Source organism: Trichomycterus rosablanca, chromosome 6 (assembly GCF_030014385.1).
Source record: "Trichomycterus rosablanca isolate fTriRos1 chromosome 6, fTriRos1.hap1, whole genome shotgun sequence".
Classification (NCBI taxonomy): domain Eukaryota; kingdom Metazoa; phylum Chordata; class Actinopteri; order Siluriformes; family Trichomycteridae; genus Trichomycterus; species Trichomycterus rosablanca.
In genome coordinates, this window is record NC_085993.1 from 49,860,885 (window position 1) to 49,982,179 (window position 121,295).

Here is a 121,295-nt window from a genome sequence, read left to right on the forward strand (position 1 = left end):
TGTGCTGGTATGAATGGATCAGACACAGCAGCGCTGCTGGAGTTTTTAAACACCGTGTCCACTCACTGTCCACACTATTAGACACTCCTACCTAGCTGGTCCACCTTGTAGATGTAAAGTCAGAAACGATCGCTCATCTATTGCTGCTGTTTGAGTCGGTCATCTTCTAGACCTTCATCAGTGGACACAGGACGCTGTCCACGGGGCGCTGTTGGCTGGATATATTTTTGATTGGTGGACTATTCTCAGTCCAGCAGTGACAGTGAGGCGTTTAAAAACTCCAGCAGCGCTGCTGTGTCTGATCCACTCATACCAGCACAACACACACTAACACACCACCACCATGTCAGTGTCACTGCAGTGCTGAGAATGATCCACCACCTAAATAATACCTGCTCTGTGGTGATCCTGGGAGAGTCCTGACCATTAAAGAACAGCATGAAAGTGCTTCTATATGGTAAGTGGAGCTGATAAAATGGACAGTGAGTGTAGAAACAAGGAGGTGGTTTTAATGTTATGGCTGATTAGTGTATATGACTTATTATAAATAAAACATGTAGACAGATCTACAAATCTACAAATGTACATGTAATATCCAAACAAAAAAACATTAGCATAAATGATAAATGTCTATAAAACAAGAAGCTTTACAGTCTAGTGCTCCAGATACTTATAATACAAGCATTTAAAAGTAATACAATTGTTTGTTTAAATACAATTTTCATATGAAGTGATTATGTGTCTCTGATTGTAGGTTTTACTTAATATGTAAATGAGAAGCACAATAAAATAAGCAACTCCTCATTTAAGGTACGTCTTTATAAGACGAGAACACTTTTATGCCCCGTCGTGCTTCTTCACTCCTGTGTGTGGTTCACACGGGTCAGTGCACTGTGCAATACACTGCAAATAAGAGATTTACTGTACAATGAGTTATTATACACATACAGAAATGGGTATTTACAGTGATTTAGTTCCTTATTAATTCGTTTTATGAAAATAAAACCCAATTCCTGATATAGTTGGGACAGTAGATAAAGTAAATAAAAACAGACACCAGTGATGTGCAAAACAGAAAGCAGTTATGTGACCTGTATTTAACTACAAACAGAACAAATACTATATAATTAATGTTTAATTCAAGGCTGTAATCAGAATATACACTATACCGCCAAAAGTATTTGCTCATCTTCCTTCTCACACATATGAACTTGAGTGACTCCCATTCTTAATCCATAGGGTTTAATATGATGTCGGCCCACGCTTTGCAGCTATAACAGCTTCAACTCTTCTGGGAAGGCTTTCCGCTCTAATTCATCCCAAAGGTGTTCTATTGGGTTGAGGTCAGGACTCTGTGCAGGCCAGTCAAGTTCTTCCACACCAAACTGGCTCATCCACGTCTTTATGGACCTTGTGCTTTGTGCACTGGTGCGCAGTCATGTTGGAACAGGAAGGGGCCATCCCCAAACTGTTCCCACAAAGTTGGGAGCATGAAATTGTCCAAAATGTCTTGGTACGCTGAAGCATTAAGAGTTCCTTTCACTGGAACTAAGGGGCCGAGCCCAACTCCTGAAGAACACCCCCACACCATAATCCCCCGTCCACCACACTTTACACTCGGCACAATGCAGTCAGACAAGTACCGTTCTCCAGGCAACCGCCAAACCCAGACTCGTCCATCGGATTGCATTGCCATGCTGGAATTCACTGTTTGTAGAGCCAGTCTGCATGCCTAGGTGCTGGTTTTATACACCTGTGGCCATGGAATTGATTGAAACACCTGAATTCAATGATTTGGATGGGTGAGTGAATACTTTTGGCAATATAGTGTATCTCAGTGGGACACACTTTCTTTTATTGTCCATTAAGTTCTAGGTAGTAACCAGGTGAGTGTGAAATACAAACTTCTTTGGTCTGCTTTAGAGTCTGTACCTCACTTACCTGGTTACTACCTAGAACTTAATTAGTTACTGTTAAATATGTTCAACAACTGCCACTTTTATAGGAAGCTGCTATGTTTAGTACCTTTCAATGCAAACATTGCAAAATTTACAAAAAATATATACAGCGGTACCTTGAAACTCGACGTCAAATGGTTCTGGGAGTGGCGTTGAGTTTAAAAGGCGTTGGTATTTTTTCCAATGAGGATATTTGGGAAACCTGTTAATGTGTTCCATGGTCCCTGTATATGGAACTGCATATATTTTAGGCTCAAGTAAAATAATGAGGTTGTTTTTGACACTTATAGGCTTAAAATAACACAAATATAATATAAAAACACTAAAATACAATAAACCTGCACTTTACCTTGACTTCTTTATTGTTTCCTTATGCTTCTTAATCTTGGAGATGCTTGATCTTGGAATACCATATTTTGAGCTGCAGTGCCGTTATGTCCTATGAAGTGTGACGGCGTGAAGTGAAACTTAACGTGACTTATTGTAGTAAAACAGCGAGTGAGGAATTTGATTAGTGGAGGAACTTATGAGCAGTAATAATGAAGAGAAGTTTAGTGCTCCTGTCTCCTTCTTTTACTACATTAAACCACATTAAGCTTTATTTTTAACCAGAAGTGTTTTAGACTCTGGGAGAAGCTGATTCTGATTCTCACAATTTCTCAGAAGTTCGAGCTGTAACACAAGTTTAAAAGTGAAACAGGGAGGAACATCCAGATAAACACAGATACATGTGGAGCTTTTAGACTGGATCTGATGGTTATTCCATACAAATGCAGATTCGTCTCTTTTGCAAAGAGCACATCTCTAGTGTGACCGTCTCCATAGATTTAAATCCTGAATGAGTTTCATCTCACATACAAGAAAAGTCTAATAACTGTGTTAATACTACATATGCAGTTAGTTTTCAGAATAATATCAATATTAATCTAAGTGCTTTATGTTGTTGGTTGTATTAAAATACAATCCTTTAATAGGGTGAAGAGAAATAAAGCTGGAGTTGAAGTGTCTCTGTGTTTTCAGACGGCTGAGACGGTGTTCGGGAGCTCGGTCGACGGCTGCTCTTTGGGGCTTGATTTTTCTAAAACTGAAATCTGAGTGACGGTGCTGGTCTCTGTGAACAACGTTCTCCTGCGTTTACTGTAGCTCAGATAACCCTGCATCTGCCATTTCCATAAGCGCTTCTTAAACTCTGCCTGCACCTAAACACCACACACACACACACACACACAAAACAATCTTGTAATGTCAGTATACTAATATTTAATTTAATTACAGATGGAAACTTTAAAGCTACAGGCTATCACTTACCTCACCATTGAGAAAACAGTATAATAGAGCCACAACGAAACCCTGAACAGGAAAAATACAAAAATAATGACTACACAAAGCATTTCTTTATATAATCATGCAATAGACACACTGATTAAAACTAGGCTTTGGAGCAGTGAAAGAAGTGTGCACCTAACCCATGGTAGAGATGGCGCCAGGATGCACTAGTAGGATGATCTACCTTGCAACGTACAGAAGCTGAAGGTCCTGCCGTTAATGTCTTGGAATCAGGTACCACAAGACTCGTTTAGATGTCTTGTGGAGTCCATATCTTGGTTGGTTATTCCTACCGGTTTTGGCAGCATAATAGGAGGGTGGTTTTAATGTTATGTTATGGTTGATTGGTGTATAGGAGTGTCCACCAGACCACACAATCTACTGAGGATCCACAGGCTTTTAAAGCCAACGGCTGCTAAAGTCATGCTTCCTCCAGGACCATGGTTCAACATATAACAGTGTACAGTACACAGAACAACATGCAAGCTGTTTATCCTCGGGACACTTGCACACGTCCCTCTGCCTTAAGGACGGAGATACAGAACAATAAAAACTCAGACTAGCAGGCTGAGGAACAGCTTCTTCCTTCTTCTTTGGAGCTCTGACCTCCATCACTCCCTTGCACACCCCCGTCCAAACCCTTAGGAACTCGCACATGTTTGCACCTCAATCTTTACATGCTGATATTATTGACTGCATGTTTTATGTCTGTGTGTCGTCGTGTGTTGTTTATCTTGTTGCTGTTGTCAGCACTGCACTCTCAGTACAGTAGAGACGGAGCTGCACTTCCTCACCCAGTGTACCAAGTACCACCACATCCGGGCCCAATTCTTCCCCAAATTTAATAACATTATCCTTGACTTTAACTCCCTCCCAGACCCCGACAAACTGCCCCACCTACTAGGGGAGCACAGAGAGAGCTGCACACTGGCACTCTATACACACACCTGCCACCAGGTGAGGGACAGTGGGTGACCATGTCTCACACACACACACACACACACACATTTGTTCTTATTACTTTTTAAATTTTTATATGTACTGTATATATGTAATTTTTATATATATGTATAGTTTCTATTTTCTCCTACTGTTATTTTTATTGTTCGCTTTATTTTTATTTTATTTTTATTTTACTTTATATTTTAATTATATTTCCTAAATATGTAACTAAGCTTTGGCAATACGAATGCCCAAACTTTGTCATGCCAATAAAGCTACGTTTGAGTGAGCATATCTGTCCAATAAAGCCTGATTCTAATATTCTAATAAATACTTTAAATACTCTAAACACTCTTGTGGCTAAGTGGGTAGCACTGTCGCCTCACAGCAAGAAGGTCCTGGGTTCGATCCCCAGGTGGGGCGGTCCGGGTCCTTTCTGTGTGGAGTGTGCATGTTCTCCCCGTGTCCGCGTGGGTTTCCTCCCACAGTCCAAAAACATGCAAGTGAGTTGAATTGGAGATACATGTAACCAAAGTGTAAAACACGACTTTGAAATCCAAATAAAACAAAAAAACTAAACTAAACTCTTAAAATTCTACAATAAAGTAAAAGATCACTAGAGGACGCTGTTGTTTAACCTGAAATGAGCCCAGTCCGAGCTCGATGTAGAGCCGAGCATCCTTCCCGGTGTTCTCTGGTAGAAAAGCAAACACCATGTAGTGCATGCCAAAGAGTGGAATCAGGAACATAGTGGACTTAGCCAGTCGCCTACACACACACACACACACACACACACAAATGCTTTAGCAGTGTTTATTTCATTAAACAGCACACACATTTTAAGACTACAAATACAAATTTACACTCGTTGTGGAGCCGTCGAGATTTGGAGGTGTTTAAAAGGTCACTGGGCGGCACGGTGGCTTAGTGGGTAGCACTGTCACCTCACAGCAAGAAGGTCCTGAGTTCGAGCCCCAGGCAGGGCGGTCCGGGTCCTTTCTGTGTGGAGTTTGCATGTTCTCCCCGTGCCTGCGTGGGTTTCTTCCGGGAGCTCCGGTTTCCTCCCACAGTCCAAAAACATGCAGTCAGGTTAATTGGAGACACTGAATTACCCTATAGGTGAATGGGTGTGTGTGTATGTGTGTCTGCCCTGCGATTGACTGGTGTCCCGTCCAGGGTGTTACTGTGTGCCTTGCTCCTATTGAAAAGCTGGGATAGCCCACCCCCCACCCCCCCTTCCCGATTGGATAAGCGGATAAAAGGTATAAAAGGTTACCGTTAAAAGTGGTGCATACATTTATTTATTACAGTACTTTGTCAGCATCACCTATGATATTGATTACATTGTGGGTGTACAATTACTGACTGTCGCCCATCTGTTACTAAGCACATTAAATAAATTGCATTTATACTAAATGTAAGAAAGCCTGAATCCACTGGTGGGTAAAAAGTGGAATTAAATGTTTGGTTCTCACGAGAAATGGCTGGTGTCATTGCCTCCGACTCCCGGAGACTTGAGCTTCTGCACCAGTATCCTGATCACATTGATGAAGATGATGAAGTTCACCTAAAGCAAAGTCAGATAAATTATCTTTTCAAAACTTTATGAATTGTATTTATGTTTCTCAATTTTTTTTATATGCTGAATACTTTATGTATTTATGTAGTTATGAATAAAAATCTGTTTTTTATTATGTAATGAAGGGTAAAAGTGTGAGTATCAGAGTTGTAGTACGTAATGTGGGTTACACTTGATAAAATACAACTTGTTTTGGAGCAATATGATGAATATTTTACAAGCTATTGAAGTTGTTAATATGCTGAATACTTTAAATGCTATTGAAGTTATGGATAAAAATCTGTTTTTTATTATGTAATAAAGGGTAAAAGTGTCAGTATAAGAGTTGTAGTATGTAATGTGGGTTACACTTGATAAAATACAACTTGTTTTGGAGTAATTTGATGAATATTTTAAAAGCTATTGAAGTTATAAATATGCTGAATACTTTAAATGCTATTGAAGTTATGAATAAAAATCTGTTTTTTAATTATGTAATAAAGGGTAAAAGTGTCAGTATAAGAGTTGTAGTATGTAATGTGGGTTACACTTGATAAAATACAAATTGTTTTGGAGCAATATGATGAATATTTTACAAGCTATTGAAGTTGTTAATATGCTGAATACTTTAAATGCTATTGAAGTTATGGATAAAAATCTGTTTTTTATTATGTAATAAAGGGTAAAAGTGTCAGTATAAGAGTTGTAGTATGTAATGTGCGTGTTTCTCAAATTTAATAAAAGAAATAGACTTACTAAAAGTGACGTTGTTATTGGTCCTTTTATGATCCACCAAATCAAGGCAACGTCTGTGTCGTCCCAGCACCTTTAGCATGAATAGAAAAGAGCGCCTTTTTTTGTCAACCATAACATTACTTACTATATAGAAGCACTTTGTAGTTCTACAATTACTGACTGTAGTCCATCTGTTTCTCTGCATACTTTGTTAGCCCCTTTATGCTCTTCTTCAATGGTCAGGACCCCCACAGGACCACCACAGAGCAGGTATTATTTAGGTGGTGGATCATTCTCAGCACAGCAGTGACACTGATATGGTGGTGGTGTGTAAGTGTGTGTTGTGCTGGTATGAGTGGAGAAGACACTGATGGAGTTTTAAAACACCTCACTGTCACTGCTGGACTGAGAATAGTCCACAAACCAAATATATCCAGCCAACAGCGCCCCATGGGCAGCGTCCTGTGACCACTGATGAAGGTCTAGAAGATGACCGACTCAAACAGCAGCAATAGATGAGCGATCGTCTCTGACTTTACATCTACAAGGTGGACCAACTAGGTAGGAGTGTCTAATAGAGTGGACAGTGAGTGGACACGGTATTTAAAAACTCCAGCAGCTCTGCTGTGTCTAACACACCACACTAACACACCACCGCCATGTCAGTGTCACTGCAGTGCTAAGAATGATCCACCACCTAAATAATACCTGCTCTGTGGTGGTCCTGTGGGGGTCCTGACCATTGAAGAACAGCATGAAAGGGGGCTAACAAAGCATGCAGAGAAACAGATGAACTACAAAGTGCTTCTATATGGTAAGTGGAGCTGATAAAATTGACAGTGAGTGTAGAAACAAGGAGGTGGGTTTAATGTTATCAGTGTATACTGAAAGTCTGTGCTACTGGTGTGATTATACAGCACTAGAATATGAACATTAGATCAACATCTAGATCTTTTCAGCAGCCTCAGAACAGTGTCACATAAACACAAATGCTAATCAGTTTAAAATATTAAAGCGGTTAAATACCAAATCAGACTTACCCCCTGTTGTCATAGAAATTTCTGGCCAGAACCCAAGTGGTCAGGATTGTTGCTGGAAGACCTGAGGGAGGCAATAACATCTGAGCAGGAGATACAAGCTAGAAATACATGGCGTGAAATAGATCAGTGGTTCTCAACCTCAGTGGGGTCTCAGTGGGCCTAGAGGGGGTCCTGTTACATTTAATTGAAAAGAGTAAAAAAGTATCACACGTGATGGGATGTGAGAATCAACAGGCTACTGGCATACAGGAGATTTATTGTGGTGCCATAGAGTAGATCTCAAATAATGGGATGGGGCCAAATAAAAGTAAAATGATGATAGAGTATTGAAGTTACTCTGTTTGGAAATATTCCACAATAAGCTGGTGAGTTGGTAACAGGTGAGGGTACAAGGTGAGGTTAAAGGATGAAGGTACATTGATATTCATGAGAGAATTCAAAAAGACATTTCTCAACACCAGGTGGGTCTTATTTATTATTTTATTTATGCATTATTCGCCCTTTTCTCCCAATCCAGTATATCCAGCTACCCATTTATATCTCTTCTCTTCTTCTCTACTTCTCTATTGAATCAATATGGTGTGTTTAATCAATGGTATTAAATCAATGATATAAAATACCATTTTATCATCATGTAGCTCCAAAGGTCTGCACAGAGCCTTTACCTCAGAGCCACTCAACACCTTCTCATCCAGCATCAGTATCTAAGCTTCCAATCTTCCAGAAACACTCCAGAATCTTGTTTGGAGGTTGCTACAGTCCAAACAGGGGGTCAATTCCATGTAAAATATTATAAACTTCATAATAAATTATTTAAGAGTTATTTAAGAGGACTGAGTTTCTAAACCCAGAAAATAATTGAAATGTTTTAAAACAATGAACCTCAAAGAATGATTGGAAGGGATTTGCATATTTCTCCCTCTACAGTGCATGATATTATTAAACCATTCAAGGAATCTGGAGGAATTTCAGTGCGTAAAGGCCAGGGGCGCAAGATTTAGCTGAATGCCCGTGATCTTTCATCCCTCAGACAGAGCTGCATCAAGAACGCACAAAACATGAAATATCTCAGGTTCAGCTTCATATTTTGAATGCATATATTATATTCACAATAATATAAGTACATCACATGTATGTTTTTAGTGTAAATAACTACAAACTATGTGTGCAACTTTGTCTAGCACCTTCTTTTTACTTAGTAGTATTTTTTTCCTGTTTTACCACCTTTCTTTCTTTCATACTGCTGTAACAAGTTAAGTAGATCAACAAAGTTCTATCTTATCTTGTGGATATTCCTGCTTTATTGTATTTATTAATTAGGATTTTAACGTCATGTTTTACACACTTTGGTTACATTCATGACAGGAACGTTAGTTACTCATTACATAAGATTCATCAGTTTAAGTCTTTAATGTAAAACACAGTCATGGACAATTCACCTCACTTGCATGTTTTTGGACTGTGGGAGAAAACTGGAGCTCTCGGAAGGTTGGTACAGTCCCAACAGGGGGTCAACTCCATATAAAATATTATAAATTTCATATAAAACTTTTCTATGGCCAAAATAAATTGTGTTATTTAAGAGGACTGAGTTTCTAAACCCAGCAAGGATGGTTTGGGAGGACTGCAATGTGCTCGGCCTGTGGAAGCTCCTTCAAAACAGATGACAGCAGGCAGCTAGGAAGTAAACAGGAGTGACTGTCAACCTTACCTAATGGTATAAAACTATAAAAAACAATAAAATGAGTAGGTGTTTCCTAACATATAACTGGCACTGTGCAGTCTGCTCATTATTCTTACGGCTGTATCAAGTCCCTCTGGATTCATCTGCTGCAAAATGCAAAAAAATGCACAAAATATAAACGCAGAACGTTCCAGATGTGCTTACCCCAGCCAATCAGTATGTACCACCAAAAATACTTCTTCTGTGAGACGAACGTGAGAGCCAGCAGAGTTTGCAAGTACATGCCTTCCACCAGCAGCCAGAAATAGTTAGCCAGGATGCTGAACTGGAAAAACGCCACGGCTGCCTTACATGACGTCTGAGGAGAGAGAGAAGCGTAAACAACCTGTCAGACAGCGATTTTAGAAAGTTTTGTGTGTTGTTGGTTAAGTTTTTGCTGGATCGTTCGTTGTGAGGTCTTACTGTAGACATGAAGCAGTGGTCCTGGGTCTCGTCAGTGAAGAGGACACCGTCTTTAATAAAGACCGCACTAGCTCTCAGGATGAACGATAAAAAGAGATTGATGTGGATGTAATTTCTTGTACAGTGGAACTTCCTATGGTCAAATTACAAACACATTATTACAACCCCAAATCATAAAAAGTTGGGACAGTCTGGAAAATGCAAATTAAATAAAAATGCAGAGTTTCTTACATTTGCTTTGACTTTTTTTTGATTGCAGACAGTTTGAACCTGAGATATTTCATGTTTTATCTGCTCAACTTCATTTCATTTATTAATAAACATCCATTCCTGCATTTCAGGCCTGCAACACATTCCAAAAAAAGTTGGGACGGGGGCAATTTAGAGCTAGTAATGAGGTGAAAAGACTAAATAATGATGTGATTCCAAACAGGTGATTGTAATCATGGTTTGGTACAAAAGCAGCATCCAGGAAAGGCTGAGAGTCTCTGATGAGTAAAGATGATCAGAGGATCCAGTTTGACCACAAATGTGTGAGAAAATGATTGAAATGTTTCAAAACAATGAACCTCAAAGAACGATTGGAAGGGATTTGCATGTTCTCCCTCTACAGTGCAGAATATCATTAAACCATTCAAGGAATCTGGAAAAATGTTGGTGCGTAAAGGCCAGGGGCGCAAGATTTAGCTGAACACCCGTGATCTTCCATCCCTCAGACGGAGCTGCATCAGGAACGGACAAAACATGAAATATCTCAGGTTCAGCTTCATATTTTGAATAATATAATATCACAATAATATAAGTACATCACTTCTATGTTTTTAGTGTAAATAACTACAAACTATGTGTGCAACTTTGCCTAGCACCTTCTTTTTACTTAGTAGTATTTTTTTGTTTTACCACCTTTCTTTCTTTCATACTGCTGTAACAAGTTAATTTCCCCAAGTAGATCAATAAAGTTCTATCTTTTCTTGTGGATATTCCTGCTTTATTTTATTTATTTATAAGGATTTTAACGTCATGTTTTGCACACTTTGGTTACATTTATGACAGGAACGGTAGTTACTGGTTGCACAAGATTCATCAGTTCAAGTCTTTTTTTTTAAAAATATTTTGTTTATGCATTTTTTCCCCTTTTTCTCCCTTTTCTCGTCCAATTGCCCGATTGTATCATGCTTCCTCTCCACCAATGCCAATCCCAGCTCTGATTGAGGAGAACGAAGCTAACCCACGCCCCCTCCGACACGTGGGCGGCATGCCGTATGCATCTTATCACCTACACTTTGACGAGTGCAGTGCTGACAGCACTCTTTTCTCATCTCTGTGCAGGCGCCATTAATCAGCCAGCAGAGGTCGTAATTGCACCAGTTATGAGAGAGAGACCCTATCCGGCTTAGTCCCACCCATATCTGAACAACAGGCCAATCGTTGTTCATGTGGATTCGATACAATGTATTCGAGATCCCAGCTCTGGATCCAGCATGTGTTTTTACCGCTGTGCCACCTGAGCGGTCATCAGGTCAAGTCTTTAATGTAAATCACAGTCATAGACAATTTTGTATATTCAATTTACCTCACTTGCATGGTTTTGGACTTTGGGAGAAAACTGTCATGCACTCGATCAGCCAGCAGAGGTCATAACTGCATAATTTATTAGGAATCATCTCCAGCATCCGACCCTGCTGGATCTGTGTAGGCGCCCAGCCTGCCAGAAGCAGAGCTGAGATTCAAACTCACAAATTTGAGATGTAATCTCTGGTGTGCTAGTGTGTTTTACCACTGCACCACTTGAGCTAATAGGATGTTTTATGGGATGGCAGAATATCAAAGGGCATGGAGGGAACTTAGGTAAAGGTCATGTTCAAACCTAAGCCCCCAGAATCCTGGCATTTTTGGCATTCACTCTATCTTTTGTATCACTGTGCCACCCCAGGGTAATCGCCGTCCATTATAATTCCTGAATCGATCTTGATTCAGGTCTTTTGGATTAGGCAGAGACATCACTATAGGACATAAAGGAGGACACAGGGAGAACATGCAAACCTTCTCAAAGACATAAATCAGAGGCAAGAATCAACCCAAGTCATCAGGACACACGTGACTGTGCTGCACCCACACTAACATTTGCACTATCATTCGATAAAGGTGTTCGATAGAGGGCCAGTGATAGCTCAGTGGTTAAGGTACTGGACTAGTAAACAGAAGGTTGCCGGTTCAAGCCCCACCATCACCAAGTTGCCACTGTTGGGTCCCTGAGCAAGGCCCTTAACCCTCAATTGCTCATCGTGTAAGTCACTTTGGATAAAAGCGTCTGCTAAATGCTGAAAATGTAAATGTAAATGTAACTGTGTCCGTAGGTGTCAAACAAACATTTACACCACTAAGTAAAGTGTTCCCAGATGGATAAAATCACCCCATGAATATAAACTAGATAAATCAATATGACTAAATCTGGACTGTTCGACTGAATTCAGCCACTTCTGTATGTGGACTCAGAGATCGATGTGGGCATGAAGATTCTCTCAGTACCTGAAGGCTGTGAAGACAACGATAGCCGATATGAGGGAGATGAGGGAGGTGGCGTAGCCTGCGGTGTACACTTGTCTGAAGGTGGAATAATATGTGGTCTGAAAAAAAGGTTGAGAAACACAGAACAGATCTCGTCAGATTCAAAACTTTTGGTATACATGTACTCTGAGCCTCAGAATTACTCACTGCTAAACAAAAGCTTTAAAGGTTATAAAAGTATCTTTATTGTTATAGTAAAAAAGTCAAAATATATGTGAAAAAATATTTCCCCAGCAGTGCTATTGACCAGTCAGGCATCTACACACAGGCCATTTTTATTAACATTAAAACCACCTCCTTGTTTCTACACTCACTGTCAATTTTATCAGCTCCACTTACCATATAGAAGCACTTTGTAGTTCTACAATTACTGACTGTAGTCCATCTGTTTCTCTGCACGTCAGGACCCCCACAGGACCACTACAGAGCAGGTATTATTTAGGTGGTGGATCATTCTCAGCACTGCAGTGACACTGACATGGTGGTGGTGTGTTAGTGTGTGTTGTGCTGGTATGAGTGGATCAGGCACAAGAGCGCTGCTGGAGTTTTTAAACACCTCACTGTCACTGCTGGACTGAGAATCGTCCACCAACCAAAAACACCCAGCCAACAGCGCCCCGTGGGCAGCGTCCTGTGACCACTGATGAAGGTCTAGAAGATGACCGACTCAAACAGCAGCAATAGATGAGCGATCTTCTCTGACTTTACATCTACAAGGTGGACCGACTAGGTAGGAGTGTCTAATAGCGTGGACAGTGAGTGGACACGGTATTTATAACCCATTTTATTTAAAATTTAATTTATTTTAACATTACACACAATATCAAAATGTCTGGTAACAAAACAGAGTTGTTAAACATGCTCACGCCAGCTGGAAGGTAAAGGTGGAGAAGGGCGCAGGTTGATGCAAAGTGGAGCTCTCTGAACAACAAAGCTCTCTCAGCTAAGACTTGAAGTGCCTCATTAGCGCTTAAACAGCGTACCAGAGCCGACTCCCTGTTGCACTCCCCGTCTCTCCCACTCACAGTGATCCCCTGCTAGTCTTCTTCAGCTCTTCTTTCCCAGAACTCAGCGAGTAAATGGTAGAAGCTTTCAGGTTTCTGCATCCGCCAAGGGCGTCCTTCAGTTCGGAGTTTTCCCTCGGGTGGGGTGGCAGATTCCCTCGTTCTCTGAGCTCCTCTGGCGGGTTTCTCGGGTCAGTGTGTGGGTTGTAATGTAAACTTATTTACATTCTACATAGTATCCTTGTACATAACTGCAATTAAAAAGTAATAATAGCAAATAAAGAAGGATGAGTATTTTTTGCTTTAGAACCCTATCGTGTATGATTGCGAGGATAGGATATGGTGTCAAGAGGTAAAATGTTTATACCAATGTATACCAATGTATACCAAAAATAATCTGCTATCAAATAATGCATGTTAACTGATTATAACTTATAATAAATCACAAGGTTTGTCTACTAGTATATACGTATATGACTATACTGGCCCAATTTAATGTGCAATACTCGTCACTTTACTATTTTATATTTAATCTCTATAAAATTTTTACCATACATGTTATACTTGAAACTGCACTTTCATTCATTCACTCATTCATTCATTCATTATTCAATTCATTCATTCATTATTCAATTCTTTCATTCATTACTGCGTTGTAGAGACGTGTGTGTGTGTGTGCAACTCGAGTGTCTTCATACATCTATCTTACATACTGCAGTGCTGGATTTGCTACAATACAAGTACATACAGTATGTAATATATGTAAAACACAGGTACCTTTCAATCCTTGCTGTTGTGTTTGTTCTGTTTTTCGAATTTGTACTGTTGAATTTTCACAGTGTACTTTCATTGTTGTATAATGCTACTGGGGCTTTAATTTCCTTTGGGATCAGTTAAGTATTTGTCTGTCTGTCTATTCATCTGTCTGTCTATCTGTCTGTCTGTCTGTCTGTCTATCTATCTGTCTGTCTGTCTTACAATCAATGAATAAATCTGTCTGTTTGTCTATGTAACTGTTTGTCTGTTTTTCTGTCTTTTTGTCTGTCTGTCTTACAATGAACCAATCAATCAATCAATCAGTCTGTCTATTTAGCTGTCTGTCTGTCGGTCTGTCTTTCTGTCTGTCTATTTATATAGAACTGTCTGTCTAACAAGCTGTCTACCTATCTAAACATTTGTCTATCTATCTATCTATCTATCTATCTATCTATCTATCTATCTATCTATCTATCTATCTATCTATCTATCTATCTATCTATCTATCTATCTATCTAACATTTGTCTGTCTCTGTCTTTCTGTCTGACTATCTATTCATCTCATATTAATTTTCTCTGGTAAAACAGGAAGGTCATTATAAGCGGAAGACAAAATGGAATTTAGTGTTCAGTAGAAGGTTTTAATGTTTCTGACAAATGAGTGAAGTTCATTTGTTTGTTCATATTAAAAACATGTTCCAGCATTACCCCGTTAGTCTCGTCTGAGTGTAGTGTGTGTTCATGTGTGGGTGTGCATGTCGGGGTGTAAGTTAGTTCATACGCATGCGGATTATCGTGTGTTGAGGTTTACGGCTGTAACTCCGGTCTTATCTGTGCTCTCGTCTCTGAAGCCGGTATTAGCATACGATTGCATATTCAGACGCATCTCTGTAGAATAAAAGAGCACTTCAGAAAGGAAGCACGGGCCAGAGAAACGACAGAAGAGCATCTGCTGAGGACTGAGAATCGGTTTCATCTCTGACATTAATCTCTCTCAGGTGTCTGTTTGCTCTCTGGCTCATTCATAGACTTAATTCAACCATGTGTGAATATATTTGGAGCTTCCCAGTCGTTCAGGTAATCTAATTCTGTACTAGTAATTATAGAAGACAGCGGGTCTGTGGTAGTATCTTGCTCTTGATCTCTGACATGGATGTACGTACTGAAAATGGATGAGTGGGTGATGGGAGCTGTGCCCTTGGTGCTAACTAGCAAGGTCTCACCATCACTGGGAGTAAATATATGAGAGAAAGAGACTTCCAGGCAAAGACGACATTTAAAAAACAGCAAATATCAACTTAAAATATAAAATATAAATCAATGAAATGAAATGTGTAACAAAAAATTTACAGTTAAAAGTAGAACCTGAGGCTGCACAGTAATAGATTAAAGAGTTAATTATTTGGTTCAGTATTTATTTATAAATATTTATTATTAGGGCTATCGTTAATCGTGCTGTGGTAATTTGCGCTGCTTTAACACAGTAACATTGTGTTTATACTGTATAATTATAACACAGGTCTTTCTCCAGTTTGCGGTCGTGAGTTACAAATGACTCGAGCTGCTGCTGCTACATATTGTGAAATATCAGGTATTTTAAATAATAATTTTTATTTTCAAAAAGCGTAAGAAATCATCACTAGACAAAATTACAGTTATTAATTGATGCTTTAATATCATCTTTGGTCAGAATCGCATTTGTCTTGTCGGGCGTCTGTGTGCACGGATACACGTTACAGGCTAAATGAGCTCAGACTCGGTCTAACTTTATCTCAGAGGAATTTGGATGGAAAGCTCATGAACTGAACACGTCGTGGGAACATTACAAACACTGGTGTTAAATGGATCGTAATGGACTGTAGACGCTTTAACATAGTTAACGATGTGGGTCGACATGACATTACACGTGTTGCATCTAGAAATGTTTCATATTAGTACCTGAGCGCCTGTTTTCAGTGGCGGGGTTACGAACAGAAGATCCTCATTTTGACAGATAATGTGAACAGACTTATTTTAAATAACTGGCTGAAAATCTAAAAATAATTTAGATTTAATAATTTTATCATAATTCTGTTGGTAAAAATGTGCATAACTGTTCAATATTTTGCTTAGTTATTTTAAATTTGGTCCTTTAATCATGATTAATCTCACCCCTATTTATTATAAAATTTTATTAATTACGGTCGTAAAATTGTGTCAGTGTGTTCGTTACCTCAGTTTCTTCCACTGGAACGAACACACAAGCATCCTCGTACGACGGGTATAGGTCACTCCAGCCGCTTTTAGTGCAGTTCCGGTATATGTACCCTAAGAAAACGAAAAGACGAGCATTTAAAAAGAAATAGAAAATACTATGTCTGCATTGCTAAACACACACAGTCTGCATTGATCTTTGTTTAACCATGTAATGGTCCCACCAAGAAATTAAAAAAAAAAAAATTATTTCTTTGCATTTCTAAGCTTTTTGGGACTAAACCAACAACAAACAATTCATTTCTGTACTAGTGCACACAGTATTTATAATGAGCCTCAACCAAACAGTTAAATGATCACAAAAATGATGCAACTTTTCATGGTTTCAAGTTTTTCTAGGTTAGAAAAGCTGTCTAGAAAAACTTTCATCCACCAATATTATTGAGTTTAACACACGTCAACCAAGGAGCAGATACGTCCCATATTTAAATCCAGCTTACTTTTACCCAAAATCAAACAAATTGATTGGAACTGTGTGCATATAGTCAGTGAGATTGCTTAGCCTTAAAAAAAAACTGAATAATGCATAACCAAAGTGTGCAGACTAAACCTTCAAATACAGGATGAAGCAGAACACTTGCTCTGTAATGACAATCTGCTCTGAGCGTGCCCACTTCTCCACCCCACTGAGAATAAGATTAGCATTTCTTTTGATATAATTAAGCTTCCTGCTGTTGCTATTGAATTGGTTATGTAGATTGGACCACAGATGAGTTCACTGGCGGACACACCGAGCGGTAAATACTGTTTCTGGCTTAATCCAGGGGAGTAAATGCTTCAGCCGACGGGCTTCGATAATAAAAGATTTTCTCCTTTGACTCCGAGGAGCTGTTGAGAGGATATATGGAATTACAGAGGGGTGTTTCAATAAAGCTTGAATAATATGAACCTGGTGTTAGAGAAAAAATGAGGAGAAAGTAAAGAACAGAGCGAGGGTGAGTGATCCGTCTCTGATCTTTTATTTAGCACTGAAAGAACAGACACGTACACAGAAAAATCGGGATAAAAAGACGGTCAGGAATAAAATGAGCAAAGTGACAGCAAATAAAAAAGCAAAGCACAAACACCCGACAGAGATCAGACAGTCCCAGTCTGACCAGTTGTCTCAGATACTGTGTGTTGTGACAGCTTTAAATGTGTAATGTGAATACGGACTCATGGTTTACTCACAAACCCTGATGAAACTCACTCATACGATACTCATTCTTTTATTCATTCATTGTCTGTTTTACAAACGTTTTATCCTGGTCAGTGTCACAGTGGGTCTGATTCATTGGGCAAAAGGCAGGAAATGCCCTGGGCCTTTAGTATCTCCAAAGCAGCCGAAGGAAACCCACACAGACACGAGGAGAACATACAAACTCCACACAGCAAGGTTGATTGCAGACAGTATGAACCTGAGATACACTATGTTGCCAAAAGTATTCACTCACTCGTCCAAATAATTGAATTCAGGTGTTCCAATCACTTCCATGGCCACAGGTGTATAAAACCGAGCACCTCGGCATGCAGACTGCTTCTACACACATTAGTGAAAGAACGGGTCACTCTCAGGAGCTCAGTGAATTCCAGCGTGGTACCGTGATGCCACCTGTGCAATAAGTCCAGTCAAGAAATTTCCTTGCTACTAAATATTCCACAGTCGACTGTCAGTGGTATTACAACAAAGTGGAAGTGATTGGGAACAACAGCAACTCAGCCATGAAGTGGTAGCCACATAAAATGACAGAGCGGGTCAGCGGATGCTGAGGAACATAGTGCGCAGAGGTCACCAACTTTCTGCAGTCGATCGCTACAGAACTCCAAACTTCATGTGGCCTTCAGATTAGCTGAAGAACAGTGTGTAGAGCTTCATGGAACGGGTTTCCATGATCGAGCAGCTGCATCCAAGTCTTACATCACCAAGCGCACTGGGTTTGGTGGTTGGCAGGAGAACGGTACTTGTCTGACTGTATTGTGCCGAGTGTAAAGTGTGGTGGACGGGGTATTATGGTGTGGGGTTGTTCTTCAGGAGTTGGGCTCGGCCCCTTAGTTCCAGTGAAAGGAACTCTTAATGCGTCAGCATAACAAGAAATTTTGGACAATTTCATGCTCCCAACTTTGTGGGAACAGTTTGGGGATGGCCCCTTCCTGTTCCAACATGACTGCGCACCAGTGCACAAAGCACAAGGTCCATAAAGACGTGGATGAGCGAGTTTGGTGTGAAAGAACTTGACTGGCCTGCACAGAGTCCTGACCTCAACCCAATAGAACACCCTTGGGATGAATTAGAGCGGAGACTGTGAGCCAGGCCTTCTCGTCCAACATCAGTGTCAGACCTCACAAATGAGCTTCTGGAAGAACGGTCAAAAATTCCCATAAACACACTCCTAAACCTTGTGGAAAGCCTTCCCAGAAGAGTTGAAGCTGTTATAGCTGCAAAGGGTAGGCCGACATTTTTATCATTTGGTCATCGCTAAGGACGAAACTGGCAGCTCAGAAAACGTTAATCAAAGTCAATCAGGTTACGGTCGCCCTGAGAAACTGAACATGACAGGAGGATTTAGTGCAGGAAAAAGTGCTCATAAAAGCAGCGAACATTAAGGAGAAGCAGCTGTTCCTAATGTGATTAGAAAATAAACGAGATGCTGTGGGTGGATAATACGTTGGAAGGGTCAGATGGCTAGATGGACGTCTAACAGCCTGCGGTACATCTACTGACACACTGACAACCCGCAACCTACACGAACACGCATCTAACCCTGATCGTACCAACACTGAACTCATCAAGCACACATTTTTAATTTTACTTCATATTCATCAAACTCTTTATCCTGGTCAGGGTCGCAGCAGGTCCAGTTTCACCAGGAAACACTGGGCACAGGGCAGGAATAACCTACACAGCGCGCCAATCCTTCTGAGGGCTTCGGCCACCCCTCCATCCAGACTTATACACAGCACTTAAGATCAGGCCCAAAGACTTGTTGGCTTGTGCACATGCCCACTGGTGGATGGAGTAGCTGGCACTACTGGCAACCCAGCTCTTCTATATCGCCTCTTTTTTTGACTTGCCACTAGGAGTTTTAGGGTTTATACCCCTGTGGGGTGATTGCATGGGGTATCTGTGTTTTTTTAAGCTTCTCGCTCTGACTTATGGTTTGGAGAGATCCAAACTCAGTTAACTCTTCGATCACCACGTCATTTCATTTTCATCAAACTCTTAATCCTGGTCAGGGACGCAGCAGGTCCAGTTTCACCAGGAAACACTAGGCACAGGGCAGGAATAACCTAGACAGGGTGCCAATCCTTCTAAGGGCTTGTTGGCTTGGGGACATGCCCACTGGTGGATTGAGTAGCTGGCACTACTGGCAACCCAGCTCTTCTGTATGTCTTTTTTTTTCTGACTTGCAACTGTAGATTTTAGGGTTTATACCCCTGTGGGGTGATTGCATGGCGTATTTGTGTAAGCTTCTGTCTCTGACTTATGGTTTGATGAGATCTGAACTCACTAAACTCTTTGAACACACGTCATTTAATTTTCATTAAACTCTTTATCCTGGTCTGGGTTGCAGGTGGTCCTGTTTCACCAGGAAACACTGGGCACAGGGCAGGAATACCCTAGACAGGGCACCAATCGTTCTGAGGGCTTCGGCCACCCCTCCATCCAGACTTATATGCAGGACTTAAGGTTAGGCCCAAGGACTGGTGAATGGAGTAGCTGGCACTACTGGCAACCCAGCTCTTCTGTATCTCTTTTTTTTCTGACTTGCCACTAGAGGTTTTAGGGTTTATACCCCTGTGGGGTGATTGCATGGCGAATCTGTGTTTTTGTCAATTGTTTTTTAAGCTTTATCCTGATCAGGGTTGCAACAGGTCTGGTTTCACTGGGAAACACTAAGCACAGACCAGGAATAACCTATATAGGGTGTCAATCCTTCTAAGGGCTTCGAAAACCCCACACATTCAGACTTATATGCAGGACTTAAGGTGAGATCCAAGGACTTGCTTGTTTTTTCAGTCACGCTGAAGGTCATGACCTGCCCAGTCCAGCCCGCCAGCTCCTTTCCAAATTATGTTGCTTCTGTTTCTCTGAGACTGGGTTGGCACTCATTGGTGGATTGAGTAGCTGACACTACTGGCAACCCAGCCAACCCAGAGGTTTTAGGGTTTATACCCCTGTGGAGTGATTGCATGGCGTATCTGTGTTTTTTTAAGCTTCCGGCTCTGGCTTAGGGTTTGGTGAGGTCTGAACTCCTAAACTCCTTGATCACACGTCATTTCATTTTCATCAAACTCTTCATCCTGGTCTGGGTTGCAGCGGGTCCAGTTTCACCAGGAAACACTGGGCACAGGCCAGGAATAACCTATAGAGAGTGCCAATCCTTCTGAGGGCTTCAGCCTTTTTCAGTCAGGCTGAAGGTTAGGATTGGGGACCTGCCCACTGGTGGATTGAGTAGCTGGCACTACTGGCAACTCTTCTGCCACTGGAGGTTTAAGGGATTATACCCCTGTGGGCCAATTATGGTTTGGTGAGATAAGCACCATTATTGCTGTCTAAGTAGTGTTTCTATTTAATCTTCTAATATGTTTTATTAGAATCCTCTCTACTGAGGCAGCTGATCAGGTAGGCAGAAGGCAGCAAGGCAGCTCATTAGGTTTTCAGACAGGCCAGTTGATTACTGTTTATATTATTTTGAATTATACATGTAAATTCCTATAACTTTTTGAATGCCTATTGTGTGTGAGCAGCACATCCTGTCGTTTTCAGCTCCGCTAGAATGAAGTCATGCTAAGTGGGCGGTTTGGTGGTAGCTTGCCAATGGGAGTTTTTGTTCTCACCCACTGTTTCTGGAATTAGCATAGTGTGGCGTGTATCAGTCAGGTCTCTCTCCCTGAAGCGATCGTAGGGAGTAGACGAGTCGGCTGTGTTCTTGCGCTTGACTTGTGTGGTGAAAGGTCGAAGGTGAGAGCCTAAGGGAGCCACGCAGCGCTCGCTAGCAATGACTCACTGGCACTAACGAGCCTTGCTGGAGCTCCAAACTCCTCTGGCTTCTAGCGCTCTGCCTCCTTTCCTAACCCCTTTGATTTTTCATTATTTTATTATTTCCTTGGCACAGAGTTTAGCGCAGCTGTTTTTTTTTACATTCCAGAATGAAATATTACAACATTTATGTCGTACACTTTGTTTTTCTTAGGACAAAAGATTTTGGCTGCAGCATTTAATTTCATTATGATTCTTAAACATGCTTACAGAAAGCTACACTTATTCAATTATATCAACCTACAGAGGACCTTGTTTTCCTACATCAACCTTACATTCAGTTAAATTAATACACTCTTCTAATACGTACTACTATGTGATTAAAGCAGAGACACACACAGCGACTTCAGACTCGACTCGGACTCGTTTCAAATGACTCGGACTCGACTCATGACTCGCAAAAAAGACTCGTGAACAACAAGTGTCTCTAGCGTCAGCATGTGTTAACAGTTACGTGTGACAATTAACTAGTTTTGGTCGTCTTAACCCACAACGCAAGCAATGGGTAAATGTTCCAGCCAGCTTCCGGCGTAGTGATGAAGCGTCGCTCCCTAAGCCCTACACAGTTTGAAGTTCACCTTATTTGAACATTTTCGTTACCTTTGGATCAGAATCTCACTTAAAGTGGTGGAATACCCTACGTAGTGCACTTCACAGGAACAGATAATGTGAATGGAACGCTCCTACAGAATTGGCGCTAATGGTTGAAAGAGCTGCTTTCTGAACCAATCAGAGCTTCTGATTGTAATTGTTAGTAAGAAATGCTGTTATTTGCATTTATTCAGTTTGCGTCACACAGATGACGTGGTAATGAAACGCTCGATCGGCTTTCTAACGACTTCCTGTTTTACTTCACAAACGGGAAAAGTTTGGAGGTTTTTAATTATAAGCACATTTACAAAATAACGGATTCTATTCCTAATGGGACGCACGCTTATAAATGTAATAGCATCTGGAAGAACAGAAGCTCAGGTAAGCAGTGGTTATGATTTTTTTTGCTGTGTTTTGGATTTCGGCCGCTGTGCCGTGATTTATCGAGTGCTTTTGTTTTGCAGTGAAAACAAAACGTATCAGTTGAAGCTTTTAACTGGAACCTTCTTGTTACGGAAATTACATTCATTTACACAATGAGGAGGAAAGTAAAGACACGAAGTAAAACGGCTAAATACACTCGCTAATCTGTTGTTGTTTTTTATCCACACTTACAGATTATTTGTTTATTTCTACGCTACATTTCCAATATAAGTTTTGTGTAGATTATATTGACTCGTGACTTGACTCAGACTCATATTTTGTGACTTGTGAACATCTCTGGGTTAAAGTAAACAGTTTTTTACCCTAAGATCTTACCCTAATTTTTGCTGGGCTAAAATGTGGCTCCTATTTATTTCATTTACATTTTCAGCATTTAGCAGACGCTTTTATCCAAAGCGACTTACACAATGAGCAACTGAGGGTTAAGGGCCTTGCTCAGGGACCCAACAGTGGCAACTTGGTGGTGGCGGGGCTAGAACCAGCAACCTTCTGTTTACTAGTCCAGTACCTTAACCGCTGAGCTATCACTGGCCTTCATTTCATTGCAACTGTGTGTAATAATAAATGTTTCCTTTTTATGGTTTAAAATGTAATATTTGTGTTAATATGGGCATATTTGGCATTGGTTATGTAAAAGAACGTCTTCTAAAGATATGCAGATTGATCTGATGGTGTTTGTCACAGTATTTTCTGTTTCCTGTTCACTTTTAGGTCGGCACGGTGGCTCGGTGGGTAGCACTGTCGCCTCACAGCAAGAAGGTCCTGGATTTGATCCCCAGACGGGGAGGTCCGGGTCCTTTCTGTGCTGAGTTTGCATGTTCTCCCCATGTCTTCGTGGGTTTTCTCCGGGAGCTCCGATTTCCTCCCACAGCCCAAAAACATGCAGTCAGGTTAATTGGAGACACTGAATTGCCCTGTAGGTGAATGGGTGTGTGTATGTGCGTGTGTGTGTGTCTGCCCTGTGATTGCAGCGCTGCTGTGTCTGATCCACTCATACCAGCACAACACACACTAACACACCACCACCATGTCAGTGTCACTGCAGTGCTGAGAATGATCCACCACCTAAATAATACCTGCTCTGTGGTGGTCCTGTGGGGGTCCTGACCATTGAAGAACAACATGAAAGGGGGCTAAAAAAAAACATGTAGAGAAACAGATGGACTACAGTCAGTAATAAAAAATAGAATAGAACTACAAAGTGCTTCTATATGGTAAGTGGAGCTGATAAAATGGACAGTGAGTGTATAAACAAGGAGGTGGTTTTAATCTTATGGCTGATCGGTGTATACACATGATTGTATCTATCCACTGTACTGGTGCTCGTGTGTGTTTCTTTGTCCTGCTTATGGTTTATTTATTCATCTAAAGTAAGTGGTTGTAATAATCTTGTTCTTTATCAAGAGAGTTTTACACAAAGCAGGACCAGCATCTTATCCGGGTCTATTTTTAACGATACTTGGAAGCTGTTTAAAGTGGCTTCGGTGCTCATCAAGTGCACTGGAAACAATACTGAGAAGTACCGGCCAGTCATGAATAAATTTACATACTGATTACTGTTTTTTAATGTTATCCTAAAGGAAATAAACACTGTTATCTGTCATCTATACATCTACATGTATACATTTATTAATGTATTGTTTATTTTACTAGCGCTTTATCATACTTAGGGTACAATACGATAACAATGTGATTGATAGACCCAAGCTCTACCCACTTTGGAAGGTAAACATTTAAACGTTTAGTATGTCTTGCTATTTAAATTGTTATTACCGTGGTTGATGGCGAAGAGCTGTGAAACTTCAGAACAGGAGACATTAACCACCTGACCCACCTCAGCCCTGTACCAGCACCGGATCTCATCCCATTCTGTCTGGCAACCTATTCAACAGGTACACAAACAAAAACAGGTGAGTTTCAGAATTACTGGCACCCTTGAATTAAAAAGATAGATAAAAAGGTTATATAACATGACTGTACTGTAAGTAGGTGTAAGTAAGTGAACCAAACCAAAATCTGCAGCCCAAATAAGAGGAACAATAGAACAGATAGGTGAGAAAAGGGGGGCATAAGCAAAATCTGCACCCAGCAAATATTAACAATTGCTGGAGGACATCGTTATAAGGCCTCAACCAAAATGCAAGACCACAGAAAAAAAAGAAAAGACATAGACAAAAAAATACAAAATTAGAGCTTGGTGCCACCAATGGCAGCTACTCAATCCACCAGCAAGTGACAACCAGGCTCTCAAGTAAGTAAGTAAGTAAGTAAGTAAGTAAGTAGGTAGGTAGGTAGGCAAGTTGGTAAGTAAGTAAGTAAGTAAGTAAGTAACAGCTATTAAGGTGAAAAAAGTCAGACTGCCACTCCATTGCCTGGATGCCATCTGATTAAGAGCATGGCAGGTAGGCATAATACTGTAATCTGTGCCTTCAGCAGATCATAATGGCATGATAGGTGGGCATAATACTGTAATCTGTGCCTCCGGCAGATCATAATGGCATGATAGGTGGGCATAATACTGTAATCTGTGCCTCCGGCAGATCATAATGGCATGGCAGGTGGGCATAATACTGTAATCTGTGCCTCCGGCAGATCATAATGGCATGATAGGTGAGCATAATACTGTAATCTGTGCCTCCGGCAGATCATAATGGCATGGCAGGTGGGCATAATACTGTAATCTGTGCCTCCGGCAGGTAATAATGGCATGGTAGGTGCGCATAATACTGAACCTGTGCCTCTAGCAGGTCATAATGGCATGGCAGGTGGGCATAATACTGTAATCTGTGCCTCCGGCAGGTAATAATGGCATGACAGGTGGGCATAATACTGTAATCTGTGCCTCCGGCAGGTAATAATGGCATGGCAGGTGGGCATAATACTGTAATCTGTGCCTCCGGCAGGTAATAATGGCAGGGTAGGTGCGCATAATACTGAACCTGTGCCTCTAGCAGGTCATAATGGCATGGCAGGTGGGCATAATACTGTAATCTGCACCCCCTGTTTGTTTATATAGTTCAAATGTATTTATGATTCATTAGCTTTGTCTTATGTTGAAGATATTAATCTATTTTTGCACATTTCATATATACTTAGTGACAGACAATCCTCTGTTCTCTCAGACACTATTATCAGTACGACAGATGTGACTAAATAGTGTCAACGAGAATAAAGACACCACTGTGATCCAAAGTGAAACGCTGAAAAGTTCTGCAGACAGAATCGTGAGTTCACAAATCTCAATCAGCATTCCAGGACATCCCACACTACGTGATCCATGTGAGCTGGATGTGGGCCCCACAAGACCCAGCAACTCTTTAAAGGTCTGATGGCGCTTCGTTAGGACCGGCACTATGAAAGAAAAAGCTGCAAATGTATTTTTTATAGCAGGACCATTCGGGCGTGGCTCGGTCTGTGCTGTTAGCACTGGGATCAGCGCGGGTTTATTATGTATGCTTTTTCATTTGAATTTTAAATGCGTGGAAGTTTATTTTTGTGGTTTGTAAAAAGTTTACACACTCAGCGACTCAGTGAAACGCAGCAGCTTGACTCTGAAGCCGGAAGTTTTGTGTGTGCGACATGTAAGAGCATGGAAATGAACGGCGTTCTTTATATAATTCAAATCTTTGAACGATGTGCCTTTGAACAGCCAACGTTGCGTAACACGAGTGCACTCGCTGAACTGAGCTCTGTACCCCATAGATCACTATTATTCTGAGAGAAAAAGAGGTCAAAGTCAGTCAGGAATACAGATGCAATGCGTAGTTTGGAAACCTTTCGGAGTTATCTTGATTTTTGTGTCAATTATTGATCTGATCTTCAATCAAGTCAAAGGAATTCTGCCTATAAAATCATTACATTTCGTAACGAAATGGGCTAGGATGAGACAGGAGGGGCAGACTCACACGCAGAGATGATTTAACAAAAATGTTTAATTATAACAAAACAAGACAAACTAACACAAAACCTAAGCTAAGCTAAATGCTAATGCTAATTGCTAAACACATAAAACGAGAACCTAAACAAAGGTTAGGACAAAAGCTAAGACAAACTGGCTCAAATCCTCATGCTCGCCCATTTTTCCTGCTTCTAACATCAGCTTTGAGGATAAAATGTTCACTTGCTGCCTAATATATCCCCCCCACTAACAGGTGCCGTGATGAAAAGATAATCAGTGTTATTCACTTCACCTGTCAGTGCTCATAATGTTATGCCTGGTCGGTGTATATGATGCCAATTAATCATCTATGTAACGAATCCAGCCTCTGTGCTCCCAGAGTTTGTTTATGTGCCACGCCCCTCTCTGGGAGCACATGAAGATAGTTTGTTTATGGGATAGGCCAACGTCCCCTCTATTCTGGTTGGTCATCTCAAAAACAAACCACCTCCATGTGCTCCCAGAGAGAGGGGCGTGGCACATAAACTCTGGGAGCACAGAGGCTTGATTGTGACAATCAGTTTATAAACGTGCTTAAAACTGAGTGTGAATTAAATTGTGACAATATGGGGGGTATCATCTATCTATCTATCTATCTATCTATCTATCTATCTATCTATCTATCTATCTATCTGTCTGTCTGTCTGTCTGTCTGTCTGTCTGTCTGTCTGTCTGTCTGTCTGTCTGTCTGTCTGTCTGTCTATCTATCTATCTATCTATCTATCTATCTATCTATCTATCTATCTATCTATCTAATATCTATCTATCTATCTATCTATCTATCTATCTATCTATCTATCTATCTATCTATCTATCTATCTATCTATCTATCTATCTATCTATCTATCTGTCTGTCTATCTATCTATCTATCTATCTATCTATCTATCTATCTATCTATCTATCTATCTATCTATCTATCTATCTAATATCTATCTATCTATCTATCTATCTATCTATCTATCTATCTATCTATCTATCTATCTATCTATCTATCTATCTATCTATCTATCGCGTCCTCATTGAGGTTGCAGTTGCGTAAGCTATAGAGAAGGTGCTGTATGTTAATGTAAAGATCTATCCAGCTTATTTAATACACTTTATTGCTTTCAGAGTTTCAGCTAACATCAGCTTGTTTCTAAGCTCTGTCTGAAGTTACAACTTACCCCTTCACAAACCTCTTTTTGGTGGGTCCACATATTAATTAGGAGGGTCAGACCCCCCTATCATCCCTGTAATCCAAACCATGACTTAAAATGCGGTGAAATAATGACCTGGAAATTTAATATTAAGGCCATTAGCTTTATTGTTGTATACAAGTGTACTGGTGTGCTATGGTGTGGTCTCCTGCTGCCACCACAACACAAAGAAATGCATGAAAGATGAAATAAGATCTTAAAATGTGATATTTTATAATTATTATTTTGTCAAATGACTATCTGACAGTTCATACTATTTTGATCATGCTTGTTTATGTTATGTGCTGCTGTTTAACATCCACATTTCAGGTTCAATCACCAAGGTGTGTGGAAGAATAATAGGGTCTAAACATTTTCCAATAGTGTAACCTTAATCTCTTCTTCTTACCTGAAGTAGCGCAGCCTTATTGCCACATTTATTTCCTCTACCATGCTAACCCTGTCTCTGTCATAATATAACACAACTGCTAAACCCATCAACAGATAAACGAGTAGAACTGAGTGTGGAATATTGAGGCGCTTCTGCCAGACGTACACCAACAGCAAATAGATGTCAAAATATAATGCAAAAATTATTTTCAATATCAGTGACCACCAGGATACTGTATAACCCTGTTATCTACCCTTCTGTCTGGATGGTGCATGTTCATGCTGGTGTCGTAGCTTTTTCTTTATAGGTGTGTTTTACCTGTCCTCATGAAAACAGCAAACATAGTTTTAAGAACTTTCTACTTCATTTTGGTGCCCCAAAACCACTTTTTCATGTGGATGGAAGGTCAATTCATTTATTGTCTATTTTACCACCACTGCGTCCTATTTGGGGTCACAGTGAGTACAATGAACTGGTCAAAAGGTAGGAGACACCCTGGACAGGTCACGTGCTCACACATTTACACCTATAGGGGCTATTTTGTATCTCCAATTAACCTGACTGCATGTCTTTATACTGTGGGAAAAAACTGGAGCATTCAGAGGAACCCCCCCCCCCCCCCCACACACACACACAGTCAAGATGCAGAGAGAAATAAAGTTCTATCTCTTTGTCTAAAGGAAGACAAGATAAAACAAGATGCTAGTGCTAAATTGTAGTAAGAATTTTATTAGTTTTGTTCCAGAGCGGGGGTCAGCACACATGCAGACAAGTGAAGACAAGGCTATTTCATAATTATTAATTTAAAAACTAAACAAACCAACAATGCTATACCAAGAATAGAGACACAATGAGGATGACATCAACCATAGTGATCTGTGATTTCAATCCTCGACCCCACCTCCTTCATTTCAGGTATGTAGTCAGTGTAGATACGATTATTGGGTCTTAGATTTTAGGAGAGGAAAAACTGTTACTAGATGATGGGTTTATCACAGACAGACAGACAGACAGACAGACAGACAGACAGACAGTCAGACAGACAGATAGCCAGCCAGCCAGCCAGATAGATAGATTAAAAAGATAGATAGATAGATAGACAGACATACAGACAGACAGATTGACAGTTGGATAGACAGACAGACAGACAAACAGACAGACAGACAGACAGACAGACAGACAGACAGACAGACAGACAGATAGATAGATAGATAGATAGATAGATAGACAGACAGACAGACAGATAGATGGGCACTGACATGATGAAAGAATACACTCTTTACCCAGAGCCATGATGGGTCCGGGTTTACCAGGAAACACTGGGCACAAAGCAGGAATACCCTGGGCAGTGTGCCTGTATTTTTTAAGGTGACAAAAACTCAACTTACACATTAAATAATATTTTTTTATCCAGACAATCACAGGAGGAGTGGGACACGGCATGTGTAGTGAGGTGATGTGTACTGAGGTGTTTAAACATGCTTTTTGAACAGTTCACTTCCTCTTTAGCTTCTCCTGCTGTCGTTTTGATATATGAGCCGGTGTAAAAATGAGCTGGTGTATATAAGAATATATAAAAATCCTCCCTAACGCTCCTCTGTTTGATAGAAAAGTCTCGGAGAAATGATAGGACAGTGATAAACGATTTCCTCACAGCGCTCCACATCAGAGATCACAGCCTACAGATGAAAGAACACAGATGATGGGAAACGAGCATGATGGTTACACAAATCAAAGAAATCCCCCGTTATCTGTGTCCACTAAAATCTACTCGGCTATTCAAAGGCAGGTTTTACCTCACTGTCCATCTGTGTTATCACATATAAATGTTATATCAGTTATAGCTACAGCAACGTTAGAACAGGGGTAGGTTAAGGTACTGGAATAGAGGGTGCCAGTAATCAGAAGGCTGCTAGTTCAAGCCCCACCACTTTTGGTTGCCACTTTTGGGTCCTTAAACAAGACCCTTGAATCTCAGTTGCTCAAATTGTGTTCAGTCATTATTATTGTTACTGGTATTATTTTTAACAAAGCTTTCAGTTTCTGTATAATTTTAAAATTTGTTTTAATATTATTGTTAACAAAGCTTTTAGTTTTTATATTATTTTAACAAAGCTTTCAATTTTATTTTGGTATTTTGGTATCATTTTAAAATTAGTTTTTAGTTCATGTATTATTTTTAACAGAGCTTTTGGTTTTATTTTGGTATTATTTGAAACAAAGCTTTCAGTTTTGGTGTTATTTTTTAACAAAGCTTTTAGTTTTAATATTATTTCTAACAAAGCTTTCAGTTTTTATATTATTTCTAACTAGGTTGGTTTAACTTGGTTTATATTTAACAATTTGTTTAGTTTTGGTATTATTTTTAAGAAACCTTTTAGTTTTTATATTATTTTTAACAACGCTTTAAATTTTGTTTTGTTTATTTTAATTTTTAATTTTTTTTTCCATTTTATTTCTGCATTTTCTCCCAATTTAGTGTAGTCAATCTGTCTTCTGCTGCTGGAGGATCCCTGATTGCAGTCGAGGTGGGTATATTGTTGCTCACTCCTCCGACGACCCGTCTGGAGCCCTTAGTGGAACCCTTTTCCACCCCTGCATTCTGCACAGGCGCCTCTCTGTCTGATAATCAGGGTCCTTACACAGCGTTTAAAGACCCCACCCACATAGTCCGGTCATTTCACCCGCTAGATGGCGCCCTGCCAACCGGTGGCAAAGCCGAGTTTTGAACCGAGGAGTTCAGAATCTCAAAAGCTTTAAACTAAACAGATAATTACAACAGTGCTTGTGTAATGTGGTTTTTATTTAAAAGTAAAACCTCACATGTTCACTGTTCTGGTAAAACATAACTAATATTTACATCTGTTGAAAATAATTTGCAAAAAACAGTCTTGAGGTTCAAGAGCTGTTAGGGACGACTGCTGATCCAAAAGATCCAAAAGAAACCAAGTACAGAGGTGAAGTATCTTTCGGTTTGTGTCCCTGCCCGTTCTGATCAGATGGTTCCTGGCAGTGCCACTGCAAATTTGTTGTGTAATAAATCACATTAGGACCCAGTGAGGAGGTGGGTGCGAGTATTCATCAAGGAGGAGAGAAGGGAGGTCCGTTAGGATGTGGGATGAGTTTCAGTCGTGTCCTTGTCTCGCAAACTTAAGTTATTTCATTACCTGATTTAATGTCCATGTGGACCAGAGTTTAGAGGAGCTTCTTATTATGTAGGAGAAGCACTTAGACCTGCACCACACATCCGAATCACTCGCACCGCGGCCATCTCATCAGAACTGCCTCGATTTTACTTTCCATGCATCCCAGCATCCTGAAGACTGAAACCAGGCGTGTTCTGGCAGGTACGGGTATTGATATGATGTTGTACCAGTGCTTTACAAAACACTCCACCTCTTCATCTTCAGCAGATGCTTTTATCCAAAGCGACTTACAGCACTGTGACAGTATACTGTCTAAGCAATTGAGGGTTAAGGGCCTTGCTCGAGGGTCCAACAGTTACAACCTGGCAGTGATAGGGCTTGAACCAGCGACCTTCCGATTACTACTGCAGTACCTTAACCACTATGCTACTGCCCACTCTTATTAATTTATGCTTCATATTTATTGCTGTAGGTCCATTGTTAGCCGAAGGACTAACAGTGGTAGCCTAGTGGGTAGAGCTTTGGGTTACCAACTAGAAGGTTGTGGGTTTGAATCTCAGCTCTGCCATGTAGCCATTGTTGGGCCCTTAGCTCTCTTGATTCCATGGGTGTCGTACAAAGCTTGACCCTGCGCTCTGACCCCAACTTCCAAACAAGCTGGGATGTATGGAAAAAGAATTTCATCGTACTGTACATGCGCATAGGGTGGCACAGTGTGTCCTGGGTTCAATTCCCAGGTGTAGTGGTCTGGGTCCTTTCTGTGTGGAGTTTGCATGTTCTCCCCGTGTCTGCGTGGGTTTCCTACGGGTGCTTCGGTTTCCTCCCACAGTCCAAAAACATGCAGTCAGGTTCATTAGAGATACTAAATTGTTTCTAGGTTTGTAGAGTCGTGCGTCAAGGGGTTGTTGCTGGGGCCTATCCCAGCTTTTGAATGGGCTCAAGGCACACAGTAACACCCTGGATGGGGTGCCAGTCCATCGCAGGGCAGATACACACACACACACACACTCATACACACACATACACACACCCATTCACCTATAGGGTAATTCAGTGTCTCCAATTAACCTGACTGCATGTTTTTGGACTGTGGGAGGAAACCGGAGCTCCCGGAGGAAACCCACACAGAAAGGACCCGGACCGCCCCGCCTGGGGATCAAACCCAGGACCTTCTTGCTGTGAGGCGACAGTGCTACCCAACAAACCACCGTGCCGCCCATCGGGTTAATTGGAGACACTGAATTGCCCTATAGGTTAGTGTGTCTGCCCTGTGATGGACTGGCGGCCCGTCCAGGGTGGGTGTTACTGTGTGCGTTGCGCTCATTGAAAAGCTGGGATAGGCTCCAGCACCACCACCCCCCACGACCCTAACTGGATAAGCGGTTAAGAAAGTGAGAGATGATGAACAGTATTACATGTGCATGCTGCATAAGAACACTTTCCATAATGGAAGAACAAAGCGTCCACTTGACTGACTGTGAATCAGAGTGAATGGGTTTGGGGTAAACTGATCTCAGCTTTACATTTAAGAATCAACATTTATTAAGCACAATTCAAAGCCCTGTTTGTTTCTTTCACATCATCAGTGCTCGTTAATGGTTAACAAATCAAATCAGGAACTCAAATATGATCATAAAAAAACAGATATAATTCGTCTATATTAGCAAAATACAATTAAGTCGGTCACTGAAAACTTGTTCTTTGTTCTTATTTCAGCTAAAATAAAGTTAAAAGTATAAACAAATCATCGATTCTTGTTTTTAACACATTTTAAAGAAAAAAATACAAAGGTTTGTATTTTAGATGTACAACATTTAGCAGACGCCTTTATTCAAAGCGACTTACAGTACAGTGACAGTCCAGCGGTTGAGGGTTAAGGGCCTTGCTCAACGGCTCAACAGTGGCAACCTGGCAGTGGTGGGGCTTGAACCAGTGACCTTGTGAATACTAGTCCAGTACCTTCACCACTAAGCTACAACTGCGTTTAGCAACAATTTTTCCCAAAGTGCCTTACAGTTCTGACTGAATATCATGCAAGTAATCAGGCGCCTGGCTCTCCGTACACAAAGCTGATCCGCACATGAACTCGCCTCGTGCGGGTGAAAAGATACAGTCAGGTACTGCACACGTGTCGGAGGGGGCGTGTGTCAGTCACGGCTCTTCTCAACCAGGGCGGGGATCAACATCAGTAGAGAGGGAAATCTGCTAAATGCACCAAATGTAAATGAATGAATGAATAAATAAACTACTTTAGTTAAACAGTGCAGAGATATTCAAGTTTCTGATGAATGACAAGTTGTTTATCATACAAAATAGATTCGGTGCTCATAATTCAATCAAGCTGCTTCATTTTGGGGTTTAGTGACAGCAGTACATTTTTTACCCTAATGACCCTATTTTGTTTACTCTCCCTGGAGTTTTCTTGGGTGCCTGAAGGCAGGGGGGGTTGCTGTACGGTACCGTTTCAGGGCCTCTGCTATAAAACAGTGACTGATAACACAATCTTTGTGTTTGCTTTGTGTCTGAAAAGGCCTGTTTTCAGTCTGACTTGTTTTAGGGGAAAATAAAAATAATCTAGATGCTGCTAAAACGACATTAAATAACATTACAGGAGAATTTGGTTTATGGCTTCAAGTAGAATGAATGTGCGAGTGGAAGTGAGTTGAGACTTTTCGAGGTTGCAAATGCAGTCTGAGTGAAACAAACGGAAGCTGCAGCCAGCGGGGACTCGTGTGCATGTTTAGTTAAAGATTCTAAACGTTTACTAAATACTTCTGGAACAAAAGGAAATTTTAAAATCACTCAAAGTGCAATAATACCTTTTTTTCTTCCTTTTTTCCCCCCTCAATTTTCTCCCCTAATCTAGTCATAACCAATTACCCTGATTGCATTGCACTTCACCTCTACCGCTGCTGACTGTGGAGCTTTGTAACTGACACGCCCCCTCAGTACCGACTGCCTCTTTTCACCTGCTAGAGGCGAGTTCATATGCGGATCAGTCTTGTGTACGGAGAGCCACACCCTGATCAGCATTATTTCCCAACCCTGCGCAGGCACCATTAATCAGCCAGCAGAGGTCGTAACTGCACCAGTTATCTGGAACTCCGGTCAGGCTTACCCACCCTGTGAAAAACAGCCACATGAGTGGCCACAATGATGCCTTTTTAGACACAGCATGTTAGCAACATTAAAATAATGCATGTAGAACAATACATTCATTCATTGTCTGTTTTACCAACAATTCATGCTACTCAGGGTCACGGTGGGTTTGAATCCCCGGGTGAAAGGTAGGAAACACCATGGACAGGTCATCAGTTCATCACAGGGCAAACACACACACACACACACCTAGCGGGACTTTTTGTAACATGCAAACTCCACACAGAAAGGATCTGGACCGCTCTACATGGGAACTGAACCAGGGACCTTCTTGCTGTAAAGCAACAGTGCTACCAACCGAGCCACTGTGCCGCCCTAAAAAAAGTACAATATTTAGACTTACTGTATATATACTGTAACTTACAGTATGTGTAGTATAACAAAAGTATATATATATACACACACTATGTTGCCAAAAGTATTCACTCACCCATCCAAATAATTGAATTCAGGTTCCAATCACTTCCAAGGCCACAGGTGTATAAAACCAAGCACCTCGGCATGCAGACTGCTTCTACACACATTAGTGAAAAAACGGGTCGCTCTCAGGAGCTCAGTGAATTCCAGCGTGGTACCGTGATGCCACCTGTACAACAAGTCCAGTCAAGTTTGGTGTGGAAGAACTTAACTGGCCTGACCTCAACCCGATAGAACACCTTTGGGATGAATTAGAGCAGAGACTGTGAGCCAGGCCTTCTCGTCCAACATCAGTGTCTGACCTCACAAATGCGCTTCTGGAAGAATGGTCAAAAATTCCCATAAACGCACTCCTAAACAAAGGAACAGAAACAACAACAGCTCAGCTGTAAAACAGTAGGCCAACCTCTGAACTGACTAACATTAACTGACCAGTCCATCACAGGAAAACACACACTCACCTATTAATTCTACTGGCAGTATTTTGGGAGGTGGGAGGAAACTATGGAAGTAACCCAAGCAGACACAATGAAAAAAGACCAGTTTCATCACAGCAATTGCAAACAAGTGAGCCTTCTAAGGTGTGCACAAAAACAAATGTAAATTCACACCGTTGGACTCTTGAGCAGTGAATAAATGTTTTATAAAGAGAAAAAAACACACTTCCTCCAGAAGCTCGTTTTTAGGCAGGACTTCTTGATTTCTAATGTTTATAATGCTTTAAAGCGCTTTTTTTTAAGCGACCCACAGGGTTTGAAAATCCCAGCTTTAAAGTTAGTAAGGGGTTATTTACTTTATGACAATAACTTTATAATTGGCAGTTTGATGGATAATTCATATGGTGGATATAAGACAAATCCTAAACTCTCAGGCTGATACATCCAGCATTTGTTGAACGCAGTTTACTAAGAATGAATAAATATGCCACCTTCAGCGCCCTTCTACTACATCAACTGTCCTCCCTGATAATGTGTACGACCTAATGAGACAGACTAACTTGCATCGACTGGCTAAAGACCAGCTCACAGCTGGCAGGGTGGCACAGCAGCAGAGCTAAAAGATGAGCTGCAGGAGACAATACTGTATATATTTTTACTCCTTACTGTCAATCGATTGCTCATAATAGCTTGAAAGGTTAACAAGAGGGTTCTTGAAATGTTCTAAAGCATAATGGATATCTAGTCCTGCTAGGTAGGTCCTCATCTACCAATCAGTGGTCAACAAGCTGGGAGGAGCAGGTAAGGATACTAAGTTTAACATATTATAGCCCTGTAAACCAATTATTTTCCCAAAGCATTGTTTAGAGACTCCCAACCAGCTGAGTCTCTCCTATTTAAATACAGCTACCAATGTGGAAAAGAGGACGCACGTGTCTCCTTCAAGGGGTTACCATCACTCTTTAAACTGCTGCTCATGCAATGTCATAAAAACAACATCTCATATGATTCAAATTAAGTTTGTCCAAATGAACATTTCTCATCTAGAATCCAAAACACAGAATATAAAGAGCTGGCTCTGAAAGATTAGATTTATTTTAATTAAAATAAAAGCATAGATCTCCTCTCTACTTACATTTTTAACTAGTCTGCCCAACACCGAGGCCTACCACACCATTTTACCATTTAACTCTGGTTAGCTTTTTTTTTTAGTCAAATCAAAGTTTAGTCACAAACAGGCCATACATGGTACATAAAATGTATTTAATTCCAAATTAACAATAAACAGCCGCTTTGTTCAGCGCTTTGCTTGAGCAATAAAACGTCATGAAAGTGTGAATATGAGAATAATCTGCATTAAGGTGGAATAACCATCAGATCCAGTGTTACAGCTCCACATGTATCTGTGTTTATCTGAATTTTTTCACTGTTTCACTTTTAAACTTGTGTTACAGCTCGAGCTTCTGAGTCTGAAACGTTTCTGGTTCAAAATAAAGTTTAACGTGGTTTAATGTATTAAAAGAACAACACAGGAGCACTAAACTTCTCTTCAATATTACTGATCATAATTTCTCTCCACTAATGAAATTCTTCACTCGCTGTTTTAGTACAATAAGTCATGTTGAGGTTTTGTGCACCGCCGCCACACTTCATATGAAACAACGGCACAGCAGCACAAAAGCGGTTTTGTTACTTCTCATGTGAATGCGCCAGTACGGTATTCCAGGATCAAGCATTTCCACCATTAAGAAGCATAAGGAAACAATAAAGAAGTAAAAGTAAAGTGAAGGTTTTTTTGTATTTTGATAAGGATTTTTAACTGTTTTTAATTGTATTTCAGTGTTTTTATATTATATTTGTGTCATTTTCAGTCTATAAGTGTGACAAACAACTTCATTATTTTACATAATGAAATATACAGTATGTGTAACGGTTACTGGGCTATGACGGACAGGCGGACACACGCAGAGATGTATAAACTGATATATTTATTAATAAACAGACAAAGACAGGTAGAACAAGACAAGACAAAGGTACAAAATCAAACACTCAACATATGCTAAGCTAAAAGCTAAACACATGAAACACAAACCTAAACCCCAAGCTAAGCTAAACAGGAACTAGACAGGGCAACACAAACTAAACAGGACTACAAAGACTAAACAGAGATAAACAGAACTAACACTAATAAACAAAGGCTAACAAACAGAACTAAAACACAGAGCTAACAAACAAAGGGCTAGGGCTAGGGCTAACAAACAGAGACAAAGGCTAAACAAGACTAAACAGCTAAACTGGGTTAAACAAACTAAACAGGACAGAACAGACTAAACAGGCTAAACAGATTGAAATCAATCAATCAATCAATCAATCAATCAATCAATCAATCAATCAATCAATCAATCAATCAATCAATCAATCAATCAGACAGACAGACAGACAGACAGACAGACAGACAGACAGACAGACAGACAGACAGACAGACAGACAGAGCACGGCACAATAAGCAGAGTAAGGTTCAGAAACCAGACAGACAGAGTTACCAAAGCAGACAGAGTCACCAAGAATAGTCTCCAACCAGCCTTTCCCAGAGCCTCTCTTAAATACTGGCAGCTGGGGCTAATTAGCCGCAGCTAACCAATCAAGAGAGGGGAGCTGGCTGGAGACTGAGGAGAGAAGGGCGTGGCAGGAGACCGAGTGCGCTCACGGAGAGGAGGGCGTGGCACACAGGAGCTCCAGAGCACAGAGGAGCTGTAATCGTGACAATATGCAGTTCCACGGGACCATGAAACGCATTAACAGGTTTCTCATACATCTTTATGGGAAAAAATTGACGTCAAGTTTTAAGGTACTGATTTATGTTGGAGTTTAGTGATGGCAGTACATTTTTCCCCCTTATGACAATAGTACTATACAGAATAGCAGTGAAATGCTTTTTATAACTGCCCGGTCACATTAGTACTAAAAAACAAAACAAAAAATGCAATGTACACAATATAATTCAAAAGTAGAGGTGAAATTATAAGAAAAGAAAAACAGCAATATAAGCCTATAAAGTGAATAGTGTGCATAAAGTGCAAACCAGTGTTGCGCCATTTTTGGTGAGATATGCCAACGTGTATATATCCATACATGTACAGTGGGGAAAATAAGTATTTGATCCCCTGCTGATTTTGTAAGTTTACCCCCTTACAAAGACTTGAACAGTCTATAATTTTTATGGAAGGTTTATTTTAACAGAGAGAGACAGAATATCAACAAAAAATCCAGAAAAAAAACATTAAATAAAAGTTATAAATTAATTTGTATTTAATTAAGGGAAATAAGTATTTGATCCCCTACCAACCAGCAAGAATTCTGACCCCCACAGACCGGTTATGTGCCCATGAGGCACACAAATTAGTCCTGTCCCTGTATAAAAGACTCCTGTCACAGAATCAGTTTCTTCCGTTCAAATCTCTCGACTACCATGGGCAAGACCAAAGAGCTATCAAAGGACGTCAGGGACAAGATTATAGACCTGCACAAGGCTGGAATGGGCTACAAGACCATCAGCAAGAAGCTTGGTGAGAAAGAGACCACTGTTGGTGCGATCATTCGAAAATGAAAGAAATACAAGATCACAGTCAATCACCCTCGCTCTGGAGCTCCATGCAAGATCTCACCTGGTGGGGTAAGAATGATTCTGAGAAAGGTGAGGTCAGTCCAGAATTACACGGGAGGAGCTTGTCAATGATCTCAAGGGAGCTGGGAGCACAGTCACCAAGAAAACCATTAGTAACACACTTCGCCGTAATGGATTGAGATCCTGCAGTGCCCGCAAAGTCCCTCTGCTCAAGAAGGCTCATGTACAGGCCCGTCTGAAGTTTGCCAATGAACACCTGAATGATTCAGAGAAAGCTTGGGAGAATGTGATATGCTCAGATGAGACCAAAATTGAGCTCTTTGGCATCAACTCCACTCGCCGTATTTGGAGGCAGAGAAATGCCCGGTGGGGATGGTGTTCTTGGGGTCATATCCAGCATTTCTTTGCTCCCAGCTCCCCTGAGATCATTGACAAGCTCCTCCCGTGTAATTCTGGGCTGACCTCACCTTTCTCAGAATCATTCTTACCCCACCAGGTGAGATCTTGTATTTCTTCCATTTTCGAATGATCGCACCAACAGTGGTCTCTTTCTCACCAAGCTTCTTGCTGATGGTCTTGTAGCCCATTCCAGCCTTGTGCAGGTCTACAATCTTGTCCCTGACGTCCTTTGATAGCTCTTTGGTCTTGCCCATGGTGGTTGAGAGATTTGAACGGAAGAAACTGATTCTGTGACAGGAGTCTTTTATACAGGGACAGGACTAATTTGTGTGCCTCATGGGCACATAACCGGTCTGTGGGGGTCAGAATTCTTGCTGGTTGGTAGGGGATCAAATACTTATTTCCCTTAATTAAATACAAATTAAGTTATAACTTTTATTTAATGTTTTTTTTCTGGATTCTGTATCTCTCTGTTAAAATAAACCTTCCATAAAAATTATAGACTGTTCAAGTCTTTGTAAGGGGGTAAACTTACAAAATCAGCAGGGGATCAAATACTTATTTTCCCCACTGTACATAAATGTATGCAAACAAATACCCATATGTGCATGCATGCACACATCTACAAGTGCACTTACATACACTTGTACACACACACACACACACACACACACATATACTGTATATATATATATATATATGTATACACATCCATACTTATATATGTCAGTTATATAGGTAACTCACCAGTGATTTTGGTTTGGTTACGGGTTTCTAGCTGACGTGTGTAGTTGCACTCCTCCTGAGCCTTCATATGCTGAGCCACCAGCGCACACACTGGATGGATCGCTTCCCCCTGCCAAAGATAATTTAATACAGTATTATTGTAACTCTAAAATGCTATTGCTATAAACGTGTATTTGTTCTTGATGTGTCCCAGGTATGGAATACACATGGCACTGTGTAAGTAAACGCTCAATATCCAGTGCTGGGGTCAGCATCCAGGCTGTAACAATAGTTTAGGATCGTTCTTATAGGACTATACATCCTTAAAGTAGATTTCAGGATCTTCATGAATAATATAACGCCTGTGTAATGGCCAGTGTATGCCCGACTATAAGTGGGCATCTACACCTAATAAAACTTAACATCTCAACATTATCTGTTCATTACATGCCAAAGAAAAGACCCTCTTACAACATAATAATAATAATAATAAAATAAATCCACAACACACCACCAAGAACAAATAATATTCTGCATAAAAATCATGAACCTGGGTGTTAACAATAACTTGTGCTACCAGCAGGCTGGGCGCCTACACAGACAATGATTGGCTCGTTCATCAGGGTTGGATGACAGAAGGGATTTCTCATTTCTGATGCAAGGCACTTGTAGCCTAGCAGGTAGGGTACTGGGCTAGTTATCGAAAGGTCGCTGGTTCAAGCCCCACCACTGCCAGGTTGCCACTGTTGGGCCCTTAAGCAAGGTGCTTAAACCTCAATTGCTTAGACAATATACTGTCAGAGTACTGTAAGTCGCTTTGGATAAAAAGCGTCCACTAAATACTGAAAATGTAAATGTAATTATGACCTTTGCTGGCTGATCGATGGTGATGCAGCATTGCATAGATATTAGCAGCAGTAGAGAGGAAGTGAAATACAATCGGGTAATTCGACATGACTAAATTAGGAGAAAAATTGGAAAAAATGTGAACAAATTAAAAAATCATGAACCCAGATGAGCTCTTTTTATCTTGTCTAACACTCATTATATATGAGGACAGAGAGAGAGTGAGAGAGAGAGAGAAAGGGAATATCATTTAATCTATTTATAAAATATTAAGAACAGAGATGTGTTGGTGTTTAGCCTCTGTTTTATCTCATTACTCTATACAGAACTTCTCAGAATGATACACAGAACCAAAAGTGTGTAAATATTAATAAAGCAATCAGCTCTGGTTCGGTTTACTACTCTTGAATAGGTGATTCTGGTTATATGGTGAGTTTCTGGTCAGGTTAATTTATCTACAGTGCTGGGAAGTATTTACCATCATATAATAAACCTGTGTTGTTTTGTACACACTCCAGCGGACGACTTTTACAGCAGTGAAGTGATTTATTGCTCCAAAAAAAATAAATGCACCAAAGTTTCCACAAACAAAACGAGCGCTGCTGGATTTATGAGATTATACTGGATGAAGAGAAGAAGTGAAGTGAAGTTTGGTGTCTAAAATGTTTTACAGCAGCACACTGACCCACATTTAAAACTCAGATACTGCGTCGATATGATGGTTTAATTTATTCAGTGGTACCTTGTAACTCAACGTCCCCTAAACTCAAAATCTTTAAAACTCAACACCCTTAATTTTGAAATTTGTGCCCTTGAACTCAATGTGTGTGAGACTGCTGCTTTGTTCAGTGGTGCAGTAGATTCTCATCAAAGTGTGAATATGAGACGAATCTACATTTGTGTGGAATCCAGTGTTACAGCTCGACATGTATCTGTGTTTATCTGGATTTTCCTCCCTGTTTTACTTTTAAACTTGTGTTACAGCTCAAGCTTCTGAGAAATGGTGAGAATCAGAATCAGCTTCTCCCAGAGTCTAAAACGCTTCTGGTTAAAAAAAAAAAAAAAGTAACTTAATGTATTAAAACAACGACATAGAAACACTAAACCTCTCTTAATTATTACTGCTTATTTGTTCTCTCCTCTAATTAAGTAACATAAGAAAACAATAAAGAATTAAAGATAAAGTGCAGCTTTTATTGTATTCCAGTGTTTTTATATTATATTTGTGTTATTTTCAGTCTATAAGTGTTAAAAACAACCCCATTATTTTACATGAGACTAAAATATCTGCAGTTCCACGGGGCCATGGACGCATTAACAGGTTTCCCAAACATCCTTATGGGAAAAAATACCTTAATACTCAACGTCTTTTAACTCAACGCTACTCCTAGAACCAACTGACACTGAGTTTCAAGGTACCGCTGTATTTACATTTACATTTTCGGCATTTAGCAGATGCTTTTATCTAAAGCAACTTACAGTATACAATCTAAGCAACTAAGGGTTAAGGGCCTTGCTCAAGGGCCCAGCAGTGGCAACTTGGCCGTGGTAACCTTCTGATTACTAGTCCATTACCTTAACTGCTAGGCTGCTACAACTGTCCTAAATACAAATATAGTGAATTAACAAAATACACCATATTTATTTAATTAGTAAGTGTATGACGGAACCAAATGCTTTAATAAACCAGTAAAATGTTCAACAGTACGTCAGGTTTAAATCTCTAAACCAATCAGATGCAGAGACATCTTTACACTGTATTGCCAAAAGTATGTAGACACCTGACTGGCCTTTTAATCCAGTGGTAAGAGTTTTCACTTATCTGAGAAGCTTTCTCAAGGTTTTGAAGTGTGTCTGTGGGAACCTAAGTACTCAAAGGAGAATTTGTGAAGTCATTTCGAAGGGAGGCATGGATTGCAGTTATATCTGTATGAATGTTGTAAGTCATGCTAAACCAGGCTAGAGAACTCACCAAACTGTTGCCACAAAGTTAATAAACCTTTTCTTACTGTCACAGAGGAATCAGACTGATGATACACAACACGAAGCCTTTGCTTACAGCAGTTTGTGGAGGGAATAGCAGATCGCGGAGGCTGTCAGTGTTTGTCGGGGAGTAAGTGGGAGTTTGTGGTGTGTGTTTGTGCTACAGAGGATGTGTGTATTTGTGTAAATGCTTTGGAAGGTCGTAGCCTTCAGCAGATGGCAGCGCTGTATGTGTATTTGACCTCTGGTCCTGATGACAGGGATTATAACGCTGCAGGTCATGTGGACGAGCCGAGATAGATGTCTCTGATTCCCTGACTCATTGGCTTTAAGTCACTGTGTGTGTGTGTGTCCGTGTGTGTGTGTGTGTGTGTGTGTCCTCATCTAGTGCGAAGAGAAAGTAGATAAACAAGTGAATGGGGGCACAAAGACTAATTTGAAGGAAGATTATTCTGGCTAGTTCTGCTGGAAGGTTTGCTTTGTCAAACACAACAAAAAAATAATTGAAAATAATAAACATTTATGGCCGCTCAGGTGGTGCAGCGGTAAAGTACGCTAGCTCACCAGAGTTGGGGTTTCGAATACATCGTATCGAATCTCAGCTCTGTTTTTTCGACTAGGCTGGGCGGCTGCATGAACAACGATTGGCTGTTGTTCAGGGTTAGAGGGTAAGAAAGTCGGATCATAGGTCCTCATAACTGGTGTGACTGCGGCCCCTGCTGGCTGACTGATGGCGCCTGCACAGGGCTGAGGAATAATGCTGATGGGGGTTTGGCCCTCCGTACACAGTTCCCGTCAAGTATATGAACTCGACTCGTGCAGGTGAAAAATGCAGTCTGTACTGACTGTGCGTACTGGAGGGGGCGCATGTCAGTTGAGAGACGTCCTCAGTCAGTGGTGAAGGGTCGAATCAGTAATTGGACACGACTAGACTGGGGGATAAAAATTGGGGGAAAAAGAAAAAAAGAAAATAATAAACATTTATAACGTATAATTCATGTAACATTAAAAATCTGCCAGCTTGTATCTGCTAGTATTTGTTAATAAAACTTTCCTATCTTACAGCCGGCCCTGCTGACCCAGGCTGAAATGTTGTTGCAATCTTTGACCCGTGGGGGAGGAACTCTCTACATATTTTTCCATAGGTCTATGTCACTGGCCCATACCTAACAATAATCATGAAGTGTGTCCTCCCGGTAGCTATTTATTTCAATTTTCCTCCCAATCTAGTCGTATCCTATTACCCGATTGCATCACGCTTCGTCTCTACTGATGTTGTGCTCCACTGTGACTAACATGCGCCCCCTCCGACATGTGTGCAATAGCCGATCGCTTCTTTTTACCTGCACGGGGGTGAGTTCATATATATATGTGGATCAGCTTTGTGTACGGTTGGCAGAGCTGAGATTCCATTCTACAAGTTTGAGATGTCAGCTCTAGTGTGATGGCATGTTTTACCGCTTTGCCACCTGATTTCTTTTAAGTGTACAATTTTTATTGGATGGATAAATGTTAATGACAAGTCCAACAAACTCATGATAAAGTGTCCACATACTGTCGAGCATATAGTGAGTATGTGTGTATGAGTTTAGTAATGTCAATTATTTCAAATACAACATTTTTTAATTATTCATCCATTCACTGTCTGGTTGCAGTGGGTCTGATTCATTGGGTGAAAGGCATCAAACTCCCCAGATATGTTGCCTGCGGCATGTCTTATGATTATAATTTTAAAAATGTATTTGTCACTGACAAATATACAAAATACCAAAACAGTTTTCACTTATGTGCATTGCTGGTGTGTTTTATGTGTGTTTCTCCACTTTACTAGAAGATATTGTCTCAAACCACTTACTACTAACACAGTATTATTAGATTAGAACACTGTGTTGTGGATTGACACACAGCCATAATGCTGCTTTATGATATACTGGAATTAAAACAACATTCTGTTTAAGTAGTTTTTTTTTATTATTATTTATAAATTTTCTCCCCTGTTCTCCCGATTTTAGCATAGCCAGTTAGTCTTCCGATGCTGGAGACCCCGATGGCGTACGAGGAGAGTATATCCGCAGTCCCCTTCCCCTTCTTATTCATCCGTACTTCGGTGGATTCGCATGTGAGCCCGGTCTCTCGCACGGAGAGTCACGCACTGATTTCCATGATCCTCCAGCTCTGTACAGGCACCTTGGACCGCTAATGCCAAGTTCACACTACACGACTTTATCTCTTGTAATCGAGAGTCTTTCAAGTCGGTGTGGCTCTCACTCTACACGACTGATCGGTGATAGGGGGTTTCACACTACACCATCTATCACCAACTGGAATCGCAGGCGAGCTTCTCTGGTCTCCCAAACTACGTTTTGTCATGAAAACAAATGCTAGAAGTGACGAGGGGTTTAACGATACCCCGTCCAAAAATGCACATCAACAAGTAGCGAACGATCAGAGTTTGTGCGCTGATGTGCAGCGTAAAATCAAAGAGGAAAAATAAATGAATCTGAGTGGATTTGGCAACGCGACCAGCATGGATTGTTCTGTAGTGAGTTGGAGATTAATAAATATATTTTGCAATGCAGCGTTGGTGTTTTGTAGAGAACGATAAGGTCAGAAATACTGTAAAACTTGTGTGTGTGCTGATGTATTCTGATATAAACTATATTACTCCCCTGTCCCACCTTTTTTTACACTCCTCCCATGCGTATCCCCTCACACCGTATCTTGCGTTCTCATTGGCTGTTCGGCATGGCACTCATCGCCAGGCGGCTGACTCATATCCAAATATCTGGCATGCTAGATATTTATCTTCAGTCGCGAGTTGTTGAGTAGTTCACACATAGCGATTGAGAGACGAGTTTCTCCTGAGCCGGCAGGTGAAAATCAGGGCAAAAATCGTGTAGTGTGAACTAGGCATAACCAGGGTCCTTACACAGCGTTGAAGACTCCGCTTACTTATTAGTCCGGTCTTTCGCACCCAGCAGACTGGTAGCCAATTTTGTCTGCTGCAGGCACTGCCAAATGTGCCCGCTAGGGGGCGCCCAGCCGACCGGTAGCAGAGCTAAGATTCAAACTGCATGGGCGACTGCAACTTCATTTATATTCAAAACAAACAATAAAAAAACTTTACATTTAACGTGATATTTGAATGTGGCAGTGATAGCTCAGTGGTTAAGGTACTGGTCTAATAAACAGAAGGTTGCCGGTTCAAGCCCCGCCACCACCAAGTCCCCACTGTTGGGTCCCTGAGCAAGGTCCTTAACCCTCAATTGCTCATCGTGTTCAGCTCATTGTGTAAGTCGCTTTAGATAAATGCGTCTGCTGAAAATGTAAAATGTATTTTTTAGTTTAGAATTTAAGATCTAGATTGGAAAGCTAATCACAGCACATAAGGTGCGATTAGCATCTTATTTATTTCCTTTTTTGACCTCATGACTTCGTTTTAAAGTCTGATTAACTGAAGCCCCTTTCTGTTTCAATGCAAGAACGTCCATGTGAACGCAGCCTTGGTGTTACAGCAGAGATAAACATAAACTCTTAATCTCAATCAGAATCCAATGTAACATTTGTCTCCTGCCCTGATCCCCTTAAACAAGATCGACCGGCCGATCTGGCGGCGACTGACGTTAAACACGGCGTGGAGGGAAACGAGGGAGAGACAAACGAGCAGATACGAATCCTGCAGGTGGTCAGATAACGCATAGCTGCCTCACAGCGAAGGCTCGGAAAACATGCGCTCATTACGATAGGAAATGAACCGTCATTCAGGAATGGCAAAACAAGATCATTACAGAGCGTACCGAGAAACAATCACATTTAATTATAACGTTGATTTTCTTTTCTTTTTTGTGAGTGATTTACAGTAATGAATGATCATCCAGACAAATTTATGGAGCTAGTTTGTTTTCCAGGTTTCCAGGTTTAAGCTGCGGGCTACAATTTGCTGTGACTCTAAGTTAAAACATTAAAACCACCTCCTTGTTTCTACACTCACTGTTCATTTTATCTGCTCCACTTACCATATAGAAGCACTTTGTAGTTCTACAGTTACTGACTGTAGTCCATCTGTTTCTCTACATACCTTTTTAACCTGCTTTCACCCTGTTCTTCAATGGTCAGGACCCCCACAGGACCCCCACAGAGCAGGTATTATTTAGGTGGTGGATCATTCTCAGCACTGCAGTGACACTGACATGGTGGTGGTGTGTTAGTGTGTGTTGTGCTGGTATGAGTGGATCAGACACAGCAGCGCTGCTGGAGTTTTTAAACACCTCACTGTCACTGCTGGACTGAGAAATATCCAGCCAACAGTGCCCCGTGGGCAGCATCCTGTGACCACTGATGAAGGTCTAGAAGATGACCGACTCAAACAACAGCAATAGATGAGCGATCGTCTCTGACTTTACATCTACAAGGTGGACCAACTAGGTAGGAGTGTCTAATAGAGTAAACTCCAGCAGCGCTGCTGTGTCTGATCCACTCATACCAGCACAACACACACTAACACACCACCACCATGTCAGTGTCACTGCAGTGCTGAGAATGATCCACCACCTAAATAATACCTGCTCTGTGGGGGTCCTGTGGGGGTCCTGACCATTGAAGAACAGGGTGAAAGCAGGTTAAAAAGGTATGTAGAGAAACAGATGGACTACAGTCAGTAACTGTAGAACTACAAAGTGCTTCTATATGGTAAGTGGAGCTGATAAAATGGACAGTGAGTGTAGAAATAAGGAGGTGGTTTTAATGTTTTAACTTTTATTGAAAATGAGCGTTTAATTAACCTGTGAATCACCAGGATAAAAAGCTAAATCTATTAATCTGAGCATCCCATTAAAGAGCGAACACTTTTAGATCTGTGCCCCCCTGAGGTAAAGCTTTCCTTCAATTTCAACTTTTAACAGCCAGACACAAAGAATGATTTTTTTTTTAAAAATACGTTGTTTAAAAGCTCAGATCTGAAACATTAGTGTTTAATAACGCTGGTTTAGACTGAATACAGGAAATATCCTACGGACAAACACACAAAACTCCGTCTTCATAACGTGAGTCATTCTAATTTTGTTCCTTCTCATGCGGAATACGTCGACTATATTAATGCATTCAGGCGATTTTTCAAGCTCATCTAAATTTCAAAGTTATAAATGATCTTTGTTCAGTCTGTGATGTAGAGGTTGTGACTTCATTCACTCCTCCTGCTACCATTAAGTCTCTAACTTTTACTAACACTAGAATAGAATAGAATGGAATTTCTTTATTAGTCCAGGCATAACATTATGAGCACTGACAGGTGAAGTGAATATCATTGATTATCTCTTCATCACGGCACCTGTTAGTGGGGGGGATATATTAGGCAGCAAGTGAACATTTTATCCTCAAAGTTGATGTTAGAAGCAGGACAAATGGGCGAGCGTGAGGATCTGAGCAAGTTTGACGAGGGCCAGATTGTGATGGCTAGATGCCTGGGTCAGAGCATCTCCAAAACTGCAGCTCTTGTGAGGTGTTCCAGATCAAAAGTGGACCAAGGAAGGAACAGTGGTAAACCGGCGACAGAGTCATGGGCGGCGAAGGCTAATTGATGCACGTGGTGAGCTAAGGCTGGCCCGTGTGGTCCGATCCAACAGACGAGCTACTGTAGCTCAAACTGCTGAAGAAGTTCATGCTGGTTCTGATAGAAAGGTGTCAGAATACACAGAGCATCACAGTTTGTTACGTATGGGGCTGTATAGCCTCAGACCAGTCAGGGTGTCCATGCTGACCCCTGTCCACCGCCAAAAGCACCAACAATAAGCACGTGAGCATCGGATCTGGACCACGAAGCAATGGAAGAAGGTGGCCTGGTCTGATGAATCACGTTTTCTTTGACATCACGTGAATGGCCGGGTGCGTGCGTGTCGCTTACCTGGGGAACACACGGCACCAGGATGCACTATGGGAAGAAGGCAAGCCGTCGGAGGCAGTGTGATGCTTTGGGCAATGTTCTGCTGGGAAACATCGGGTCCTGCCATCCATGTGGATGTTACTTTGACACGTAGCACCTACCTAAGCATTGTTGCAGACCATGTTCACCCTTTCATGGAGACGGTTCCATGGTTGTGGCCTCTTTCAGCAGGATGATGCGCCCTGCCACAAAGCTAAACTGGTTCAGGAACGATTTGAGGAGCACAACAACCAGTTTGAGGTGTCGACTTGGCCTCCAAATTCTACAGATCTCAATCCAATCGAGCATCTGTGGGATGTGCTGGACAAACAAGTCCGATCCATGCAGGCCCCACCTCACAACTTACAGGAGTTAAAGGATCTGCTGCTGACATCTTGGTGCCAGATACCACAGCACACCTTCAGGGGTCTAGTGGAGTCCATGCCTCGACGGGTCAGGGCTGTTTTGGCAGCAAAAGGGGGACCAAGACAATATTAGGAAGGTGGTCATAATGTTATGTTTGTTTGGAAGCTGGGGTCAGAGACTGTATGGCATTCCTGGAGCAGACACGGTTAGGGGCCTTGCTCAAAGGCCTAACAGTGGCTGCATGGTAGAGCCGGGATTCAAACCCACAATCTTTTGATTGATAGCCCAAAGCTCCACCCACTAGGCTACCACTGTCCCATAAATCTAACTTTCACCCCTATGTGATCTGAACATGCAGCTTCGTATCTGAAGTCTGATGTGCTATCGTTGCACCTCGAGGTCTCACTACAGCAACAAATGGCTTTATATAATAATTAAATCATTAATACAATGGACAAATAAAGAGAATTAAAGTTCAGAAAAGCCCTGATGCAAGGATCTTAGTTTTCCAAAAATACATTCTGGAATTTCCCCAAGGGAATAAATAAAGTACATCTGTCTAAATACAGGACAGCTAAACACTTGGCTCATGATTTACTTAAACATGACTACTGTGCTTAAGCAGTTTAATAAGAGAGAAGTGCTGAGTAAAATATGCTGGGTAAAAATAATGTGGAATAATCATAAACTGGGCTTAAATAACGTGCAAGAACAAATGAATGATTAAATAGATTTTTTATCTTCTTAGTCTTGTTCTTAAATTGCCATTCATTTAGCTAATAATGTAAATAATTGTATAAAAATTGCTTGTAATTTTTTAACAACCAACAAAACTAAACTGGCATGTTTTTACATTTATATTTTCTGCATTTATTGGTATTGGTTTAGTAATCGAAAGGTCGCTGGTTCAAGCCCCATTACTGACAGGTTGCCACTGTTGGGCCATTGAGCAAGGCCCTTAACCCTCAATGGCTTAGACAGTATACAGTCACAGTACTGTAAGTCGCTTTGGATAAAATCGTCTGCTAAATACTGAAAATGTAAATGTAATCCAAAGCGACTTACAGAACTGTGACAGTATGTAAGTATAGTAAGTTTGAGCAATTGAGGGTTAAGGGCCTCACTCAAAGGCCCAACAGCAGCAACCTGGCAGTGGTGTGGCTTGAACTAGCAACCTTAGGCATAACATTTACAAACGGGAGTAATAAATCAATATAAAAAAGAAGTGCTACACTTTCGACTTTGCAGCGACTGTAAAGCTCTATAAAGACACTAAGAAAAGCTCAGTGTAAAGAAACTCCAGTGTCCTGCACAGAGCCCTAAATTTCAGCAAGATTTTGATTTTGTGTCACCTTGTACTTATACTTACTTACGGTTCCGAGACACTCTGATCAACATAAAAAGGTAAAATATAAATACAAAATTCATTCTGTTAAAAATAATAATTCATTAAGAAGGAATTTTTTTCTTCTTTAAAATAAAATGAATCCAATTAAAGTTGAAATTCTTCTTATTTTTTATTGATGATTAAGCTAACTGAACCACAAGGCATGGTTCAAATTATGGGGGCTGGATTTGATTAATACTGTATCAAGTTCAAGAGTTCAAGAGAGTTCAAGAAAGGCTTTATTGTATGTGTATATACTTCTATACAAGTACATATTGAAATGAAACAACGTTCCTCCAGGACCAGGGTGTAACATAGAACAGAAAGTGCAAACAACAGTACAGTAAATACAAAAGACATTTCTAATAAAATATAAAGTAATTAAGTGAGACAAGACTAGAGACAAGTGTTGGTCAGTACATGGTACTGAGTAAATGGTACGTGAGGTAGAAAAGTATATTCTGATATGCAGTTAGGAGCGTAGGGTTTTTATAGCAGCAGAGATAAGAGAGTAACTTGTGCAAATTGCAATCTTGTGCAAAGATGCAAGTAATACAGTCACAGTAGTATAATACAGTAGTATGTATTTAAGTTGTCAGAGTCCAGTGAATAAACAGTGAGGTGTTTAAAAACAAGGAGGTGGTTTTAATGTTTTGGCTGATCAGTGTATGTGATACTAAGAAGGTTAAAGGACTTTGCTCAAAGGTTATACCAGTACCTGCTTTGCTCAACGTTTCCAATGATGGCCCAAATCCCTGTACATGAGCTACAACTGCCCCAATAATCAATGTTTTGTCACAAACAGTTGTCGCAAAGTTGGGAGTGTACAGTTTATATTATATTAAATAATTGATTTTATTGACCTCTTTGCAATGGGAGCGAAAGACACACCTAAACTTAATACTTTAAGACATTTAAATGTATATTTTTGACCTAGAAAATCAAATTCATGAGAGCTTTTTCAGGTCAAATGTGTTCCAACCATTCAGTCGCTTAAAACAACTCGTTCCGTATAAATGCATGTAATCTTTTCACTTTCATTCTATATAAAATGACAATGAAATATAAAATAAATCATTTAGGGCTTAATACTTTTTTGATGTGCTGTATTGTACTCGTTCTGGGTCAACATTCACTAAGTTATGCTGCCAACATTGTAAAATTGGTCTGATTCTGTCAAGCCAGGAGAAGAAAGAGGCTCAGACGACGTAGTCAGAAGACGTGTCGTACATCAATGGTCGACAGCTTTGTTATTCAATTTTCAGTCGAAGCACAAACGCAGCAGTATTCCTCTGAATATTCGCTCAATTTCTCACAATCTCACACGGCTTAATAACAACACACCTACTGCACACGCAGCAACCATCCCAACGTTATTAGTGCTGCGGGAACACCAGTAAAATCACTGGTGGTCACCCGTACAGGTAACAACATACATACCAAACTAAAAACTAAAAAAGCTATACATTTAAAGTTATTGTTGACTTAAGGCAGTGGTATTTTAAAACATAACATTATAATATTGTAGTTATTCAGTTAAACTTATGAATAAATGTAATAAAAAATGTTAAGATTGCAAAACAGTTGGGACATGAGGTAAAATCAAACAGATGATAGACAGTTGGAATCATACAGTTAATTTATATTCTTTTATCAGGGCAAACTTGTCGATAACTTTTCTGTCAAAATCCACTAATCCATTAATGTATTAATTTTTAAATGTTTTTTTTTTTTTATTAAAGATTTTGTTTATGGATTTTCTCCCCTTTTCTCCCTATTTATCATAGCTGATTAGTCTCTCGCAGTTGGGGACCTTGATCATATCCGACACTCCCTCCGACACTTGCTTGGTCCACCACGTTGTCCACGATCTTCTCAGGCTACTAACCAGGGTCCTTACACGGCGTCGAAGACCCTGCCCCCTTTTTTAGTCCGGTCTTTTCTCACCCTGCAGAATTAGTGGCCAATTGTGCCTGCTAGGGGGCGCCCTGCTGACCATCCAAACTCAGGGAATAGCCTACTGCACCACCTGGGCACTTCAATTAAAAATGTAAGTTGTATTAAATTGTCGATTTGATTCAGTATATTGCCATACTATCAGTAGTGGCTAACAGAACCATGATGGGCGACACGTTGGTTAAGTGGGTAGCACTGTCGCCTCACAGCAAGAAGGTCCTGGGTTCGATCCCCAGGTGGGGCGGTCCGGGTCCTTTCTGTGTGGAGTGGTCCGGGTCCTTTCTGTGTGGAGTTTGCATGTTCTCCCCGTGTCCGCGTGGGTTTCGTCCGGGTGCTCCGGTTTCCTCCCACAGTCCAAAGACGTGCAAGTGAGGTGAATTGGAGACACTAAATTGTCCATGACTGTGTTTGATGTGACCTTGTGAACTGATGAATCTTGTGTAATGAGTAACTACCGTTCCTGTCATGAATGTAACCAAAAGTGTAAAACATGACGTTAAAATTCTAATAAACAAACAAACAAACAGAACCATGATGACTATAGCTAGCTGCATATTTACGCCAATACGATAAACAATGTTTACTAAACATCTTAACATAGTCCTGAGCAAATCTACTTTTTACTGGCTTTCAAATAAGTTGGGGCAGTAAGTAAAATCTAAATAAAAACATTAAACAGTGATTTGTAAGCTGTCTTTTGTGGGTATTTCCTTGAAACATTTACATTTACATTTTCAGCATTTAGCAGACGCTTTTATCCAAAGCGACTTACACAATGAGTGGAACACGATGAGCAATTGAGGGTTAAGGGCCTTGCTCAGGGACCCAACAGTGGCAACTTGGTGGTGGTGGGGCTTGAACCGGCAACCTTCTGTTTACTAGTCCAGTACCTTAACCACTGAGCTATCACTGGCCCAGTAATAGGACATTGGACATAGGACAATAGGACACTGAAACAGTAATAAGACATTTCAAAAAAAGTTGGGACGGGCCAGTAAGATTGAGAAGTTTGTGTAACAATCAAAAACATCTCATTTGAAACTTCTCACAGGTGAAAAGGTAACAGATGATGCACTCAAAACTGGGCATAATTGGTTTTAATATGTAGAAAACCGTAAGCAAATGGTCCAGATTAGGAATGATCTATTCCAAACAGTAATAGATAATCTAATAATCTGTGTGTAAATTGAGGCCAGAAAAACAACAAGGAAAGAGTTTAGCTAAGACACGCTCTCACGCTCTAATCTAGCCTGGCTGGTGTCAATTATGATGTCTATTACACTGTAAGCCCGGATAAGTTCAATCTACTTAAAAAATTTGAGGAAACCGGTTGCCTTAAAAAAGTTAAGTAATGTATAATAAAAACTTAAGTTAGCATAACTTAAAACATTAAGTTATTACACCTAAAAGGCAAGTTGATTAAACTTTATTTTTTGGTTATACCAACTGCTTTTCCCAATAATTCTACGTATTATCTTGAGCTCAATGGACAAAAGTATTGATTTCTTCTTAGTTTTCATGTTAATTACGTTTTAAATATCAATTAGAAATGTTTATAGAAAAACAGACAGAATAATAAAGTTATTTTTCTTTATTTCACTTTAGAAGTATTTACTTAAAATACAATATGTCAAGAAAACATCTTAAAAACTGTCCAAACTGTATATAAAGTTTTGATGAAACACAAACAGCTCTTTACAGTAACCATGAACCTGTACTCAGTTTCACACAGTGAGCTGATTTCTTAACGTTTGGCTGCAGCTCTCTAAAACAAAACAAAGAAACAAGAAACAGAAGTATTAATATCAACATTAATACTATTCATTTAAGGATTAAAATAAATCAAGCCAGCACACTCTTTGCTTCGTATGAAGGCTAGCATGCTAGCATGTAGCCTAAACACGGCAAATAAAGCAGCGCTGTTTGATTATTTATTTAGTGTCAACATTAAGATCGTTTATTTTAAACAAAATTGTTAAAGTACAACACTTACCAAAACTGGACGGAAGATGAAAAAGTCCCATCACACTGGTGTACATGCTACTCAAAAATAGCATAATAAGTAAGAAAATGTTTGTCCATTTAGTTTAACAAAGGTTCCACTTCACAAAAGACAAGTTTACTTTTGCAAAAAGCCTTAAATAAAAAGTAAAAAGTAATTTGCAACAACAGGTTACAAAAGTTAAAACAAATGGCTACCCGAACACAAGAAAATCATTTTTGCCTGATTCACCAACAGCAAGCTGAAAAAAGGCGACTTGCACGTAAATGGTGGCATTTTTCTGATTAATTACCTTAACTTAACTTTTTTAAGTTAATCTGATAGAAAAGTATTTTTTTTTGTTTAGTAAACTTAAATCTTTTAGCACATTTAAATGTGTACTCAAATGAGTACATTGTACTCTGCATTTTTTAGTAGAGCAAAAAAACTTAAATAATTTATGTAAGTTGTACTAAAAATGTTTGATTAGATATAAAGTCCGGGCTAACAGTGTAGAAGTCTCATTTGCAGCATGAGGAAACCCATCAACCTTCCTCCCTCAGGCACAATTGGTTGTTCCTTTGTCCTATTCCAAAACCGTAGGCATTATTACGAAGTTGCCCAATTTCCCACTTGATGGACTAATCATAAGATTTTGGTGTGTGCATTCAATCAGAAGAGTTTTTGTAGGGTCCGACTCAGAATCGGTACAATTAATCCCAAAGAAACGTACTGGGGTTGAGATCAGGGCTCCATGCTGAACACTGACTTTTCTTCCACAGGAGGGTTTTTTTTTCAAGTGACATTTTGTCCATGATTTTTACCGGGACCCAGGCAGGTATTATATAGGTGGTGGATCATTCTCAGCACTGCAGTGACACTGACATGGTGCTGGTGTGTTAGTGTGTGTTGTGCTGGTATGAGTGGATCAGACACAGCAGCGCTGCTGGAGTTTTTAAATACCTCACTGTCACTGCTGGACTGAGAATAGTCCACCAACCAAAAATATCCAGCCAACAGCACCCCGTGGGCAGCGTCCATTGACCACTGATGAAGGTCTAGAAGATGACCGACTCAAACAGCAGCAATAGATGAGCGATCGTCTCTGACTTTACATCTACAAGGTGGACCAACTAGGTAGGAGTGTCTAATAGAGTGGACAGTGAGTGGACACGGTATTTAAAAACTCCAGCAGCGCTGCTGTGTCTGATCCACTCATACCAGCACAACACACACTAACCATGTCAGTGTCACTGTAGTGCTGAGAATAATCCACCACCTAAATAATACCTGCTCTGTGGTGGTCCTGTGGGGGTCCTGACCATTGAAGAACAGAGTGAAAGCAGGCTACAGGACTACAGTCAGTAATTGTAGAACTACAAAGTGCTTCTATACGGTAAGTGGAGCTGATAAAATGGACAGTGAGTGTAGAAACAAGGAGGTGGTTTTTAATGTTATGGCTAATCAGTGTATACTTCATTAATAAAATTGGTGGCAATCTGGTCCCACTGTGGTTTACAAGATGTAACGTAAAGCTTCCACAAGGGGGCGCGCATGTGCAAGTTTATTTTGTGTTTGTGCATGTTAAATGAGTTCTCTAAGACCTATTTTTTTGACTCAGAGTTTGAAACACGCTGCTCCACCGCAATATCATCAAACCATTACTTTATAAAAGCGTTTCACACACAGACACAGTCATGCTGGGGATTTCCCAAGAAAGAGCTTTCCTCAATCTGATGCCACAAAGCTAGAAGCATAAAATCAATTTTATATAAAGAGAATATTAATCTAGCCTCCAGTCACTGTCTGTGAGGATTTCTGTGTGGTGGTAGAATGGTGTGAATGCCACCTTAGACAGCTGCATCAAATGTTCATGCCAAGAACTGCCCGGCTGCTGGAAAACTGACTGGTGCAATTATTGTTCTCTGAATGCCTGTATTCTGTTATCAAAAACCAATACACAGAGCAGGAAACAAGTACTGAAAAAGCTTCTAGCACTAGGTGTAACCCTGCACTAGAGATATTGGATAATACAACTCAAATCAGAAAAAGTTGGGACAGTATGGAAAATGCAAATAAAATAAAACTGCAGTGTTCCTTACATTTACTTTGACTATCTGATGTCAGACAGGATGAACCTGAGATATTTCATGTTTTATCTGTTCAACTTCATTTCATTTATTAATAAACCTCCATTCCTGCAATTTAGGGCTAGAAATGAGGTGAAAAATCTAAATAATGATGTGATTCGGAACAGGTGATTGGAATCATGGTTTGGTACAAAAGCAGCATCCAGGAAAGGCTGAGAGTCTCTGATGAGCAAAGATGATCAGAGGATCTCCAGTTTGTCCACAAATGTGTGAGAAAACGATTGAAATGAAAAACATATTTCTCCCTCTACAGTGTAAACCATTCAAGGAATCAAGAGGAATTTCAGTACATTAAGGTCAAGGGTGCAAGATTAAGCTGAACGCTCGTGATCTTCCATCCCTCAGACGGCGCCGCATCAAGAACCGCCACTCAACACTAGCTGGTATAACCACATGGGTGAGGGATTAGTTTATCCAACCTTTATCAAGCTCTACAATACAGAGTTACTGCACAAATCATACTTAAATCTTGTAAAAAAAAAAAAAAAGGTTATCGATTATCAAACCAGTTGTACTGATGACTTAAATGTGTGTGTGCTAAGGCACTGTAGCTTTTTAAATTATATAATTTAATAAACCAGGCGCAATAATTCACTCACTCACTTTCTTAACCGCTTATCCAATCAGGGTCCCAGGAAAGGCAGGGGTGCTGGAGCCTATCCCAGCTTTTCAATGGGCGCCAGTCCATCGCAGGGCACACACACACTTTCATACACACACACACACACACACCCATTCACCTATAGGGCAATTGAGTGTCTCCAATTAACCTGACTGCATGTTTTTGAACTGTGGGAGGAAACCAGAGCTTCCGGACGAATCCCACGCAAGCACGGGGAGAACATGCAAACTCCACACAGAAAGGACCAGGACCACACCATCCGGGGATCAAACCCAGGACCTTCTTGCTGTGAGGCGACAGTGAAGAAAAGCTGGGACGTTTTGAACAACACAATTAAAAGAAGAATCTGTGATTTGTTAATAGTCTTGAATCTTTATTTAACAGACACAAGTAGAAATAATTTAACTTATTGTATGTTGTAAATAGAAACATACTCCAAAAATACTGGGACAGAGGCGTGTTTAGCACTGTGTTCCATCAGCGTTCCTATTAATCAGACCTTTTAATATTTTTTGGACTGAGGTCATGTAGTTTTGCATGTGATATTATTGTCTATTCTTGCTTAATACGAGACTTCAGCTGCTCAACAGTCCGTGCTCGCTGTAGACTGATTCTCCTCTTTATAAATGACCACACAGTTTTAATAGGAGACAAATCTGGTCTGCAGGCAGGCCAGTCAAGCACACACATGTGTTTATATTAATAAAATACAATGAAGTGAATCAGTGAACTTATTATGGAAATATTTTTCTTTATACTGTTGTCAGTTTAATGAGGATTCAAACGAATGAACAAATCAGAGTCAGAGTCAGAGTCAGAGAGGTTTTATTGTCATTTCAGCTACATACAAGTACATATTGAAACGAAACAGCGTTCCTCTAGGATCACGGTGTAACACGGTACAAAAAGTGCAAGACAATACAAAAACAGTGCAAATACAACAATAATACAAAAAATCCTATAATAAATAACTACAAAAGATATTCCTAATTATCCCTAATCTAAACAAGTAATTAGAAGACAGGACTAAAGACAAGTGTTAGTACATGATGGTGAATAGATGGTACAATGGTTCATGAGGTAGTGACATGTTGTACATTAGCAGCGTAAAATTGGCAATGCAGATAAGGTGCCTAAAAAGTAAATATGGTGCAAAATACAAGTAAGGTGCAGAAATTATTGTGCATTTCCAGGAGGTGTGCAAAAATGCAAGTAACAGTCAAAAATGCAAGTAACATAGTCAAAAATGCAAGTAACAGTCAATACAGATCAGTGTGTGGCAGCAGAAAATTTCCGGAGGAAATTGTTACAGTCCTGAGTTTAGAAGTCTGATTGCTTGAGGGATAAAACTGTTACACAGTCTCGTTGTGTTAGTCCGGATGCTGCGGTATCGTCTCCCAGACGGGAGCAGAGTAAAAAGTCCATGTGATGGATGGGTTGGATCGTCCACAATGCTGAGAGCTTTGCGGATGCAGCGGGTGTTAAAAATGTCCGTGAGAGATGGAAGAGCGACCCCGATGATCTTTTCAGCTGTCCTCACTACTCGCTGGAGAGTCTTGCGGTCCGACGCAGTACAATTTCCGAACCAGACAGTGATGCAGCCGCTCAGGATGCTCTCGATTGTTCCTCTGTAGAACGTGGTGAGAATGGGGGGTGGCAGATGAGCTTTCCTCAGTCTTCTCAAAAAGTAGAGATGCTGCTGGGCTTTCTTGGTGATGGAACTGGTGTTAAGGGTCCAGGTGAGATTCTCCTCCAGATGAACACCGAGAAATTTGGTGCTCTTGACGATCTCAACAGATGAGCCGTCGATGTGCAGTGGGGAGTGGTCCCTTAGTGTCTTTCTAAAGTCAAAGACCATCTCTTTGGTTTTATCCACATTCAGAGACAGGTTGTTGACTTGGCACCAGTCCGTTAGATGTTGTACCTCCTCTCTGTACGCTGACTCATCGTTGTTGCTGATGAGTCCCACCACAGTTGTGTCGTCTGCAAACTTAACGATGGAATTCGAGCTGTGCATTGCTGTACAGTCGTGCGTAAGCAGAGTAAACAGCAGTGGACTGAGCACACAGCCTTGGGGAGCGCCGGTGCTCAGTGTGGTGGTGCTGGAGGTGTTCTTACCGATCCGGACGGACTGAGGTCTCTCAGTCAAGAAGTCCAGGATCCAGTTGCAGAGAGAGGTGTTCAGGCCCAGCGTGCTCAGCTTTCCAATTAGATGCTGAGGAATGATGGTGTTGAATGCTGAGCTAAAGTCTATGAACAGCATCCTGACGTAAGTGTTCTTTCTGTCCAGGTGTGTAGAAGCCAGGTGAAGTGTGGTGGATATGGCGTCGTCTGTTGAGCGGTTAGGACGGTACGCAAACTGCAGTGGGTCCATGGTGGGAGGCAGTAGTGTCTTAATATGCCTCATGACTAGTTTCTCGAAGCACTTTGTGATGATAGGCGTGAGTGCTACGGGACGATAGTCGTTGAAGCATGACACAGATGACTTCTTTGGCACGGGTACGATGGTGGTCGTCTTGAGGCACGTTGGAACGATGGCGCTGCTCAGGGAGATGTTGAAGATGTCAGTGAATACATCTGCCAGCTGGTCTGCACATCCCTTGAGCACTCGGCCAGGAATGTTGTCTGGTCCAGAAGCCTTCCGTGGGTTGACTCTGTGCAGAGTTCTCCTCACGTCCGCTGTGGTGAGACGAAGCACCTGGTCGTCACAAGGTGGGATCATCTTCCTCGCCAACATGTTGTTCTGCGCCTCGAACCGAGCGTAGAAGTCATTCAGCGATTCGTTGAATGACTAAATCATAGATTCGTTGGGGTTTTCACCACCAGCTTGGACTGAAGAAGTCACCTGGATGACTGATGAAACGTATCTCCACACCAAGCTTTGTGTCCAGATGAACTGATTTACTGTTGTGGATTTGTGTACCTGGATTACTGAGCATGCACATAAACTTTTCTTGAAATGGGGTTTGTATGCATGTGTACATACTGACAGGAAGGCTCGTCATAAGGTGATGAGGACTGCTCAACGTATCATTGGTACACAGCTCCCTACCATCAGAGACCTTCACCACCGGAGCACAAAGCATCATCAGGGACCCCTACCACCCCAGCCATACACTGTATAACCTTCTGCCATTTGGGAAGAGATACAGGAGCATCCGTGCCAGGACCAGCAGGCTCAAGACCAGTTTCTATACCACCTCAATTACTTTACTGAACACCACAATGCGCAGCTAACACCTCGAATACCCCGGACTACACACCGGACCTATTATTTAATATTTATCATTTGCACCGTCAATACCACTAACACCCCGGACCTATTATTTATTATTTATCATTTGCACCGTCAGTACCACTAACACCCCGGACTACACACCGGACCTATTATTTATTATTTATCATTTGCACCGTCAGTACCACTAACACCCCGGACTACACACCGGACCTATTATTTATTATTTATCATTTGCACCGTCAGTACCACTAACACCCCGGACTACACACCGGACCTATTATTTATTATTTATCATTTGCACCGTCAATACCACTAACACCCTGGACTACACACTGGACCTATTATTTATTATTTGCACCGTCAATACCACTAACACCTCGGACTACACACCGGACCTATTATTTATTATTTATCATTTGCATAGTGAATACACTGGACTGTTATTATAATTTATCATTTGCACCTGCACTCTACACAACTGTCATACATATATATGTATAGTTATAGTTATTTAGCAGCATCTTTATATATAGTTACAGTTGTATAATTATTTATTTTCACATCTGTTATTATAATACGTACCTAACTAATCCCATTTTTATGCTTATTATTATTATTGCTAGTATGTACAGTATACAGTACTATGTACATAGATATACGTAATTCCATATATATAAATAGCTATAGTTATAACTATATATTAATATTAATCATAGATATATAAGTTTACTATTACTCTCTGGGTTTTTTTGCACAATGGTACTATTTGCACTTCTGGTAGATGCTCACTGCATTTCGCTGCCTTGTTGACTGAGCAGTGACAGTAAAGTTGCATCTATCTAATCTATCTATTATAGTAAAACAAATGTACATTTTGTTAAACATATGCTTTTTTATATACATTTATTAGATTTTATCAAAGTGCAGAGTAAAAAGATATTGTGTGAAGTGAAATGTGGAGTAAATATATGGACAGAGGTGCTTAGCTACTTGTTTCCTCCCCTCACTGTATACAGTATAATTCATTGTACACATCATTGATCCAGACACACATCAAATGTGACTGTACTGTATATATACAGTAAGAGTATATAACACAAAAGTTGCATTTTCTTGTTAATAACCCTATATATGATGGCTCCTTCCTGTTTTTTATACAGTATACTGTGTACAAATGATAGTAAAGCATTTACCGCTTCTCTGTTTTAAGTATGATAAGTGATTATTAAATACCTGTTTAGCTAAATGATAAGACATTAAAACAACTTGCCAATAAAAGTCTTGGAGATTTTGACCACTTTTTAAAGCTGTATTATTCTATTAATAAATCAAGCTTGATGTTTACAGTACAGTAACATCTAACCATCTAACAATAATCTGCTGTACTTACCATTTGCCAGGTGCTGAAATGGATCCACCCCGCCAGCATCACGGCTCTCAGGGTCCAGGAATTCCTGGAGAGCAACATGTTCAGCATAATCACGTCTAGTCTAGTCTAGTCTGCTGTACTGGACTTCTGGGAGTCGTCCCATCTATAAGACCACATCCCGTCCAGGTTTCATTCAGATGAATGACGTTTTCTTGGTGGATCCACCTGACGGCAGTTCTCTGTACGGTGGGCGGCTTTGGCAGAGGAGAGCCGAGAGCCGGAGTGAACGGTGACTGCACTAACTCACTGACTGCTGCTGCTGCTGAGGAGCACCTCCCCGTCACACACACACACACACACACACACACACACACACACACACACATGCTCACAAAGCTGCACTCCAGTATCCAACCCTAGATCTTCAAAGCCTCATGGTTTAATTAGATCTCAGCAGCAGCCCTACGGTCACAAACACTAAGACATTTCATACAACACTTCTGGTGTTCCTCAAACACTGTTAAACTTTAGGTTCATTTTCCCCAGGCCATCACCATCCTAAACAAGGACCATTCCTACATCCCTCTGTTTCAAAATACAGTGGTACCTTGTAACTCGATGCCCTTTGTGGAGAAATTTGTATCGTTAAACTTAACGTGTTCAGATTTTTTTTACATTTATTTATTTAATTTCAAATTAACAATGAACAGTCGCTTTGTTCAGCGCTCGGCTTGATCGGTGCGATAAAACCTCATCAAAGTGTGAATATGAGACCAATCTGCATTTGTGTGGAATAACCATCAGATCCAGTGTTACAGCTCCACATGTACAGGTGTCTGTGTTTATCTGGATTTTCCTCCCTGTTTCACTATTAAACTTGTGTTACAGCTCGAGCTTCTGAGAAATGGTGAGAATCAGAATCAGCTTCTCCCAGAGTCTAAAACGCTTCTGGTTAAAAATAAAGCTTAACGTGGTTTAATGTAGTAAAAGAAGGAGACAGGAGCACTCAACTTCTCTTCATTATTACTGCTCATAAGTTCCTCCACTAATCACATTCCTCACTTGCTGTTTCACTACAATAAGTCACGCTAAGTTTTGTGCACCGCCTTCACACTTCATAGGAAATAACGGCACAGCAGCATAAAGTGGTTTTCACTTCACTATTCCAAGATCAAGCATCTCCATGAAGCTAACCCACGCCCCCTCCTCCACGTGGGCAGCAGCCGTATGCATCTTATCACCTACACTTTGACGAGTGCCGTGCAGCTCAGCATTGTGTACAGAGAGACACACCCTGAGAGCACTCTTTTCTCATCACTGTGCAGGCGCCATCAATCAGCCAGCAGAGGTCATAATTGCACCGGTCATGAGAGCGAGACCTCATCCGGCTTAGTCCCGCCCATATCTGAACAACAGGCCAATCGTTGTTCATGTGGCCGCTCAGCCTTAGCCGGTAAGCAGAGCTGAGATTCGATACGATGTATTGTAACTGTTTTTAATTGTATTTCAGTGTTTTTATATTACATTTGTGTTATTTTAAGTGTGTAAGAGTCCAAAACAACCTCATTATTTTACATTAGACTAAAATATATGCAGTTCCACGGGACCATGGACGCATTAACAGGTTTCCCAAACATTAAAACTCAATGTCTGTTAAACTCAACGCCACTCTCAGAACCAACTGACATCGAGTTTCAAGGTACCGCTGTACTCCACATGCACTTTAACACACTTGCTATACAGATGTATCATCTGTAAATATCATGTCATATCAATTCTCTTGCACACATACATACCTTACCTTACCACTTGGAATAATAATCACTTCAGCTTCTCCAATATACAATTTTCTACTTGAAGTTTTGTTACTTTACTGTATATTTCCATTATATTGCTTTTTTTATTACTCAGTCTGTTAGAGTACTCTTTATTTATGTTCAGATAAATGTCTATGTTTCTATATTATACCTTTTTCTTACCTTATACCTTATTTTTTTTACTACATCTAAATGTTGTAAAATATTGCTTTATAAGATCAGCAAGAACATTTCAAGAGTTTAAACATTTGGGGTTTTTAAGATCATAAGTCAACAAGGACAAATCATGAATGCAATTTGTAAATAAATGGTCAGAAAAGTCCTTGTTCTAACCCTGTGGCCCCCTAAATTTATAGTGGCGTGAGGGGTGTAGCTGAGGTTTACGGGAAAAATAAAATCAGGGGATTTAATTCCATCTATATTAACACATATTTGAAAAAAAGACTTGTTTTAAAGTTAAATATACACTGATCAGCCATAACATTAAAACCACCTCCTTGTTTCTACACTCACTGTCCATTTTATCAGCTCCACTTACCATATAGAAGCACCATGTAGTTCTACAATTACTGACTGTAGTCCATCTGTTTCTCTACATGCTTTGTTAGCTCTCTTTCATGCTGTTCTTCAATGGTCAGGACCCTCACAGGACCACCACAGAGCAGGTATTATTTAGGTGGTGGATCATTCTCAGCACTGCAGTGACACTGATGTGGTGGTGGTGTGTTAGTGTGTGTTGTGCTGGTATGAGTGTATCAGACACAGCAGCGCTGCTGGAGTTTTTAAATACCATGTCCACTCACTGTCCACTCTATTAGACACTCCTACCTAGTTGGTCCACCTTGTAGATGTAAAGTCAGAGACGATCGCTCATCTATTGCTGCTGTTTGAGTCGGTCATCTTCTAGACCTTCATCAGTGATCACAGAATGCTGCCCAAGGGGCGCTGTTGGCTGGATATTTTTGGTTGGTGGACTATTCTCAGTCCAGCAGTGACAGTGAGGTATTTAAAAACTCCAGCAGCGCTGCTGTGTCTGATCCACTCATACCAGCACAACACACCAGCACCATGTCAGTGTCACTGCAGTGCTGAGAATGATCCACCACCTAAATAATACCTGCTCTGTGGGGGTCCTGACCATTGAAGAACAGCATGAAAGGGTGCTAACAAAGCATGTAGAGAAACAGATGGACTACAGTCAGTAATTGTACAGTAGAACTACAAAGTGCTTCTATATGGTAAGTGGAGCTGATAAAATGGACAGTGAGTGTAGAAACAAGGAGGTGGTTTTAATGTTATGGCTGATCGGTGTAGAGTATAGCACTTTTAATAGAAAGGTAAAGTCTAACAGGCCTTCGTAAAAGAAAAAATAGTCAAATGACTTTTTGAATACAGTCCAGCACTTAATTAAACAAGCGCAGAATCAGATTATGCAGCTCCTCTTACACCAAGGTCAATTAATTCCCTGATACACATAATAATACATCTCTCACGTGTATTCCTAACACGAGTGTGTACAGAGGTATTAACTCACGTCTCAAGTGGCGCATGTTTTAAAATGCATTATAAATTATTCATACGTATACAAAATGCCCAACCTAACTCTATGTTCCGGGGTTCTGTCAGTCAGGAGTGAAAAACGAACAACCATGTCATCAAAATTCTGTATCAGCAGCGAGCGATCTGGTGATCACGATGTGTGTTTCTTTAAATCTGTCCCTCCAGGGACGTTATCTCAGATCGAGTCTGGTCGTGTGATGTTTCTTTTCAAAATATTATTCTGGCTGGACACCAGACCCCCACTGCTTCAGCTGGCTGTACACTCACGGTCACTTTATTAGGAACATCAGATTAATACCAGATAAACAGCCTTCGTTCTTTCATTCTGCAGCGCATAATTCACTTCTGCAAAGTTGTGGATTCAGATCTGATACCTTGTGAGGCCACTGAAGTACCGTGAACCTACAGGGTCTGTGTGAAAACCTAGTGATCTCTCTACAGTAAGCTAAACCTGTGGTGACATAATCAGCGTAATCGCTGTATAAGTAGTGCATCTAAATAATCTGCTTTATGAGTTCCATGTCTTATTAGAATCCTCTCTACTGAGGCAGCTGATCAGGTAGGTAGTAAGCAGCAAGGCAGCTCACTAGGTATATACACCGCCACGGGACCACCACAGAGCAGGTATTATTTAGGTGGTGGATCATTCTCAGCACTGCAGTGACACTGACATGGTGGTGGTGTGTTAGTGTGTGTTGTGCTGGTATGAGTGGATCAGACACAGCAGCGCTGCTGGAGTTTTTAAATACCGTGTCCACTCACTGTCCACTCTATCAGACACTCCTACCTAGTTGGTCCACCTTGTAGACGTAAATTCAGAGACATCTTCTAGACCTTCATCAGTGGTCACAGGACGCTGCCCACGGGGCGCTGTTGGCTGGATGTTTTTGGTTGGTGGACTATTCTCAGTCCAGCAGTGACATTGAGGTGTTTAAAAACTCCATCAGCGCTGCTGTGTCTGATCCACTCATACCAGCACAACACACACTAACACACCACCTATATATACATATATATGAAACTTGGATATAACTTAGAGTAGTCAGTGTACAGCTTGTATAGCAGTGTAGATGTACTGTCTTCTGAAAATAACTCAACACTCAGCCATTAATGTCTAAATAGCTGGCAACATAAGTGAGTACACCCCACAGTGAACATGTCCAAATTGTGCCCAAAGTGTCAATATTTTGTGTGACCACCATTATTATTCAGCACTGCATTAACCCTCTTGGGCATGGAATTCACCAGAGCTGCACAGGTTGCTACTGGAATCCTCTTCCACTCCTCCATGATGACATCACGGAGCTGGTGGATGTTAGACACCTTGAACTCCTCCACCTTCCACTTGAGGATGCGCCACAGGTGCTCAATTGGGTTTAGTCCATCACCTTTACCTTCAGCTTCCTCAGCAAGGCAGTTGTCATATTGTGTTTGTGGTCGTTATCGTGTTGGAAAACTGCCATGCGGCCCAGTTTTCGAAGGGAGGGGATCATGCTCTGTTTCAGAATGTCACAGTACATGTTGGAATTCATGCTTCCCTCAAGTGCCGGTAGCACTCATGCAGCCCCACCATGCTTGACTGTAGGCAAGAGACATTTGTCTTGGTACTTCTCACCAGGGCGCCGCCACACATGCTGGACACCATCTGAGCCAAACAAGTTTATCTTGGTCTCGTCAGACCACAGGGCATTCCAGTAATCCATGTTCTTCGACTGCTTGTCTTCAGCAAACTGTTTGCGGGCTTTCTTGTGCGTCAGCTTCCTTCTGGGACGACGACCATGCAGACCGAGTCGATGCAGTGTGCGGCGTATGGTCTGAGCACTGACAGGCTGACCTCCCACTTCTTCAACCTCTGCAGCAATGCTGGCAGCACTCATGTGTCTATTTTTTAAAGCCACCCTCTGGATATGACGCTGAACACATAGACTAAACTTCTTTGGTCGACCCTGGCAAGGCCTGCTCCGAGTGGAACCTGTCCTGGAAAACCGCTGTATGACCTTGGCCACCGTGCTGTAGTTCAGTTTCAGGGTGTTAGCAATCTTCTTATAGCCCAGGCCATCTTTGTGGAGAGCAACAATTCTATTTCTCACATCCTCAGAGAGTTCTTTGCCATGAGGTGCCATGTTGAATATCCAGTGGCCAGTATGAGAGAATTGTACCCAAAACACCAAATTTAACAGCCCTGCTCCCCATTTACACCTGGGACCTTGACACATGACACCAGGGAGGGACAACGACACATTTGGGCACAATTTGGACATGTTCACTGTGGGGTGTACTCACTTATGTTGCCAGCTATTTAGACATTAATGGCTGTGTGTTGAGTTATTTTCAGAAGACAGTAAATCTACACTGCTATACAAGCTGTACACTGACTACTCTAAGTTATATCCAAGTTTCATGTCTATAGTGTTGTCCCATTAAAAGATATAATAAAATATTTGCAGAAATGTGAGGGGTGTACTCACTTTTGTGAGACACTGTAGTCATGTGAAAAAGTTAGGATGTAACCTATGTAATGAGTAACTACCGTTCCTGTGAAGAATGTAACCAAAGTGTAAAACATGACGTTAAAATCCTACTAAACAAACAAACAATTTAATGTTGTATTTAAATACTTGTAGTGCATTTTAAATAATTATATTTTGTGTCATTATTACCTTGCAAAAATTGCCACACTGACCAGAGTATATTACTGCTAGAATATGCTCTAGTACCAGAACCCTGATCAGGTTAAAGCACTGACTCAATAAATAAAAGTACATTTTAATAAATATTTAAGTTCCAAACCACTTTATAAGCCAATCTAGAGCTACAGTGGCAAGGAAGAAACTATCTAAATATTTAAAGAGGAAATCATGACAGAAACGAGACTCATAAGCAATCGGTTCTTCCTGTGCAGCTTAGAGGATAGTTGGATTAATTAAATAAAGATTTAATAAAGAAATGGTAAACACAAACTTAGAAAATGAGCAAAAAAATCAAGTTATTCATGTGGGTGCAGGCATGACAGAATGTCACACCATCCAGTATGGATTAATTTGAAAGCACGTCAGTCTCAAGCCCAGGTTTAGCATCAGGAAGGTGGGAAGGTGAATGTCAAAACATCTCAGAAGGGAAAAAGAGGTAGTTACAATAACAGGAACAACATCATAAACAGAACTCACCGGTGCAGAGTCTTGTGTTATTATCCTGTTCATATTTTTTATGACTGCTGTCATGAATCCAGCCTCTCTGTGCTCCCTGAACTCATGTGTTATGTGTACGTGCCACGCCCCTGTCGTCGGGAGCACATGGTTAAATTGTTTATGATCTCATGTTGACGCCTCTTCATGTTGATTGGACAGTTGAGCTGATGATCCACTGCTGAACCTCATGGAAAGAAGAATGCTCGTGTATTAATAAGGACTGAGCTGTGGAGCATTCGGTGGAGGCAACCTCGTGGCTGACCTCGTGGCTGACCTCGTGGCTGACCTCGTGGCTGACCTCGTGCCTCGTCTTCTAGTTAACGTATCTTGCTTAGGAGTCTTGCTTAGAGAATCATGTTTTGTTTTATGTTGTAGCCTAGTTCATGTTTAGCATTAGCATTTGTGTTAGTCTTCAGGGTTTAGCTTAGCTTAGCTATGTTTCATGTGTGTTTAGTTTAGCATTAGCAGTTAGCATTTAACATAGCGGTTAGCGTAGTGTTTGTTTGTGTGTCTTGTCCTCAGAAAGTCGGTCTTGTTTGTTGTAATGATGAATAAATTGTATGTAACGTCTCTGCGTGTGTCTGCCCTCGTCTCTCCCTTGTCTACGCCCCACCTCCTGATTTGCCCTCACCTTCATGTTTTCCCTGTTTAGTTTGAGGGTTGTTAGTTGTAGGTTGAAGTGGGACGACTGCATGACCACGATAGCTTTCTTAATATAGCCTAGTCATAGCATTGACTTTGAGATATTGTTCCTCGTTATAGATATAGCCTAGCTTAGCCATTGTGTTGCCCGAGTTCTGTCCTTGTCCTTGTTTCTCTAAGGGCTGGTCCCTGCTGTTTCCATTAGCATAGTCTAAAGCTTAGATATTAGCATGTAGGATTTAGTCTAGTTAAAAGTTTAGAATAGTTTAGGACTTGTTGTAGGTGTTTAGGTCAGAGTTAACATTCACATAGCCTTAGCTTTTAGCATGGAGATCTGTGTTAATAGTGTGTCTTGTTTTATGAGTTCTCAATAAAATGTCCTGCAAACGTCTCTGAGCTTCCGTCTTTTATTTATCATATGAAGTAATAATCACTAAAACATTTTGGTTTTGTTACTGTCCATTCTTGATTTAAAGTGTAGCATTAGCTTTTTTTATCAAGAGCGATCTCTCAAATCATTGTACATATTTCAAAGCATTTAAGCTGTAAAAATGATCTTTGATCTGCTGTTCATTTTCCTTTTATATATCGGGCAGACGGAGAAGTATTGGTCTGTGATCGTGATATGGTACGTTGGTGGGTTATGCCAAGTTCACACTACACGACTAAAGTAACTGGCGTGACGCATTCTTACGCAGTTCCACCTCACACTCTCACCTCTGTTTATAGGTTAATTAGTATGTAATTTAACTAATTAATTCTCTTGTTTCTTTTCTCGCAAACCAATTGATTTTGACAGATTTCTTCTGATTGTGTTAATTACCCACCTTCTAGGAAACGACCTCCTTTGTTTCTTTTTTTGCAGGCTTTCCAGTTAGCTCATGCAGTAAAGCGATCACTTCCGACACTCTACGACACGGTACTGAATTCCGCCCGGGGTGATTTGATTTTTATTTTATTTTTCCAGCCACACTGTGAGTGTGTGACTAATTCTTTTGTGTTTGTTCTCTTTTTGGCTTCCAGTTTGTTCTGATTCTGCTCAGATGCGGCACTTAGGTTCCAAATCGGCTTAGTGTTGAGTCATCTGATTCTCACCACACATTACAACACTAGCATTAACTCAATATAGACACCATTGTATTCAAAAAAATGGCAACCAGTCCCATAATAAATGGTGTTTTAATTTGTCTGTTTGTAAAATCACACATTTTTAATGGTCTTTATTTGATCTTTAGTCTGTTTTCTAGCAGACTTTTAATGATTTTAATTTTATTCAGCAGAGCTGTTTGATTAATTAGCAGGCGTCAGTTCTTTAAGTGCTTCATATGCGAGGTTCTTCCCTCCTAATGAGACTAATCAAACCCATCCAATGCAATTAGACCTACAGCTAATAAAGTCTGCATCACTCTTAATTATAATTGAGAGTTAAAGCTCATTTCTATATTTATTCACGTTCTGTGTATGACCTGCATTAAACTGGTGGGATGTTTAGCAGAACCAGCACTATGAGAACATGACAGAAATTTCCTGATGCTGTGTAAAACACTTATGAAACACTTTGATTTATGTGTTGATGGAGGAAGCAGGCAGTTCATGAATCATAAATAACACCGGGGATCTTCTTATGATTTATTTCTTGTTAGTGTTAAGCAGAGAATAAAACCTTTACAGGACTGTTAAAACAGATGATCCTTAGATGTATACAAACCCATTTTCATAAAAGATTAGGAAGTTTAGTAAGATGTTATTAAAGGTTTGCTAGTTTTATTGATCCTTTATTTAATTGACAAAAGCACAAAACTTTTTTCACTGTTTTCAATCTTTTCATATTTTCTGTAAATATAAATAATTTTAGAATTTGATGCAACCTGGTAAAAAAGTTTGGACAAAGGCGTGTTTATCACTGTGTTACATCAGCTTACCTATTAATATCCCTATTTGGTGCTACACAAGTGCAATTTATTATTATTATTATTATTTTTATTATTATTTTTTTATTATTATTATTATTACAGTGATTATTATTATTATTATTATTATTATTGTTATTATTATTATTATATTATTATTATTATTAATATTATTACTATTATATTATTATTATATTATATTATTATTATTGTTATTATTATTATTATTATTATTACAATGATTATTTTTATTATTATTATAGGTGCTATATCAGTTTGATGTATTATTATTATATTTATTATTATTATTATTAGCATTGTTATTATTATTATTTATTATTAGCATTATTATTATAAATATTACTGTGATTATTATTATTATTATTAATGTTTGATGTATTATTATTATTATTATCATCATCATTATATTATTATTATTATTATCATTATTATTATTATTATTATTATTATTATTATTACTATTATTATTATTATTATTATTAACAATAAAAACTAATTAACAGCTACGCTGTTGTGGTGCATGCAGAATGAGTGCTGATATTGTCTTGATAAAATAACATGGTGTTCTGGTGAAAAGATATTTCAGTAATTGTGAATCGTGTTTAACTGCTGCGCCACCCAAGATCCTTTTCTAAATTCAAAATCCATGAGGCTTTTTTGTCTTTTAAGCAATATAAAGTACATACTTAAACAAAACAACATTCATCCAGAACCAGGATGCAACACAGAACACAGAACACATATTTATAATATTAAAGGTTTTTAATAATCATCATTTAAACAGTGACACAAACATGAGTGGAATTATTGATGTTTTTGTGCTGAGCATCATTAGCGCTTCCTGCTCTGTAAGATGTGATCGCTGTTCACTGTAATGTTATTGTCTCTTCTGCTGTATGTTCATGTCTCTTTGTCTCTGAGAGCAAAGCAGACAGCGGTGCTACAATGTCCGAGTGTGTCGATCAACTTAATAAAAATAATGCCCACATATTTAATTACACAGCTGTGCTGTATTGGTTTTAAGTCCAATAAGGCCTGTTTAGACACACTGGAAAGAGCAGTGATTGCTTAAATAGGATACTGGACTGTTAAGGAGGTAAAGCCACTTGCTTGGACTGTTTCAACCCTAATTATAAATCACTTAATACAGCAGGCAGTATATTTTTAAATGTTGGCTTAGGACCCTTAGTTCAAGTGAAGGGCTTCAGCATACCAAGACATTTTGGAGAACTGTACACGTCCAACAGTTTGGGGAAGGCCCTTTTTATGTTCCTGCATGACTGTGCCCCAGTGCACAAAACAAAGACCATAAAGACATGATCGAGTGAGTTTGGTGTGGAAGAACTTGACTGACCTACACAGAGCTCAATTTTATGCCTCCAACAGTTTAGGGAAGGCCTTTTTATGTTCCTGCATGAGTGTGCCCCAGTGCACAAAACAAGCTCTATAAAGTAATTGATTGGATAAGCTTGGGTGAATTAACTTGACTGGCCCTCACAGAGCTCAATTTTATGTTTCCAGCAGTTTAGGGAAGGCCCTTTTCTGTTCTAGCATGACTGTGCCCCAGTGCACAAAACAAAGACCATAAAGACATGATTGAGTGAGATTGGGGTGAAAGAACTTGACTGGCCCACACAGAGCTCAATTTTATGTTTCCAACAGTTTAGGGAAGACCCTTTTGTGTTCTTGCATGACTGTGCCCCAGTGCACAAAACAAAGTCCATGAAGTCATGGGTGGGTGAGTGTGGTGTGGAAGAACTTGACTGGCCCACACAAAGCTCAATTTTATGCTTCCAACAGTTTAGGGAAGGCCCTTTTCTGTTCCAGCATGATTGTTACCCAGTGCACAAAGCACTTGACTGGCCTACACAGATTCTTGAGCTCAACCCCATCCAACATCTTTGGGATGAACTAGAACGGAAACTGTGAGTCAGGCTCTTTCATTTGGTATCAGTTTCTGACCTCACAAGTGCTCTTCTAGATGAATGGGCAAAAAGTCTCACAGACACACTCCAAAATCTTGTTAAAAGCCTTCATAGAAGAGTTGAAGCTGTTACAGGTGCAACAGGAGACAAACTCTGTATTAATGCTTATGGATTTTGAATGTAATGTCATAAATAGCTCATGTAGGTGTAGTGTGTAGGTGTTCTAATACTACCCATGAAAATCGTGTCAAATATGCAACTTGCTGTAGAATTCAAACTTTAAGATTTGTGTTTAGTGATTTAACATTTTGAATTCGTGTAGCGTTCAAACGTCTCATGTTTACTGGTGAATCTGCGCTATGTGGCGTCCTAGCAATCCTACGGCAATTCAGTTAGCAATCGCTTAGTCAAAATGTCCAAGATGTGGAATTCTAAAGCAGCAAAAAACACGACTTGAGTAACTGGTGTAAAGCACGCCACCACTGGACTCTAGAGCAGAGACGTGTTCTCTGGAGTGACGAATCACGCTTCTCCGTCTGGCGATCTGATGGACGAGTCTGGGTTTGGTGTTTGCCAGGAGAACGGTACCTGTCTGACTGTATTGTGCCGAGTGTAAAGTGTGGTGGAGGGGGGATTATGGTGTGGGGGTGTTTTTCAGGAGTTACATTTATTTACATTTGCAGCATTTAGCAGACGCTTTTTATCCAAAGCGACTTACACAATGAGCGGAACATGATGAGCAATTGAGGGTTAAGGGCCTAACAGTGGCAACTTGGTGGTGGCGGGGCTTGAACCGGCAACCTTCTGTTTACTAGTCCAGTACCTTAACCACTGAGCTATCACTGGCCTGGAGTTGGGCTCGGCCCCTTAGTTCCAGTGAAAGGAACTCTTAATGCTTCAGCATACCGAGAGATTTTGGACAATTTCATGCTCCCAACTTTGTGGGAACAGTTTGGGGATGGCCCCTTCCTGTTCCAACATGACTGTGCACCAGTGCACAAAGCACAAGGTCCATAAAGACGTGGATGAGCGGGTTTGGTGTGGAAAAACTTGACTGGCCTGCACAGAGTCCTGACCTCAACACGATAGAACACCTCTGGGATGAATTAGAGCGGAGACTGTGAGTCAGGCCTTCCCGTCCAACACCAGTGTCTGACCTCACAAATGCGCTAAACACACGCTAAAAACACATCCCATAAACACACTCCTAAACCTTGTGGAAAGCCTTCCCAGAAAAGTTGAAGCTGTTATAGCTGCAAAGTGTGGGCCGACATCATATTAAACCCTATGGATTAAGAATGGGAGTCACTCAGGTTCATATGTGTGAGAAGGAAGATGAGCGAATACTTTTGGCAATATAGTGTATCAGGGATGTTCGACCCATCTTGATGGCCGCATTACAGCACATCACCCTCAGCGTGAGCTCGTCAGGGGTCACTCGTTGTGCTGATCACATCCTCACACACATTACGAGCCAGAAGATCAAACACGCCACCATTAAAATCACATAAAAAAATCATCCCAGTCCATCGGGGAGATGATGGTGCGTTTGATCGGAGGACACGGCGTATCACTTCCAAACAACTGCCGACAGTGTGTGTGCTCGGCTAATAACACACGCCGTGGTGTTCGAGGGATTAAACAAATAGGAACTAACGTGAGGAGCTCGACTGACCGCTGGACTGAGAAGAGCAGCTCAAGGTCTTTAAACTTATAAATAAGTGAGATCACTTCAGCCTGCAGTCGTATTCACTCATTCATTTATTCATCATCTGTTCCACCACCTCTTTATCCTGATCAGAGCCGCAGTGGGTTTGATTAATTGGGCGAAAGACCTCGGGCAGGTCTCCAGGGCGCACACACACACACACACACACACACACACACACTGCAGGTCTTTGGACCTTTGGAGGAAACCGAAGGAAAGCCGAGCAATCAAACCCAGACCCTTCTTGCTTTGAGGCAACAGTGCATTTTATCCAAAGTGACTTACAATTATGACTGGACATGATTTGAGCAATTGAGGGTTAAGGGCCTTGCTCAGGGGTCCAACAGTGGCAACTTGGTGGTGATGGTACTTGAACTGGCAACCTTTTGATTACTAGTTCAGTACCTTAACCACTGAGCTATCACTTCCCTAAAACATCCGATGCGACTTACAGTTATCACCGAGTACAATTTAAGTGGCAACTTGACAATGGTGGGACTTGAACCAGCAACCTTCTGATTATTAGTCCAGCACCTTGGCCAATCATTCGCAAAACATGATTGGGTGTTTAGTTAAGCTTTCTAAATGCGTGTGTGTGGCTTTTATGCACGATTTGTATTAATAAAACAGACAGAACAGAAGTGCATCTGTGCTGTAAATTTCAGCGGCATTCAAGCAGTATAAGTCTGAACCATGAGGTTTCTTCAAAAAGTTTCCGCACTTTTAAAACTCTATTTATTAAGAATTTAATTTAAGTGAACTCCATCACTTTTCTACATCGTCGCCTTCCGATGCATTTTTCCAGCGTCGTACCAACTTTTTAATGCCGTCAGCAAAAAATGTTTTTGGCTGAGTGTGTTGCCACTGATGCGCCGCTGCTTTCACATCATCACATGAAAATCTTCTTCCCCTTAAAGCTTCTTTGAGCGTCCAAAAAGGTGGAAATCAGATAAATCCGGACTATAAGCATCTCTCTGTCTCTCAGACACGACCGATTACTCCTCCTCCTCCTACTACACCCTCACCGCTTATAACCACAATATAAAAGTGTGGAAACTTTTTGAAGATGTGTATGTGTGTCTTCCTTGTGATACTAGAAATTGCCCTTTGTGTGTGTGTGTGTGTGTGTGTGTGATTTACTGCTGACCTGTCCAGGGTGTTTCGTTTCCTGCCTTTCGCCGGGTGGCACAGTGGTTAAGTGGGTAGCACTGTCGCCTCACAGCAAGAAGGTCCTGGGTTTGATCTCCAGGTGGGGCAGTCCGGGTCCTTTCTGTGTGGAGTTTGCATGTTCTCCGCTTGTCTGCGTTGGTTTCCTCCCACAGTCCAAAGACGTACAGTGAGGTGAATTGGAGATACAAAATTGTCCATGACTGTGTTTGATATTAAACTTGTGAACTGATGAATCTTGTGTAATGAGTAACTGTTTCTGTTGTGGCTGTAACCAGAGTGTAAAACATGATGTTAAAATCCTAATAAACAAACAAATCCTGCCTTTCACCCAATGATTCAGACCCACCGCGACCCTGACCAGGATAAAGCGACGGTAATACAGACAATAAATGTTCGAATGGATGAATGAATAAATGAATAATACCCCACAGATGTCCGACATCAGTTCATTTAAATGTAATTTCCCTAAAAAATGTCAGACTCATCAGAAATGAAACTGTGCTATTTAAATTCGGCTCCGGTTGAATCATTTATTACGTCCATGATTAGAATTCTGTCCTTGTTCTGGGTGTTTAATTCAGTTTAATTCAGGTCAGATAAGCTACATTTACACTCACATCACAGGAATGTTAAAAAGTGAGCAGGTTCGATTTAAAGGTGCAGCATTTTTACAGAATCACTTTACTCTACACAGAGAGATATCAGGTATAAACTGTAACCTTATCTGATTGTGGTTCAAGTCAGCAACTAGGCCACTTCAAAACCGGTTGGTTGCCCTGTCACCTCACAGCATCAAGGTCTTGGGTTCGATTCCAAGGAGGATCTACGTTAGAAGGTTAAAGGTAGTTGCTGCTCAGGTGGCGTAACGGTAAAAACACACACTGGAATACATCGTATCGAATCTTAGCTCTGCCTGCCGGCTAGGCTGAGCGGCCACATGAACAACGATTGGCCTTTTGTTCAGATATGGGCAGGATATCTCTCATAACTAGTGCAACTACGACCTCTGCCGGCTGATTGATGGCTCCTGCACAGAGATGAGAAAAAGAGTGCTGTCAGGGTGTGTCTCTCCGTACACAGTACTGAGCTGCACTGCACTCGTCAAAGTGTAGGTGATAAGATGCATACGGCTGCTGCCCACGTGTCGGAGGGGGCGTAGGTTAGCTTCGTTCTCCTCAATCAGAGCGGGGATCGGCATTAGTGGAGAGGAAGCATGACACAATCGGGCAACTGGACGCGATAAAAGTGAGAAAAATTGAGAAAATGCATAAATAATAATAATAATAATAATAATAAAGAAGTTTAAAGGTACTCACACTTTCAGAGCATGATCCTTCTGTCTGATTTTATTATGATGCATTTGGAGGTTTGTTACCTTTTCTGTGTCCAGCCTGTTTTTTCTCTCATGTGGTGTATAATCGTATTTAATGTGACTATAAGAGTCTGAAAGGTGATTGCAGGGTTTTAATGATTTAATGGAGTATTGGCCGTTTCCTGGGTAACCCTCTTCACACTGTGATGGAGGATAATCCGCCTCTTCAACATCAACTAATAACACTTTTACCTTCATATTTCCCTCATTATCCACTTTTCTGATTTTATATTGTTCTAGTATTTAACTCATGAGCTGCATGAGCTATTTTTCTCCTCCACATCTCCTGTTGTTGTAAATTACCAGTTTTAATATCACATTATGGGAACAAACTATTCATTCATTATAGAATTACTATAGAATTATTACATTATATGTATTAATAGATGACAATATGTATTAATGACATGACAGTGGTAGCCTAGTGGGTAGAGCTTTGGGCTATCAACCGGAAGATTGGCGGTTCAAATCCAGGCTCTATGCAGCCACTGTTGGGTCCTTGAGCAAGGCCCTTAACCCTGTCTGCTCCAGGGGCGCCGTACGATGGCTGACCCTGCGCTCTGACCCGAGCTTCAAAACAAGCTGGGATATGAAGTGTTATTTACATGAAGTGTTATTTACATTAAGAGTTATTTACATTGAGCAACAGTATTGGATCGGATCACACGTTTTTTTCCTTCCGATATCCAATCCAGTAATTTGGGCCAATATCGGACCGATACCAATATAGAGTATACGGAGTATCGGATCGGTGGCAGCCCTGTGTGTAAGCCAGATAAATCTTGAAAAATTTAGACATTTTAGATTTTATTTTTCAACATTGAGGTAATTGTCCAATTTTTGTTAGTGCTTTTTAATCTGCTCACAGTCTTTTACATTTTATATTTCTGGCATTTAGCAGACTATTTTATCCAAAGTGACTTACAGTACTGTGGCAGCATATTGTCTAAGCAATTGAGGCTTAAGGGCCCAAGAGTGGCAACCTGGCAGTGGTGGGGCTTGAACCAGCGACCTTTCAATTACTAGTCCAGCACCTTAACCTCTAGGCTACAACTGTCCCGCCACACTACTATTTTTTATATTTATATAATAAAATATGTACTCAAAATAAAAATGATAAAATGATAAAAATACAGGAAGAATCAGGTAAGTGTTCATCTGTTCTAAGCACTTAAATTCAGGTATCTGTTACACAGACATTAGTGCAAATATTCACTCTAGATCCAGACTAAATTTTAACGTTTAGTCGTTACTGTTATGAAGATGAATTGCCTCTTAGTTCCTGCTTTACTTCCACTGATACGCCCGTCTGTTTAATATAAACGAAACGTCCTGGACACAAGCACAAGGACCATAGACAGTCTTACAGAACCTCAGAAACATAAATAACATCTAAATGATTATATGTAAATTAAATAATGACTGAAGGAGATTTTTTTCCCCACAATGACATGGAAGATATCAAAGCAGAAAGGTTTCCAGAACGGCACCGCGCCTCTCGATCTGAAACAGAACAAAGAGAATGCATGAATATACAACTGGTACAATCAGAGTTTTATCTTCAGACTGCGAGTGATTACTGAACATGTTGTACCGCACATCAGACGAGAAGAGAACCGGCAAATTCCTGACCTCGTAAACTCAGATACCAGCTGAACGTGTTTTAAAAACACAGATCAGCTGATTTATACCTCAGCGGGTTTAAATTGTACAAAAGCTTGCTGGTCGGGTGTCAGGAGATTTAGGAATTCACCTGCTGTTGTATTCGATCCTCTACAATACATGAACAAGCCCCGTGTCTTAAAAAGTTGAGATATTTTGCAAAATTGCACTAAAACAAGAATGGGGCATTTAATGGGGCGGGTCAAGTCTCGCTACTGAAGCGTGAGGTGAAGCCCCCAACCTGCAAGAATAGAAAATGAATCCAAGTGCAAGATGCTTAACCGAGGTAGAACATGACTGTAAGAACCTTTATTGTCATTATACTTGCCTACAACAAAATTTAGTGTGACACTCTCCGAAAAAAGTTAAAATAAAAGTATTTACATTACATTTCCAAAGGATGAACCAGTACAGCTGAAGTATGGATTGCAAAAAAAAAAAATTATTAATAAAAATGATTTATGAGGATGTGTGTATAAACTATATAAGGGCAGTTGTAGCCTAGTTGTTAAGGTGCTGGACTAGTAATAGAAAGGTTGCCGGTTCAAGCCCCACCACTGCCAGGTTGTGATTGTTGGGCCCTTGAGCAAGGCCCTTAGACGATATGCTTAGACTAATTGCTTAGACAACATACTGTCACAACTGTAAGTCGCTTGGGAAAAAAGCGTCAGCTAAATGCCGAACATATAAATGTACTTCTTTAAAAAAAAGTAAACTTTAAATTGCATGTAGAGAAATTATACACAATATGACTATTCAGGTTTACCTCTGTTGAAAAATAAAATCTAAAATGTCTAAACCAATACTCAGTGGCCCAAATCAGTGGATCGGATATCGGAAGGAAAAAAACGTGTAATCAGATCCGATACTGTTGCTTAATGTAAATAACACTTCATGTAAATAACACTTCATGTAAATAACACCATGTAAATAACACTTCATGTAAATAAGGCCATTCAGAAATTAAAACACACTGATCTACTTAAACTTTTAGCATTTAAAAAAAATCATCTACTTCTGCCACATCTAAAAACACTGTTTTACGGCTGGTTGTCAAAGTGTCTACAACTGGAAGATGTGGATATCAATCAAACGCGATGGACCAATTAGAATTGAAGCAGAGTTTGGTTGAGATTTTGCGTTAAAGTTCTATCACGTTTTTAGATGATTAAAAACCAAAGTGCGCTTATTAAAAACTCTGCTGGATTATGAAGAGGACGTCTGTGGCTAAACGGGAAACGGTGCAGTTTGTTTTATTTCATAACACTGATGGATTAATGGTTGAGGATGTGAGAGATCTCCAAGCCAGGACAAGACAGATACATTTGTTTATTTTTTATTATTTAATCGTTTCATTTTTATTGTTTATAAATAATATTTTAATTTTTTTTATTATTTATTTTATAATTTTTTCACTGCCTCTTCAAGGTGTAGACTTGAGAGTTGACAGATCTAGAATTTTATACTGAAATTATAATTTATTTGTTAAATACGGATAAAGTTGCACTTTAAATTTGATTTTAAACGAGCCAAAAATGCTGCTAAATGTTCTGTGTGTAAAAGTGAAAATAAAAACAGCAGTTGTGTATAAGTGTGATGTTGTAGCTTCTGTATTTATTCCTTTAGAATATTTGTTACACAGTCTGAGCGTTGTTATTTAGAGAGCTAGTTTAACCATGGTGCATTGAGATGTGTATTATTACTGCTTAGTTGTTTGAGAGGAGAGATGACGTATTGGATTGGTATCAGTATCAGCAGATACTCAATTTGCAGTATCGGTATCGGACATAAAAAAGTGGTATCGAGCCAGCCCTAGTTACACACAGTAAATGTTTGGGGTTTCTTTATACTACTCCATTTCTTATAAAACAGCTTATACGTTATGTACTATCTGATAAAAAAAAGGAATTGTTTAGGCAATTTAAGACAAAAAAAACTTCTACATGTCAATATTTTTATTAGTTTGTAGTCAATTTCCCCGGCTTCTTCCCGTTAGGGGTCGCCGGCGGGTCATGATCCGCATTATTGATTTGGCACAGTTTTTACACCGGATGCCCTTCCTGACACAACCCTCCCTATTTATCCGGGCTTGGGACCGGCACTACAATGCACTGGTTTGTGCATCCTAGCGGCCAGGTACCTATAGGGCAATTCAGTGTCTCCAATTAGCCTGGCTGCATGTTTTTGGACTGTGAGAGGAAACCGGAGCACCCGGAGGAAACCCATGCGGACACAGGGAGAACATACAAACTCTGCATAGAAAGGACCCGGACCGCCCCACCTGGGGATCGAACCCAGGACCTTCTTGCTGTGAGGCGACAGTGCTACCCACTTAGCCACCGTGCCACCCTTTTATTCGTTTGTAGTATTCTTTATAAAAGATGTAAACATTGAATTGTATGTAGAGACAATTATACAATATATAACACAGTCATGGATAATTTTGTATTTCCAATTCGTCTCACCTGCACGTCTTTGGACTGTGGTGTGGTAGGAAACTCACACAGACACAGGAAGAACATGCAAACTCCACAGAGAAAGGACCCAGACCGCTCCACCTGAGAATCGAACCCAGGACCTTCTTGCTGTATGTGACAGTGCTGGCCACCGAGCTGATTCTTTTTTTACTTGTATTTTTGGGGTTTCTTTACACTACTTGATTTCTTATAAAATTGATTATACTTTATGTACTGTCTGATAAGAAACTGAATCATTTATGCAATTCAAGACAGAAAATGAAAGAAAAAACTTTTATGTCTATATTGTTTGATTAGTTTGATTAGAAGCAGGAGGACTCTGCTGGGGCTCTGGTATAACAGATTCACGTAAGATTTAATTTGCAAATCCTTTTTTCAGTTCCTGCACAGCAAGTACAGTAACACAGTGAGGTTGTGTGTCTCTTAAGCCATGCATTAACCTTGGAAATAATGAATCCATGAGTGTTATCTACATACTGGTTAAAACATTAGTGAAACGCTGCTCTTTCAGCACATATATATAAATACATATATACTGTATATATATATATATATATATATATATATATATATATATATATATATATATATATATATATATATACTGTATATATCTCCAGGTTACAAAATGCACATAGAAAATCCTCCCACGTCCCTCTTTTTGTTTTGCTATTTGTTTCTTGCTGTCCTACGTATTGAATACAAACAAAAGAGACATCCCACAGAATATAAAGAAAGCATTTTCCTCGTCTCTTCACCACACTATCAAAAAGATGCAATCATTTTTGGTCTGTGTGTGACAATGGAAACATATTGGCTGGTCTGTACGTGTAGCACTGTGAGCAGCTTTAGTGTTTGTTCCTGGAGTGAGTGTGTGTGCTCGACCCTGCGGGAGAGAATCCTGTTTGGAAGGTGCAGGGTTTAGGTTTTTAAGACTGTCTGCTAGTGTGACAATGGATTTATCTGTCTGTCTGTCCGTCCGTCCGTCCGTCCGTCCGTCCGTCCATCCATCCATCCATCCATCCATCCATCCATCCATCCATCCATCTATCTATCTATCTATCTATCTATCTATCTATCTATCTATCTATATGTATGTCTGTCTGTATCTATGTCTGTCTATCTTTCTATCTGTCTGTCTCTGTCTATCTATCTACATGTCTGTCTGTCTGTGTGTCTATTTATATGTCTGTCTGTCTGTCTGTCTGTCACCTATCTATATCTGTCTGTCTGTCTGTCTGTCTGTCTGTCTATCTATCATCTATCTATCTATCTATCTATCTATCTATCTATCTATCTATCTACATGTCTGTCTGTGTGTCTATTTATATGTCTGTCTGTCTGTCTGTCTGTCTGTCTGTCTATCATCTATCTGTCTGTATACCTATCTGTCTGTATACCTATCTGTCTGTCTGTCTATCTATCTATCTATCTAAAGAAATGAATAAAGAAATACTGGTCTTAAGTTAGCCTTTCAGAAAAGCATTTCATCTTTGAGAAATGATTGGATAAATCAGTGGCGCCTCTGTGGGTAGCACTGTTGCCCTCACAGAAAGAAGGTCCTGGGTTTGATTCCCAGGTGAAGCGGTCCAGGTTCTTTCTGTGTGGAGTTTGCAAGTTCTTCCTTGTGTGTGCATGGGTATGAGGTATATGTGTGTGTATGTGATTGTGTTTGACCTGTGATGGACTGGCGATCTGTCTGGGGTGTTTTCTACCTTTCGCCCGGATCCACTGCGACCCTGACCAGGATAAAGTGGTGATAAAACAGACAATGAATGAATGAATGAATGAATGAAGAGATCAGTAGTATCTGGAATGGTGACACAGGAACCCAGAAAAACTGCAACACAAAATTAAATAAATGAATAAAACCCTGGAAACCAGAATGCCAGCAAACAGGCAAACAGGCCAGCGGGAGAAGCCAGGCAAGTCGTCAGTTCCAGCCTTCAACTAGGCATCTGCCAGACAAAGGAAAAGTACCAACAAATAAACAGACACACAGGAAGTTAGGGAGTCCAAATCAGTGGACTTAGCCCAAGCTGGGACCTAAGTACAGTCATAAAGAGCTTTTTCAGGTGCAGTGAGTAACATTAGGTACTAATAACACTCACTGCTGAGGACCTAAAACACAAATAAATATCACTCATTCCTTTACTGTGTGTTTTACCACTGCTGTATCCTGGTCAGGGTCACGGTGGGTCTGATTAATTGGGCGAAAGACAGAACACACACACTGGACAGGTCGCCAGTACAACACAGGGCAGACACACACTTTTCCAGTTGCCCTGACTGCATGTCTTTGGACTTGTGGGGGTAAACCGGAACAGTGGAGGAAACTCACATGGAAAGGACCCTGGCCACCCGGTTGGGGAATTAAACCCAGGCCATTCTTGCTGTGAGGCGACAGCACTACCCACAGAAAAAAACACATAAGGACCCTATGAATAAGTACAAGATATAGCTACATAAAGACAACATGGTGGCAGTTAATAAAATGTTGGGACTACAGTTTGGCACTGATAAGCGGTTCTAGCGAGGGAATTATTTTAGGAAACATTTCAAACCGTTTCCCAGAGCGAGGCATGGTCAGGATCAGGAAAAAGGGCAACTGGAGACAAGGAAACATAAATTGAAAGTCCAAGGCAAGATAACAGTCGTGGCTGCATACGGTCAGCTTAACAAAGACCCTGTTAAAGACAAGGGACAATAGTTACACTAATATATAGCACCACCTGCTGGAGAAAGAGTGACTGATCTGTCACTTATCATGTTAATCATGAACAGAGAATAAACATGAAACCAAACAACATTTAACTGGAGCACCGTTTTATTCATTTCATTAAACCCTGAGACGTTTCTGGTTACATCAGATATCAAAATAATTAAGACACTTAAAGTAAGTGTGTGTTCCCATCATACAGTGCTGACTAAACTCCTCATGTGGACCAAACGTTCACATAAAATGTTCTACCAATGAAAAAGCATCGTTCTGGCATTAAAAAACAAACAAGAAAATAATAATTATTAAATGTTAAACTATTATTAAACTAATGTGAACTCAGATTTTCTGGAGACCATGGCTTAAGGCCCTAGTGCTTTAAACCAACCACCAACCAGGCCGGGACCATTTCTAATTAGTAGTTCAAGAGCCAAGATCATCAATATGAGGTTAAATCAGGCCTAGATCAGGTTTGGTTAGTATAGAAGTGAAAAACAATCTGCAGCCATAGATACATTTTTACCCAATTGCGTTATGCTTCCTCTGTACTGGTGCTGACCTCCACCCCGATTGTGGAGAGCGAACCGACACACTCCCCACTGTATCTTTTCACCTGCATGAGTCGAGTTCATATGCAGATCAGCTTTGTGCACGGAGAGCCACACCCTGATCAGCATTATTCCTTGACTCTGTGCAGACGCCATCAACCAGCCAGCAGAGGTCGTATTTGCATCAGTTATGAGGTCCCTATCCGGCTCTCTCCGGACGTTGTTCATGTAGCCGCCCAGCCCAGTCGGATGGCAGAGCTGAAATTCGATACGATGTATTTGATGTGCCAGCGTATTTTACCGCTGCGTCACCTGAGCGGCCCATGGATCAGATTTGATTAGCAGAGGCTTCTAATTTTACTAGGAATTGACTAAAACGAATTCTGTTTATGGAATATATTAATATCTGTTAATAAAGTCATCGTTCAAACAAAGATATCATTTAAATGGTTTACAGAAATCACATTTATAAGCAGTTTCTGAGTGGGCTGGTATAGCTCTGGGGTTCGAATCCCACAAATAGAGGGCGCATGGCATATCATGAACCTAGCCAGTGGAATCATACACATCAGTGCACCCCTAGTGCCAGTCCCAAGCCCGAATAAATAGAAAGCTTGCGTCAGGAAGAGCATCCAGCGTGAAAACTGTGCCAAATCACCCTTTAATGGGTGCAGGCGAAACTAATCATCATCATGTATGTCAAGCACATCTAATATATATATATATATATACACAAGTTTCCTTTACTACCCAAGGCACACAAACGCAATAATAATGTACAGTGAAGTCTACAGAAAGTGCAATAATCAAGAACAAGCTAGAAAGTTACAACATCAGGATTAAAAAGCAGCTTGAACATCAGTGTTATTCTGCATGTACAGTTTGTGCACGGATGAATCACGTCAGTGATAGAGAGCCATGCTGCGGCTCTGGTATAAGTACATGTAGCCGTCACAGAAGAGTCTCTTCGCCACGCCTTTTATTTCACGAGGCGCTTGCTTCGCCAGCTCGGCGAGCGGCATCTCGAGGTAGTGTGCCACTTCAGGACAAGCTTTAACCTCGGGGATGTTGTAGCCGTTCACTTCACCTGAAAGCAGATGAGCAAATTACTGAAACTCACACCTTAGAGTAGCCGGGCCACATTTTCTGGATGTTTTTAAGAAGCGTGAGGAAACCAGAGTATCATTATGCAGGCTCCTCAAAGAGAGTAACTCAGGGCAACTTTGCAGCACCCACACTACTTGATGGACATCTAAATTAGGAAATATTCATTTGGGAAAAGAAAACAATTTTATTTTATTATTAAATTATATTAAATTCATTCTATTAAATAATTTTTATTACATTTTATTAAATATTTTTTATTAAATTATATTAAATTCATTCTATTAAATAATTTTTATTACATTTTATTAAATGTTTTTTATTAAATTGCATTAAATTATTTGTATTAAATAATTTTGATTACATTTTATTAAATATTTTTATTAAATTTATTTTATTATTTATTTATTAAATGTTATTACATTCATTGCATTAAATAATTTTTTATTAGATTTTATTAAATTAATTGTATTAAGATATTTTTTTATTAAATTGTATTAAATGTTTTTTATTAAATTGTATTAAATTGTATTTAATAATTTGTAGGGATGCATCAATACCATTTTTTCCCAACCGAGTACGAGTACAAGTACATGTATTTTTGTACTCGCCGATACCGATACCGATACCTATTTAGAATGATGCAATCTGGAGCATTATGGAATAGTGTAGTTTTTAGAGTAAAATAGTGCAGTGGAACAGTTGCTTCGGTTGCCATCACTTGTTAAAAAAAAAATAAAAAAATAAAAACACCGCACAGACATCATTGAGAAAGCTTCTGACAAGCTAACGTTAACGTTCATTAATAAACGCATAAAAAGATAATACAGTCCGATCCCATCTGAGCCGATTCTATCAGCACGTACATTCGTGGTTCACCTCGGTAAATCGTAAACGACTCTGAGTCGGCTCCCGCTCTGTGGTAATAACCAGTATAATTAAGCCTGAGCTTTATAATGTAAGCGAGTCACACAAAATGTTCTGTAGTAGTTGGTGTTTATTTACAACCGCAACATTCATTATAACAGTAAACACTGAGAATTGACTGAGAAAAGAAACTTACGCTGCGCTTAAAACGAGTCGACTCATGAATCACTTGTATCGACACTGTAAACAGAGTATTAAACACACAAGCGTCGTGTAACAGCGGTCGCTGCTTTTTTAACCGGTTATCTTCACTGTTAGCTCTATTTTAAAGGGGTTTCTTTTCTCAAACGGAACTGAATAACATTAAATGTGCGTGTGTGGTCAGTGAGAATAATTCAGTCTGTCTCCTGTGGGTGAAAATGAATTGCTTTAGTTTTAGAAGTGAAAAGATCTCGTAATGTCACGCCCCCCGGTCAGGCGTCAGGCACTCGCGCCCCACAGGTTGAAAATCCCTGCGTTAACGCAGCAACGTGCACTAGGTACAAGGTATCGGATGTTAGTATCGGAGCCTCGTTTGCGAGTACGAGTACGAGTTAATGAGCGCGGTATCGGGCCGATACCCGATACTAGTATCGGTACTCATGCATCTCTAATAATTTGTATTAAATTGTATTAAATAATTTGTATTCAATTTTATTAAATTAATTGTATTAAATAATTTTTATTAAATTTTATTAAATATATTTTTTAATTGTATTAAATCCTTTTTATTAAATTGTATTAAATCCTTTTTATTAAATTGCATTAAATTTATAATTAAGTTATAAGGAGGGTGTCAGAGGGTGCCTAACACACGCACCTTCCGACACCTCTTCTTACACCCATACTTCTGTGGATTTGCGTGTGGGGCCAGTCTCGCGCATGGAGACCATGTTCTTTCACTTCTGTACTGGTGCCTAGGGCTACTAGCCAGGGTCCTTACACAGTGTTGAGGTCCACGGCCTTTTATTAGTCCAGTCTTTTTCGATTTTGAGCTGAGATTCAACTTTCAAAGTTCCAGCACTGGTGTGCTAGTGGACTATCTGGCTGCTTATTTATTTATTTGGTGAATTTTCAGTTACATGCAAAACAAGATAGAAAAAAAATCCACTCACCCTCTCTGTCTGCCATGCTGTCGAAAAAGATCCAGTCCGTTTTCTCTGGTCCGTATTTGACGAATGAAACGTAGTGGCTGGTCTCTATACACAGCACCGCGAACAGTTCCAGTTTTTCTCTCGGGGAAGTCTGTTTTGCGCCACCATGCACCCGTGAACCAGAGAATCCTTTAGGAAGTGGTAGGGCGGAGGGTTTATGAGCCTGTCGGCTGGGGTGGCGGTGGACCTGAGCATTATATTTACATAGAAATGAAATAGAAATAAATTCTCCATCCTGAAACCAACTTTATGAGAAGTGAACGCTGTTTTAACCTCAGCTCTGACCTGTTCTGAACAGACTTTACAGAAGAATTTCAATCCAGTGTTGCTGAAAACTGAATCCACAAAGCACTGGGAGCATTCCTCCAGGGCCGGGTGTCCACAGAGCACGCACTGCTGATGTCCTACAACACAAACACACACATACAGTAAAAGATAACCCCATTAAAATCACTTCAGCACATGATATTAATCCCCTACCACTGGATAAAAGACTGGTGATGTCCAGCTCGAGTGACGGGATGATTTTCGGAAACATTTTAAACTGCTTCCCAGAGCGAGGCATGGTCAAAATCAGGCATGAGGGAACCTGGAGTCAAAAAAGAGTAAAAACAGAGGGATTAGAAGCTGACACTGACAGCTGTTAGATAGATGGTAGATAGAGATACAGATGGATGGATGGATGGATGGATGGATGGATGGATGGATGGATGGATGGATGGATAGATAGATAGATAGATAGATGATAGGGCAGTGATAGCTCAGTGGTTAAGGTACTGGACTAGTAAACAGAAGGTTGCCGGTTCAAGCCCCGTCACCACCAAGTTGCCACTGTTGGGTCCCTGAGCATGTTCATCGTGTTCAGCTCACTGTGTAAGTCGCTTTGGATAAAAGCGTCTGCTAAATGCTGAAAATGAAATGAATGAAATGAAAATGAATAGATAGAGTGGGACCAAAAACTATTTAGTCAGCCACTGATTGTGCAGGTTCTCCTACTTAGAAAGATGAGAGAGGTCTGTAATTTTCATCATAGGTACACTTCAACTATGAGAGACAAAATGAGAAAAAAAAAATCCAGGAAATCACATTGTAGGATTTTAAAATAATTTATTTGTAAATTATGGTGGAAAATAAGTATTTGGTCAATAACAAACAAGCCAGATTTCTGGCTCTCACAGACCTGTAACTTCTTCTTTAAGAAGCTCTTCTGTCCTCCACTCGTTACCTGAATTAATGGCACCTGTTTGAACTCGTTATCTGTATAAAAGACACCTGTCCACAGCCTCAAACAGTCAGACTCCAAACTCAACCATGGCCAAGACCAAAGAGCTGTCGAAGGACACCAGGAAGAAAATTGTAGACCTGCACCAGGCTGGGAAGAGTGAATCTACAATAGGCAAGCAGGTTGGTGTGAATAAATCAACTGTGGGAACAATTGTAAGAAAATGGAAGACATACAAGACCATTGATAATCTCCCTTGGAGTCAAGATCTCATCCCGTGGGGTCAAAATGATCATGAGAACGGTGAGCAAAAATCCCAGAACTACACGGAGGGACCTGATGAATGACCTGCAGAGAGCTGGGACCAAAGTAACAAAGGCTACCATCAGTAAACACACTACGCCGAGAGGGACTCAAATGCTGCAGTGCCAGGCGTGTCCCCCTGCTTAAGCCAGTACATGTCCAGGCCCGTCTGAAGTTTGCCAGAGAGCATATGGATGATCCAGAAGAGGATTGGGAGAATAACATGTGGTCAGATGAAACCAAAATGGAACTTTTTGGTAAAAACTCAACTCGTCGTGTTTGGAGGAAGAAGAATGCTGAGTTGCATCCCAAGAACACCATACCTACTGTGAAGCATGGGGGTGGAAACATCATGCTTTGGGGCTGTTTTTCTGCAAAGGGGACAGGACGACTGATCCGTGTTAAGGGAAGAATGAACGGGGCCATGTATCGTGAGATTTTAAGCCAAAACCTCCTTCCATCAGTGAGAGCATTGAAGATGGAACGTGGCTGGGTCTTCCAGCATGACAATGATCCCAAACACACCGCTCGGGCAACGAAGGAGTGGCTCCATAAAAAGCATTTCAATGTCCTGGAGTGGCCTAGCCAGTCTCCAGACCTCAACCACATAGAAAATTTGTGGAGTCCGTGTTGCCCAGCGACAGCCCCAAAACATCACTGCTCTAGAGGAGATCTGCATGGAGGAATGGGCCAAAATAGCAGCTACAGTGTGTGCAAACCTGGTGAAGACTTACAGGAAACGTTTGACCTCTGTCATTGCCAACAAAGGTCATGTTACAAAGTATTGAGTTGAACTTTTGTTATTGACCAAATACTTATTTTCCACCATAATTTACAAATAAATTCTTTAAAAATCCTACAATGTGATTTCCTGGATTTTTTTTTCTCATTTTGTCTCTCATAGTTGAAGTGTAGCTATGATGAAAATTACAGACCTCTCTCATCTTTCTAAGTAGGAGAACCTGCACAATCAGTGGCTGACTAAATACTTTTTGGCCCCACTGTAGATAAATAGTCAGTCTGATAGATATATTGATATATACAGTGTATCACAAAAGTGAGTACACCCCTCACATTTCTGCAGATATTTAAGTATATCTTTTCATGGGACAACACTGACAAAATGACACTTTGACACAATGAAAAGTAGTCTGTGTGCAGCTTATATAACAGTGTAAATTTATTCTTCCCTCAAAATAACTCAATATACAGCCATTAATGTCTAAACCACCGGCAACAAAAGTGAGTACACCCCTAAGAGACTACACCCCTAAATGTCCAAATTGAGCACTGCTTGTCATTTTCCCTCCAAAATGTCATGTGATTTGTTAGTGTTACTAGGTCTCAGGTGTGCATAGGGAGCAGGTGTGTTCAATTTAGTAGTACAGCTCTCACACTCTCTCATACTGGTCACTGAAAGTTCCAACATGGCACCTCATGGCAAAGAACTCTCTGAGGATCTTAAAAGACGAATTGTTGCGCTACATGAAGATGGCCAAGGCTACAAGAAGATTGCCAACACCCTGAAACTGAGCTGCAGCACAGTGGCCAAGATCATCCAGCGTTTTAAAAGAGCAGGGTCCACTCAGAACAGACCTCGCGTTGGTCGTCCAAAGAAGCTGAGTGCACGTGCTCAGCGTCACATCCAACTGCTGTCTTTGAAAGATAGGCGCAGGAGTGCTGTCAGCATTGCTGCAGAGATTGAAAAGGTGGGGGGTCAGCCTGTCAGTGCTCAGACCATACATCGCACACTACATCAAATTGGTCTGCATGGCTGTCACCCCAGAAGGAAGCCTCTTCTGAAGTCTCTACACAAGAAAGCCCGCAAACAGTTTGCTGAAGACATGTCAACAAAGGACATGGATTACTGGAACCATGTCCTATGGTCTGATGAGACCAAGATTAATTTGTTTGGTTCAGATGGTCTCAAGCATGTGTGGCGGCAATCAGGTGAGGAGTACAAAGATAAGTGTGTCATGCCTACAGTCAAGCATGGTGGTGGGAATGCCATGGTCTGGGGCTGCATGAGTGCAGCAGGTGTTGGGGAGTTACATTTCATTGAGGGACACATGAACTCCAATATGTACTGTGAAATACTGAAGCAGAGCATGATCCCCTCCCTCCGGAAACTGGGTCGCAGGGCAGTGTTCCAGCATGATAATGACCCCAAACACACCTCTAAGACGACCACTGCTTTATTGAAGAGGCTGAGGGTAAAGGTGATGGACTGGCCAAGCATGTCTCCAGACCTAAACCCAATAGAACATCTTTGGGGCATCCTCAAGCGGAAGGTGGAGGAGCGCAAAGTCTCGAATATCCGCCAGCTCCGTGATGTCGTCATGGAGGAGTGGAAAAGCATTCCAGTGGCAACCTGTGAAGCTCTGGTAAACTCCATGCCCAGGAGAGTTAAGGCAGTTCTGGGAAATAATGGTGGCCACACAAAATATTGACACTTCAGGAACTTTCACTAAGGGGTGTACTCACTTTTGTTGCCGGTAGTTTAGACATTAATGGCTGTATATTGAGTTATTTTGAGGGAAGAATACATTTACACTGTTATATAAGCTGCACACAGACTACTTTTCATTGTGTCAAAGTGTCATTTTGTCAGTGTTGTCCCATGAAAAGATATACTTAAATATCTGCAGAAATGTGAGGGGTGTACTCACTTTTGTGATACACTGTATATATATACATACAGACAGATAGTTAGAGAGTCGGATAGATAGATAGACAGACAGACAGACAACCAGACAGATAGATAGATACACAGACAGACAGACAGACAGACAGACAGGCAGATAGATAGATAGAGAGTCGGATAGATAGATAGACAGACAGATAGACAGACAGACAAACAGACATACCGATAAATAGAGTCAGATAGATAGATAGACAGACAGACAGATATAAATGAATCGATAGACAGATATATAGAGAGATAGACAGACAGAGAGATGGACGGACAGACAGATAGAGATGGACAGATAGATAGAAAGAGATAGACAGACAGACAGATGAATGAGACTTTTGAATGGTCTGGGAACTGAGGACACTAATTACTGCAGTTTTGCAAGTGGAATTTTTATCCATTCTTGCTTTATACGAGACTTTCAGTACGAGATGGTAAAAGATCTAAATTATTTGCAATCTTGCACTGAGAAATGTTCATTTACAAACGACTGACAATTGTTTCAGTTAAAGAAGTTTGGAATACAGTGGTGAGTTAAGAGCCATCACTGCTTGTACAAACTGATCTTTTGGTGGATCAACTTCTCACTCTTAATTTGCCCCTGTCCTAAACTACAATGAAGTTATTTATTTCATTATTATTTTCTTGTTACTGCATTAATGAGTGAAGCAAATACTAATATCTCCGCTCCACTGCTGTCAAAATCAGACAAACAGCTCCATCTACAGGACAGACACTAAACAACAGCCCAGCAAGAACCCGGACTGACCTCTGCAAGTCTGATTCCACAGTTGTAGAAGGAATGTTCCAGCAGCTGCTGGACTGTGGGCAGAGCCAGACTGTTGTTATAGTCCATAAAGATCTGGTAAAAGTAACCGGACTCGTCCAGCTGTGTTCCACCTTTAAGCTGATTACACGATTGCCTATATCCATCATGAACAGAAAGGACATAAGTGCGGCTATTTTATTTAAAAGCTTGTGCATTTAATGTAAATCAGGAATAAATAAATAAAGATAAATGTTTTATACAGTTTGAGCAGCGGTTCCAGCATCAGAATGTCCTGCATGATGAGAGTAAGAAACTCTTCTGGATCTGTGTAAAAGGAAATACAATTTATTATTGTTTTGAATGCTAATTTATTGTATTTTATAATAAAGGCAAAAGTTGTTTGTGAATCATGTGCACACTTTAAATACTTGACTGGTATTTGACCGCCACTCATTCCTGATACATTTTTGGGGTGATGGAGGGTTCTTGACCAACTGAAACCACTAGGTTCAGGGCAGTAGTACACCCTGACCAAGGTGACCAAGGTGTAGGAGGGCACCACACAATAACTTATTCCTTGACTCACTGATTCACTGACTCACTTGCACCTAGGAGCGACTGACATTAAGCAATCCACTTACTGCATGTTTCTGGAAAGTGAGAGGACAATTGAGAGAAATGCCATTACAATTCAATTTCTTACAATCAGTGTGTGTAGGTGAGGTATGAACCCAGGTCACCAGGGCCCTTAGGTAGTGTAGTACCCACTCTACCACCTACTGCACCACTGTGCCACCCTATTTTCCTCAATTGTCATCACTGCTTAAATAGCTTACAGTTTATTATTTTTCCTAATGAGCTTCCATGTGAGGAAGTTTACAATTTAAGCATCTCGATGAGCAGTCGAGGGGTAAACGGAGAGCAGCGGCTCTCTGGGGGTTTTAAGAGACTAAATCTTAATTCCTGAGCCTGCTCTGTTCACACAGACAGATTTATGATCTTATCAACAAAGTGATTGACGAAAGGCTGACAGAGTTTTTTTATTCTTTTACTGATCGAGACAAATACATTGGTAAAAAATGTATTTATATGTATATATGCATCGGCCGGTAAAGCAGTACGCTCTTTCAGTACTCAAGTGTACAGTATGCACGCAACCTCGTACGTACTACGTCCGTCACCATTCTGTTTGTATACCACATATCTGTGGTATACAAATATACCTCTCGCCTACTGCTCCCGCGTACTGTCCAGTACTGAAGTATGCGATTTTGGACACAGCCTATGCCTGAGGGAAGGGATGGCTGAGGCCCCACAATGCATTTGTGTCCTGTCTGGAGTGTTTTATTGCACTGCGCCCAGTGATTCTAGGGAATCGTACCCACCGCAAACCTGATCAGGATAGAGTGATAATACATGAAATTAAAATGAATATTTTATTTTAATTTATTAATATTTAATTTATTTATTCTTTTTATGTGTATGAGACGGACAAAAATCAAACCTGTCTGAACTGTAATATCACACTATTTAATATCAAATGACTGATTTTACTCAGTATTTATGTCTAGAAAACCTTTTTCATCTGTTGTATAGCTCGGACTGTGGCCTCGCTCCTGTAACTGCTTCCGAAGCTTCATCACACTCTTCTCACGCACAAAACCCTTGCTGCAACACACACACACACACACACACACACACACCCCGATAAAGACAGGTAAAAAAATCATTTATTGAAATATGATTCAGAAGATCTGATCTATTTCATCTAAAGATGTCCACAGCCACAAAAATTATAATATTGTATTATTTTTGTGAAATTTGTACTAACTTCCTTTATGTAAATAAAGCTTTTACCTGCGCAGAGGACACACGATCTCTCTTAACAGGGTTTTCTGGATAAGTTCATCATTAGTCTTCTTAAACAGAAGAGAGTCCAGTACTGACGAACAGGAAAACAAACTAGCACAGATACAAAGTGTGTAAAAGGTTAATAAACTGCTGTATATGCAATAATCCTAGTTCATTATACAACTGATAAACTGAGAATGTCATTCTGCTATGCATGTTTACAGCAATGGTCAGCCTCTATCTGAAATCACTTTTACTCCCAATCTAGTCGTATCCAACTCCCCGATCACATTCTGTGTCCTCTGCTGCTGCTGACATCCACTCCTGACCGAAGAGAGCCATGAATAACACACGCCCCCTACGGCACGTGTGCAGTAGCTGACCGCTTCTTTTCACCTGCACCTAGTGGGTTCATCTGGAGATCCGTATCGCGCACAGAGAGTCACGTGCTGATCTCTATAATCCACCGTCTCTGTGCAGCAACATAGAACAGCCAGCAGAGGTCGTAATTGGACTGATCATTGCTCATACAGGCGCCCGGCCTGCTGATAGCAGAGCTGAGATACAAACTCATGAGTTTGAGATGTCAGCTGTTGTAGGCAAGAGTTTTTTACAGTCACACCACCCGAGTACCCAAAATCACATCTTAAAACACAAGCATGTGCACCGTCTGGGACAGAACGCCTAGATGTTACTGCAAGAAAGGGTTAGCTTCATGAACTGATAGGCTAGTAAAGACATTTTGAACAGCAGTGGTACAGAATTAACAATGAATCACAACCTGAAGAGGGCAGAGTCCATGTAGCAAGAGTTGCAATGACCCTGGATGCCCTTCCTCCGTCCAATCAGAACCTTCTTCACATCCTCAGCTCTGATAGGTGGAACATTCTCCTGATTAGGCGGCGTATCCTGCCCATCATTAGCTGCAAATATGAACACAGAAACTATTAATAAACTTAAATAACAAAATACAGTATATAACAAAGAACAGTATATTACGCACCGAAATGTCCATTTACTGCAGTCTGACCCAAGAAACGAGTGTCCAGACGACAAGCGGAGAGCCTCACAAACAGGCCACAGTTAGGTGCACATGTAAAATACCTGATGTCTTTAAATTTACCATCACTGACTCCACATTTTCTCTCCTGAGACAGAAATCAAACACATATTAAAACAGATCAAGAACACTGAGATCACGTCCCTTGTTAAAAGTTATGTGAAAACATCAGAGGAATCCCCAAAGAGTACATAATTCCTAAATATTAATAGATGAGGTCAGTGTTTTTTGGTACCAGTTCCAGGCCGACCATCATTTCGGTCTTCCCCGGGAGTCTACCGATCCAGCGCACTATTGCGTAGCTAGGTCCAGTCGCCAGTTTAACTTCTACCAGGGAATGTAAAGTAATATCTGCATTATCAACTTCCTTCCTTGTCATTTCTGGACTTTGATGAATGTCCATCATTTCTGGTTCATCTAAAGAGAAAGAAATAAAACCACAAAACCACCAAACTCATCAGAACCCAATAAAACTCTTTATGATGTCTTCATTATTAATCTACAATGTAGAAATCAAGAAAAACCACAGGAATGAGAAAGTGTGTCCAAACTTTTGACTGGTACTGTACATTCATGGTAAAAACAGTTAGCTGCTTTCCCAAAACTGTTACTACAATAATAGCGCATCATTTTCTTCAATCACTCAATACACAAGGTTGTATGGGTGGCACACCCAGTGTTTCCTGGTGCTATCGGACCGTTAGTGACCAGATGATTCAATACACCTGCTAAAAATGTATGGCAGAAAGGAGTGTCCACATATATTTGGCTATACAGTGTAAGTGTGGAATATAGACTATAGACTAACAGATATGCAATAAAATGCAAAGCCCAAGACAGGCATAAGAGTGGACAGGGCAATAAACCATTAGCTTCAACAATCCCACCCCCTCAGACACAGCCAATCATGTCTGTGTAGATACCAGGGCCGCCGATAGCACTGCTGAGATTCAAACCCTGAGATCTGAACCCGGTGTGTTAGTGAAATAGAGCGCACTTCATATTTACAATAATATGTCAGTCAAAACATTAAACGTCACTCATTCACTCACTTTCTTAACCGCTTATCCAATCGGGCACTTTTCAATGGGCGCAAGGCACACAGTAACACCCTGGATGGGGCGCCAGTCCATTGCAGGGCAAATAAACATACACACAGACACACACCCATTCACCTATAGGGCAATTCAGTGTCTCCAATTAACTTGACTGCATGTTTTTGGACTGTGGGAGGAAACCCACACAGACACGGGGAGAACATGCACACATGAACTCCACACAGACAGGACCCGGACCGCCCCACCTAGGGATCAAACCCAGGACCTTCTTGCTGTGAGGCGACAGTGCTACACACTTAGCCACCGTGCCGCCCCACAAGCTCCTATGAATAAAAACAAAAATCCTAATTTATGAGCCCTAGTAGATTTTGAGCCCTACTAGATACGTATTATTTAAAATATTTTCATCCGGATCCTGTGCTGGATCAACAAATTATAAATCAATGCAATCAAATAATTTTTACCACTCACTTTTTTTCCAGTTTTCCTCTTTTATACAACATTGCAGAGGGATTGTAATCTCTCCTCCCTCCTTCCCATGTTCATCCCTGTCCTGTAAAAAGACTTCAGTTAGACTTGAGACCAACTGAGTTATTATTTTACACTGTCCACATTTTATTATCTATTAACTTATAACAAACACAACAGAGAAGTTGAAATGATACTCAGGTCACTTACTGTTGAAATAATAACCTCTCCATTTTCTTCCAGTAGCGCCAAAACCATACCGTGCTGAGCGTCAACTTTATCATAGACGAAGTACATGACACGATCTCCAGCAGACAAACGCTCTGTGGTCTTTTCAGGTAGATCAGCGTGGTGTAGTGGAGGGGACGCCGGTGGTTTGGGAGATGCAGATTTGACTCTGTTAAAGGGGGCAAAAACCCCACAATTCCTTTCACATTTAAAGTATGTTTTAGATCTATATCTTCCTTCATTCTCGCCTTTACCTCTGTCTTCTCCCTGAGAGGTAAAAATTTTATTAGATTTAATCACGCTAATCATGCTGTATTAGAACGAAGAATTAAACAAATTCCTCACCTGCAGTTCAACTCCAAAGAAGACTCCTGCTATAGGAACATTTAACACTTTAACATTGAACTCTGGAATCCGGCCAATGTATCTGACCACACCCTTGAGCCACTTGCCCTTATATTCCACAGTGACTTCAGAATCTTCAACCAAGTCCACAGCCTGGTCTAAACTCTTCGATCGTGCATATTCCACCAGTCTGTCTTCTTTACTGCCAAGAGCTAAAAGGAATTCTGCTTTTTGCTTTGTCAGTGGCTGCAGAACATCAAGTGGAAGGTTAACGCTGTTTACATATTCTGTAAATCTGACATGCACTGTGTCCTTCTGACTTTTCACATGTAGATATTGATTCTCAGTTCTGTAGCCAATGCTGCCTGGATTGATCCAGCCATTACCTTCGGGCTTTGCAGTAAGGATGTAGTATTCACCTTTTTCATGGAGGGCCATCGCCTGTAAAAGAAGAATACATGCTCACCATAGCCTAACTGTATTCACATAAACACATACAGTTGCACGTTTACCCACCCTACAAAATTACCTATTGTTTTTAATATTTACTTTTAAAATAGAGTTTGATCTTCATTCAAGTCATTTAAATAGAAATTCAGCCTGAGGTTGTTACACATAAGCAGCACTTCTATGTAGTTTTCAAACACATATTTACAACAATCATCAGGTACGACCCAGGCAAAAAAAAAAAGTATTTAAATATATGAGCTTATAACTTCCCCAAAGGTTTATTCCCACCCCAAATGTAGAAATACATTTTAGAAAAACCTCAGAGGTTTAAACAAATGTAAAATGGAATTACAAACATGTATTAAGGGTGTGGCCTAAAAGAAAAACAAAACACAGTTCAAGTGAGAAATCTACACCCTCCACTGCTGACAGGGCAGTAATGCAGTGGGCTTAGCACTGGGCCACACCTCTTCTAATACTATAGAAATTATGCACTTTAAAAAAGTATTCAGTGTTTTAAAAGATTTAAACTCCACACAAAAGATAGCTGATTAAATACATAATAGTTTTTTTTAAAGTTGGGACAGTAAGTAAATCAAAACAGTAATGTGTAAACTGTTTAACAGGCATTAAACGAGAACAAAGAAAACAAGAAGGCAAAAAAGTAATTTTTACCATATTATCTACATTAAAGTTTGTAAATGCAACATATTCCAAAAAGACCGGGCTGTGACATTAGTAATGCAAGACTGGGAAGTGATAATAAACAATACTTATTCTGGGACTTTCCACTGGTAAAGAGGTGAGTTAATATTGATGTTATCACGAAAAGTTTTGACAGGCTCATTTATAAGCCTGTGGTTTGTAAACAAACCGTCAAACAGTCCATGAGCTTCAGTAGAAAGCACAATTGCAGGTGAATTTTACCATGAAAAGCGCTGTGAAAAAAGTTAGATCATCAGACTACTTTTATTATTAAACAAGGATAACCAAGTAACCATAAAACGCTTTTATGCCCCCTTAGCTACTAAATCAACCAGTTACCCAAGTTCATTTGACAGTTGGATTCACTTTTACTAGTCACACCCAGTAAAAGTGTTTGCTGCCAGACCTTCCATATACATATATATACACCGATCACCCATAACATTAAAACCACCTCCCTGTTTCTACACTCACTGTTCATTTTATCAGCTCCACTTACCATATAGAAGCACTTTCTCTTTCTTCAATCGTCAGGACCCCCACAGGACCACCACAGAGCAGGTATTATTTAGGTGGTGGATCATTCTCAGCACTGCAGTGACACTGACATGGTGGTGGTGTGTTAGTGTGTGTTGAGCTGGTATGAGTGGATCAGACACAGCAGCGCTGCTGGAGATTTTAAACATCTCACTGTCCCTGCTGGACTGAGAATAGTCCACCAACCAAAAATATCCAGCCAACAGCGCCCCGTGGGCAGTGTCCTGTGACCACTGATGAAGGTCTAGAAGATGACCGACTCAAACAGCAGCAATAGATGAGCGATCGTCTCTGACTTTACATCTACAAGGTGGACCGACTAGATAGGAGTGTCTAATAGAGTGGACAGTAAGTGGACACGTATTTAAAAACTCCAGCAGAACTGCTGTGTCTGATCCACTCATACCAGCACAACACACACTAACACACCACCACCATGTCAGTGTCACTGCAGTGCTGAGAATGATCCACCACCTAAATAATACCTGCTCTGTGGTGGTCCTGACCATTGAAGAACAGCATGAAATCAGGTTAAAAAGGTATGTAGAGAAACAGATAGACTACAGTCAGTAATTGTAGAACTACAAAGTGCTTCTATATGGTAAGTGGAGCTGATAAAATGGACAGTGAGTGTAGAAACAAGGAGGTGGTTTTATCTGCTTTTAATGTTCCAGCTTGTTTGGAATTGGATTTGTATACACAACTGTATCAGGAAAATATAGATAAGAAAATAGAGATCAGCTTAACATATTATGAGTTAAAACATTGAAGACGTCTATGCAATTCCAAAAACCTTCTTGCATATATACAGATTTTAACTAGTCATATTGTTTTGGAATAAGTGAAACCCTTAAACAACCGTAGCTTTGTTTATGTATGTTAATACTTATTTATATTTGTACAGTCCAGAGTACGAAGTCAAAAGACATAGTGTGCACATATGGAGCAGATAAATACACTGAAATTATATTAACACACAATAATAATAATAATAATAATAATAATACAAGTGGTTGAATACTTGTTTCCCCACTTTGTATTTCCTTATTTAGATTAGTATGTTTGGAAAAAGGCCAATCAAGGAAAGTGAAACTACGTACAACATACACCAGCCAAATGTAAAAACAGAGTAAAATGAAAGCAAACTAAAAGAAATATGAAAGAAAAGTCACATTTAGTAGAAGTTCTAACACATTTAAAGACATTTGAGTAACTTTACCAGATGTGTGAATTATTGCTAATGTTCCAGTAGTGATGTTGTTTAACTTGCTCTTTACTTTCGGTTTGTTTAACTCTTAAACGTCTTCAAAAGCAGTTATGACATTTCAAATCAGAGCAACTAGAGAACCTCAGGATCCATACCAGTCATAAACGTGTTCAAAATGACCCAAACATTGATCCTAAAACTGATCTCTGGGTTGGTTTTAGTTTAGAATCCTCTTAAGCTGTGTTTCACTTATAGGTACGGTAAAGTTGTACACATTGTTTGATCTATACACCATGTCCGCCCTTCACCTACAATGGCAAAATGATTTGTAAATCAGATGTCTAGAACACTTGTTTGTTTTTTGAAATCTGATTGGACAGGGGGCTCAAAACGTCACCTAAACAGGAAGTAGTCACCGCTCAGCAACCAGTCCGTTTTAGGTTTGAACATGGCAGAGCGAGCAGCGTTAGAACGGCAAATTGAGGAGTTACAAAGTAAGGATGGCGAATTAATTTGTTCTATGTTTTAATTATTAGCCCTGAGTAGCTTTCCTGTTATTGTCTAAGCGCTTGCCAGACAAAACAAGCTTGTCAGTATCTCCGTTTACTCTTTATTTTTCGTTGTTAGCCAGTTACCATGGGTCGGGTTCCAAATTTCCATGTTTAGGTGCCCTACGTAGGGCGTTAATAGTGCCGTGTGAACCCTATCTAGTGCACTATTTAAAAACAAACAATCTTTTTGAGACGGGACCACAACTGTTCTCTTGTCTTTACGACATATAAAGTAAAATAATAATTCATCTATTTATTTTGTTTATTTTTCCTTTTTTTCTTTTAAAAATTATGAAAGGCCAAAAGTTGAGTTTGTTTTTTAATACCTAAGCTCTAAAAACAACTACATTAAATTTTTTTTTTCAGTATATTTATTAAATTAAAGCTGGACCACTGACAACAGTGTATGTATCGTGCAACAACTCAATAAATAAAAATAAATAAACAAAGCTAGCTATTTTGCTTTTAGGTGTCTTAGTTAGGGCTTTATTTAGTAGAATTTGTGAATAAATTCTATCTTATAATAATACTTTTATATTTCTCTTAGCAGCTGATTTGACTTAAATATCTTACCTTTATAATGATCAATAATAATTCATGGAGAATACAGCTAAATGCACTAGTTATAAGAGGTGTCTACGTACTTTTTAACATGTAGTACAATTTTAAACAATCTTATTTCAGAACTTTCAGCAACTTCTCAAATTTTCTGTCTTTTCAGAGCTTATCAAAGACCACAAGAGGATCCATGGTGATGCTGCCTCAAGCTCCGCTCATTGGTCTTCTAGGCGTGGTCTGGGTAGGGGTCGAGGGCACAACCCACAATACCCACATTCATATTCACATCAAACCCAGCAATATCCTACCAACCAGTGGAGGAAAACATACTCACTCAACAAGACCACCAGAGCTCCTGCTAAAGGTCCCTCCCAGGTCTCTGAGCCTAGTGTGGTTCCTCCTGCTTACTCAACTGCAGACAGCAAAACCCTCACCAGCATCAGTAAGGAAAGCACAGTGACTTTAAGCAGCTTAACTGAAAATAAATCATCACTAGAGACTAGAGAAAACCGAGTCTCAGCTGCTGATGGGATGAGGACAGTACAGAAACCTGCAAAAACGAAAAGTCAAGCTGCAACTAAGTCTAGCGCAGACATGAACGTTCCAGGCCAACAAAGTGGATTTGAACTGAACAGAGAGTCCAATAAAACATTAAATATGGGTAGTTCTTCATTACCGGCATCTGAGGAAACTAGCACTTTTATAAAAAAGGATATTTCTGCATCATCGCCAGGGAAAACACATCACACGAGCACCATTTCAACTAATAAAACTGCCCACAATTTGCCATCCTCGGCTTCCACTGTACCTGGATCAACTATCAGGCTTAAAGAAGATTCAGCAGCGCCGGTCCAGGCAGCTTCCTCTCCCAATAAGAGCTCCCGATTTACCTGGGTAAAGAACCAGAACAGCAAACAAAGCACAAGCACAGTCTCAGCTCCAGCTGCTCCACCAGCGGTAGCCGTGCAAACCCATAGTTCTAACAGGAAGCGCTGTCGCAGGCTCAGCCTTTCCTCGGGCGCCCCTAAAATCTCAAAGTACTCCTGGGTGTCGACGTCTTGCTCCTCTTCAACAGGTGCCAAAGTACCAGCCAAGCTACCACACAAGCCACTTTCACCGAAATCTCCCAAGGTGCCTGGAAAAACCATCAAGGAGAAACTTGCAAGTACTCCTCTGTCATCCAAGCGCCTTAAAGTTAACGGAGGAGCTTCCACTCCCCACCTCGGCCAGGCCAGTCGATATCGCTGGAAGGCGGTCGCCGCAGCCTCTCCTGTTGCTGTCTGTACTTCCACGCCAAAGTCTTCTCGAAAGGGCTCGGCGTACCAGTGGACTGCTAAAAGGGAGGAGAAGAATTCAGGACTGCTTCCATCACGAGTCCAGCACTGCACGTCCACGCCACCGTCTAGTGGTGGATTCAGGTTGAAGAGCAGAACCAAAATCATCAGGAGACTCAGCAACAGGTGATTATAATTAATCATACTGTCTCTGGTTAACACCATCAGAACAAAATTCCCCCATACACACAACTATAAGGAAATTTTTACCTCAGTATCCCCCCTCCCCCAAACTGCTTAAATACTTGGAAGCACTAGCACTTAAAAACGCCATATAGGTTATGAAAAAACAACTCCACACCCTCATAATCACACAAACACTCTAACCACTATACACACAAGAAAAGAAAGCAAATCGACCCCCTACTTTGATGTATTCAGCCATGATAATAGCCATAGTAGCTGACATGGTGTTAAGAATTAAAGACACAATCAAACAAACTAGTCTCTGGTAATAACTTAAGTGTTAAATGAATATGTTTAACACGTTACGTGAATTGAGCTTTTAAAGCAACGTAGTATAGGATTCATTTTTCCTGCACGACAGCTTTTGAACCCATGCCGATAGAAAGCTTGCTTGACTGTGGACGTCTCACTCATGTTCCACCAGCTTCTCGTTCTCGGCAGACCTGTTTATGGCTGGTTTTTAAATGGTGCCTGACCATCCAAACACATTAATTGTCAAGTGTTTGTTTTTTTCTGTACCTATTTGTTGCTTTTTATCCAAAGCCACTTACAATTGTGCCTGCGTACAATACAGGCAATAAAGGGTTAAAAGGTGGTAACCAGGCCGTTGTGGGGCTTTAGTCAGGAACCTTGTAATTACTAGTCCAGTACTTTACTGCTGAGCTCCCACTGCCCTGCGAGATTATAATGAACCTCATGTTTATCAGTAATGTAAGTGGTGGTTTATTTTAATCATCTTATGTAGTCAGGACTTTCTTAAATTTATTATAAGGCTTAGACATAAGGCTATGATACATTCTAGGATCATCAAAATACCCTCGACAGATATAAAACCACTAATAAATACCTTCATCAAGGAAAAAAAAAAAGGCTAACTGAATGGAACATACAGACCAATAACAAATTGAAATATGTTGCATTAAACCAAGGACACACCAAGGACGACGCATACTGGGGTAACCCTCCAACACCTGATCAAAGGAGAAAACCCCCCAACCTGTGAATTCTGCCAGACACACCTATTACGGTAAAGCACACCCTAAAAGAATGCCCCAGATAAACCATAAAATAAATTCTTACACAGGACAACACAAGAAGAGTTTTAACCCACCTCACAGCCATAAAAATCAAAATATAAAATGGACCTAAAATATAAAGACAAGATACAATCAGCAGACTCGAACATAATACCGATCATGCCATAAAATAACACAAATACGGGTGGAGCGGTCCGGGTCCTCTCTGTGCGGAGTTTGCATGTTCTCCATGTGTCTGCGTGGGTTTCCTCCGGGAGCTCCGGTTTCCTCCCACAGTCCAAAACATGCAGTCAGGCTAATTGTAGACACTAAATTGCCTTGTAGGTGAATGGGTGTGTCTGTGTGTGTGTGTGTGTGTGTGTGTGTGTGTGTCTGCCCTGCGATGGACTGGCGCCCCGTCCAGGGTATTACTGTGTGCCTTGCGCCCATTGAAAAGCTGGGATATGCTCCAACACCCCCCCGGGACCCTGATTGAATAAGCGGTTAAGAAAGTGAGACAGTGAGTGATTTGTTTACACAAGCAATATGTGGACACACCCTATATTTACTGGGCAATTGTACTAGGTCTCGACCCATTCGGAATGCCACGCCTGTTAACTACTCAGCGTTTTGACTGAGGGTCAGTTGCTGAATGTAATACCACTGTAAACACACGTATGAAAGAGGGCCTACACTCTTGTATTCCAAAAGTAGTGCAGCAGACAAATAGACTTCAACCACCAGATGGCAGCAGTCGAGTCTGTTTGGTTTTATTCCTCATCAAAAGTGAAGCACCAAGCAGATGATAGTAAATATCAAATCGATCAGATTAAATCAAACCCCATGTTTAACACACTCTTCTGTCCCTGTCAGTCATTCTACTCCAGAGAGGAGGTCCAGCTTCAGCGTGATGACCGTTAAAAGCCGCTATTCGCTCCGAAGGAGGACGCAACCTACCGTCAAGACTCCCGCCGGCGCCAGGCGAGGCCAGTCCAGAGCACTGGTGGCTTTGGGCAGACACAAGCTCCGGCCTCTGTCCACCTTCTCTACTGCTGCATGGAACTCCAGGGCAGGTAGGATTGTCGTTACTCACTGCAAAATGCACAAACAGCTTCAGATTGTGTTTATAACACTAAACATGAGATAAAAGTCAGGTATTAAAGATAATAGTGATGTAACACCAAACATTCATCACTGGTTACAAGCCACATCCTCACGCTCGCCCATTTTTCCTGCTGCTAACATCAACTTTGAGGATCAAATGTTCATTTGCTGCCTAATATATCCCCCCCACTAACAGGTGCCGTGATGAAGAGATGATCAGTGTTATTCACTTCACCTCTCAGTGCTCATAATGTTATGCCTTGTCAGTGTATGTATAAATGTATATAAAAATTAACTTTAAAATGCATTTATCTAATTGCAAATATAGAATATATAAATAGTATATTTTTTCATGTCCCCACTCCCCAACACGACACTTTAAAATGAAAAATAATCAGTAAAATCTTTCAGAAATCATTTTTTCTCAGATTGTTTGGTGCTTTAATATTTATATTATATAATAGTGAAAAAAATCCATGTTTTAGTCATGTCTCCGGGTACGTGAGGGTCACGTACCCTCATATATTCATCCTTCTGAAAAATGTGGAAATATTGTCATCAATCAGGTCACATTTTGAACAGAAATGATCATTATCTGTATCTACCGAAGGTCTCGGGGGAAGATTATTAGGCATTAGTAGGTTCTCCCTTTACCCAGTATGTTTTATAAGATTGTAACTCTGACTGAGAAGGTTCATCTCCACGTTCATCCCTGTCCACATTTTTCTTAGTTCTTATTTGTTTATTTAAAAATTGCTTTTTTGATAAATCACTAGACTGTACCCAGTGTTCTCGTGCTTTTAGCATGTTCTCCATGCTGCTGTATTTCATGTATTTACTATTTCTAGGTTAAAAACTCAGTCCTGTTACTACTTTATTTGCCTGTGTAGAACTTTTTCTGTAAAGCGTCCTTGAGCTTGGTTAAAGGCGCTATATAAGTGTAAGTTTTTATTATTATTATTATACACAGCTCATCTTCCACTTAGAAACCATGTAGAAATGAAACAAAGGTGCCTGAGATTTCACCAAAACACATTCTGAGTAGTCAGGTGTGTGTTTTACTAGATTCAGTGTTAAACGAGGATAAAAAATGAAGTTTAATTTCATCCAGTTACTACACGCAAATGATCTCAGTGAAAAACTATTCATTTCCCCAGCGCGCCTGAAATCTTCTGCGTTTGCGACTAGTTTTCATTTCTCTGGAGCCGCCGCGTTTATCCCAAATCTCTGGAACGCTAATGTAGGTGTGACGTTAATGTTTTGAGTCGGGGGGAAAGAAGACGGGGAGAACGACACCCAGAGTTCAAACAGTTCAAGCTGTTTTTAAAACCCGCTTAATAGGGTTTAACATACATACAGACTGTACTCGACTGTTCTCGACTGTCTCCCTCCGTGACTAATTGGCGTAATGAGCAATTAGCACGTAACAGTCGCTGGAAAATTCATTAGCACTGTTTGTATCCTATACGCTACTAGAGAAACACAAACATAGGGTGTGAATGTATATTGTAAATTAACCTGGTCTTCATATGTTTATTTTAGCAAGTTAACTAGGGCATTCGCTTTGTTTACCTAAGGGTCATTCCAGAAATTGATGTAATTATTTTTAGAAGCTTCTGATTGGCCAGCTGCCCAAATTAGGAGTCGATTACTGTACCTGTGCCAGTATTCAAGAACCCACCTTTACAACCGGTGCATTTTTGGTTCTCCAAGCAGCCAAGACCTTGAAAAATGGTTTGCCTTGATAAGTCTGGTCACTCCTTAGGAGTATTAACCAAACAGATAAATGTATCATGAGCAACTGTACCATCAATTATATGTGAATATTAACTTTTAAAACTAAATGAACTTTTAAATGAACTAGAGGCATCAGGTACCAAAGCACCAGGGCTTTGCCAACCCTTTTTAAGCATTTGGTCAATCTGTCTTCAGCTGCTGGAGGTCCCTGATTGAATTTGAGGAAGGTATATTGCTGCTCACGCCTCCTCCGTCCTGTGCGCAGTACTTAGCGGACCCCTTCTTTTCGACCCCATGCTTTCTGCACAGGCGCCTCTTTTTGCTAACCAAGGTTTCCAACCACACAGTTCGGTCATCCCGCCCTAGCAGACACGGTGGCCAACTAGTGTCCGCTGGAGGCACTGCCAATTATGCCCGCTAGATGGCGCCCAGCCAACCGGTGGCAGAGCCAGGTTTCAAACCGAGGAGTTTAGAATCTCGGTGCTGGTGTGCTTGCGGAATATCCCGCCGTGCCACCTGGGCGCCACGTCCTAACCTTTTAAAGGAGTTTTTTTCTGGTTGGATGAAACACTGTGTATTAAAGCCTCTGTAAGCTGCTGATAAACTGTACGTGTAGCCATTTCCTCATGAAATATGCAATAATTTAAGAAATTGAAATTCATAAATCCAAAACACAGCAAAAAAACCATCATAACCGCTGCTTACCTGAGCTTCTGTTCTTCCAGATGCTATTACATTTATAAGCGTGCGTCCCATTAGGAACAGAATCCGTTATTTTGTAAATGTGCTTATAATTAAAAACCTCCAAACTTTTCCCGGTCGTGAAGTAAAACAGGAAGTCGTTAGAAAGCCGATCGAGCGTTTCATTACCACGTCATCTGTGTGACGCAAACCGAATAAATGCAAATAACAGCATTTCTTACTAACAATTACAATCAGAGGCTCTGATTGGTTCAGAAAGCGGTTCTTACAACCATTAGCGCCGATTCTGGAGGAGCGTTCCATTCACCCCAGTTGTTCCTGTGAAGTGCACTACGTAGGGTATTCCACCATTTTAAGTGAGATTCTGATCCAAAGGTAACGAAAATGTTCAAATGAAGTGAACTTCAAACTGTGTAGGGAGTAGGGAGCGGCGCTTCATCACTACGCCGGAAGCTGGCTGGAACATTTACCCACTGCGTGTGTTGCGGGTTCAGTCGGCCGGAGCGTTATTATTATTATTAGAGAGCAGAAAATGACACGATTAGAATGATGTCGGATTGACGTTTCATTCATCTTTAATAAAAGAGACTCTTGTTGTTTACGAGTCTTTTTTTGCGAGTCGTGAGTCGAGTCCGAGTCATCTGAAACGAGTCTGAGTCGAGTCTGAAGTCGCCGTGAGTCGGACTCGAGTCCCCATCTCTGCTCTGTAGTCTGTGTTCAAAAGAACAAGCCGGTAGTTTGTCTATGTGCAGTTTATTTCTTATTTTATGACCTCAGCAAACTGTAAAGACGCTGGGTTACACTAACAATAAGCCGTAGCCTAGTGGTTAAGGCACAGGACTAGTAATCCAAAGGTTGCTAGTTCAAGCCTCACCACTGCTAGGTTGCTGCTATTGGGCCCTTGAGCAAGGCCCTTAACCCTCAGTTGCTCAGACTGTATACTGTAACTGTAATGTAAGTCGCTTTGGATAAAGGCGTCTGCTAAATGCCGTAAATGTAAATGTAAAATGTAACAATCAGTTAGACAAAACGTCCAAGATGTCAAAGTCTAAAAGCAGCTGAAAAGACGATTCAGGTAACCGAGTTTGGAAAACTAACAACCGATTCTGTGGGCGCAGAGGTGGGGTGAAAACACGGACTAGAATTCTCGTCTTTGAGACGGTGCTATTAAGGAATCTGTGCTGTGTATCGTAGCTTCCATTTACGTTTACGTTTACATTTTCGGCATTTAGCGGACGCTTTAATCCAAAGCGACCTATAGTACTGTGACAGTCTAAGTAATCGAGGGTTAAGGGCCTTGCTCAAGGGCCCTACAGTGGCAACCTGGCAGTGGTGGGGTGTGAACCAGCTGGCCAGTACCTTAACCGCTAGGCTACAACTTCCTATTATTTATTCTATAATTCGGTTTGTGAGTGTACCTTGAAGTGCACCAGTTTACCTGCTTGTCCAACAGAGGTCAGCGTTCCACCAGTAGCACTAGTCTCAGAACTCGTGGACTGTGTGTGTGTGTGTGCTGGTGTGTGTAGGACCGGGGAGGGGGGTTAATTAATTGTCCAGTCCGGCCATGATGGTGTACATGTGCCGATAGCGGGTAATTTGCAGCAACGGCACAGCGAATGTAGCTACGCTATCAAAGCCCGCCAGCGCTCGTACTCAGTAGATAAAAAGGAGCTAATGCATAATTATCCTTTTGCAAATTGGATTGTTTTAACGAACTGGAGAATATAGGCCCCACGTGATGGAAAGCAATCACCGCTTTTACAGCCCGCTCCCTCCCTCCCTCCCTCCCTCCTTCCCCGCCATCACGCCGTAATCGCCCGCAGTCTGTTCGTACACACTCGGACCCCGAAAAACAGATCATCACGACAGACTAATGGCAGCGGGAAAGAACACGGCGTGCGTATTTTATGTACGGTCTTTGTAAAGCGGGGCGGTTTAGGGTGCTGAGGTTCCTCTGCTGAATGGGACAGTGGAAGACTGTGTGAATGGGAAAGTGTGTGTGTGAGGTGTGTGTGTATGTTGGGGGGGGGGGGGTCATATAGGCTAGCCAGAGGGACTGCGTGGCAGATAAGAGCGGCTAATAAAGACCAAATTGAATTACTAATGACTAGAAAGAGGGCAGTCGTGTTAAAAATGTCGACTAACCGCTTCTCATCACCGGCACGCTCACCGCTGCGTGACATCTCTTAATTTTCTCTCTGATGACTCCCCCCCCCCCCCCCCCCCCCCCCCCCCCCCCCCCCGCCCTCCCGCTCCGTCCCTGTTTACCGTGCCTGGTTGGTTATCTAGAGGCGGATTTAAAGGGGCATAAACCTAAGTGAGCAGTTAGAAGTGTAATGAATCGCAGGCGGGGGAGAAGAGCCTCAATAATCCCATAAAGTGAATAAACGACAGAGGAACGTAATACAGCGCAGATGAGCAGAGGGGAGGAACTTAAGGGCCCTCCAGCCTTGCGACAAACGTTTGGCCCCCAGATCGTTTGTTAGAATAGATTCTACACACACAAAGGGAACCGTCTGGGTACCGGGCGCTACACACTCGTACTCTTACTCTCTGTCTTTACATTAAAACCACCTTCCTGTTTCTACACTCACTGTCCATTTTATCAGCTCCACTTACCATATAGAAGCACTTTGTAGTTCTACAATTACTGACTGTAGTCCATCTGTTTCTCTACATGCCTTTTAGCCTGCTTACACCCTGTTCTTCAATGGTCAGGACCACCTGCAGTGACACTGACAGGGTCCACTCTGTCCACTCTATTAGACACTCCTACCTAGTCGGTCCACCTTGTAGATGTAAAGTCAGAGACGATCACTCATCTATTGCTGCTGTTTGAGTCGGTCATCTTCTAGACCTTCATCAGTGGTCACAGGACGCTGCCCACGGGGCGCTGTTGGCTGGATATTTTTGGTTGGTGGACTATTGTCAGTCCAGCAGTGACCGTGAGGTGTTTAAAAACTTCAGCAGCGCTGCTGTGTCTGACCCACTCATACCAGCACAACACACACTAACACACCACCACCATGTCAGTGTCACTGCAGTGCTGAGAATCATCCACCACCTAAATAATACCTGCTCTGTGGGGGTCCTGACCATTGAAGAACAGGGTGAAATGTGGCTAACAAAGCATGCAGAGCAACAGATGGACTACAGTCGGTAATTGTAGAGCTACAAAGTGCTTCTATATGGTAAGTGGAGCTGATAAAATGGACAGTGAGTGTAGAAACAAGGAGGTGGTTTTAATGTTAAGTCTGAGCAATTGAGGGTTAAGGGCCTTGCTCAAGGGTCCAACAGCAGCAGTCTGGCAGTGGTGAGGTTTGAACCAGCGACCCTCTGATTACTAGTCCAGTACCTTGACCACTAGGCTTTGTTTTGCACATCTTGGTGCTTGACATGTTGCCAAATCCTTTCTGACAGCTTATCTGCAGCTATTGATTTTTTTGTCAAGGCTGCTACATTGCCACAGACCGTGCCAACAACAAATGAGTATTAGAGAGATTAAACCGTTGGCAATGAAAGAAAAAAGAATGAACACTTACTATAAAACCTTATTTATTTATTTATTTATTTTTGTGTTTTACATTTTAGGACTTTCTAAGAAATAATTAGTTCTCTCTCTCTCTCTCTCTTTCTGTGTGTGTGTTTTACGAGCCACATGTATTTATAAGGACACAATCTAGTACCGGGGCGCCAAACCTTTCTTGTTGGGGGCCAGATGGAGTAAAAATACACAAACACGGGGGCCACAGATTCTTTTATAATAAAACATATAAAAATACAGTATAACAGAGCTCCTGATTACTAACAATTCCACTTTCTGTTTATCTGAGTGACTGATGATCTATCGTCCACAGTGTTAATTTTACTCACCAGTTTATAATCCTAAAAGGAAAATTATAATGCTTATTTAAATTAAACATATTCATTTCTCTGGAGCCGCCGCGTTTATCCCCAAACTCTGGAATGTTAATGTAGGTGTAACGTTAATGTTTTGAGTCGGGGGACAGAGTTTTAGATTTGTTTTATGTGAGAACGACACCCAGAGTTCAAACAGTTCAAACAATTTATTTAAAACTTGCTTAATTGCGGCACGGAATACCTCACAGGTCGTTTTAGTACCTATTTGCCATAAGACACATAAAGCCGCCCACACACCTTTTCACACTGCTGCTTTTTTCCGGCCGCGCCCATGTTTTTAGGGCTCGCCTTCGCGTTGTGGATCATTCTGGTCCGCATACCTGATTTGGTACAGTTTGGCGCCGGATGCCTTTCTCGATGTAACCGCATATAAAAACATATCAACATCCGGGCTTGTGAGTGGCACTTGGAGTGCACTGGCAAGCGCGCCTCTCAATAACTAGGCTGTTCAGACATTAATCTTCACGAACTATGTTTATTTTGTCACCCCACAGCAGAAAGGTCCTGCTGTCACCCACTGTCCCTTACCTGGTGGCAGGTGTGTGTAGTGTGTGTGTAATGTGTGTGTGTAGTGTGTGTGTGTGTGTGTGTGAGACATGGTCACCCACTGTCCCTCACCTGGTGGCAGGTGTGTGTGTGTGTGAGTGAGTGTGTGTGAGACATGGGCACCCACTGTCCCTTACTTGGTGGCAAGTGTGTGTAGTGTGTGTGTGTAGTGTGTGTGTGTGTGTGAGACATGGTCACCCACTGTCCCTCACCTGGTGGCAGGTGTGTGTGTGTGTGTGTGTGTGTGTGTGTGTGTGTGTGTGTGTGAGTGTGTGAGACATGGGCACCCACTGTCCCTCACCTGGTGGCAGGTGTGTGTGTGTGTGTGTGTGAGAGAGCGAGATACGTGGTCACCACCGTCACTCACCTGGTGGCAGGTGTGTGTGTGTGTGTGTGTGTGTGTGTGTGTGTGTGTGTGAGTGTGTGAGACATGGGCACCCACTGTCCCTCACTTGGTGGCAAGTGTGTAGTGTGTGTGGGTGTGTGTGTGTGTGACATGTTCACCCACTGTCCCTCACCTGGTGGCAGGTGTGTAGTGTGTGTGGGTGTGTGTGTGTGTGTGACATGTTCACCCACTGTCCCTCACCTGGTGGCAAGTGTGTGTATTGTGTGTGTGTGTAACGTGGCCACTGTCCCTCACCTGGTGACAGGTGTGTGTGTGTGTGTGTGTGACATGGTCACTCAATGTCCCTCACCTGGTGGCAGGTGTATGTGTGTGTGTGTGTGTGTGTGTGAGACATGTTCACCCACTGTCCCTCACCTGGTGGCAAATGTGTGTATGTGTGTGTGAGACATGGCCACCCATTGTCCCTCACCTGGTGGCGTGTGTATGTGTGTGTGTGTGTGTGTGTGTGTGTGTGTGAGAGACATGTTCACCCACTGTCCCTCACCTGGTGGCAGGTGTATGTGTGTGTGTGTGTGAGACATGGTCACCCACTGTCTCTTACTTGGTGGCTTGTGTGTGTGTGTGAGAGAGAGACATGGTCACCCAATGTCCCTCACCTGGTGGCAGGTGTATGTGTGTGTGTGAGACATGGTCACCCACTTTCCCTCACCTGGTGGCAAGTGTGTGTGTGAGAGACATGGCCACCCACTGTCCCTCACCTGGTGGCAGGTGTGTGTGTGTGTGTGTGTGTGTGTGTGTGTGTGTGAGTGTGTGAGACATGGTCACCCACTGTCCCTCACTTGGTGGCAAGTGTGTGTGTGTGAGAGACATGGTCACCCACTGTCCCTTACCTTGGTGGCAGGTGTGTGTGTGTGTGTGTGAGACATGGCCACCCACTGTCCCTCACCTGGTGGCAGGTGTGTGTGTGAGTGTGTGAGTGTGTGAGACATGGTCACCCACTGTCCCTCACTTGGTGGCAAGTGTGTGTGTGTGAGAGACATGGTCACCCACTGTCCCTCACCTGGTGGCAAGTGTGTGTGTGTGAGAGACATGGTCACCCACTGTCCCTCACCTGGTGGCAGGTGTGTAGTGTGTGTGTGTGTGTGTGTGTGTGTGTGTGAGACATGTTCACCCACTGTCCCTCACCTGGTGGCAGGTGTGTGTGTGTGTGAGACATGGTGACCCACTGTCCCTCACCTGGTGGCAGGTGTGTGTGTGTGTGTGAGAAAGAGAGACATGTTCACAACTGTTACTCACCTGGTGGCAAGTGTGTGTATTGTGTGTGTGTAACGTGGCCACTGTCCCTCACCTGGTGACAGGTGTGTGTGTGTGTGACATGGTCACCCAATGTCCCTCACCTGGTGGCAGGTGTATGTGTGTGTGTGTGTGTGTGTGTGTGTGTGTGTGTGTGTGTGTGTGTGTGTGTGTGTGTGTGTGTGTGTGTGTGAGACATGTTCACCCACTGTCCCTCACCTGGTGGCAGGTGTATGTGTGTGTGTGTGTGTGAGACATGGTCACCCACTGTCTCTTACTTGGTGGCTTGTGTGTGTGTGTGTGTGAGAGAGAGACATGGTCATCCAATGTCTCTCACCTGGTGGCAGGTGTGTAGTGTGTGTGTGTGTGTGTGTGTGTGTGTGTGTGTGTGTGTGTGTGTGAGAAACATGGTGACCCACTGTTCCTCACCTGGTGGCAGGTGTGTAGTGTGTGTGTGTGAGAAAGAGAGACATGTTCACAACTGTTACTCACCTGGTGGCAAGTGTGTGTATTGTGTGTGTGTAACGTGGCCACTGTCCCTCACCTGGTGACAGGTGTGTGTGTGTGTGTGTGTGTGTGTGTGACATGGTCACCCAATGTCCCTCACCTGGTGGCAGGTGTATGTGTGTGTGTGTGTGTGTGAGACATGGTCACCCACTGTCTCTTACTTGGTGGCTTGTGTGTGTGAGAGAGAGACATGGTCATCCAATGTCTCTCACCTGGTGGCAGGTGTGTGTGTGTGTGAGAGAGCGAGATACGTGGTCACCACCATCACTCACCTGGTGGCAGGTGTGTGTGTGTCTGTGTGTGTCTGTGTGTGTGTGTGTAGTGTGCACACATACACACTTAGGTTTACTCTAAATAACCTGACTGCACGTCTTTGGACTTGTGGGAGGAAACCGGAGCACCCGGAGGACACCGGAGCACCCGGAGGAAACCCACAAAGTCGCAGGGAGAACATGCAAACTCCACACAGATCCCAGGACCGTCTTGACGCCCCACCGTGTTCTTTATTGTATCTAATTGTTTTATACTGTTAGGAACCTGAACTCAGTAGCAAGCAGGTGTGTGGAGTAACTCATACCATGTGTTCGGTCACAACCCCGGCCAGAGCTGGAATGACTTTATTAGGGTATGATATGTTTAGAAGGTCCCACGCCCGGACTGTCACAATTCTCCCTCTCTCTCACACACACACAAACACACACACACACACACACACACACACACACACACTGTTGGGTCAGGCCAACTCAGGTCAAGTCCCAGTTTCATTACATTTCCTTAGAGTGTAAATCACAGCTGTGCACATCTGTGCTCTCACAAACACTCGTACTAACACCCTATACATAAATGTACACACACACACACACACACACACACACACACACACACACACACAGAATCAAGTTACTCCCGCCACTCCTGTTGCAGCCAAGTCACTGATGCGCTCATTTATTTACCCATAAATCACCTCCCTGCTGTAGAAAAGCTTCTTTCTTTCATTCCGCACCACTTTTTTGCGAGTGCATATCCTCGTTCTGATGGCCACACACTCAAGCAAAATCATGCACAAGATAAAACGTATCGAGCTTCCGAGTTTACATGCTGGTCTGAATTATAGACACTCAGGTTTATAGTATATCGGTGCTGACAGGGACAAAATCTGCTGTTGCTTAATGTACTTTATAGAGGCTGAAGCGTGCAGGGCGGGACCCAGTTCCTGATGCATGCAAACGCGATTTTATTTATTTATTTCTATTTATTTATGCATTTTCTCCCGATTTAGCGCATAGTCAATTTGTCTTCCGCTGCTGGGGGATCCCCGATTGCAGTCGAGGGTATATTGCTGCTCACGCCTCCTCCGACCCCTCCGACTCTGCACAGACGCCTCTCTATCTGCCAATCAGGGTCCTTACACAGCGTTTGAAGACCCCACCCACCACCCATAGTCCGGTCATCCCGCCCTAGCAGAGACATGTCTGCTGCATTGCAGGCACTGCCGATTATGCCCGCTAGATGGCGCCCAGCTGCCCAGTGGTAACGCTGAGTTTCGAACCGAGGAGTTCAGCATCTCGGCGCTGGTGTGCCACCAGAGTATCCTTCTGCACCACCTCGGTGCTTGACTTCGACTAATTTAGCCAGATCTGCTGCAAACAGGTTTATAAAGTCAAACATACATGGGTTGCAGTGAAGAGATCCATGACGAGCAACAAATCTGCTGCGTTCTCTTCACTGGCTTCCCGTAGCTGCCCGTGTCCGCGTGGGTTTCCTCCGGGTGCTCCGGTTTCATTCCACAGTCCAAAGACGTGCAAGTGAGGTGAATTGGAGATACTAAATTGCCCTTGACTGTTTGATATTAAAAAGACTTGAACTGAATCTTGTGTAATGAGTAACTACGTGTCCTGTCATGAATGGAACCAAAGTGTAAAACATGACGTTAAAATCCTAATAAATAAAATAAATAAAACAATGATGCTCGCTTACAAAGCCAAAAATGGACCAGCTCCAAACTACCTTGAGGTACTTTTCACACCCCGGTTCGTACCAAGCAACCTCCGAGCCACCAGTCTTGCTCGGCTTGATCCTCCACCCAGAACTCAAGGAAGACGAGCATCAAGGATCTTCTCTGTACTGGCACCCAAGTGGTGGAACGAGCTTCCCCCGTCTGTCCGAACATCTGAGTCTCTTGCTGTCTTCAAAAAACGATTAAAAACCTTCATCACTTCTTTACTAAACACTTAAGCTGAGAATTATTTATGTGTTTATTAGGATTTTAACGTCATGTTTTACACTTTTGGTTACACTCATGACAGGAACGGTAGTTACTCATTACACAAGATTCATCAGTTCAGGTTTTTAATACCAAACACACTCATGGACAATTCAAGTCAACTTTATTTATATAGCACTTTTTACAATAGACATTGTCTCAAAGCTACTTTATAAAATCCAGGACCAACAGATACAAAAACCCCTGTTGAGCAAGCCGAGGGCGACTGTGGCAACGAAAAACTCCCTGAAAATTACAGGAAGAAATCTTAAGAGGAACCAGACTCAGCAGGGCCCATCCTTCTTGGGTGGTCTGGAGGATACTTTAAATAAACAGGATTTACACAAATCATACAAACACAGAATTAAAATGAACTAAAAGTTATAACTAGCAATAAATAAATAAATAATAATAGAGTAATTATTCAGTCAGTATCAATTCAGTATCTCAGATTCACCTCACTTGAACGTCTTTGTACTGAGGGAGGAAACCAGAGCTCCCAGAAGGAACCCACACAGACACGGGGAGAACATGCAAATGATAGTTGAACCCGGGACCTTCTTGCTGTGAGGTGACAGTGCTACCCACCGGGCCACTGTGCTGCCCACGCTGAGAAGTAACATGTACTTACAAAAGCCTGGTAGCACTGTCACCTCACATCAAGAAGGTCCTGGGTTCGATCCCCAGATGGGACGGTCCGGGGTCCTTTCTGTGTGGAGTTCGCATGTTCTCCCCGTGTCCACGTGGGTTTCCTCTGGGTGCTCCGGTTTCCACCCACAGTCCAAAGACATGCAAGTGAGGTGAATTGGAGATACAAAATTGTCCATGACTGTGTTTGGTTACACTCATGACAGGAACGGTAGTTACTCATTACACAAGATTCACCAGTTAACAAGGTTATATCAAAGTGTAAAAGATGATGTTAAAATCCTAATAAACAAACAAACTACACTAGAGTGGGTATTGTTTACTGTGGAAGCTCTTCTGGATAAGAGCCTCTGCTACATGAAGAAAATGTAAATGTAAATGAGTTTGCCAATTTTTTGCTAAACCAGAGCTGCTCTGTTTAACTGTACTGGCCGATACTGTGAAGTGGACACGTCCAGAAGCAAGAGCACAGAAGTAATCGCTCACTCGAGTGCTAAAAAGTCGGTCGTCCCTGGGTTCAACTGCCCTTGCAGGCAACTTTATCACTAAAACTGTTCCTTCATGGATTGGGTTTCAGTGAGTGAGCTGCCACTAACAAGCCTAACATCACCGGGTGCGATGCCAAGTGGCTCGAGTGGTCAGCGCAGCCTCTTTTCTGGAGTGGTCAGACTGAAATCTTGGCTTGGAAAACGTATTACAATCTACACACACTGTCCATTTTATCAGCTCAACTTACCATATGGAAGCACTTTGTAGTTCTACAATTACTGACTGTAGTCCATCTGTTTCTCTACATACTGTTTTACTCTGCTTTTACCCTGTTCTTCAATGGTCAGGACCACCACAGAGCAGGTATTATTTAGGTGGTGGATCATTCTCAGCACTGCAGTGACACTGACATGGTGGTGGTGTGTTAGTGTGTGTTGTGCTGGTATGAGTTTTTAAATACCGTGTCCACTCACTGTCCACTCTATTAGACACTCCTACCTAGTCGGTCCACCTTGTAGATGTAAAGTCAGAGACGATCGCTCATCTATTGCTGCTGTTTGAGTCGGTCATCTTCTAGACCTTCATCAGTGGTCACAGTGGTCACAGGACGCTGCCCACGGGGCGCTGTCGGCTGGATATATTTTTGGTTGGTGGACTATCCTCCAGTTTTTCCTCCCAATCTAGTCGTACCTATTTACCTGATTGCATTTCGCTTCCTCTACTGCCGCTGACCTCCATTACTAACCGAGGAGTGAAGTACGAAGATCTGTATCATGCACGGAGGGACGGCATGTGGTTAGCACCGTCACCTCACAGCAAGAAGGTCCTGGGCTTGATTCCCAGGCGGGGCGGTCCGGGTCCTATATTGTGTGGAGTTTGCATGTTCTCCCCGTGTCTGTGGGGTTTCCTCCAGGAGCTCCGGTTTCCTCACACAGTCCAAAAACATGCAAGTGAGGTTAATTAGAGATACAACATTGTCCATGACTGTGTTTGACATTAAAGTAACTACCGTTCCTGTCATGAATGGTTGTAAAGTGTGTAAAACATGACTTTAAAATTCTAATAAATAAATACATTAAATAAAAGAGCGTGCACGGAGAGTCGCTATTATCAACATCGATCTTATCTTTGTCCATATAGGCGCCCAGCCTGCCGGTAGCAGAGCTGAGATTCCTACTTGTGAGTCTCAGATGTCGGCTCTGATGTGCTAGCGTGTTTTACCACAGCGGCACTTGAACTCCACTTTGTCTATTTCTAGTCCGGCAGTTATAGCATCACCTTAAACTGTCAACACACACTTCCATGCTTTCAAGAGCGAGCAAACAACTTTTCTCTCTCCGTCACCCTAAATATATAGCCGGTGCGTCAGGCCCGTCTTTCACACCATATACGGTTTGTTATTTTGTTTATTTATTTTCTTTTGCTGGCCTCTCAGAGTGGTTCGCACCTCCTTTAATTTCTGCTCACTTTCTTCACGCCGTCGCGGCGCACTATCCCCTTCCCCGCCGTCCCTCGTCCAATGCGTCATCGAGAAAGCCACCCCGCTCGGGCCTTGTATTACTCGTCCTGTTAACAGCGAGCGTGTGTTCCCGCGTCCAGATCGGCTTCATCGAAGTGACAAAATTTGTCTGCGCGAGTAGAGTGGACTAATCCGGACCGGGTACGGTTTCCCTCAGCTGCCAGCCCAGATATCTCTATTTTAAACAGCGTAGCAGCACACACGGGTCTTTAAACGCTCCCGTTTAATAACATTTCCTTCATTCCGGCCCACTTTCTCAGGCTCTCGGGGTCAGACAGGTGGACACTGTCTCTTAACAAATGTTTTTTTATAATGTGTTGACCGCATTGTGAAAGGACCCCCCGCTGTTTTACTGTCAATGCTTAGACCCTGCATGATGCTCTTTTTTTGTGAGTAAGGCTGTGCTGTTCGATTCCATTGGTTTGGACCAACCAAGAAAATGATCCATTATTAAATTTCTGTCCTGGTTTGCTTAGTGTTCACACTATAGCTGGGCAAGATGACGGTTCATGTGGTATACAAGCTTCTTCAAACAGTATGGACATTTTTATATACCCCATACCATCGCATAGTTTATACAGCAACTGTAGACTTCAAATAAAGGCAAAATGTTGGCAAATTATATATCATTGTTCACCGCTTGAAGTGTTGTGGAGCGCTGGCAGATCAGCTACAACTGACTAGTTAGCCAGGTATCATAAGCATAACAGAGTTTACAGATGAGAGGCTTTGTCGCTATGTAGTTTAGCCATTTTACACACTTTTCTTGTGTTTCTAAAAACTAGGGCTGCAACTAACGATTATTTTAGTAGTCGACTAATCTGACGATTATTTTTTCGATTAGTCGACTAGTCAGTGATTATTTATGACATACCCTCCATCTCTGCCTTAACATAACAAAACTCTGTTATGTCATTTAAGTTCCAATATCAAATTAAAATAATGACCCATGAAACATGAATATGAATCTTAAGCGTGATAGTTTAATTAAATATATTTGAAACATTAATACACAATCACAATAAAAATCTTCAATTTAATAAGAAAGCTTTGGACAGAATTAGAAGCTGTTATGTTTCAGAAGTTATCACTCTGGAAGTCAGAAACATTTATAACATGTGGTTGAGAAACATGTGAATGCTGTCTGTGAAGATCTCAGCCATCTGAGGGGAGCAAGAACCTCTTTCTCTTCTCATCCACACTCCACTGCTTAGTGCTATTAATAGAAAGAGCAAAAGAGAAAGCTGTATTAATGATCACAAACTGAAGGCTGTGTATCCTAGTTTATTACAGATAGTGTACTGGCTATGCCAACTAAACCATAACAGGTTAAATATCTTAACTGAATTATCTGCTGAGCTAACTAGCTATCATTAAGTGGAGGAGGCTTATTATTTAGAACGAATGCTCTCATTAACGAGAGCAAAACATATGGAAGACGAGACAGGGTAACGTTAGGCTATAATGTTAAGTTATATAACGTTACTCATATAAATGACTGATTAACTATTGCACTTAATGAGTTAGCTAGCAAACAAACCTGAAAAATAGCGAACTCTTAGATATAGTCACGATAGTCATCACGGCTGCAAGGCGTTTCACCGTGTTGCTGGTGTGAAACCACGACTCTGCTCTGTAGTGTCTGCGTCCAGCTCGTTTCTTTGGGTTATTTTGGCTGAAATACTTTAGAAAGTTCTGTTCTCTCTATCTTCGCCTCTCTGTGTTCATAAACTCCCCGCTGCGCCATGGAAGCGATGCTGCGCCCCCTGCAGTCCCTTTAGTGCGTTGCAATAATAACGACGCGTCGACAATGAAATTCCACGTCGTCAAATTTTTTTAGTCGACGTTAACGATTACGTCGACTAATCGTTGCAGCCCTACTAAAAACCCTGTTTCGGTGTCTTGTCTGGGTGCTTTCTTTGCGCACAAGATTCAACTAATGATTCTTCACCTGGTTAAGTTCTTTATATGAGCTCAAGCGACAGGAGTTTAAGTTGAGTAAACCCTAACAGTAACAGAGTTTTCCATAATGCACTACACTGAGAATGTTCACTGTACGTGCTTGCATATTGAATGCATTTTGTCCCTTTGTGCTTTCCGCAATGGATGGAAAAGTGTGTCCTGTGGCTCAGGATCATTTCTCTCTGTGTTCTGTGTTGCACTTCAGAACAGTCAGTAAAGTACAGTTATGTTCCTTGTAACCCTGTCTGTGTGCTTTAGTTCTT

General features: G+C 41.2%; 3 protein-coding genes across 5 annotated transcripts in view; 1 reads left to right on the top strand and 2 right to left on the bottom strand.

Annotated features, from left to right (window-relative positions):
- Window positions 1-2,974: 2,974 nt before the first annotated feature.
- Window positions 2,975-61,677, bottom strand: ghrhrb (growth hormone releasing hormone receptor b). The gene is made up of 13 exons (XM_062997105.1): window positions 61,591-61,677; window positions 39,776-39,884; window positions 24,115-24,222; window positions 16,246-16,340; window positions 12,235-12,332; window positions 9,706-9,838; window positions 9,448-9,601; window positions 7,560-7,620; window positions 6,541-6,610; window positions 5,702-5,793; window positions 4,865-4,994; window positions 3,267-3,308; window positions 2,975-3,157 (listed from the first exon to the last, which is right to left on the bottom strand). The coding sequence occupies exons 1-13, from the start codon at window positions 61,675-61,677 to the stop codon at window positions 2,975-2,977; spliced, it is 1,362 nt and encodes a 453-aa protein (XP_062853175.1).
- A 22,153-nt stretch (window positions 61,678-83,830) lies between these two features.
- Window positions 83,831-100,572, bottom strand: cyldl (cylindromatosis (turban tumor syndrome), like). Of its 2 annotated transcripts, none has more exons than XM_062998013.1 (15): window positions 100,360-100,572; window positions 97,449-97,889; window positions 97,086-97,370; window positions 96,879-96,960; window positions 95,585-95,766; window positions 95,293-95,437; window positions 95,071-95,212; window positions 94,296-94,400; window positions 94,015-94,106; window positions 92,699-92,762; window positions 92,439-92,592; window positions 87,936-88,041; window positions 87,738-87,856; window positions 87,414-87,639; window positions 83,831-85,375 (listed from the first exon to the last, which is right to left on the bottom strand). In XM_062998013.1, the coding sequence occupies exons 2-15, from the start codon at window positions 97,884-97,886 to the stop codon at window positions 85,191-85,193; spliced, it is 2,325 nt and encodes a 774-aa protein (XP_062854083.1). In that variant the 5' UTR covers window positions 97,887-97,889; window positions 100,360-100,572; the 3' UTR covers window positions 83,831-85,190. The 2 variants fall into 2 exon arrangements, with proteins under 2 accessions (XP_062854083.1, XP_062854082.1); XM_062998012.1 differs by having other exon boundaries at window positions 87,933-88,041.
- Window positions 100,573-100,793: 221 nt separating this feature from the next.
- The window catches only part of zc3h3 (zinc finger CCCH-type containing 3), a 94,456-nt gene continuing 73,954 nt past the window's right edge, over window positions 100,794-121,295 (top strand). For both annotated transcript variants that reach the window (XM_062997106.1, XM_062997107.1), the window contains exons 1-3: window positions 100,794-100,841; window positions 101,620-102,916; window positions 104,866-105,065. In XM_062997106.1, the coding sequence (XP_062853176.1) occupies window positions 100,796-100,841; window positions 101,620-102,916; window positions 104,866-105,065 (1,543 nt within the window). In that variant the 5' untranslated portion in view covers window positions 100,794-100,795. The remainder of the gene's footprint in view (window positions 100,842-101,619; window positions 102,917-104,865; window positions 105,066-121,295) is intronic.

Excerpts from the sequence above, each read along its gene's own strand:
- ghrhrb (XM_062997105.1), bottom strand. The coding sequence starts at position 61,677 with ATGCTGAACATGTTGCTCTCCAGGAATTCCTGGACCCTGAGAGCCGTG. Across the intron at positions 39,885-61,590 it reads ATTTCAGCACCTGGCAAATG|GGGGAAGCGATCCATCCAGT; the intron begins GTAAGTACAGCA and ends TATCTTTGGCAG. Across the intron at positions 24,223-39,775 it reads TAACCAAACCAAAATCACTG|GTTGCCAGACAGAATGGGAT; the intron begins GTGAGTTACCTA and ends CCTGTTGAATAG.
- cyldl (XM_062998012.1), bottom strand. The coding sequence starts at position 97,886 with ATGGCCCTCCATGAAAAAGGTGAATACTACATCCTTACTGCAAAGCCC. Across the intron at positions 88,042-92,438 it reads GTGGAATCAGACTTGCAGAG|GTTCCCTCATGCCTGATTTT; the intron begins GTCAGTCCGGGT and ends TTTTGACTCCAG. Across the intron at positions 87,857-87,932 it reads CACCAGTCTTTTATCCAGTG|GACATCAGCAGTGCGTGCTC; the intron begins GTAGGGGATTAA and ends TTTGTGTTGTAG.